This window comes from Amphiprion ocellaris, chromosome 16 (genome assembly GCF_022539595.1).
Source record: "Amphiprion ocellaris isolate individual 3 ecotype Okinawa chromosome 16, ASM2253959v1, whole genome shotgun sequence".
In the NCBI taxonomy this organism is placed as follows: domain Eukaryota; kingdom Metazoa; phylum Chordata; class Actinopteri; family Pomacentridae; genus Amphiprion; species Amphiprion ocellaris.
In genome coordinates this window covers 14,677,187-14,792,682 of record NC_072781.1, presented here as the reverse complement: position 1 = coordinate 14,792,682, position 115,496 = coordinate 14,677,187, and the positions used below count along the sequence as shown (strand labels likewise).

Below are 115,496 nucleotides of genomic sequence, written 5' to 3'. Positions count from 1 at the left end.
TGACACAGTGATTGTTGTTTCAAATGTGCTGTATAAAAAGACTGACCTAACTATTTTATCTTGTTTATATTGCATGATTGTGATCTTATTTTTTAGTTTTGTTTTTCTTATTTCACATTTGTAAAGCACTATTTAAATGTAAAGTTCTCAAAGTTAAATGTAGAAGTAACAGAAGACAGTAACAGAAGACAGACAGACATAAGGTGAACGAACCTAAAATGGTTTACAGTGTACATACTGATAAAGGGATTTGATCCTTTTAACTGCATTTAATCTAACAGACTCAGACTGTCTTTGATTCATTATTACTGTCTCTGATACCAGTAAATCAAAGAACCCACATTATGTTGTCATGCCATGATTGGCCGCCTGCTACAACCAAGATAAAATTGAGTATTATTATCAAAAGGTAAATACATAATCTATTGTCCATTGTCTACTGACAATAAACTGTGATTGGATTAAGGATTGTCCCTGACCAGTTTTGTTTTCCATGGGATTTGGTAGGAAACCACAGGCCACTGAAAATTGCTTGAGCCTCAAGAAGAGTTGACAGGCAGATAGGGATTAATAGTGTTCTTCACAATTATAATTGTTTGTCTGGCTAAAAATCTTGAGTTTAAGATTGTGTATTGTTCATATTATGTTTTTATGTCAAAATCTCTGTTTTGAATTTTAGCCCTCAGACAGTTCAAGGAACAATTATTTCTGTTGTTGATAGTCTGTCGTTTTTTTAAAAAAAAATTAATCTATTAGTTGTTTTGTTTAAAAAATATCAGAAATGTTTACAAATGTTGATCAGTGTTCCTCCAGCCAAAGATAGCATTCTCAAATGCCTTCTGTCCACAGCCCAGATTTACTAAAATATCTATATATGAATAAAATATTTAAACTGATTAATTAACTATTAAAACAGTTGATTTGAAAGTTCATATCTCATCTCTTAATTGTGGTAGGTCTACACTTTATGTTGAACAAATGGCTCTTCATATTTCAACAAGCCTGTTTTTGGCACCTGGTAAAAATGCCTGCTGCATCTCTCTGTGCTCCTGGCACAGCCAACTGATATCTCATCAGCTCTGCTTGCCCTGGTACAACTGTCACGTTGGCCTGTATAAGCAGCTAGAAAATAGATGGAAAGGGGTGATTGATCTTTTTTTATGTCCAACAGATCAGCCAAAAGATCTTCTAATCTTCCTCGGTTCTGCTACAGAGACCATTTTTTACCCAGAGTGCTTTCATTTTTTATGTCCTCTGCAGCTTGTAGTGCTGCTGTATATATTTTTGACAGTGTAGCTTCCATTAACAGGAATGCAAGTGTTTACATTTAACCCATATGTATCATGCACTTACTAACTACAGCCTATGGGTCATTTTGAAGGCTTTTCAATCAAGGAAAATGAGCAATCTACACTCCAGAAACAAGTGGACTGAAATGATGCTCACTTTTCAGTGGAGTTGACTGCTGGATGTGTAGAGGCTTGTGTTATTATGGCTGAGAAAATTCAAATTGTTGTAACTTACTTGCTCAGTTTGGTTCATCAAACACAAAACATCTACACAGAGTCTCTGTTTAATTTATCAGGTTGAATAAACCCTTGAAGTCAGTCAGCCACTCCAAAATCCAATAGAGGCATTTTTTCCCTCGATGTTATCTATAGTTTTGTGATTGCAGCAACCTTGGTTTAAACATTGTCAGTGAATAAAGTTAACATTAACCTTACATTAATTTGACTGCACAAATGCTGCCGTGTAAATAAGACTGTAATAATATAGCAGTGTTATTATATAATATAATAATATAGACAATATAGGTCTAGACAGCAAATAATTCTACATTTAGAATCTAATTTGGAGGATTAGTGCCTTCTGAAAACTTCTACTTTGTCAAGAATTTGCAAGTGATTTGCAACTGCAGGTGAAATGTTGCCTGACATGTTGCAGCTTGAAAATTTGGCATGATGCCTAATGGTGGTGCTATTCAGCAACACCAAAAAAACACACTGTATAGGATCTCACATGTGAAAATCAAGTGCATTCCATGGACATTTTAGACACTTCAGACATATTTGAACAAGAAAACATTTGACCCCCATCAAAATAGAGAAAACTGGTATACTCAAATAAATAGCTCATTAAACTGAAGTTCTACATTTATCATCTGTCTTAAACCTGTCATCTACAATCTGGGCATTCGCTAATGGTGTGGTGTCGTATAAAAAATTCTTTAAGGCCTTAGTGTTATGGTAAAAAGGTTTTGGAGGCCTTGCCGAGTTACTTCTAAAAAGATCTTCAAGTTATTTAAAATCAATATTTCCACTATGAGGAAAAGTGTTTTAACTTTTAAATACATTTCAGTTTGTCCAGGACTAGCAAATTCAGCCCAAGAAGAGTGAGTCTCTAGGAGCGCCAAGATTTCATCGATCAAATCAGCTATTGGTGTCCAGGTCCTTGTGTCTACAGTTAGGAAATTTGCACTAATTTGAACCTGAAACTTTGCAAATAAATACGATTTATTTAGCCTCAGTAACAACAGACATGATTGGCAAAGATCAAAGCCACCCGTTCAGGAGACCAAGCATGGTGGTAGTTAGGGGTTGCTTTGCTGAGTAAGGGCAGCTTGCAGTCACTGCTTCAACATGAATTCTGCATCATATCAAAAGATGCTTGAAGATAATCTGAGGCCATCTATCCAATGATGAACATTTCAACAGGATAATGGTCATAAGGACACTTGAAAATGCACCAAGGAGTTGATCAAGAAGAAGAAATGGAGGGTTTTAGAATGGCCTTGTCAAAGCCAAGATTTGATTCCAGTTTTCTTGACTGTACATTTGTCCAAATACCATTTTCAAAGAATGTACATGTGAAATTTTGCAGAATTAAGGCATTATTATTTAGGTATTTGTACCTGTATTGTTATTATGACGTGTTGAAATGCCATCTGTGGCAAAGAAGTATTTTAGGCAGAACCAATTATGTATCACGAGTTTAGTTTTTGATTGTTGTTAATAAGTTTCAGTTTATTTTCAGTCCCTTCATTTTACAAAGTACTGGGACAATTGATGTTTTATCAGTTGCTTTCTTGCACAGTCGTCTGATTGTCCACTAGATGTCTCCACTTCTCTACTTCTGACTGTTCACTCCACGCTGCATAAGAACAGCGTCATATGATACCTGTGCTCTGAGTCTTTTTGTCTCTATTGTCTGAAAGATGCTTCACCTTGTTTGGATTTTTTTTTTTTGTCAGTGATGCTCAAATATTGTCTTTTTTCCTATTCAAACATCTTGAATGTTCACTCTTGACAGTCAGTTTAATGTAAGCTGTCATTTCTTTCCAGACCCTTTGCCCCAGGACGCTGCCATGACAACAGTGTTGTTTGTGTCAGGCTGCCAAATACACTGAAGAATATAGACTGAAACCTAAGTCTTTTTTGCAGCACTCGGTGTTGTATGATGTAAATATTTGCTTGTAGGATATCAATACGTGCCTCTAGTGACAACATGATAATTAATTAGCATAGTTTTTGGCTGCTCTACATGAATACTGTTCCTCTGACTAATTAACTACCTACAGCAAATGAGTCACACTGAGCTGCAAAGCTTCCCTGCAACTGGGGGTGGCAGCATCCTCACAACTGGTGCAATATTCCTCATTTTCATACTTATTGATAGTATTTATATTTTCTGTCCATGCATGTGTTTGTTTTCGTATTGTTTTGTTTCATGCTTTCAATCAACCTCAGGCCTGTAGCAGCAGGACCATCTGTGATTTGTTGCTCTGTGGTCATTGACCCATCTGTCTGTCTGTCTGTCTGTCTGTCTGATGAGGTTAATGGTGATTGACTTCATGAAAGGAGTCAGCTGAGGGTCTTGTGTTGGACATTGTATTATACAAATAACCCTTTGCCAATAGCAGTGACTGTCGTGTCACAAAATGTAAAAGATCTTGGTTTTTTTTTGTCTTGTGTCTTTTTTATTGATAAATCGGCATCTATGCTGCAAGTTATCCAAGATTTATTCAAGTTGATTACTTTGTCTGAAGCGAGTACCTTTGTGTTCACGATGCACAAGCTGTTGTCCTCTGTTGATAAGTCAGTGTTGCTATGGCCAGAAGGAACAATTTTCACCCCGTCTTACATAATCTCAGTTTAGATGCGCTGTTTTACTTCCATTTTTCATACTGAATCGCAAGTCCTTATTGGAAGAAAAAACATACTGAAACATATTACTGTACCTAAGCCTGAAACGTGGACAGCCTAACTGTCAAGATCTCTGTTATTTTTGACACTAATCTGTTGGAGATATGACAGTGAGGCACATGTGTTGGCTTGGTAACCAATCTAGTATCCAGTGGCAACAGAGGTCTATTGAATGCTGGGTGGCTCTGTATTGGCTGGTGTGCCCACCACTCTCCCGTGTCACCAAGTCACAGAGGCACATCCATATAGCGGCTCTGAATAATGGTAGGGTTGTGTAATATTCAGCTCTGGAGTCAATATTGTGTCTGTGTGTAATTGGGGAGGGGGTCATCCTTGCACGGGCATCACAAACGCTCTTTGTGTTGAACAACTTAATGCACTGACCTGCAGGTGGAAGCACTCTCTGTCTCACTGTGACACTTTCCCTCTATCAGGTGAACACACAGAGTCAGTGTTTAACCCCTTTCTTCAAACAACCTCCCCTCTTCACATTATGTTCTGTCTTGCTGAAGGATTTCCTCCATACTCGCTCATCATCGAGTCCATATCTGAAGGCATCCACTGGCGCAGAGGCAGACACAACAGGATAAGCGTCTTTGTCTCAGACTCCTGTCTGTCAGAGACACCCCCACCCACCCCCCACCCTCGCAGCCTCTCCTCTATTTGGGCGGCTGTTACAGAGAGGGCAGATGGCTCATTACCATAAATAGGACAGAGAGAGAGTGAGTAAGGGGGCCGTGCACACCAACCAACAGGACCATGCCGCCCAAAACCAAGGAAATGGGAGTCCGTTGCTAGGAGAGAGGAAAGACAGCTTTATGGCAACACAATTCCCCCATCCGACCTCATCCACGCTCCCGCCCCCTCGTTCCCCGCTCTGGGGACTGAGCCTTGAATCTGCTGGTCTGGGACAGATGGTTGACGGTCCCCACTGTCTCTACAGCTGGACACGGGCTACGCTGACACACTGGGACCTGGCAGGACTGTATCACACCTCATCCCATCCAACCTATGAGAAGCGGGAGCAGAAAGTGCTGAAGCCCTGGCCATCGGCTAAGAATAGATCCACACTTGTTGCCCACAGGAAATGTGTGGCTGCACAACAGATGATAATATGTTAAGAGATTGTCTTCATAGTAGTGTAATGCTCTTTCTAGGAGGAAAATCCTTCACTGAAGGATAATCATAGGTTGTCTGTTGCTCCTCTATTGCTCTTTAGTTAGTTTTTTTGCCATTAAGCTTTTATTTATTTACTCACAGGACACACAGTCCAACAAGGACACATTAAGGAAGGAGGCTGATGCACTCACAGAACTGTTTATTAGGTTGTGTTTCAAGGCAGTTCCTGACTATGTCCCAGTGGCCACCCAGGCCATTATCGAAATCTTTGAGAAACAAAGCTCTCCCCATGCTGAACAGATCAAAAGTCATCCAGCCAGTGTTTTATCGCAGAGCAGGAGATGGTTTGCTCTTTTTCCAGTTCATCGAGATTATTCTTTCTGACAGGCATCTCAGCATGAAAGGACAGTTTGTATGAAATGAGTGTACTGTTTCACACTTCTGGTACAGCAGATATACTACACGGCAAAGTGTAAAATTGACATGTAGGATTTCATTCATAACCAAAGTGTACTCAGACCGAAACATTTGCACTTCTCTGCACTCCCACGACAGAATTCTTGCTCCTACTGCCATTCCAACATTGGACAGGAAAAATAGGAAATCTAATGGCGGGGGGCACATAAAGTTTACACTGGGTTAATCAATCGTGTTCTCATGCAAGCTGGGTGGAGCAGCAGGTGTTTGGCTAATGATGCTGTGGTACCCGTGGAGGGGCATGTTTTTATAAGGCAGTGGTCATACTCTGAGCAAAGGGCAGAGGCATCACTATCCCTGTGTTTTTCCTAATCCATCCATCCATCCATCCATCCATCCATACTATACCCCTTTATCCTCTAAGGATCACAGCGGGAGCTGGAGCTTATCCCAGTTGATTGTCGGCCCTGGACAAGTCACCAGTCACCATTCACACTCACAAGTGTGGGCAGTTTAGAGTCATAATTTAACCTAACTTACATGTTTTTGGACTTTGGGAAGAAAGCAGACCTTGTAATACTTTCTAATGATTGTTGATACCTGTATTTAAGAAAAAAAAATCTGGCAAATAATGGCAAATATTTGGTCCCTTTCTGTTATGTTTTTTTTATTTTTACCTCACACCTTTTTGTTATTATGAATTCCCCTTGTTATTAATAACTGCTATGTTATATGCAAATTGAAAAGTGCACCAAAATAAAAGAGGGCGGGGTGAGAGGAGGTGCTTCTCACTATGGAAAGTATCTCAGTCAAGACACCACCTCTGAAACAATAGCACATCTGCTCTCACTAGACCTCTGATTGAAAGGGCAAATGCAGCCAACTGTCTCACAGACACCGCGGAGTAGTAATCAATTGAGAAAACAAGAGTCTAATTTAAATATATAAAAGAATTTCACATATAAATACTTCAATGCAATATGTTCCTCGTAGAGTGATTTAAGATCAGGCAGAATGTTTGCTTAATTTATTAATCTGCTATAAATTATTTAATCTGATTAGGTTTGAGACATGGTGTGTTTTGTCCTCACATAATTGGGGCAGGATTTTTGACAGCGTCACATTTATATGTAGGGAGGGATGAGGGATGGGAAAAGAGGCAGCAAAGGACAACTATCCAGAACGAGGGGAAGAAAGCGTGGCAGCAGCATGACAAGTAAGCAGAACAGAGGCGGTCCTGCATCACCTAGCCATCCGCCCTGGTTGCATAGGAACACGAGGGCCATGCCTACCCTGCAGACACACTCCTTTCCTCTCTCCTCTGCCACGCTTCATTACCCAGTGCTCAGCCAGGCACATAGAGTCACTGCACCACTTTCTCTACACCACAGCCGTGTGCCCGCTCACAGCCTCGCAACCAGGCTCCCACGTAGACCCAGCCGGGGTATATGCTGCCCCTTTAGGCATCAGGTCACACTCACTTTATATGCATAGTGCAGAGGCAACTGCAAGAGGTCTGTACTTGTGTCTGCACATACTAAGCTGTGCTTCCCAACCTTTTTTTGTCAAACTTACCCACATGATCACAGGTGTATACTTCAAGTTCCTTCATTGGTGTGTGTAATGTGAATTGATTTTAAAAGGTATGTTATTTAACTAACAGTTATAATAGTGTCTGGTAAAATAGCTTGCTCATACAATCAAGCTGTCAGCATTAAGGTAAGCTTAGCCATATTTGTATTTATAGGCTACTACTACTTTTAAACCCTTTATCCCACAGCTACTTCAATCATTTTTTTAACGAACTCTGCCAACAATTTATCTCTTGTCTCTTACTATATCAATTCTTAAGTTATTTTCTAATTGTAAACTTCTTTTCTTTTTGCTTCAACGGTTTCAAGCATCATTTCATCCATTTATTCACTACTTTAAGGTAATTCAACTATTTATCTTTTACTTTGTACTAATTGTATCAATAGTTTATGCTACTTTTAGCTATTTCCATTTTTAAAAACATATTTCAACCATTTTTCCATTACTTTTACCCAATATTTGAATTCATTTTTTCATAACTTTTGTGTGCTTCAGTCATTTTCAATCTGCATAACTTTTATGTATATACTTTTACTGATTAGCATTTTGTCCATTTATCTTTGGTATCTCTTTCTGTCATGTTTCCATTACTTTCAGCTTACTGTCAGTTTTTGCTATCTAAACTTATATCCTTGTTTGTGAATTGGAATTCAAATTCTGTTTAGGTGCTACTGCTACGCCACATTTTGGTGTTATTTTGTTAATTGAACTCTTGTGGTGAAAACAGTAGGCAACACATGGTGGTTCAACAAGTGTGTGCCCCTCTAGATGACAGAAAATGTAAGAAACCATTGTTTTGCTGTGTGCGCACTATTAATACACAGTAAGGAACCATTTTCGGGGCTGCGTTTGTTGCTGTCGTATTGATATCTTAAAATGGTGTGCAGCGTTTGAATTTTAAGGCTTTGTGCTTTCATATGGTGTCAGTTACATTCACATATATGCCAGTGACATTTTAAATGCAGAAGCAGAATTTTAGGTATGCGGACTCTTAGTGTTAAGGGGTTAAAATGTACTTAATTATAATACTGTGGATGTTCATCTCTGTATAATTCACATTGCCAAGTAGCTTATTGTATATACATGAGAAAACACAGCGCACACTTATTCACACTATTGGAAGAGCATGAGCGATCCCTCATACGTGTCATAGCCCACTATGGAGCTGGTAGTGCCAGACAACACTGCTGGGCACAAGACCACTATTGTCCCACAAGATAAAGTGCGCTTGTGACCAAGGCAAGGCGGGGAGGACCAGATGCTGTGAAAAGATAAGGGAGCGTCAAAGAACAAAGCTTTTGGTGTTGTGTTGTGCTGTTCTTGACAGTGAAGTCATCAGTCGAATTTCTCCACAAGACGTCACGACTCCGTTTCAAACTGTTGACACAACATGTCAGACTGGGTTGTCGTTCCTTTATCCTCCTCCTGCTTCACAGTTAATTGACTACAAGTGTTCATTTGCCTTCAAGGAGCAGTCATTAAGGCTGAATAACAAAATTTAGCTTGGCAATAGAGCAGCCAGGGATCAATGGGTTAATTCAATTGCCCCCGCATGTGGTGTATTGTAGCAGGGCAATTTGAAGGTCTTTATACGGGAGTCATGCGGTTTTACTGTGTTTAAAAGTGCAAAAAAAGATAGCATGGAAGCAATGCAATAAAAAAAGAATAAAGTTCAATGCTGTGTGTTTGGTGGCAACTTAACTGTCAAGTATACAGACGACTGAGAAGACAGTCTCCTTCATGTGCCACAGTCAAGCTTGAGAAAGTGCGGTCACTGTATACAGTACAATGACTTACACATGACTGACTGCCTGCTTAAAGCTATATTTATCAGCTGGATACCAGAAGAATTCAATCTGGTTATTTTAAATAGAATTTTTGAACTATACTGACTTTACTGACACTGTTTTATTCTGTGTTCTTTTGAAAATACTGCCAGTTCTTTCAAAATCCGTGTAAATTTTACTTCCTTCATATCACATATTTGGTGAAATTTCCCAAATCCCGAAACAAAGTCATGCATAGCCAAAAATGAGGATGCTTTATATTATGCAGTAGGCTCATGGCTTTAACTGACCATTGTTTTAAAGCCTATAACAAAGCGCAGTCACTCTTTTATGGCTGCTTACTGCAGCTACATTGTAGGTAATCCATTACCCCCAGCCCATATATCATTTTTATCTAATTTTATGGATGTGGAGGACAAGCACTAATTATGCACATACATTAAGGGACCAATGGGGACGCTTTGGCCCTTTGAAATGACTAAAACCAACCCTTTTGGTTATGTTTCTGTTGCTTAGTGAATAAGAGCTTTCTCCCTCTAACAAGTACAGCTGTTTACCTCATTGTTTACTGTGTGCTTATTATTAAAATCAACTTGTAAAATAAATGACAAAAATCATTCTACCAAGCAAACAGTTACACGGTCCAATGTCATTTAACAGTTGAGCCCTTTTTCATCACGGTATCGTAAAATTTAATTTGCTGTCCTTAGTTCATGCTGGGATGCTTAATCCTCCGCTGGAACGGACTGACATTTGGGCCTGTTCATACAAGCGTTTGCCCAATCTAACCTGAACAAATAGACTGAATCAATACGGAATTACAGCATATTTGTCTGACTGTTGAAAAGATCATTCCTCTGCCCTACATGTTGAGCATTTTATTGCCTGTGCATTAAAAGAGGCACTTATCAGCTGAAAGATAACACACAATCAGCACACTGCTGACACAATTCATAAGACCATTTTAGCAGAAAGGATTGTCAAACAAAGGCTTCTGTAGGCAAACATGCTCTTCAGTTGAGGATAACTGCAGGCAATAGCTGGGAGAACCTCTAGGGAAAACAAACCTGAAGAACAAAGAAAGTGTTGCATTTGAAACAAGTTGACCACGCCTGATTGCTCTGCTGACAGTTAGAGGATGTGTACAAGTAAGATTTACACTATTTTCACTGCAGAGACATAAATTTAGCCCTTGAGTACATACTATAGAATACTTCAAGATAAAAATAGGCTGTCTGTGGTGCTTGCATTGTGCCGTCTCCTTACAAGAGCACTCCGACCAAAGCAATTAAGTGTGGACTGCTAGGACTTCTAGTGTATGTCTTTGCACAGCAGGTGGCCTCTGCAGCTTCACAGACAGTTGCAATTGGCTTCTTATCCTGAGGAGACTGTAAATACTACCTGTTTAACCAGTTACCACTCTGACCATACTTATCTAGGAAATGAAATGCAGCAAAGCCTGCATGCATGTCTTCACACATACACCTGCATGTCTTTCATACATATCTTTGCACGTGTGTTAACACTCCTTAATCTGCGTCATAATTCTCTTGGTGAATCTTCCACTTCGCATTTCAAAGGAGGTTCAAACTAATTAGCTCAGGGAGCTGGTTGTCTGTTGGTCTGCTGCAAATCCTCTGAAAGGACCAAGATAGTGACTTTAAATAGTACTCTGTAATGTCCTCACCTGTCCAAGATACATCAAGTCAAACTAACCTGGGAAAATAATGAGTAAACTCTGCCAAACTGCGCACAATGGTACATATTTTTGGCAACACCAGTCCATTATGTCACACGGAAACCCAGAATACATTTTTCTTGACATTAAACAACAGCCTCTATTGTTCTAAATGAGTGTGAGAGTGAGAGCAGGTAGGAGAAAGAAAAAGGTACAAATACAGTACCCAGCAGGTTCCTAATGAATATGCAAACTTTATGATTCGTTGTGTGTGTTTGACAGAGACAGAAAAAGAGGGTTATTTTGGATCTAGAGTATATCTACATCAGGGAAACAGTTTCTTCTGGAATGTGATTTGTCTTGACAGTTTACACCTCTTTACTGGCTGTGTACCAAAGTGTCAGCATCTGTGTTCCCACTCCAGGAACCACAGCTAGGTGTAATGAGGAAAAAAAGAAAACGCAGGGAGAGGGACCAACAAAGGCAAGAGGACAGATTGAATGAAGGGTGGCATACAAACAAAGGTTGTCTCTAATAGAGAGTTTTATGAGCTCCAGACCTGCTGAAATGGAGTGCTGTGCGTGTGCAGCAGCTCTTATCGGCTCGCTGGCAGTAGGGCAGGGGAGGGTGAGAGCTTCCACACTTGCGATCCGTAAAAATGGTCTGATTCATTTTCCGCATGAGAGGGTCTCACAGGGGGCGGCATCAAACCAGCCAGTCCACACAGATTTATGGACCATTAAAGCAGCAGGCCTCCTGACCGCTATGCCACTGTGGGCTGGCTGCGAAGACATACTGCACCCTCATTCATGCTTGGTCACTAGTCTCCATCACAGGCTGGTCTCCTCATTGTTAATCCCTTCATCAGTATCACTTTTACTGCCTCACATGAACTCCTCTCATAGTCTGTAATCCCACTATTCTTCACCTCCCTCTCTTTGATACAAAGTGAGCTGTTTACTGTCATTATTCTCTCCCATTTGTTAACACAGTTCTCATTCCATCTCATTCTTTTTAATATTTTTCAAATGTCATCAGAAAGATCATTCCTGAAGTCCATCATCAGTTGGGCACACAGAATGTTACATAGTCCAGGAAGTGCTCCGGTACAGTTATGAAAATCTCTGACGTTGGTCAGTGGGGCATGTTGTTTTAGCCTAACAGTTTTACAATCAGATTAGCACCATTGCAGGCACACAGACTAATGGGTCTGTCTTTTCAAGGCATCCTCAATCAGCTGTTTCCGTGGTGATTAATGCATCTTGTTCTCTTCTCTCTCTCATTTGCTAGCTTTGCAACTTCATCATCCCTAGGAGTGATACTGGAAGGAAAAATGGGGCAGAGTCTATGCTGCTTGCCGGCCCTAAGAATAGCTCAGTGCGCAAGAAAAACGATGCCACAGCAACCTGAGCAAAGGCTCAAAAACATGAATGAATGAATGAATTGAACTGCAGGGGGATAAATAATTTCACCTGCTTCTTTGCCGCAGAAATTAAACTGTCATTTTTTTTTTTTTTTACATTCTGTATCAGCATAATATATATATTCTATTAACACATCCTGATCAAATGGACACAAGAAAAACAGGTAAGTTGGTGAAGTAGCCTCGTAATAATGATAAGCATCGAGACATAGATAAACAAAATACTTTTCTCGCTGTCAGTCTGGTTTTCATTCTGACACAAAAACACCTTTACGCCACTACGAAGCCTGTTTGTCTAGTTTGTCTAGAAAGGGAACAGTAAGGGTGTGCATCAACACTGGTGCAGAAGTATTTACAGCTCTGCTGCATGGCTGGCACTTGGGTTTATGGACAGTAAAAGAAAATAGAGAGGCTATTAGATCAGTCCGCAGAGAGCTACTCATGTACGCTTATGAAATAGAGTGGCTGAGATGAGTAAGATATCACCATTATGTGAAAGTTACAGTTTGGTGTGAAGTCAGTTGGCCAGTAAAGCTGCACTCAACAGATAGCCGGGCAAAGACACACAACTGACCTGCTGGGGCTTCCTGAAGTACACTTCTGGCTGTAAAAGCTTTTTTTTTTTTTTTTTTTTTTTAACATGCACAGGGAAGAAAAGTACATAGTTGTTCTTTTCCTTCTGCTCCAATTTCTTTTCTTTGCTTTGTCTATATGCTCACGCATTACCCAGCATGCGTCTGTTGTGTATCCACGGGTCATGTTGGCTCCTTGTGTCACCGTTTACTCTAGGAGGGGCCCTGTTGAGGGTCCACTATCGTCATGAGGCTGGGTGTGGTGACACATCCTTTCTCTCCGCCCCGAGGTGTTTGTGCAGCCTAAATAACGCGGGAGTGTGTGTGTGTGTGTGTGTGTGTGTGTGTGTGTGTGTGTGTGTGTGTGTGTGTGTGTGTGTGTGTGTGTGTGTGTGTGTGTGTGTGTGTGTGTGTGTAGGACCCGTACGGTTTGATCGCTCACACACTTTCTTAATTAATAATTCACGCAGTTTGCTTCCTCGATGTCAACACTACCTGCCTGCGCGGTTCAAAACACCACAAAAACCTATTTCCCTCCCGTAGACTACGTTGCAAGCAGCTGGCAGTAAAAGTGAAAGCACACCGCACGATGCAAAATTGGACGGCGTGCGCGTTCGCGGAGCTCCTGCGCTGCGGCAGTTGCCAGGGGAGATAGGAGGGGAGGGGTTTTGATTGGCTGAAGTGGACCTGTTGCCATGACAACGGCGAGGGGTTTGGTAGCGTTGCTGTGCGCTGTGTGATCTGCGCGCTGCGTGTATGGAGGAAGCAGCTGCTGATCTGATCTCTGACATTGTGTGAGACAGACATCTGAATAAACTGCGCGCAGACGTGTCTTTAAATACACCGCACCGAGGCACGCCGTGAATGATTGTGAGTATCTCGTGGTTTTATTTTAAAGGAATTTGCTGTAGTGAAACGAGTGTTCGGTGGGTTGTGTTTCGAACAAGCTAAAAGTAAATGTGGTCAAGTGACTTTGCTTAGAGCAGCCAGCATGGCAGATCGAGCGACAGCATGTGGCCAGCTAGCTAATGTTACTTCTCTGTTCTCTCCGGGCTCGGAGCTGTAAGAGTAAAGAGGGGGTATTTATATCAACAAAGGCCGGTTATCGTTTGGTGTGTGGAAATAGAATTCCTCCACTATTCCACACAGTTAAAATGTTATGCTAACGCTAGCGGTAGGTTTACCTTCACTGACCCATCGAGCGACTGCTAACGCTACTTTGCCTGACGGTTGAGCTGGCTGAGCTAACGCTGGTAACGTTACATTTAGTGAACTTACTCCTGTAAATGTCAAACAAAAATACTAAGTTGCTTGATAATGTGTCCCGTGTGTCGGGGAAATGTTGTGCAACAGTCCACGTCATTGCGTGTAACTTTGTGTGCCTCGTTGTGTTACCGGTTGTGGCTGCTTGTGAGTGTAGTCTGCAGTGTGTGTGACTGGCAGTAGCTACAAAGCATATTAGTTTTCTTTGCCAACAGCACTTTCCGCTCGTGTTTTTTCCACTGCTTTTCGCCTCTGTGTTTCATTAAATGTCCTCGGTTGTCGCGTATTTCCTCAAGTTGTGCTACATAGCGGTGTTAATTTCGTTTTTGTTGGTGGTAATGTAAAATGCGTATCTCCCGTCATATCTATAAATAGTTGAATATTTCATGGTAAATATCGACGGTACCAGAGGTTGGGAGGCTACACTGACTAGCTAAGCACATGATGTAATGGATTATCACAAGATTGTCCCAGATACAGAGTGCTCTACAAACAATGTCAGAGTGTAGGAAACATGTCTGTCTACTCCATTTGCATGTATGTTACCTTTACATAGTTTATGCTATCCCACGTGTCTGCTGTTGCCAGCCCTGGTAGTGTCTGTACCTGCTGTATGCCAGCGTTGCATTTACTGAACTGGATAAACCTCATTTAAAATTAATCATGTGCTCCTAGGTTTCTGTGTGTATTTTTTTTTTTTTTTTAAAGATGGAAATTTATTTTACCCTTTCTGAGGTTATGACTTCACTGATGTTCCTTTTTTTAAGCCTGGCAGTTGTTAAAGCCCAAGTGATAAACACAAGACAAAGGCAACAGGAGCTTAAGGGTCAGAGAAACACAAAAAGAAACAGATGTTGTCAGTCTGCCATTATTTTATTGCCAGAATCTCCATGGTGGTATTGTAGGTCAAACCATCTGTTGTCTCTACTGTTGTTTGTAGTACGAGCATGTACATGTTTGTATGTACAGAAGCCTCTGAAGGGTAAGTACTGTTGCCTCCCAGAATAGACAAGGGTATGCTAACTTTACTGACATTCATTGCTATAAATAAGTCTTGCCGTAACCCTGTAACGTAGTTATTGCAATGTGAAATAGCTTTAATGACTACAGGGATTTAAAATATTGTTAGTAGAGTTGAATTATGTTTACATGTGTGCCATCACAAGATAATTTGACCTGCTGGACAGGCCTCTATAAGATATTGTAGTTACCATACATAAAGTTTACTCTATTATTTGAGGTTTTCTACCTTGATAAAATGTGAAAATCAGGTGAAATAGGAGTCCTTGTAAATATTCATTTTTTTTCTTGTTGTTTCTTCACAGTCTGGTCACAGTTGGGTTTAAAGGGTAAGTGGCAGACTTGAGACTGAAACTCACAACTAGGTAACATGACAATTACAACACAGTAACATGAGTCATTGGATCATTTGGAATTTTTGTCATATAATCCTGTCGGTAAACCCCAGGCTGCTGGCCAGCTTGAACAATGAAAAACTTCAAACAGTGTTTTGATTGGAAAACACTAAATTATATACTTTCATTTTTCATTTTCCCAAAAGAGTAAAGCCCCGCTAGTCAGATATTTAAGTGTAATGCTCCCTGTCCATGTTGTGATTAGGCTTCATTCACATTATTAGGGTCTTTTACACCAGCTGAGCACAATAGTGGACACAGTGGTACCAAATATATTTCAAGCTCCTCTTGAGTGCTCAAGAATTCCACACTTCATTTTCACAACTTGGTAAACACATTGGTGTCACTTTTCTGAGAAGTTACTCCATTGTACTGTACTGATGACAGAACAGGAAGATGTTCCGCGGAGGATGTATAAGAATGAAACAAGAGAGAGAGAAAGAGACCACCACAGCGTAGCATTTTTACTGAGTGAATTCACAGGGTACAAACTACATTTTACATACATTGGAGGACCGTGTTCCCTTTAAATATATTCTGTAAAACATTTTAATAAGGAAATACATGGCTTTGAATTCCAGCTATTATCCTCTATCCGAGTGAGAGTGTTACAGAATAAGCAGTTTAAAATGGTGGCGTTACCTTGTAATCAGTCTTATCACAGAGTTGTGTACTCTGACCTGGAGCAAATGAAAGGTTGCGTCCTCTGAAATCCACCATGTTCTATGTAGACATATGAGTGACTGTGGTTTTGAATTCATTACGAAAGCTGAGCCATGTGGCTGAAACTTTTGGGATTGCTTAACACAGAACAAGCCTGTTTTCTCATGGATTGGCAACATAGAAACGCTCAAAGCTTTATAACCTACTGCTCACCGAAAAGCCTGTCATTACCAAGTCCCTCCTAACTTTGATTTTATTGACTGTTTTAAATAGTTGGATTTCTGTTGCCCTTATTATTGTAATGGAAGGAACTGAACAATGTGATGATTTGCAAGAATAAGGAAGTTGGTCATTGCTTTCTACTGTATTTTTAGATAATCAAAATCAGAGAAGCGTTTAACAGCATGGTTTTTAAAGAAAGTGTAAAATCTTCGTTGCATGTGTTTAATATATAAAGAATGTGTTGGATTCCTTCTTCCCCCTAATATTCAGGGGTAAGATGGTAAAGTGAACAATCACATAGTTACTTGAGATCAGTCACTAATCAGTGAGCTGTCAATCAATTTTGTGGTGGTAGCCTAAATGATCATCCAATCACAGCCCCTGTGTGGTTTTGAAGCAGGGACAACCCCTGCAGTATTTATACTGCTGTTGCTCCTTGACATTCTGCTAATCATACATAGATGGTAGCTGTGAATTTGAGTTGCAAATGTAAACGCATGAAACGACATGTCCCTCATTTTGTTTTGCTGGTCATGATTTTATTTTTCCGATGCTGTTCAGATGATCGGCTTGTCTGTTCTTTGTGATATTGCATTTATTTGAGAGATCACGGTACAGCTAACTGGCATAAGCTTTCCACTCCTTTCCAAAGCCGTCACTGTTTCATAAACTCTGGTCAACCTGTTGTGTCGTGGGTTCGACAAAAAGACAGAACAGGCAGAGATCTGGTTTTGCAAATCAGTTTTGCCTCTTTAAACCTCTACATGTTTTTATTTGTAGATGGCCCATACATACAGTGTATATATTCTTGTTGTGGCGTCCCTCCGTCTGCACCACTTATTGTTTTACATCTCTTGATTGGTCACAGTGGTCATGCACTGACTCTATGGCGAGCCGCCCCTCCTTCTTTCGCTTCCCAACCCCTCTCTAACCCCCTGACTGCTCCTGCGCCTGTCTCATTTCTGATGGGGTGGACTCAAGACACAGCCCATTAGGGCCCGCCTCACTGAAGGCAACACTGATGTGACCGTTTCCTTGATTGAGAGAAAGGAAGAGGGAAGGACGGCTGTGTCCTGTGTCACAATGGCCCTTTGTCTCATCACCCTTGGCTGAATTAATGGGATTTATTTAATTGATGGCAGTATTACTACAACAACGCAGGCTGACCAGCTTCTGTGCAATTGATCGAGATTGTCTCAGACACATAGGGTTAAATAGGTAATGTATTATCAGTTTTCCAGGTTTTGGAAACCGTACCAATCAAAGATTCACAAAACTTTAGCAATTAAAGAAGCTGGTTGAGTGTTGGGCCAAAGTGAAATGTAAACACGGATTCACGGTTATTTCAATAAGAATTTTATACTAGGCTCTGTAGATTAAAGCAATTCAATTAATGAGTAGACACAAAGCTCAGATTACTAGAGCAACTCCACAGTTTTAAGTCTGGTGCTGGCACCAGATCACCAAGATATTATGGGTAATAAAGTAAACTTCATTTGAGCATTAGATGTAACAGAGAACATGCACCAAAAAGCATGAGTAAAATACAATATGAACTTGTAACTTGCCTGTAATAGTTTTGCTAGTGTTAAATAGTAGCATTTTGGCACCGAAATTCAGGTATTGCATTACCACAAAAAATTTGAATGATGCTCAAAAGGGGTTGACCAATATGATTTTTGTTAGCCATTACCAATTAAGCAGACTGAGAACCAATATTTGGAACCACATAAGCAGTTAAGATGGAAATCTTGGTGTCAGAATTCACAAGAACCCATACTTTAACACAAATGGCTTTGTTTATTTATATTTCACATAAGTTTAACTCTTGAACATTTATCCTTCAGTGTTGATAGGCTATTACTCGTGACACGTAGCCAATCGGATAATGCTGTGGGTGGGACATTGCTCAAGACCAAAGTGTGACTGCAGATATAGAGAGGCGGCTGCATCAGAGTCAAAGGAGCACGTTTATGAATGTATTTGTTTTATCAGCAAGATAGCGATAATTGGTAAAATGCTGAATATTATCTGATAATTGGCAAGGCTGATAATCAGTCAACCCCTAATATATAGCTGTAATAATAATGCATAATACAAAACTTTTTGGTAATCATATTTTTATCTTTTGATACATTTAAAAAAATATTTCTTAAAGCTGCTGATGTTCAACAGAAGTGAGCAGAACAGTAATACGAGAAACTGTAATGTAACATGAAGACAGCCTGAAGAAGAGCACTGAGCTCAAAACTTCATGTTATATTACTGATACTAACTGAATGCTAATTTTTTCGCTTTGCATGTACTTTTGTTGATTTACTTACTTCAGAAGCTTCAGTAAATATTTTCATTCTTTGAAGGCAATGCACTTCATGCTGTGGTCTTTATGTGAGCCCAGTGTATCCTCTGTATTGGATATGGATATCTATGAAGAATTATATCAGAGTTTGATTATGACTTCCAGACTGAAGGCTTGATTTCACCGCAGGGCATTACAGGTTGTTCCTGTGTTTCTTGTAAACAAAGTTCCATTTGCAAACATTTGTAGTATTTACGTGGAAAGTAATTTCATACAGAGAACATTCCTGGGGGTGGGGGGCTTATGTTAAAACTTCAGCTGAGCTGTTAAAAGCATTTTCACTGGGCTTTCACAGATATTGAAGCTCAAATAAATCTTCTTTTAACCATTTCTTACAAGAAGTTGCCCCTAGTTTACACCATAAAGCAAATGCGATGGGAATTAGTATGCTGATTGGTGGTGAGTGTTGGTACGCTGAACTAAAGACACATGACCCAGGAGATAAGGTTTCAGTGTTGGCTGGGAGCAGGCATGTACTTTGGAAGGCCTCGCCTCTGTTGACAGTCAAAGTGCAGTCTTGTGTATCTGAAGTCACTGTGTGAAGTTAATGTCGATGATGAACCAGAACAGAATCATTATCTATTGTTGTGATTGCTTGTTTTTCCCCGAATGATTGCATTAGTCAATACATTACCCTGGGTGTTTGTCATCTGTCTCTAAGCTACATGCTGATGGAATTCATAGATTGCCAAAGTAAATACTGCTGCTTCAATAAGCGCTACCTGTCGGTCTCTCGCTGCTCGAGTCCACTGTTTTGGTGTAGAGCAGGCCTAACTGTCTCTGTGTGAAATGTGAATGTGTTTTCTGAACTTCCTCAACAGGCAGGAGGTGTTTCCTTCCCTCCCGTTCCTCTGTTTGAAACTGCGAGGTGAATACTGAGCACTTCGGAAACATGACTAGAGCAAAAACAACTGCTCCTTTGTATGAGCCGAGTGTGGGGCCAGTTGTAATGCTTTGTGTAAGCTTTTTCATTTGCTTTCTCCTCGGGCACTGAGTAAATCGTTTAAATCCACTGAGTAGTTTTATTTAAAAATGTATCTTTTAGAAGTGATTTAACGGTAGCCTGATGAACCTTCCCATTAATGGACCATTTATTTGTTATGATATAATTTGAACCCCCCATAAAAATAAAGAACCGGACCACTTGGAACAGCCTCTCTCTTGCTCTCCCACTCTAACTCAGTTTCCTTTTGTCTCATTCACATTTTCAGAGCTCCAGCCAGACTGGGTAGTCACCTAAATATCAGTTAGGGTTTCAAATAACAGCCGTCACCGTGGGGCTTTGTGACACACCTTTGTGTATCTGTTACAGAGGTGTAACTGGTTTGTGTCAACTGGTTTATTTCTTGGGAGAAGGGTGTGGCGTCAGTACAACAACTCAAGGCAGTTACGTACATAAAATCTTGAGTTTTTGCTGTGAAATCTTGTTCTGTTCAAATAAAAATTATCAATTGTACATAATTGTTTGCTTGACAAAATAGCTTTTTGTCGTATCAATCAGGCGTTATAAAGTATGCCTTCATGGCACTTAGTCAGAAGTGCCATGACATCCAGGTTGGCAGTGGCCTTTCCCGCTGCTCTTTGTCAGACAGGTTTGTGGAGAACAGCAGTAGACTGCTGGCCTCAGCATTTTCCGCCTGTATTGATCTCCCCACATTAGCTCTCTCTTCATGCACAGACATGAGCACAATTGCTTCCCTTACAACATTGGCTGCCGTGGCAACTGAGTCCTGATCGTGAGATTCGCTCCCAGAAAACATCTCAAACCAGTACCTCTTCATTTTAATGCTTCTATCATCTCCTTTACATTCCCCCATACATATCTGACACATCAACGGCTTGATTTGCCACTTAAAGCTATCTCCATATGTCTTTGTGTATTTTTGAATGGGCTAAGTGCTTAACAGGATAAAAGAGCAATTTGAAAGGGGGGAGAAATGTGCCTTGGCACCTGCTGTTAGCTTGCCTGTTTGCACATGAATATGATGAGGCTGGCGGTGCGCAGGGCTATTTTAACTTGCAGATGAGCCATCAGGTCAGCACCATCGCAGCTTTGGTGTATTTTCAAGGATGAGCAGCAGTCAACAGGCCAGTCCGGCTTATTAGCTCCCTCTCCACTCTTTGCACGCTAGTGTCCCATTATTCATTGCATTCCCAGCCACCTCTCTTTGATGCCTTTTCATAAGAGCAATGATAACTGCGACCATTGCAACAGCAGTGGTAATTGACCAGCTGCAGTCATTTTAAAGCACTTCCTGTGTTTGGCTGGATGCAAGACAGCTTTCTCATCCATCCATCCCGTCTCTGTTGATATTCAAATGATGGTCATCTGGAGGAGCTGCTCAAAAGAGGATAAGCTCTCTTTGGCACCCAAGGGCCCAGCTGAGAGGTCAAGTTTGTGAAGAAGGACTGAGGTGAAGCTCTCTTGTGCTTTAAGGTTAATCACTGAGCTTGCATCTCCCAGCCATAAAGCTGAATCATGTTTACAGGCAGTCATTCATAGTGCACTTAAGAAGAAAGGACATCCGACTCTAGAAAACACTTTGGCCACACCTTTAAATCAAATGACTCGCTGCAGTCCAAACCATTTTTGAGCACACCTATGTTGGCTTGTGGTTTACCGTGACCTAAATCTTTGTCATCAGACTGTATTGGGAAACACAGTCATGGATTTGGATTTTAACTTACAAAGAACAGCCTAAAGTAGAGCTCTGTTTTTTTTTAAGTAGTCTGAATTATGTCAATTTAACTACATTTTGAAAACATTGTCAAATGGTACCCTTAATGATCCTTAAATAACTCTATACACACATAAATATTTTGTAAAAATCTGCCCCAAACTGTACCCTTATTTTTTCAAACATACTGGATATTAGATCTATATCCAGTATATGTGTTTCATACGACGCCTAACAATGAGATGACGCATCTCTACGAGTATAAATTTAGTCTGAATGGATTTTGGGGTAATGAATGTTTTCCTCTGAAACTGTAGACTTGTCGCTCTGCTCAGTCCCCTTTCTGTTTGTAAATTCATTCAGAGCAGGAACCTGTCATGTCAAGGGATATCTGTGTTCTGGTGTCTTAAGCAGAGATTTTCTTTTAACACAAATGGGCAGTTCTCTTGCTGCCTGACATATCTGATTGCTCTACATTGCTGAGAGCTGTGATTCATCCTCGACTCAGGGTAACTTGCATAGCCTACCTCACTAACACTGAGTCTCAGCTGGCTCTTTGTCTTGTGCTGTCTTTCTCTCTGTCTCTCTTTCTGTGTTGGTCTGTCCTTCCATAGAAGGATTTTACCTATTGCTCTCTCTTCCTATGTTCACACTGCCTGTCCCTTTGCCTTTGGCCTGGAAAGCTCATTGACTCATTTCCTTTTTATAGGGGGTAAAAAAAACTCAGAAGTATATGTGGTACACAAGGACAGTTCGGGGGTGCTGACGTATGCAATACACAAGCAATGTAGGATTGACAGTCAGACTGCAGGATAAATGTATCTATGTCACATATAAGGAGCACACGATTATTACACAAATGTTAAATACACACACAAGCATGCTTTTACGGCTTAAGAAATCAAGACCTTAGTTTCAGACCTCACTTTAAACAAAAATAGGATCTGCCTGCTATGTGTTTGTCCCCCGATGGAGAGTTGAAGGGTCATTTTGCAAATGCACTAATGCCTAACTCCCCCTCTTGTCCTCTGTGACTGGCTTTGACAAACTGATTTGTGTGTATCTACACTCCCTCTCCTGTCTCAGCCACTGTGCAAACACTCTCCAGTTTGACCCAATTCTTATCTTATCACAGAAATGAAAAGGCATGCCTATCCACCACACACTGTGAGCCTTTACCTCTCCAGCCTTCCAGTCCTGCTCCCATCTCAGATCCAGAACTCCCCAGACCTCCCCAGAACCGGGACATCTGCTGTCCACACACGGGTACAGCAGGAGCATTTCGTTACAACAGAGTGGGGGGGACTTCTCAGTGGTCGTCTGTGGCAGAGTCAGCCGGCATGGATTACTTATTTTCTTATTGACTCTTGTTTGTGGGATTTCTGCTCTTAATTGAAGGGACGGCATGGTTGTCATGGTGACGCCCAGGACATAAAGCTTGTTGTGAGCTGAGACAAAGAGTGATCTCTTTGTGCTCTTGGCCTCCTGAAGCATTGTGCAAAAACACATCTTATAATTTATGGTTTTACAGAATTAGTCGGATTTTTTTAGACAAAACTTACTTTTCAATCATAGTTAGTTTAAATAATAATATAGGTGTATTTGTAGACAGGATCATCTCTACTTTTGGACAACTCAATCTTTGCTGTTGTTTAAGATGCTTCTTCCTCCCCATGTAATAAAAGAAGTATCATTGTCTTATTAATAAGTTCACTTGGGTGGAATTTGTTAATGATACTATGCTACTGGCTTATTGAATTTGCTTGTGCTGTTAAATGACTGACAACTCTCGGGTTTGTAGCCTCTTTACGCTACTTATTCTGGCATGTGACAAATTGAGACTTGATCCTGGCTGAATGCAGATCAGTCTGTAAGAGCCATCCACTCTGTAAGATGGAGGTCTTCCACTCATTCCTGCAGTCATTGGATGGTTTCATGCTCATTTACACGTAACGAGCAACTGGGTCTTGTCTGAAATGGGGTGGGCGTTGAAGAGTGGAGCCTTAAGTCAGTTCAGTTGCTTGAGAGGATGTCCTCGAAGGTCCTCAGCTAGAATCAAGAGGGAGGGGAGCTGAGAGCCTCTCCGTCCTCACCAGACGTAGAGGAGAGGGGCAGTGAGAGGGCCAGGAAGCGCAATAGGGACAGACAGACACAGCTCCAGGGGGTGCGCCCCCAGGGAAAGAAAACAAGGTCAACGCTTGGAAGAGCACATCATTCCAAAATGTCACATCCAGTTATTTCATACTGCCAACTTTGTTTTGAAATTACATTGCTATCAAAAACTATGATTTTGTCTTTGTCTAAAAGCTGTTTAACATTAACAACCTCCCCTCTCTTTTCTCTCCAGACCTCTTAGATTTAATGGGTCCAATCATTGGGATGTCACCAGATAAGAAAACGGAAATTCCGGGTATGCAAGAGGAGCGGACAGGACTCAGAGGTGTTTGTGGTGTGGGAACACTGCCTGAGGCGGAGTGTGCATCCAGTCCGCTGGCAACTAGCGTGGATCGTACTGGAGGTACCGAAGATGAGGAGCTCACTAACCTCAATTGGCTCCATGAGAACCTGCTTCAGAACTTCACCCTGGGGGGTCCTGAAGCTCAGCCGAGCGGCAGCCCCCTCTTTGATATAGAGGGAGACTACGGGTCCAGCCAGGGCCCTTCATCCTCCTCCTCATCTTCATCACACAGCAGAGGCAGGGAGCGGGACTCGTTGAAGTCTAAGCCCCCTTTCTCATTTTCCTTGCTTATCTACATGGCCATTGAGCAGTCTCCCAGCAAGTCCTTGCCTGTGAAAGAAATCTATGGCTGGATTCTCGAGCACTTCCCTTATTTCTCCAATGCTCCCACTGGCTGGAAGAACTCGGTTCGTCACAACTTGTCCCTGAACAAATGCTTCCGCAAGGTTGAAAGGAGTTTGGGAAAGGTAGGTTAGTTAGCTTTCATACACTTCACACAGATTTACACTTAAAAATGTAGCTGTTTAAAGGATGTGTCTTGAAAATGTTATAATCAGCACACCTTTGTTTGATGATGCAATGTTAATGATTCCATACAGCCAAAATGTGCCTGCTTTATTTAGCAAAACACTGGTGGTAAACAGTGTGTTGTGAAGTAGTGTGAAGCTGCAGTGCGGCTCATGTGACAGTGTCCGGGACTTTAACACAACTGCAGGAACCTCTGACTCTGCTGTGATAAGGATGGAATCCACTGAAGGTCACAGATACTCCTTCAGAGGAAATGCAAACACAGCACACAAAGATAGGATATTATCTCCTGAAGCACTATAAGGTAGTGCAACTATTTTAACCAAAGAGAGGCATCTCACAATTGGAGTCCCAAAAATCACACAGAAAGAAGCAAACAAGTGCAGAGATGAATTGTGGGAAGAATGTTTGTCTGCCAGGTGCTGGTACAGCTATGGGACACACATTGCCATTTGTGTTGCATTCTGGTATAGAATTAAGAACTAACTGAGGAGCTGGCTTTCTCATATGCTTGTGGCAAAATGACAAAAAACATAGCTGTGAACAGAAATGGGAATTGTGTGTTATGAAATTGTTAATTTACTTGTCTAGGATTTTAATTACAAATTAGCTCTCTGATTTTTATGTTGAAAAAGCTGAATTTTATTTCTGCATGACAGCAAATATTCAGGAATTACAAGGCAGCATTCACAGTGAAAGCTTGCAGTAATACATCTTGAGCAATCGGAGGTTAACACTTACAAAGTCCGTTGATCTACTTCATGAATACTGTGTTTGCCAAGGGTGTGTCTGGCTAAGGCCTGATATTTTCCCACCTTTGGAGAGGATGGCAGTTAGCACTGAGTGAGGAGCAACATGGTACGGTGCAGTCCGCTTAACATGCAGGTGCACAGCGTGAACCCTTCATCTGCTGAGACACAAGCGCCAGTTTCACATGACACTGGCTGGTGGTTTCCGTTGCCATGGAGACATTTCCTTCTTCCTGCATCAGGGCTGGTTGGTAATCTGAGTCAAGGTTATTCTCCTCCCTCCCTCACTCTATTCTCCCAGACTGGGCAAGAATATGCCACCATCAGATAAAGTGACACACACTCCCACGCACATCACCAGCAGACAAGTCATTCTTCTTGCTCTCAAGCAAATTTTTGTGTTTGTAGTGGCTGCTAAGGAATTCTTAGTTTTGTATTTGCTGCTCACCAGTGTTTTCTTTATGATGTAAAAGAACCCTTAGTTTAAGGTTTGAACATTCATAGAAATGAGGCAGTGTATTGGAATTTGAACCACTATGCTGCTTTAACTGTATGTAATACACACAGCTATTGTTAGCTAAATTCTTTTGAGGAATTCTCTACGTTTTTCATTATTGCAGTTCGGGTATGTCTTATTCAAAAGGTACTATGATGCTCATAGCTAAAAAATGATTAGGAAATTAAGTGCCTTTCCATGGCAACTAATCTGTAAAAGGTTAGGGTCACACTTGACTTTTTTCTTGATAAACAATGATCTTGTCAGTTGCAGTGCAGTGCAATTACTCAGCAGTACAGATCACCCAGATCGATTACTGTGTTTCTCATTGAATCCTGAAAGGTATCCTGCAGAATTTTGTCACCACTAGTGGTGTGGTGGAGAAATGTTTTTATTAGTTGGCCCCTGTTTTGTTTACAGCATGCATGTGGATACACTTACCAAGCACATATGCTTTTTCTAAGTGTAATACATCACCTGGTGGTGGTAACACAAAGAAGTGTAGCAATGCACACATAAAGGCAGTTAAAAAGATTGCTGGCTAGCAAATGTAAATATCAACAAGGGATGCATTTGCAAAATGTAAATTATGCTTTACAAATGTATTATGAAGAAGAAAATGTATAAATGTGTTCTGTAGTGCAATAAGTTCTGACAAAAATTTATGAAAACTATTTATTTGCTCATTTACGAGAAAACTCCACAGGGCACCTTTAACTTCAACTGAATGTTATCAAAAGACTAATCTGAATAAATTCAAAACAAATGTAATGTTCAGAAATCAGCACTCTCTCCCCTTTATAAGACCATTCATTCATTTATATAAAATAAGAATTCATCTCACTGCTTGCTGCCACAAGTTTCTGGCAAGTTTCATAACCTGGATGTAAAAGTTTGACTGTCCCTGCTCTGTCCTACAGGCCAATGGAAAAGGTTCTCTCTGGTGTGTTGACCCCGATTACCGCCCCAACTTAATCCAAGCTCTTAAGAAGCAGCACTTCCCAGCCGCACATGCCTTCTGCACACCACCCGCCTCCCCACCCAGGTAAACAACTTTAATCAGTCACTCTCTCGATGCTGTGAATTACGAGTTTGTGTTGGCTTTGATGCTGCGGGCAACTGTTGTCAGCCTATCAAACCAGAATTTTTTCGATCAGCTCTGCCTCAAATATATATTTCAAAGGGTTTTGATTTGGATTGGATGGAAGCATATGAAGGGTCAAATTTTCTCTACATCTCCTTTGCAAGCCCAAAATCTGACCCTCTGTGTATTGACTTTCTACAGTGCCTCCTCACCCCCTCGTCACCTCTTTCTACCAGGCTGTTCATTCAAAGGTAAGACCAAAACAAACTTGTCTGTTTTCTATTTTGTATTTGTGCAACAAAAGCTGGCTGCTCAGTAAGAGTCTGTGGATGTATAGAGTGCAGTTCTTTAGCTTGTGTTTGTGTGGTATTTTGATTCTGTTGCCTTTGCACATTTCAGTCCCAGAACATTCAGCATCACTGTGCTTTTATCTTCAACTCTTGGTTTGATTTGTTGCTTTCAAGTCATTGATGCCTCATGTAGACCATAATGTTGAGAGCTCCCCGTCGATGTCTCAGCCTCTTCTTCCCCCACTGCCTCGTGGATTTGTAACCTTGACGACAGGCAGAGGTTCTGCTGGTGCTCAGTGTCGAGCACTCAGTCTCACTGTAATCATTAATAATTTAGAGCCCCAGAAGTGAGCTATGAGGCTTTTAGACACTTTGTCAGGTCTGGAAAGATCGGATGCACTCTCAGTATCAGTGGCTTGAATTTATCCTCTGGTTTGTTTTTTTGAATCTTCTGCATGTCCAATCCATTCAGTAAGCACTGACTGGGTCACTATTTGTCTAGTTTAAGGCTACTGAAGGAACCCAGTCCTCCCAGTCCTAGTACAGATGTCATGCAATCATGCTTTCACACCTTAGGACTGACCATCATGCATGTTCTCTCCTCTTCCAGAGTCTGACATTGATGCTGCCACTGCCATGATGCTCTTAAACTCTGCCCCTGGGCACCACGTTGACCCATGTAAGAGAATCCACAAGCAGCCATACTTTCACCTATTCTTGTAGCTCTCTGTCTCCTACCCCTGACATACCACCCTGTCATTGCTTAAATTTTATTTTCTTCTGTGTGCTTTAATTTGTGATGTACAGGTCTATGTATGTTGTCAACAAAATGCTGGTTCTTGCACAGGAAAGGATTCAAGAACATTGCTCTCACTTGATTGTGTACAATTTCTCCTGTCAGCATGCTTTTAAAGACATATTAAAGCAGTAGTTCATCTAGGAAATATTAGAGCCAGCAGGTGGCTAACTTAACTTTTCTTAACACTTAGACTAGAAATGGAGGGGAGTCAACCAGGCTGCCTCTGTCCAAAGGTGGTAAAATCCAGCTATCAGCACCTGTAACACTCACTACTTAACAAGCTATATCTTCTTTGTTAAATCCATACAAAACGCAAAGTGTAAGAATCAAATTTTGCTGTTTTTGCTGGGTAATGTGCTGGACTGTTTCTTGGCTGGGAACATTTGCCAGATGACTAGTGGAGATTCCAGGAAGTTACTGATCCAAATCTTCTCATTTCACTTTCTGCCAAGCAGCTAATTTTCATATTTCTTAAAATGTGGAACCATTCCTTTAACATATGTACATCAGTTTTAAAATGCTTTTAGAGAAGTCAGTGTCACAAAGTGCTGTTAGTGTAGCTCTTCCAGGATAGTAAATCGTTAATTTAGTGTGTCTTTGAATTAAATTCTGGATTTTTTGAAATCAGGCTTAATGAGTGTTATTCCTTATACTTTGGATTCATAATTTATTAAGTTCATTTGATTGACTGCCTGCAAAAGCCCTCCGAGAAGCTTTTAATGTGACTGGGATTGTGATAATATTTGTACTTTGCCCACCAACGTTAATTCTGTTTTCTCTTGCATGCAGCAAGCTATTTTTAAATCAGGTTTTCCCTGTTGGGTCAAAACAAATCTTAGTTCTGCTTTATACTTGTAGCGTAAATCAGGCAAGCTAAAGCTACAGCGTTTGTGGTTTAAAGTGTCTGAATTCTGCTTTTTCTTCAGAAAAAAATTTGTTTGATATTAAGTAAGGATTACTTAATATCAGTGAGTCTATTAAAAAAATTTAAAACCAATCAATTTTTTACATGCAATATTTGCAGCAGTTATCATGCAGTGACAACACTGTATATTGTATTTGAATGCATACTTATCACCCTTTTCATCTTTTGCTCTCTTCAGGCAATTCTGACAGCCCACTGGACCTCTCCCGGCCTGACTCTGTCCTGGTGAGCAGTGATCCAAAGCAGGATCACAACTACAGCAGCGTAGCCCTGCAGCGCTGCTCCTCCCGTTCCTCCTCCTCATCTCTTTCCTCCCTGGACGAAGGAGGCTGCGACCGCAGGCAGTCCCACCGTGCCGGCAGCGAGGGTTTCCACAGCGACGAGGACTCCGACCTCTGGGACGAGAGGGGCGTCCACCAGACTTCTCGACGTCCGCTCGCCATCAAGTGGCCGACTGGCAAGAGGGCACGACGTGAGGTCAAGCCGGAGCTGGATGAGGAGCTGAAGGAAGCTGCTGGCTCTTTGCTGCATCTCGCTGGTATACGCAGCTGCACGGAGGGCTCCAAACGCACTGTCAAGAGCACAAAACTTAACAGGAAATGAAGTTTCTTTTGCCCCCATAAAACTCCGGACCCTGTGAACCCCTAACCTCTGACCCCTGATCGTGTGTCCCAGTGTGCCTCCTTCTCCTTATCTGATCGTTCTTTGGCCATTTTGAGCCTTTTTTTTTGTTTGGGAGTATCTCTGTCCAACAAAACAAATGGCAATAGTATCGTTCACACAGGAGAACAAAGCCATATAGAGTAACTCGGGGGTAACTGCTGTGGGTGGGTGTTTGGGCTATGGAGAACCATCAATATACCTATCCAAAATGACCTGCCTGCTTGTGTTGGATTAGAAGATTGTGATTCAAGATTTTTTCTCTGAAAGACAAAATGGAAAAAAGCTGAAGGTTTTTTAACTCAAAGCGTTGCATGCTTCCTCCTCAAACCTGTATCCTCTTCCAAGTGAATCTATTTATGAAGCGAATGAGTGCATGTTTGTAACAGACAAAATCTAACCTCCTGGTGTTATCACTTTCTCCTTTTTGTGCTAAAGAAAAAAAAATGCCACTGTTTTGAAAGGAGTTCTTGCTCTTTGAATCTTCTTATAAGAGAGATGCAATAATTAATCCACAACCTTAACTTTCTGACATTATTCCATGCTGGCATTTTTCAGAGTTGAGTATGCTAGTTAAACTTTACAATTAAGTGAATGAATGGAGTAGTATTATGATCTTGTCATGCGATAAACTTATAACAGATGAGCTCTGGCTCTATTTCAGGATTAGCAAGATATGGAAATAGTATTACTCTGCCACTGCCAAATTTAGTTGCAAAGTTAGCTATATTACTTCTCTTAGTTTTGTGCGGCCATTACAGTACAAGCTGTTTTCAGGTTTTTTTTTGCTCATCCTGTCTCATTCATCAGTGTGCTTTTGACATTTATTGTGCAGACACAGAACATGTATTTGCATTTGGTGACAGCCTACACAAAGTGAACATCTGCCATGTACTGCCACGTGTTCACTGTGTGCTTCAAGGTTATCCTCCATAGATTTAATTTTATTTTTGTGTGTATCATAGTGCATGTCGACTTCAGCCCCAACCTGAGAAGACTGTTGTGACAAAAACAGTTTGAAATAGTCAAACACTTCGTCTACTGACAAAAAAAACACGCTTCGATTAATATAATGTACTGATGTAAAGACAGATGTCCTTGCTACAGATGTATTGTAGGGCTGCTTGGTACTCTGCTTGCGTCTGGTCCTTTTGAATGCAGAGTTGGCTAATAGTGAGGAACAGGAGCGGATAGTAAGTTGCCACAGCGTCTTAATCTATTATTTGGGTTTGCAGTTTGATTATATCTCTGTGTGTCCTCCTTGGTTTTTGTGCCATGTACTTTAGAAAATTACAGAATTATACAGGCAATTTTCTGTTGGCTGATCCTGTGGCCAAGTTAATTCACAACACGAAGGAAGGTGTGTCTGTTTTGGTTCAAAATATTTAGACACCCACAGCAAAGAGCATATTCAAGTGTAAAGAACGAGAAGGGGACAGTACAGTCACGGGCCAGAGAGAACTGAACTCTGTATGTGCAGTCGCTCGCAGGCGAGATGCTGAAGGTCCGTGTTGCTCTCATGTTGTGCCCTCAGTTCTGGCTGGCTACCAGTGTTTCGTCCTTGCTCTTCCTCCTAGAACAAAATAAGGAAGTGCACATTCTCTTCTGAAGCTGTGAAATGGAGTGTTTATTGTCAGGTTGATTGCATACAGTTCACTGAAGGGAAGTTGTGAGCCACTTGTATAAAAGGCCACAAGTTTCATTTGAAATTAAAAAAAAAAACTGCACACTTGCAGTGTATAATACAAGGTAGCACGGACAAGCACAAGGGTAAAAAACTGGAAATTATTATTATTATTTCCCACAGTACTAGATCACAATGTGTCACTGTGACTGTTAGTATAGCATGCATGGTCAGTGCCAAACATTTTCTTGTGCCACTGATGTAAAACTGCAAAGGGCCATGGTCACTATATTCCCCTGCTGCCACAATGTAGTTGTGATTTGGAGTTTTCTGAATCAGGAAATGGGAGATGACTTTGGTCAGTACAGTGACTTAACCAATCTTTTGGTTCATCTTTGAGCGGGAACTGTTCTTTGCAGAGTAAGCTACAGTTCTCAGAAATAATACTTGCATACACTGGTCTTGTTTAGCTGTGAAAAAAGAACAAATTATTGTTCATTAATCATCACCTTATTTATGACTTTAATTTATGGGATTTTTGAATGCATACTCTATCAAACACTGGTCATTTGAAACAGATGACTAGGCACATTTATTTTTCTCACTCTGTGAACTCCTCTCAATAAGTATTTTGTTTTTCTCCTTGTTTATTTTACAGCAATACACTTTTTTCTTTACTTGTTACAGTGATTAAGTATTTTGCCAATGTCTATTGTCTTTAGAGCGGGTGTATTTTTGTTTGTTTGTTTTCAATTTAACCACAACTGCCAGGTTTTCTTGATGTTTTGTTTTGCTTTTTGTTAGTCTGGATAGAAGACAGTTAATTAACATTGATCCTGAAACCTTTTTGTTGCCAAAACTGATGTACAACTGGGGTATGGAATTTAAAATTGGTGCATTCCCCGTGTACTGTAGAAGTTCTTTGAGGCTGATTTAATCATTTTATGGTTTATGTTTAGGTATTATGACTTAATTAGTCAGAAATTTAAGATTAGCTTTCAATCTCATCACAGATTAGAATCTTTGAAAAATTACTGCCACTCATAACTCATGCTTCCAGGTATTGTTATGGGATGTTGAAATGTTTTGAATATCACTGTAAACTGGATCAGACTAACTCAGTCCCCAGGCAGCTGCTGTGTAGTTTCAGACCTACATTTGAGTATGGGGATGACTGCTGAGAAATTATGGAGAGACTTGTAGAGGAAAAAATCTCACTCATTCTTTGTGTAGCACTGGGGAAAGAAAAGCTGTGTTGGTCTCAAAGTGACACTGAGTCAGTGAGTTGATCTGTGGATGAGCTACCTAAACTCAAAACCTATTTGCTTCATTGCTCAACAGCTGTTATTGAATATTGATTATGTGATTCTGTTGCAGTTACTATGGGTATGATAAGCATTTTCTTGCATTTGACAAAGCTGCCAACCCAGTATCAGTTTGTGTCAGTTGTCTGCCATGTCTATCGGACCGACACACCTTTTGGTTTTTGTATGCTAACCTCTGTTGATAAAATGTTTATAAGATTTATTTTCGCCAAAGATATGCAATTGCATTATATATGGTATTACAAAATATTAATAAAAACCTGTTCTTGTTATCTCTGTGTGCATCTTTTTATTCCAGTTTGAGATGCAGCTCGACTTCAACATTGTACCACTTAAAATGTTTTTTTTTTTTGTCCTCCACAATGTAAGAGTGCCATCATTTTACATTAGTAACCTACATTTGCAAAATTTTTGACCAACATTGCCACCTACTGAGAAGGCCACAAGATCAGCATTCTAGCTGATAATGATCTAGGGTGCTCAGTTTTCACATAACCATGTTACAGCTGGCAAATATTTCCCACCAAGTCCAGCAGTTCAGCTCTGTTTTGACTGCACAAGCTGTGCTCAGCACTATGTGTGGCAGCTCCAATACACTTTCCCTTTTCTTCTGCATGTTTTTTGAATGCACCAACATGGCAGGCTGCCAGAAATGCACCTCACATTAATGTAAATTCCAGGGCTGTGCCAGTGATGGATGCATCCTCAAATGTGCTAACGACACTCTTCGCTGTAAGTTAATTAGTCATGGAGGACTGTGGGATGAACACAGTGTGACCCTGAACAAGGGCTTGTCTGACTAGCCTCAGGCCCATTGGCACAGCTCTATTGTTCAATAGAGTCCTGTGTGTTGACTGGAAGAGGGGGGCTTCTCCCTACTGACTGCCTCAATTCAGCTGGAAATCAGAGCAGCATCACCTCCCCCCCTCCCACACGGCCCTAGCAACCACGCCACGCCGACAGTTGCCAGGCAACCAGACAATGCTGGAGCCACTGGCTGTGGTGTGAGAGAGTTTGTGTTTTGCTTGTATACATTTAAGATCAGGAATAGCAAGACAGCAGCAGAGGAAACGAAAGAAACAGTAACTGTACGTGGTGAAAATCTAAAGAGATTATTATGGATTAGGTGAAATTAATCGTGTAGGATTTGTGCACTGACGGATGCATTAGCAACATGTCATTTCACTTCGAGTCCAAATGAGGTCATGTGCGTTTTAAAGGGAAATCACAGAGACTATCCTTGACGGTGCTACAACCCGCTTGTGATATCTGACCTTGTTTTTGTTAATGCAGCCAAAACAACAGCAATAAATAATTTAGCAGTGACATCACATCAGCATTTTAATGTACATTTAAGATGCTAAAATTAGAGGAAAATCTATCTATCTATCTATCTATCTATCTATCTATCTATCTATCTATCTATCTATCTATCTATCTATCTATCTATCTATCTATCTATCTATCTATCTATCTATCTATCTATCTTTCTTGCTGGCAGAAGATCCTTTATTTGTGTGTGAAAATACTCCATAACAAATGAAAAAAGCATTATGCAGCATTTTGAGAGTATCACATTATGTTGTATGATCTATCTATCTATCTATCTATCTATCTATCTATCTATCTATCTATTAAGGCCTACAAACACTAGACGGCGCCCTCTTTACAGCAGCTCACCACTTTGCTGCTTTCTCAACTCTGACCCCTGCTTCTGTCTGTGCTTAGCTCTCATTTGAGGATTTTGCGGGTTAGCCAGAAAATGAAACTGTTCCTCCACAATGGCTGTTTAAGGCTATTTCGCTAGTTTAGCAGCAGCTACACCCATTCTTTAATACGATTAGCGGGCACCGCGGGGTCACTCGGCTCCTGTCAGATAATACTCACCTACATGTGTTGCTCGGTGTCGGGATTTGTTTTGCTACATAGCTCGTTAGCTGTCGGCTAGTCAGCTAGCTAGCTAGCAGGCTCTGTCGCCGCTACGAGTGCTAACTAAAAAAACATAACTGCCAAGTCGGAATAACGTCCGGCTGCTAGCGTAAATCAGATGACTACCAAGCAGTTCATTTTCCGGGACTCATGACCGTTCCTCTGTCACAATGTACCTGCGGTCAGTTTCCCCAAGTAACGGAACAAGCCCCCTTGGAGTAGTTAATATTAACTGTGGGCTAGCTAACCTGAGTTAGCCGGGAACCAGCTCACCGTGTCCAGCGTCAACATTAGAAGCAGCTGACAGTGTGAGGTACGGCGTTGAGGCAGCTAACTGGACAAGCTAGGATACCGTTTTCTAGCATCAACTGTTAGCGACTGGAGAACTTTTCTAGCGACCATGGCTAACGTTACAGACCTGCAAACTAAGTACAGCAAGCTGGCACAGGAGTATTCAAAGGTAAAACTGGGTGTTTGCTTCTTTAATGTTGCTAAAGTGATACTTGTCATTGTTGGTAGGCTGTTGTTTACAGAATCTCTTATTGGACTGTTAGCGTTAGCCACTTTGTTATACAGTCTGACAGTCATCTGAAATACATGACAAATTGTACTTCGGTGTGTTTCATTACACATGTTGTACACTGAAATTTAGTGGAGTCGATGAGCCATTCTATCTTGGTGTCTATGTATATTTACCTGAAACTGAATGCACCTAACACCATAGAACTACAATAATCTCTATCCTGAAAGGGCAGATTGAGGCAGATGCACTAGTAAACATATAAGCAATTAAATGTACACTGGTATGATACAGATATTGGAATAGAGTACATGAGGAGTTGTTGTCATGCTATGTTGAAGCTTGGATGTTTTCAGTTTCCTGCAATATATTTTGACCATGTAATAGTCTATCATAGCTGTGAAAAGTGTCCCTTGAGTGTTTAATGGCTGTAAACAGTTTTGATGGTTAATTTGTTATCTAGTGACAGTAAAGTCTGTGCTTTCTCTTATATGTGCCCTTTGTGTCTGTGTCAGCTGACACCACGGGGAGTAAGAGCCGCTTCCTCTTCAACTCCGATCTCCCCGTTAGCTAAGAACGATATCCTGCTCGGGAAGTGCTGACTGTGCAACGGTCACACATCATGCACCCATTTTGCTTAATTTAGTGTGTTTAAAGGCTCCCAGCTGTACAGAGAAGCACAATCAGTTTAACAATCTTCATGACTCTTGATATTATGTAGAGTAGGATGAAAAACAGTGATACACAGGTGTAGGACACAGAGTTTCTGTGTAAAGGCAAATAGTAAGTCAGCTTTATGCAGGGTACTGTGTACATATCAAATTCTTCTTTATTTGGAAACTGCCTGTAAATCTAAATCCTGACCACAGACAACAGTTTTTGTTACATTTGTGTTTTATGTCATAGTATCTTGTTTTTTATGTATTCACAGCTCCGTGCTCAGAACCAGGTGTTGAAGAAGGCAGTTGTGGATGAACAGGCCAACTCTGCTTCACTAAAGGTAAAGTGACACGTTCCATCTGCAATATACAATGTTACTCCTGATAAAAGGTAGAAAATTGGACAAAAATCTTAGGTATAGCTAATATTATTAAGTACAATATTAGGTATTAGTCCAATTTTTAGCCACAATGCTTCAGCCAGCAACTGCCAAACAGCTGAAATGTAGTCACACGGGGCATTTGTCTGCATCAAACTAAAGTGCACGTTTTTGGGACTGGCACGCTCAAATTTTATAAGTGCCTAACGATTATGTATAGGAGATACAGAGATAGATGTGTGTCTAGCATGTAACAGCAATCTTGCATGACAGTGTCAATGGTTCATCTTTGCGTGTTTTGGATTTGTGGCAACAAAGTCATACATCGTTCTTTGCAAATTTTCTGACATGCAGAAGTTGTAACCAGCTGTGCTGTAAATGGATGAAAACACTTCTGTCTGCACACTTGCACCTTGCAGATCTTTTTCACCAGGGTGACAACTGCCAGGCAATAGAAGAAGAAATCCTACACCAAAGAATTTTTTTTCTAAAGAAAAAATGCTGTTTAAAGGATGGAGAAACCTGTTGCAGACTGTGGTGGTAATGTTATCAACTGAAGTTATTTAGTTGACCTGAGAGCTGTGTTACTAAGCAAGAATGATAGGTCATTGAGTTATTTTGAGCCTTAAGCCAGAGTTTTCAGTGTCACGACGGTTGCTCTGCTTTGACCTGACTAGATCATCCTGCACGGCTAACCTGTTCCACAGGAGGTTCTGTTTAGAGTTTGTGATCGAAATTGGCTGTAATTCACCAGTTCCGGTAATGATCCTTTTTACCGTAATTCTTTCTGAAACAGATTCTCAGCTGAGGGAATATGTTATATCTGCAAAGCTGTTGAGCTGTACATTTCTAATGCCACAAAAAATTGTGGAGTTACACACAGAACAAACTGTATGTGCTGTTTTGCCATGGCAACCTATTTGCATTCAGTTAATGATGCAGAAAATGTAGAAATATGTTTTTGTTTTTCATAATGATTTGCTGCTAAGTCCACTTTACACTATTGACATTGCAGCGAATAAAACAGACTAGAATTCTGATTAGTCTATTGTTTTTTTTCTCACAGAGAATAATTCATTAACGTTGATTATATTTTTTTGCTTACTTACTAAAGCGAGTTCTGCATATCCTTTGTTGTGGCGCGGTGTCAGTCCTAAATGCTCTTCTTGAGTGTCATTTTTACATTTCTGACGTGTAAAGTTTAACAGTTCTAATATGTGGCTATCGTGTTAGAAACAAGCAGCTGCATTGAGAGTGCACTACGTGGTAAAATAAATATAACTTTCACTGCACCATTTTCAGTAATGGTGCTTTTTACCTTAATACATTTTTGCGTTATTATAACAAGCTGTTCCTCTTGACTGAAGTAGGTGACATGCCAGCAGTCTATTTTGTGCAGATGTAGAGTCAGGCCTTTTATGGGAGCATGCAGGGAGCCTGATGAAAAAACCTGGGGTAACAAAGAACCTTGAGAACCACCGTGTTCATACTCATTTCACTGCTTGTGGTTTAGGTTTTGTCCAGTCTGCTTATACAATAAACAGCCTGGCTATGTCAAACTTGCTTCATTGTATACCCCCTGGCATCAGTACACACAGAAGCCTGGCAGGATAACAGCCAAACAGTCACTCAATAAGCCAATACTATGTACAAATGCACTGTGGTATTAAATTGTAGCTTTTTCGTGGTTGTTGGTTGTAGCATTCTCTCTCAATATTAGACCAATTACAAAGATTTTGTTCTGATTAATGATTTACACATAGAAATATGGTAAAATAGGGCTCAGGTTTAGCTAGGGTTAGCCTTTAAGACTTAATGGAGATGGACTGTAAACAACTATATTTTCATTGCTGCTAAACAAATCCAGATGCCCAGAGATCGTCTGATTAGTACTTGTTGCAATGGTGCTATTCATTCTGCTGGAGTTGCACGATGACAACAGAATGGCTTGATGGTGATTAAGAGGCAGTGATCATGCATTAGATTTTAAAAAGATTTGTTATTAATTATACTCATATTTCTTCCTGATCAGGAGCAGCTGAAGCAGAGGGACCAGAGCCTGAGGAAGCAGGAGCAGGAGATGGACAGTCTCAGCTTCAGGAACCAACAGCTGGCCAAGAGGGTGGAGCTGCTACAAGAGGAGCTTGCTGTTAGTGAAGCCAAGGGCAAAAAGGGGAAGGTGATCATGAGGGGGGGAAAGAAGGGATTGGCTTCGTAGTTCGTTGAAGAAACAGGATGTATGATGTATTTTTTTGTAATGATCCTAAAACTCATCTCATCATAGCAAAAACAGCATTTTTGAGAGGGATTATGGAATTTACGTGCTCTGTAATTATTACGATTATACAGTAATGTTTGTGAAGTTAATAGATCATTGACAGCTACTTTACTTCCTCCAGAGCAAAGGAGACTCTCCCTCGCAGCATGGTTTACAGACTCAGAGTGTTTTTGATGAGGACCTGCAGAAAAAGATAGAAGAAAATGAGCGACTTCATATCCAAGTATGCAGCCACGTTGTGTTCATCAGCTGTCTTTGTTTTTGTATATATTTTGTTGAAAGTTAAATAATTTCCGCTGTATATCAGTTCTATGAAGCAGATGAGCAGCACAGGAGGCAGGAGGCTGAGCTGAAGGCACGACTAGAGGAGCTGGAGAAAGATGCCGAGCAGCATCAGACAGCTGTGGACTTACTCACCACAAAGTATGTGGAAACAATTGAGCGGCTGCAGAGTGACAAAGCACGTTTAGAGGTAAGGATCACCAGGAGGAGGAGGAGAAAGAAGTGTTCTGTGTTTGACAGCTTTAGTAATGTTTATCAAAATGTTTGCTTGTTCCCTTTCTCCTGACAGGTGAAATCACAAACTCTGGAGAGGGAAGCGAAAGAGTGTAGGATGCGAACAGAAGAATGGTACACCTACTGTTTCTTTACAGATTCAGAATAATTTAGTCCAGCGGTGTGGTGATAGAATCCAGAGAGGTGCAGCTAACATGATTTGCAGGCAATGCATGTACGTAGAGTTACAGCATTGTTCAGGTATTCTGCTCTGGTGGAAACTGTGCAGAAGAATACCTGCTGTATATATCGGTGCTAAAATTATCTTGGAAATTATTAGATGTTAGTATTTTAACCTGATTATGACAAATGTTTTCTGTACAGTTTTATGAAAATGTTTTATGGTACACATTTTTGCTTACTGCAGTTTTTCTCTCCAACCGAATACAAATGAATATAATAAGTTTTATTTATTGAAATGCATATTTTAATCCACCCAACACTTTTGGTCTCCTCCTGCAGTCAGCAGCAGTTGAGGCGGTGCCAGTCAGAGCTGAACAGACAGGTGAAACAAAGCAGCAGTGTTATCCAGGAGAAAGTGCCCTTCAATGACACCAGTGAGTACCTGGCACTAAGCCACTTGGACAAAAACAATTTGCTCCAGAACAGACATCTATTTGAGAACACTTGTGTCTTTGTCACTGATACCATAACAACATGATGCCCTGGAGTAAGCAGTGTAATGCTACACCAAACTGTAATATTGCACCAAAGGAGGCAGGAGACTAAACCATTTAAACTATGTTTGTCGAGTCAATAAAGTTCAGTAGAAGGGCTGAGATTCTGCTCTGGCTTAACGGTTTTTCTCTCCTACTCTGCAGAATTTAGTGACTACAACAGCCTAAATGTGCCATCACACAATCGAAGGCACCAGGTGAGTGAGAAAAACACAATAGTTACTGTAACTGTTACTTTGCCACGGAATGCGGCGGAGTTATGTGATGCTGGGCCTACATTATCCGTCTGTCTGTCCGTTTGCAACATTACTCAAAAATGGACTAACAGATTTCAATGAAATTTTCAGGGAAGGTCAGAAATGACACAAGGACTAGCTGATTAGATTTTAGCAGTGATGCAGCTTATAGTCTGGATCCAGTGATTTGTTAAAGCTTTCTGCATCAATGTGAGATAGCGACACGGCATCACTGTAACTATGACAACAAGCGAACACTACATAAGCTGCATGCTGACGATCACATGATTGCGATCCTACTACAAATTGACTGCTGCGCACTTATCAGGACTTATCCGTCAGAAATCATACGAGGAACAATTGATTAAATTGTGGGGGTGTTTCCAAGTTCCATCAATTCCCGCCGTCCGCTACATATTTAGGTCATGTGATTTAGTGTATAAAAAGACAATCAAGATGAAAGGATTGTTGTTCCTCATTTAGTTTTACAGTGATGCTCATTTTGCCATGTGTTATAAATCCAGTGCAACCCTTCCTTTGCAGTGTTACGCTTTCACCACTCTCCAAAAGTCAAAATGTTTGCCAAATGTTATGTCGTTCACCCGATAATAGGGAAGATGAGACCAGTTAGTTTCACCCTACTGAGGAAGCGTTGTTGAAACAGTACTATATGTGCTTAGTTGAGGAGCCAGTGGTCAAAGCTACCATCTGTGGAGTTATGACGGAATTCCTCTGTATGTGAATCCCACCTACATGCCATTGCAGTGCCTATAGAAAGTATTTACCCCCCTTGGAAGCTTTCCTTTTTTATTTTTTCACCATTGAATCATTGTCAATTCAATTAGGCTTTTTTTTCCTGCAAAGGTAATTCAAAATATAAAATGTAAAATAGTTGATTATATAACTATTCACTCCTCTCAAGTCATTAGTTAGTAGATGCACCTTTAGCTGCTATTACTGCATTGAGCTTATGTAGCTAGGTCTCATTCAGCCCTGCATATCTGGACATTGCAACTTTGCCCCATTCTTCTCAATCTCCGTTAGGTATCAATGGGATTGTGAGTCAACAAGTGTTTTTTGAGACAAGCCAAGCCTGAGGTCTGGGCTCCAACTTGGCCACTCCAGAATATTGACTGTTGTCTTAAAACCGTAGGCATGCAGTTTTGGCTGTATGCTTTGGGTCATTGTCTTGCTGCTAACCAAATCTTCTCCCAAATCACAGTTTTCTTGCAGAGTCATGTTGTCCTTCAGGATTTCAATATATTTTGCTGAATTCATTTTACCCTCAACCTATACAAGCCTTCCAGGGCCTGCTGGCGAGAAGCATCCTCACATCATGACGCTACCGCTACCATGCTCCACAGTGGGGATGGTGTGTTTGTGATGATGTGCCATGTTAAGTGTCCAACAAAGATTTTGGTCTAATCAGAACTTTTTTCCACTTGACTTCAGAGTTTCTCCCATGCCTTCTGGTGAAGTCTAGTTGAGATTTAATGGGAGCTTTTTTCAACAGTGGCTTTTCTTGGCCGATATCCCCTAAAGATATGACTGTTGAAGAATAGGCAAAAGTTTTTGCATGCACAGTCTCTCCCATGTCAGCCGTTGAAGCTTGTAAATCCATCAGAGGACTCACAGGTGTCTTGCTGCCCCCCCTCACTCTAGTCTCTTTCTTGCATGGCTGCTTAGTTATTGAGGACAGCCTGCTCTAGGCAGATTTCTGCAAGTGACATACTGCTTCCATGTCTTGATGATGGAATTACCTGTACTCCTAGGTATATTCACTGACCTGGAATTTTCCTTGTATCCATCCCCTGACTTGTGCTTTTTAGCAACCTGCCATGGAGTTGCTTGAAGTGTTCTTTTGTCCTCATGGTGTAATTATATCCAGGAGTACTAATTCACCAATGACTGGACCTTCCAGATGCAGGTGTTGCAATACTACAGTCACTTGAGACACACTTGCTGCACTCAGATGATCTCCTTTTTACTAATCAGGTGATTTGTAGGACCAGTTGGCTGCCCCTCTTTTATATTTGGTATATCACTTTAAAGGTGGTGAATGCAATCCCTTATTTTACATTTCTAAATATTTCTTGTCAACAAAGCCAAATTAAATTGACCACAATTCAGTGTTAAAAAAGTGGGGTAAATACATAATATAGGCACTGTGCATTGGAGTGGTGCACATCTTTGGTTGGTCTTGGATACCCGGCACGGCTAGGACAGTGACCCCTTCATGATAGGTCTGAGGTGTGACCTAATGATGACATCCTCTCCTATTACGCATCACGTTGGTAGAGAATCTATTGCTCAATCATTTGCAAACAATGTAATATATCTCATTCTTTTACATATATTTTTTAAATGTACTGTCAATTGAATTAGATATAAAGATCACCAAACTCCACTAGTTAAATTATGTTTTGGGAGAAAGTTCAATAAAAATATGATGTTTACAATACAATGCAATAGTACTCTCACAGTCACAAATGTAATATCAACTTGGACACAAACTATGTCACAGATGGATTCATACCGTTTTATTTTTTTAGAACTGTACTGTAACAGTTGTCTGTGGATTGTGCTGTCTTTCTGTGGATTCAGCTTAAGGCGCGTGATGTGGCAGGACAGGCTCTGAGCTTTATTCAGGACCTGGTGGCTGCTCTGTTGAACTTCCATTCCTATACAGAGCAGAGAGTACACATCTATCCCTTGGACTCCTCCATTGAGCCCATCTCTCCTCTCAACCAGAAGGTGAGGCAGCCATAAACAAGAAATACGTGCAGTGCCCAATGGGATGTATACTGCATGAGGCAGTAACACAGATTCTACATATGGAGTGGTGGTGCTTAAGATTTATAATTCCTCTCTTATCATAGTTTTCACAGTATCTTCATGAGAATGCAGCCTATGTGCGCCCCCTGGAGGACAGCTTTCTGCAGTTATACCAAAGCATCACAGAGGACACTGTCACAGTACTGGTGAGTTTTGAACAGGAGCATTTGGATACTTGTTTATATTTGAACCACTAAATGTGATTTTTGTTGTTGAATTGAAGGAGACTGTGGTCAAGCTGAAGAGTTTTGCTGATAATTTCTCCACGTACACACACTTTCTGCAAAAGATTCTTCCCTACCAGCTGAAAAGGTCAGTGCTGTGTGTCTGTGAGAGAGATAAAGTAATGGAATGGAGGGTGCTGTAGTGATGTTTATCTTCTCTCTTGCTTTCAGCCTGGAAGAAGAGTGTGAGGCACCTCTTTGTACTACTGCCCTCACTGCGAAAAACAAGGAGTTGCAGAGTGACACGAAGAAAGTAACATCTGTGTTTGAGAAACTGCAGAACTACATTAACCTTTTGGCCTTACCCAGTAGGTTGACGCAGTACATTTTCACTCCATTTGCCTGAAATCTCTTCGACTTATCATAGTCAATACTGTGTTGGACTTATTAATTAACTTAGTCATATAAATTATTGTCTTTTTTTTTTTTTTAAATGGTGGATTTGCTAATTTTTATGTAAAGCAGGAGCTTATAAAATAATAATAAGTCATGCATGTTTTACAAATGTGTGCAATGTGTGACAGGTGTTCGGCAGGATGCCATGCCACAGAGCAGCACCTCGGCTGTCTTCACCCAGCTGGCTGCCTGCCTACACAGTCTTCATGATGCCATTAAAGGTGAGCAGCTCTGCTAGCCGTTTTTGACCCGGAGCTATTCACACACAGTATGACAATTCCCTCACGCAACCGCTGAGCTGCAGTTGCCATTCATAAAAGTCAGACTTACTTTCTTTTTTTTTACAATCCACCACTGTCCCACTTTTGAAGAGAAAACATCCAGAGGCTTCTATCACAGCGTGACACCAAATGGAAGCATAATCTTCTGCTCTTTGGAGAAGACTCACTTTTGTACAGCTGACTCATTTAGTTAAGTGAAAATGGGTTTATGTAGCAAATACCTTGGTCTGTTTGTCTTGGTTCTTGTGCAGTGAGTGGTTGTGGTCAAATATCCACTAAAACCTGCAGTTTTACAATCTGAAAATGTGAAAATCTAAAGCGTATAATTTACACATCGGTCGGCAAGGAAGTGGCATAAAGCAGCATCCTTTTGATCTGACAAGATGGTAAAACCAGTGCATGATATGAATGCTGTTGTTCTCTCTGCTTTCTGTGTGTCTAGAGATGTCAAAGCATTACAACCAGAAGGCTGGCATTGAGCAGGAGCTCCCTACCGTCACCCAAAAGCTCTGTACCACCACAGAGTGCCTCCTGGGATCTTTGGGTTCGCTGACCAGCAGCACCGGCAAGGTATGGCCAACAGGGGGCAGGCAGCAGCCAGGTTTATATTTCCTCCATTGTGTTTTGAAGCAGTGTGGCTTCGTTATTAGCTGGAATGCATTAAAGCTTAATTGTAAGTAGCAGCAAATTTTCACTGCAACTGGATCAGATTGGTAAATTGCCACTAATGCGATAACACGGAACAGGCGGACTCAGGTGGGCAGTGCTTAAATGTTGAAAGATGCTGTCCAAATTACAGTTTGTACAGCTGCTACCCAGTCAGAGTAAAGGGCTAAATGATTTCTCTCTGTGAATCAAGTCAATTGTTGGCTGTGATGTGTCTGCTGATAGGAGGCACAGTCTGCTGGGTTGCAGCATTGAATAAAATATCAAGAATTCGCATGATGAGTGCAGCAAGCTGCACTTTTAGAGCAGGCAATAGCTTAATTGCTCAGACATTTATCATCCTGGACACTTGGTGGTGGAATCATCTCCCTGCTGTAAACACTCGTTAATTTGAGGCTACACAGAATGCTGAGTATCTGCATTGAGGAATGTAGACATTAATTGGTGTTTCTTTAGCTGGGGAAACTGCAAAGATCTGTTTTGCTTGAGTGACATGATACGAAATATCACATTAATTTGTTACAGATTGCCACTTTCTTCAGCAACAACTTGGACTTCTTCACATCATCAGGCTACAATCCAAGAGGGTGTACAGTAGCACTCAATCCCTTGCAAGCAGAGAGTATGCTAGCCAACAAAAAGAAAGCAGCCATCTATATCAATGCTATCAAAAAGGTTAGTACATTGTTAAATCTGCTGGTTGTTACCAGGTCTCTTATGGTGCCCCCAGACCTTAAAACACTCCGACCATTAGGATTACACAGACTATAAGAAAACCTTTGTGAATATTTAATGTTTCAGGCTGTTTTTATATCTCAATGCTGCTTTTATCCCTGTTTTTTATGCTTCAATTTCTTGTTTTTGTTTTGTTTGTATTCATTTTTCTTTTCTATACTTCGAGTAGTGCTGTGGGCCGATGCAGCGGCCTGGGTTCGGTTCCCTCTCACGGCCCTTTGCTGCATGTCTTCCCCCCACTCTTCTCCTTCCTTTCCTGTCTGTCTCCACTGCACCTATCAATAAAGGCAAAAAGATAACTTAAAAAAAAGAGTAGTGCTGCGGAAATAAAGTTCTTTGGGCATATTAAGTGCATATTTTGTGTTAATACATGACTGTTCTATTATATTACCATTTCATTTGTTCATTCAGGCCAGGCCACAGTCTGTTCCATACAGAGAAGCCCTGTCAAACCGTCGTATTCTTACCAGCTCCACTGAGAGCAGAGAGGGTCTTACGCAGCAGGTAAGAGACTCAGCTCAAGCACTCTTTCTTTAAACCTTTTCACGATTTGTCTAGTCACTATTTAAGGAAGTTACATCTGCTCACAAGCTACAATCAGGCACTCAGGCCTTTGTGGTCTTTGTGACCGTGTATGAGTCAGAGTGCCATCCAGGTTTGACTGCCCTAAGTGCAGTGTTATAAGAGAGATAAAGTTAAAAACGGTTTCACGTGCAAACGTGTTTACTGTGGTTTTGTCTTCTTTGGCTCATATTGACATTAAAGAAAAAATCGAGGATGTAGGAAAACAGGAAACAGCAGAACAACAGTGTCCGTGGTTGCTGATAAAACACAGAGAACCGGTGGGAAACTCAACAACACAGTCATGTGATATTTCAGATCACTTCCAGACAGTTGGTCTTTAGGGACAGGGTGTGAAGAATGGAGAAGTTGGGCGAGTGAGTTTGTGCATACTTTGTTCTCAGCAAAAGTTTAGTTTGTTATTTAAAATTGGCCTTTTGTTTTTATGTCAATATGTCACTTCATGAGCAAATTTATAAAGCACTAAATTAGAAAATTAATGAACGAATACAATGTCTTTTGTCTTTTGGACTACTGCAATTTAAGCTTTTGGAAGGAAATATCCAGTGAGCTTTGAATCATTTTACTTTGAATATTTTCTTTATGATTCTGTTAATCAGAGTTGAATTATTACAGATTTGATGTTGAATTATTACAAACTGTTTTGTTACATAGTTTCCTGACTTCCTCCTGAATACTGTTGCCCTTTCACTTCTCCCAGCCGTTGCTCAGCCCTCTTTTCACAAGCTCACTGTCCACTCCTCTCCTCTCCTCTCCTCTCCTCTCCCTGCTGGCCTCCTGCAGGTGCAGCAGAGCCAGGAGAAGATCGCTCGGCTGGAGCAGGAGAAAGAGCACTGGCTCCTGGAGGCCCAGCTGGGGAAGGTGCGGTTGGAAAAGGAAAACCAGCGCATTGCGGACCTGGAAGCGCAACTCGCAGCAGCTTTAGGAGGAAGTCCAAACTCTCAAACAGCTGCAGCCAGCACACTCGCACAGAGCCAAGAGGAAGCAGAGACAGAGCTGAGAGCCACAGGGAAAGAGACGACACTGTGCACCAGCCTGGTATACTTACTGTTCAGGCTCCTGTTTGTTTGAGAATGCATTTTAGTGCCCATGGCATTGGAGTCTGATTTGCTTCAACAAAGGGAGTGTTATTGTTCTTTTCTTGTAGCTCCCACACTAAGCCAGTTTTTTCTTAATAAAACTCAGATTTCCAATGTGCTGACATAGCGGAATAGAAGAATACTGTTGTTCATGCGAGTCAGTGCAGAGTTCACAGTACAGACATAATCCAGAGCTGTTTGCTTTAGTCTCTGTACTACTTGTGTTTTAGCTTCTGTCGTTGTCGTCTCATGTGTTTCTCGTTTGTCCTAGCAGAGGCCTGTCTGTGCTTGAAGTGGATTTTTTTAACATCTGACGTGGGATTTGATCTCTGACATGTTATTCTGTTTTGTCACCAGGTTGGCATGTTGTGCACAACACCTACAGTTGAACATGTGAGTTGCCATACACTTAACTAAATGACCTATTTAATTGAGCAATAAAAAATATGTGTTTGAATAACAGTGTTTGGCATGGTGAAGCTTCCCTAACAGAAAAAAAAATTGTTTAGTTGGATGTTGTGTCTGTATTTGCAGGTGGGAGACGAGGAGTCCAGGGAGCAGCTGATAAAGACTCACTACATGGCCAGAGTGGGAGAGCTCACCACTCAGCTCCAGATTTCTGATAGCAAAGCTGTGCACTTTCACTCTGAGGTGAAGCCCTTACTATAGTGTTCCAACTAGTATCTTACAGGAAAGAATTGACCTTTTCATACCATGCTGCTTTTCAAGCGTTGCATGTCATCTCAGACGAGATACGGAAACTTTTTCATGCTTTTTGGACTTTAAAAGTCCTTCTTTAGTCCCATTATTACTAAGTGTTGCCTTATTTACTGAGAAACCGACACCCAATATTTTAGTATTATGTTGAAGCTTGATCTGAATGTAGATACGTGTCTAAACGACGTGCTGTCGTATTGTGACTAACCGGCATGTCAGTCGCCTTCATTTTGTATTGTAGCAACAGGAATGCGCCTGATCTTGAGTCAGCTTCTCACCTATTAAGTTTTTTGAATTGTCCATTTGTCTTTGACATTTCCCGCAAATACACCCATTACTCAAAGAAATGTCTACTTTCATTGCAGCTTCAGCAGCAGATCTCTGAAGCGTGCCAGACGTGCTTTAAACCTATCTGGGGACGGCCGTTGTTTACTTTCCTCTTTCTCTTTGTAGTGTCGAGCTTTGGCGAAGAGATTAACCATTGCAGAAAAATCACGGGAGACTCTGAGTGATGATGTCAAAATGGCTAATCAAAACATCACACGCTTGCAGGTAAAATGCACTCTCATTGCCAAATAATGTCCCGTCTGTAATATGCTATAGTATATTTCTAATTCAGAAAACATTCAGATTGTAACTGCAGTGTGTCTCGCATAGGATGAGCTGGCTACGACAAAGAGGAGCTATGAAGACCAGCTTAGCATGATGAGCGACCATCTGTGTAGTATGAATGAGACTTTGAGCAAGCAGAGAGAGGAAATCGACACACTCAAACTGGGCAGCAAGGTACCGCACTGAGAAAGAGTTCTTTTCCCTTTTAATTCAAGCTACTTTCAACATGTTTGCCTTTCAAAACTTTGGTTCACTCTCAGGTTTGTTTTCAGCTGTGCCAATCTCCAGATAGATGCAGTGAAAAACACTGTCACTGAGAAGAAGAGATACAAATCCAGAGAATGTGAAGCATCAGTTGGCAGTGAAATGTGACATTGTAAAGTTTCTGTCAGTTATGAGGTGAACTTTGAGGTCACTGGTGGTGTTGTGGTTGCTGTCGGGTTTGATGGGAAAAGCACCTGCTAGAGACATCTGAAAAAGTCGTTAAGCTGAAGCAGCAGTAAAGGAGAGGCCTGTTTTTGTGCGTGCATGTTCCTGCATGTGTGCACACAGATGACTGCAGGTCGGGAAGGTGCAGGACGGGACTTGCTTGTGATCTAAAGCTGGCGATTTTCTCTTGAAGGCCAGCAACCAGCCTCAGCATGTTTTTAGATATTGACGCAGAATGCAAACCTGAGCCACCTTTGCTCACTGCACCTAAATGCAACACAGAAATTTCAATTCTGGATGGTGACTTGTTTTACATTTTTTAGAGCTGAGCTTGTTTGTTTTTTGTTCCCTTTAGGGAAATGCCAAAAAGAACAAAGGTCGCTAGAGCTGTCTTTAAAACTCTGGCTCCATTTGGCATCACAAAGGGCACCTTGGGGGAAGATCTGTACTGTGGAGCCTCCCAGCAGCGTCGTGGTACCAACACTGTCACCAAACCTCGGGATGATTACATGAGCCTCACATTCTTCCACTGCAATGCAGTATCAATACAAATGAACTGTTTGGAGGCTTAAACATGTTTGACTGAAAAAGCTTTGTTTTTCCCTTTTCTTTGTCACAGCACCAGTTAAAACATAACGTGATTTGCTTAAAAAATACTTTCTGAAACTGTATCGGAGCTCGGCCTTTGGGTCAAAACACAGCTGGAGAGAAACAGCTTTTCCCGAAAAAAAAGGGGGGAGGGAGGAGGAAAATACCCAGCTGAAAGAGTTGAAGTTGGTAACGCTCACTGAAGTCAAGACTTGAAGACCAAACCCTGTTAATCAATGTGTGTAGTTTTCCTGCTTATTGTATGTGTGGGAGAAAATGAAGCTGTGCATTCTTACTGCTTATCTGTGGGAGTAGGCAAGCAGAGTAAATGTTGGTGTGGCTGTATGTGTGCAGAGTGTTGTCTCATTGTGTGACTATGTTGGTGTGGCTGTATGTGTGCAGAGTGTTGTCTCATTGTGTGACTATGGCACCAGGTTTTACAAAATGAGTATTGTTTTACAATTAAATTGTTTTAGATCCAATTTGGGATTATTAAAGCAATTTGTTCCAAGGACAAGTATGTCTAATTACAGCAAAATGCCCCTTCTAACCCATGCATATACCACAAGCTTCTGAAAAGGAGGGCTTTTAAAATCTGACTGAACAACTGACAAAGATGCACTTGAATCCATTCCTCAGTTTGGAAAAAGTTTCAGTCCCCTGGGAGTAGAGAAAAGAAAGGAAAAGATGTCTGCCTTCAAGCACTGATTAACTGTGTTTACCTTGATGGAAATGGATGGACAAGTTGGAGCTCGTGAAATGGTGTCAGTCTGTCTCTGTAAAGTTACTCCGTAACACTAGTCATTTTTATCACCAAAGTAAGTGTGGATGTGCACTCAGAAGCCTAGGGTGGCTCAACAGTCTAAATTAATGTTATATGTATGGATGAAAAGGGTTAATGTGAATATACATTCATTTCAAATCATGATGTAATTGTACTGTATAATTTCTAAAAAAAAAAATACATATATATACAAAAAACATTTATTCAGAAGTTACAAATCTTTATTTTACACAGATTTTGAAAACTAACTGCATTAGTTTTTTGTGTGTCTCCTATAAGGCTGGATAACTGCGAAGTGTCAAAAAGGGATTGGCCCACACTAACTGGTGCTTAGACAATTTGTGAGTCATTGCAGAGGGCAGTTAAAGTTTACAGTAAAATAGAACCTCGCTGGCTTGTAGTGACATGAGGTAAACGACATTTAAAAAAGAAAAACCCAGCAGTGCTCATGAGCAGTTCATTGAAACCTCTTGTTTGCCAGTCTACAGCTGCCAGCAGACCTTTGATCACAAGGATTTGCCCACGCCCTCGAAAATGATACAAAAAAAGGAGAACAAAACTTGTATTCTCACAATGTAACCTGTTGAAAAGCACATATAGATATGTGAAACAAAATAAAGAGCTTGCTCAAAATTGAAATGCTTCATGTATTTAGATTCACTTGGCTGTTAATGATCTTTAAATGTGTGACCTGACTTCTTGTGCTGCATTGTTTGAGAGTTGGAAGAAACTGGGATTTTAAATTGTAATTTAAAAGCAAAAAAACCACATCCTGTAGCACACCCTAACCTCTGGGAAATGATGCAGCACCATTAACCGGACACATGAGAACTGGGCGATTAGTTTTTGATGGTGTCACTTGTTTTGGAAGGAAAGACATAGCATTTTGTTAGAATTTGTGATGCGTTCAAGTGCTCTTGGTACATGACTTAAGAGGTCAAAGTAAAAGTAATAACCACCACTTTTTTGTTGCATATTGAATAGCTACTGTGTGGTAATACTGGAAAAAAACAGATGTAGAAAGAGACTATTGTACTTTCAGTGGTTACAGAATTAATAGAAGAACAAAAAAAATTTAATTTGACTGATAGCACTTGTCCTCATATTTTTATAGGTGTTGTGAAAATACCTTTGATAACTGTAGTGATAAAGAGACATGCATGGTGTTGTGAAAGTGGCTTACCAAAATATCCTGCTTGAAATGGTATATACTTGTCAAGGAAGACATGATGACAGGATAAGACTGAAATACTTTCTTCCATACTTGAATCAACATAATGAAAGGGCAAATAGGTGTCTCTTTTCATTCTTTATGAGCATATAATTATTGTATTTTTAACCATCCTGTAAGGACTGTGATTCAACCTTTTGTTCAAGTCCCGCCTTTGCTAAACCCTTCATAAAGAACTGCAACTCCCCCATTAGACTAAAGATGTAATAAGATACTATATATGGGCCTACTGCACAGGCTGTACAGTGACCTACATGCTTGGGCATAGGTTTCAGCTGAACATTGAGGAGAAGCACATTCAGTATGGGGTCTGGGTGTCCTCCTACACACAATTTTGAGAGACGAACATTTCATTTCTTGATTCTGGTGGATTTTATACACCAATTTGTGTTTTTTCCTGTTACATTATTGTGTAAATGAAATGTGTTTATTACTGTAAAGGAAAATACAACATCCAGACACCATGTATCAATTCATAATTTGATGAAATATAACACAGTAAAGCTCTTAGGTATTCTATATTTCTTTCAACTCTTTATTCTCCTTTAGATTTTTTTCCCTCATTAAATATGATCCCTGCTGAGTCAATGCACACAGGTAAGATTTACACTTCTGTCTTCTTTTGTGGCTTTTGTTTGGGGAATGAACATTTTTAAATGAGCTTATGGTCCAATTGTACACACAACACCACCAAGACATCTCACCTCCATTGACTGTATATATGCACTATATGTTCTCTCTGTACAGACTACACACCACACCATTCATAGTGTTGACATTGTATGTATCTTTTATCCCATACCCACTCTTCCTACTGTGCTTTATTTCTGCCTTTCTATTTACATTTATCTGTTTTTATATTGTTAATTACCTAGCACACTTATATTTATATCTTAACATGGCCACACCACTCTGTTCATACTGCTCCTTCTGTTTGTACTGTCATACTGCATATACATATACTGCATATATTATACATATATATTCTCTATAGCTTGCATATGCAAGTATTTTGAATACTTTTGTGCATTTATAAACAGTGCAATCAAGGGTGCAACTTCAAGTGCACCATTTGTCAAATAACACTGTTTTCTTTGCAGCTGTACAACTGTGATTATTTCATGTAACATTGTTTATTCCTTGTATGACTTCTCAATTGCAGCAACACATTGCAGCATTCTTAGCATTTATAACTTTCAAGTACAATTCTACCCATGGTCCATCAGACTCCTGAACTCCAAACACCTATCTACCTGAAAGCACAATGTCACTTTTTGCTGCTTTCGTGCAATTCCCTAATATATTTATCCTATGCTACTGGTTCTTATTCCATTTCATTTACCTCCCATATTGTATATATCTGTCCTCCTTTACAGATGTTGTCATTTTTAATATTGTTTTGTTATAAATGTACATTTGATTTTATTATTTAATGTTGATATTTTATTACTTATTGCTTCTTGTTGTGCACCGTCTAGTGGAAGCGATTTATATTTCCGTCATGCCATACAATAAAGCCATAAAGCCATTATAATTCTAGACACGCAATGTATGGATATCTTCATGTCATGTCATTTCATAATCCACATCTGTACACGTAAAAGTTCACCTTATCCTATATAATACTGTTTTATACAGTTAATACTGCTCATACTGCACACATTCATGTTATTCTACCTAGGCTTTTTACATTGCACGACACTTTCACTGCTTTTTTTGCAACTCTAATTAAATTCTCAACTTAATTTTCTTTTCTTAGTGGGCTACTTAAAGTGTTTGCAATAACAACTAAGCTGAATCTAATTTAAATGTGCATGCGGCACCTATCAAAGTCAAATATAGATTCATTTTAATTAAACCAATGCCTGCGGTTGCTCGTGTGATGTTTACAGTTACAGTTTTGATACAAAACCAACAACACCTCAACTTAGAAATTCATTGAAGACAGCACATTAACGTTAATTAGTGACAACATGGACTTCTTGGGGTAAAGTGTGTATCGTAATTATTTAGCCTCCAGGTGCGAGTTTGTTGCGTTTCCACGCTCTGCTAGTTGAGAGATGTGAGCGCTGACATTTCCCACGGCCGTGAAGGCAGCAGCGCCGTGTAGAGTCCCGCCGTGTCCCGTTGGAGGACAGTCTGTGTGAACTCGGGAGGGGAAGCGCCGCGCTGTTAAAACTCTGGGATTTACACTCTGCCATTTTGAGCAAAACCCGGCCGATGTAGGAGTTCAGACGTGTCCGTCACCCAGAAGTCATGACCTGAACCAAGAGCACCGCCGCTGTGAATCTGTGAGTATTTCCACCTTTTCGGTTGCACTGTTTTTAGAGAGAGCAGCCTTATGTCGGGTCACGTTAGAAACGACCCTAAAAGTGTTTTCGGTCAGTAACTCTCAGCCGGACCTTGGTCACGGCTGAATGGCGCTCGTTGAGCTTCGCTGTTGTGCAAAAAAGTAGCGCAGAGTGACAACTTTACTCGGAGTGGATGCGTCAAAACAATGGCGCAGAGCTGAACCCAGCAGCGGGCCCCTCTGTCCGGGACACGGGCCTGGCTCTGTTGTGGATGACAGCACGCTGGTACTGTTTTCTTTCTCCAGTCCAGAGTTGCCATAGGCGAAAAAAACAGAATGTTGTTTACCGGCGTGTGTGTATGTGTGGCGTTTATTGACCCCACGCTGCGTGGAACAATAGTAAAGACGAGTTTCCACAAGAAGGATACATTTTATTTGCTCATATAGTTGACATTTATCTTAAATATATTACTTTGTTTAAAGCATGGGAACTTTTTTTTAAAAAAACAAAGTATCTTTTGTTGAACAGCAGCCACTTTGCCAGTAATGGAAAATGCTAAAACACAAGCAGAAGTTGAGTCATTAAGTCAGTAAGCTGGCTCAGCTGTGGCTCCTACTCACATATATTTAGCTAAAGTTAGCCAACATCAGCTAACATTTAGCAACCAAAAGCTAATAAGTGAGGCTGTAGCAAAACCCAAAGTAGCAAGTTGTGATTTATTGCTTGTGGATGCTCCATTAATTTAGCAAAGGGAGGGATGTGTTACTACTTCTCTCAGAAGTGACACAATCCCACTGCAAGCAGAGGGTTTCCCATAACTTTTATTGGTTTACCCCTAAATGCGTCAGATAAGAATGAATCATTAGTATTTGAATAAGCAGATGCATTCCTGCTTAGTTTTCTACTTTTCTGCACCACAACGAATCCTGGAATTGAAGTGCAGCTTTGGAAATAATTATTAAACCGCCTGTAGTTTTCTTTTGCAAATTCTACCCGGCAGGCCTTCAGCATTGATCATTTTGTTAGAATTATATCAAAGTGGTTAAATAATTACAGCATATTCTAAAAGACATGAAAGAGTAAGTCAATACATGCAGTAAAGTATGTATAAAAATTAGAAGTTGCCAAAATTTGCCATTATTTTGTGCATAAGCTGTAAAGTGAACAATCAAGCCTGTATTAAAACTCAGCAATGCCTAATAGAAGAGAATGGTGAGATGATGAGAAGACAGCCTTCTTAGTGCGTAACTAAGAGTGATGCAGCAAGAGAGCCGTTGTTTACAATAAGCAGTACAGCTATCCTTTATAATCTTAAGGTTACGCAGGACGCAGGATGACTCCACCAAGAGCCGCAAAGCAAGCTGCAGAAAACAGTGGTCACAGTGGCCTAATAAATAATTCCACCGCTGTATATAAGTAACCTAACATTAATTAATTCTGTATGTGAGGAAGGGCTGAACGATATACATAAAAAGGAAAAGAAATTGTAAATACTTTGGCAGATAATGCAGTAGCGATACAAATCATGCTGATAGTCCGTCACTTTTTTCAGATCTTTTTCACTGATAAGCATGGAAAAATTATGATTTTTGCTACAATGTGTACTAAGCAGTAATAAGATCTGTCGGACCACAATGCTTTGCTTACAAGTGTAATTTTTTTTTAACACTTTGATTTAATGTTCAGCTCTAGTGAGAGACGACAAAAAGCTGCAACCTAAACTTTCTGCCCTGCTTTCTTTGATGGGAGGGCAGAGCTTTGCAGACAGTGCCAGTGTTGCCACTGGAAATGGGTCATCACATTTTCAGCTCTGCACTAGATTACACTGTAATTGTGGTCACAATAGTAGGACTCTCTCGTCAAATTAAATGAGATAGTGTTTTGTTTTGTTTCTCTATGTATTTTTCTAAGGAAAACACTTATCGCCGTTGCGTGAGTATACAGGAAATATCCAGAGAATCCAGCAGGAACTTGTCTCATTTAATCAGGAAGCATCTGTCTGCCAAGTTAAAGTTCAAGTATGTTTTATTCTTAAACCACGAGACTTTCCCTTCAGTCATCATTTGTCAGTAAATGACCCAAAGTAGACCGCTTAATGTCCCAGCGAGATGGTTTCATTGCAGTTCCGCTTTATGGATTTCAAGTTCCCATGATATTCAGTACTGTTTCACATGACACGTCGGTTAATAACGAGCTGAGTCTGACTGGCCTCTTTAAATGCAGACAGTTGCAGCTATTTGGCAACGTATTGTGACTCAGTTTGACCCACTGGTTATAATTACTTGACATCACACCCATATGAAGGTGTTGTCCATGAGCTGCATACATTTTTTTGCCTACTCCAGGTTTAGCAAGCGTAGTAATTTATATAATTACAGTGGATCAGAAACGATAAACCTGAGTTGCTGAATGGGATTAGCTGACTCTTTGTCCTCACTGCAGGGCTGTGATTTATCTGTACAGAGAGACTTTAGCCTTGCTGCTCTTTAGAATTACAGTTCCTTTATTTGTTTTACTTTGTAGCTGTTAGAAATCTCATCATCATCCCAAGTCTGGAGACGATAACAAAATATGAATTTAAAATTGTGAAAGACTTGTTTTATATGTTTTGAACGCTCCACATTAGTGCAATAAGCCTATCTTAGTTACCATGCTCCTTTCTTTTCCAGTGTTTTGCTAAGTTTGACAGTGATTAATAACCAGACAAACTAGAATTGATGTTCCTTAAATCTGGTGTGTTTTTGAAAAGTGATGAAAGGATATTAAGATAATATTTGTTGTCAGTTCACACGGATAGAGCAGGCTGGTATTTCCTGTGTGCAAAGCTGCTTGTCCCCGAGGAATGTGTGGAATGTATTCTTTTGTCCTCTGTAGATTTAGCAGCGTCTCATTTCTGTACTGCCTGCTAGAGAGCCCAGGAAGAGACGGCAGGCTGGAAATGAGTCTGAAAGGCTGTCAGTAACCCCCGTGGAGAGCGCCCCCTTCTCTTTGAATCAAACTTGATGGATTCTATAAGTCGGGGAGGATGGATGAACTTGTGGAAATGACTACGTGTCATTACAAACATTCTCTCATTAGAAGGATGTTCTCCAGTGTTTGACTGAAGAGTTGTCAATCCACCACCACCCATGCCCCCACCCCAACTCCCATGTTTATTTATAGCAAGAGGAACTTTCCAGTGGATGTCTCCTTCATGCAAGTCATGGCTGTGATCTTGAAGGGAGGAGGGAGGCTGTAATTGAGGCTTTCTGCCCCTTTTTATGGGGAGATGAAGCTACAACATTTTCTAAGTGACTTCTCTGTGGCATCAAAGCCGGATGTTACTGAGGACAGAGCTGCCAGCACATCAAGAGACAGATTGTGATTGAGTAGCGATAAAATTAACTGCAAGGCTGTATAAAGATTACACCATGTTTACTCTGTAACCGCTGGCAAATAAGCCTGAATACCATTGCTATTTTGCAATATCCACACTTCTTTGTCTACATTTAATTCCTATATTAAAATATGTTCCACAGTTCTAGTATCACAGAGGATAAAACATTCATCTTCTAGAGAAGCTGTACACTTTTGACCAACTTTGCCACTTTCTGAAGCTTCATTGCAGTATTAGCTGCTTTGCCACATTATACCTGGCTCTCACAGTTGACTTCATGCTGTTTAATGAGGCAGGATTTGCCGCCATGGCTAACTTTTCTCACACGCATTTTAGAGCAGGCTTGCCATGAAATATTCAGACTATGCTCATTTCAAAGCCCTGTATGTGTAAAATACACCATTTACATTGCAAAAACCTTTGAACTTTCACAACTCTGAACTTTTTGTTTTATGCTCTCTGTGTTTAAAATCCTCCTCTGCTCAAGTAGGAGATTCTGAAAACTTTTCCAATCCTTTGAAAAAAGTGAAAGTGTAGATTTGTTTTACATTAACAGTTTTCCAGAGTGTTGCCCTTTAGAGTAATGTTGGCTTTTCAAAGTTTGAAAGCAAGTATAAACTCTGTTGTGCATATCTCAATATTTAATTACAACAAGGATCACAGTACTGTTGTATTGGCTTCATACATACATTAAGATCTTGCAAGGAGAATAAGGGCTACAGCACTGTATCCTTTCCTGTGTTACTTGATCTAAATAAAGAAAAGGAAAAAGAGCTTTATCTAACTTCTCACATATGACAGGCACATGCATGAAGTTGCACATGACAGTTTGTAGTAAATCACTGAAACTAGTTGAAAGACAAGAGCATGATTGTTGAAGAATTTCTGAGTCTTTTCTGTCACCTTTGTAGCTAAAAGATAATCCTCTGTAAGATTTTCCATACTACTCTAATGAAGTGAATTGCAAGACTTTTCACTTAAGCAATGTCTGTATTGGCGATTCTCCAAAAGCTTCAAAAAATTCCCCAAATCTCTAATGTGTGGTATGTCACCAAGAGAAAATTTGCTGCTTTACTGAACTGCAGAATGCTTACTTCAGCTTTTACATCAACTGAACCTTAGTTAATTGTAGTGTTAACAGAAATGAAGTTGCTCAAGGTTTACGAGGTCAGTCTCTCATTATTTTTTAATGGTATACCTTAAGAAATTATGTTTTATTTAAGTCCTGAAGAGCTCTTTTTTTTCTACCGACAGGATAAGCGGAGTTGTTCATGCTTTTAAGTGAGAGAAGATCTGTTCAAGATTACCTCTGAGATTTAATCTTTAATGAATGACTCTTAATATTTAAGAGATTTTGTTGTTGTTAATTCCTCTTATGTGTTTTCTTACAGAGGAGAAGGCCTCTGAATTAGGGGACAGCTAATTCAACAAAGGAAGAACTGTTGTTTTGAACCACTCAGCAGATCCCTTCAGCCATGTGCTCCACAAATCATTCGAACTGGGTCACATTTGAAGATGACAACACGCTGCTCTCATCACCTCAGAAGCCCCTACAGTCACCCGGGCTTATCAAAGCATCAATACCACGTCCTAATGGTCTGAAATTAGTGCTGCCTCCAATCAGAGACACTTCCTGGAGCTTCAGTAGTTCCCTGGAATCTCCTCAAAGCCACTCAAGTCTTAGTGGAAGTTCCTGTGTACCATGTAACACACCCTTTTGCACTCCTGTGAGTGGGGTTCCTAGCAGCTCGTCCCCATTACACTCTAACACGAAGGAAAAAAACAACTTTTTCCAGAGTTTGTCAAGCACATCTCCCACCACTGTGTCTTCTCCTGCACCGGAGGCCCTTAATCAAACCTCAGATGGACCAAGCCCTTTCCCCTCTTTCCAGGGGAACTCAGGACACTTTAACCCCTTCTGGGACGGACCAAGATACAGTGAAGATGTGGGCAGCTCCTCCTCAGACTCAGATACTGACAACAGCCTACCACGTTTCTTTATTCGGACCAAAGATGGCAGTGAGCCACCGCGTGACCAACTCCAGAACTCCTTTTCCTATGTTTGCCACAAGCTGGAAGGCCTACGAGCAGAAACGGACCACGAAACAGAGAGAGAAAAAGATGGGGAGAGACGACTAAGTTGCATGAATGAAGTGTTAAGCGAGGGTTCATCCCAGTTTGTTCCTCGGGGCCTTTTTCGTAGTCAGAAGAGAGACGGCTGGTCTGTCATGCTCAGGATTCCAGAAAAAAAGAACCGCATGTCCTCTCGGCAGTGGGGGCCGATCTACCTCCGCTTGTTGCCAGGAGGTGTGCTGCAGATGTATTATGAGAAAGGTCTGGAGAAGCCATTCAAAGAGTTCCAGCTTCTCCCTCAATGCAGGCTCTCAGACCTTAAACTGGAAACCTATGGCGAGCCCCGTAAAGTCCTTACAGTCAAGGTGGAACATTTCTCCTACACAGAAAAGAAACGCTATCATCCAAAGTTGGAGGTTAGTCATGACGCAGAGGTAGAGCAGCTGCTCAAGTTTGGCTCCACAGTGCATGATGAGATGGAAGACCTGGTAGTCTCTATGGAAGAGGAGATCTTCAAACTGTGTTTGCCCCACCAACAGAGGCGCCACTACGAGGAGCAGGAACTATCGTTGCAGATAACTGATCACATCTGGATACAACTGGATAAGTTTGGGGGAGTCATAGAGCGGACGGCCTTCACCCAGATTCACTGCCTTGCTTTTCTGAACGGACTAGGGGACTGTTTTCTGGCTCTTAATGACCTTGGTTTGCTGCACTTTAATTCCAGCTACGGGTCAGAGGAGGACAATGAACTCTGGATGGAGATTGCAGACTGTCAATTTCACAAATGTGTGAATGAGACAGAGTTTCAGAGGTCCCGGCTGATTAAATTCTCACCTCCTGATGCATGCAGAGTGGAGCTGATGCGGTACAAAACAACAGTCTTGGGTTGCACAGAAATTCCTTTCTCAATCAAAGCTGTGGTCACAGTTCAAGGTGCCTATGTGGAGCTCCAAGCCTTTCTCAACATGTCTTCCACCTTCCTTTCCTCCATGAGGCGGTCTGACCCTCATTACCCGCTGTGTGAGAATGTAGTCATTCGTGTGCCAGTGCCAGGCGACTGGGTCAAAGTGACACAGACGGTGGCTTTACTGCGACAGAGGTCCCTGAAGGCACGAATGAACAGAAACGCCTGCTTGGGCGCCGTCACCGCTACAGATTCACAGCCTGTCATGCAGGTGTCAATCGGCACTGTCAAGTACGAGAATGTATACTCCGCCATTGTGTGGAAGATCGACAGACTGCCAGCAAAGAATACAGGTAAGATTTCTCTGACAAATTAACATTTAGCCCTCCACAACAGCCTTGCACATCTTTTTATCTTCTTGGCCTTGGCTTCTTCTACACTTGCACACTGTGTTTGCCACACAACGGTGTCACACTCTAACAACAAATGACCATTGTTTCCTGCTTTGCAGCGGTGGATCATCCCCATTCATTTTCCTGCAAACTGGAGCTGGGATCTGATCAGGAGATCCCAAATGACTGGTACCCTTTTGTCACAATGGAATGTGAAATTATGGGCGCTGTTGTGTCACAGACCAGGATTAAGTCCCTAGGCACTGTGAATGACATCCAGCCACAGAAACATGTGACCAGCTGGACACGCTATCATTGTCAGGTAAGATGCTTCATCAGTGCTGTAATATCTTGCTCAGTGCACTACGAAATTTGATGTCTAAATAATAAAGACATATTTTCATTGCATCTAATCTAATTTTGTATTTTTTTAGGTTGAAGTGGAGAAGAAATGGATTGAAACAGAGTCACCGAGGCAATCTGGCTGTATGACACAGTGATGATTAAAGAAGCTTTGAAGTGGATGTTATCCCTTTGGTCCTGGAGATTTCAAAAACCTTCTTATAGTTGAAAAGGGATAACAAAAAAAAAAAAAAAAAGAATATAAACAAGGGTGATGAGGGACTTTTTGCTTATATCCGGTGTCAAATTCATCTAATTCTACATAGCCTGGTTGTATTTCTCATGGAGGTGAACTGATTTTGTATCTTTTAACTGAGACTGAATTAGTCTAGACCTTATAAACAGTTTAACACAGTCCTTTTGCCTAGCACTTTACATTTCATAGATTTATTAATTGTAAGATTACAGTTTATACGTGTAATGTATATAAGCTTGCATTTGCCTCGTCTGCACTGTCTTCCAGGATGATTGGCAGCCTTATTAAATGCACGGCACATGGGCTGTAGAAGATAAACAACTTAAGTAATGATTTGTATTTATTTGGTTTGAGATAAGCTCATTATCAGGAGATGCTAATGGCCAGGCCCTTTGGTTGCCCAGCAGTATTCAAAGTAAACGTACTTGCAAATTGATTCATATATGTCTGAATCCTTACAATTGTGCTAAATTCTATTTGCCAATGGTATGATAATTTCTGGTTATTGTATTCTTGGAATTTTTATATTTTAGATTCATATGCATTTAACTTCATGTATCAGTTAATATCAGTAAAAACAGTAAACATTATACATTAATAACAGTGCATTTGCAAAGTGAAACAGCAGTTGCAATTCAAAAGGAACCCAGCAGGAACTGCAACCTTCTGGAGGAGTGTTTTTTAGTCGTTTGTAGTATAAAAGCAGTCTAACACGAACTCTAAAAGGTCTGAAATTTTGTCTACTGTGCAGCATTGGGTGCTGATATTATATAAAGTGAGATATTTTTTGTTTTACATGAAATACATTACTTTTGCTGCTTATCTTTAAATGACCTTTGACTTTATACCGAGGTTGTATTTTGGAGGACTGTAATTTTTATTTAAGCAAATCAAATCTTTATTATGTGATCTTTTTGCTTCTGGGTTATGAATAGGGTGGATTGAAAAAAAATGCAATGGTGAAGGTTCATAGTGAACAAAGTCTTCAGTGACAACTTTAATGTATGCGGTACTTGGCTTAAGCTGGATCTTATGTACATCAAAAGTAAAAAAAAAAACAACCATGAATGAATTAAACCTGACTGTATTGTGGTATTTTTTTCAGAGCTGTTCGTAGGACTAGAATAAAGAATTGTGTTATTTTTTAAAACTTACTTTTAGTAAAATTAAAGCAAATATGCACTTCATATTTATTATTCTCAGAATGAAAACAGCACAGTAGTTCTGAAGCATCCATTGGTGATGTACTGCTGCTCCAAAAAATTACATGATTTGTAGGAAATTATCTACTGTGCTGCATGTTGTTTCTAAAGTTGAAGAGCACACGGCTACAAGGCACGTGGTGAGAAAACTGGACAAGCACGGTTAACGCATTAAAATTAGCACAAAATAGTTTTGCAAGAGTGCTGCGGTTTCCTAATGCACAAGGCCCATGTGGTGATGAGTCATTCCCAGCTGAAGCCTCATTCGGAGACCTGTTGAGATCTACAAGAAAAAAATGTCCAAAACAATTTGTGACCTTTTTTTTAAAAACTTAGTCTTCACTAGCTTGTTTCATATTTTTAACCGTTAAGCTATTAAGCATTTTAAAAATGGATTTTCAGCATTTATGTTAAGACTTTTAAAAGTTTTATTGTACAATTTGGAACCGATTGATGGAAAAGAATTGGTTCAAAACTTTAATCACATGGAGTTGATTCAAAGTTTTACTTAAATTACTAACAGTTACAGTCCATTCATCAAAATGGCTTAACAAATGACACAAAAGTAGTTCTGTCAACTTATCAAATTGATCCAGTCTAATAAATGATTAAATTAATTTGATAAGTATTTTTTGTTCTTTATAACTTATGGTTATTTTCCCACAATAACCCATAAATTCAGTCAATATTTTCTATCTACGAAAGTATATGCCATTAGAATAGACACAGGATAGATAATGTAGCACCGGTTTAATGTGAAAATAAAGAGTCTTCCTCTTCTTATAATTTAAGAAAAGCCATCTGAGTGCAGGGTAACTGTGAAGTGAAGTGACAGTTAAATGCCTGTTACTTTGAACAAGTGCAGTGTCCACAGGGGCGTCTCATGTTGCTGCTTTTCAGCTGCAGAGCACTCATCCTCATCAGAGGAGTCAACCTACAGTGTTGAAAGAGTGCCAGCATCGCTGAGCAGACGCTTGGAGGAAGCAGGGGTCACAGCTCCTGCTGCTGCTACGAATCCATTGAACGGCAAGTTCAAAATGGAGTGTTTTGTAAAAGGTGAAATATTCTTAACTCCTGGCACTGTGCACTCATGGGATCAGAAAGTGTACTGAACTCCCAGCATCATGCCAAATGTGCAATGGCGTAACCAGAAAGTAGCCAGAACACAAGCGTATAAGTTGACTTAGGAAACATAAATGTCTGTTATGTTTATATTTTGGTTAACATTTGCAATTGGTGCCCTGCAGGTGATATCCAGTGTCTCATCCAGCGTTTTGTCAAATGTTGAAAATTAATTGAGTGATTTGGTGGAAAAATGAATGATACGCAAAGATGGATCCAACAGCTCTTATCTTGATTTTATAGGATACTAAAATTGAAATCAACTAGGTCTTTGTTATTGTATGCAGGAAACTAAAGTCAGGACGTATCATAGACTGTATGTATTTGCGTATTTCCTCTCCAACGTCATACTCAATGACTTCCGCAATCTGCTCCAATCACATCTCTCTGTGGAGCTTGATAGTGATTACTGTCACCTGTGTGCGCACTTTAGGCAAAAACAATCCCTCCTTTTCACCATTACTATGTGTTATGTTTCCAAGTCGATGGAAGTCCACTACAGTCGGACAGCAGCTACTTTTCCCCCTGAAACATGCTGACAAACACAGGCCCAGTGGTGAGCTAAGCTACTTTTGAGCTACTTTAGCTAATTATGCTAATTAATAACAGAAGTGTTGTGTGCGGGCCTGTAATGGCTGACCGTGAAGTAGCCTAATAAATATGCCACTGAAAACACCATTTCTATTCTTTAGGAGGCTGTTTATTCTGAGGTTTAAGCTGGGCTGTGTGTGTGCAATAACTCACAGCGCTTTCATTCAGGTTACACTCAGGTTTGCAAAGCCAAACTCCACACAGAAACTGATCAATTACGGCGTCATGCTAGTAATACTGAGACGACGACGTTTTGTATTTTTATGAAGTCTGTCCGAAAATGTTTTTACTCAATTCTACTTGAATTAGGTCTTTTCTATGCTTTAAACTGACTAAACTACACAGTGTGGGGTCTAGCATGAAATGTATAATGAAAATAGTCATATAACTTTTAGGAATTGCCCTCCACTACAGGCTATTGACATGCTATATGTAGTAGGCTAATCTAAAATGAGGAGTAACATTGACATGTTAAGTTACACGGAAGTAGTCTGGATTTTCCAGCGCTCAGTAACACAGCAATGGCAGGTGTTTGAATTGAATATATTCTTGTGCCTATAATAATATACACCTAACTAGCTGGGGTGAATTGCTTTTCCTCCAAAGCAGCTTCTGACTTGCAGTTTTTTTTGTTGCAAACAACTGCAGGCCAAACTCTACTTGTCCATTATTGATGATGTGATTGACAGTATGAGGGAGCTCTTCCTGGATGAAGGGCTTGAAGATAGGGTCCTGGACGACTTGAGACACGTGAGTTGTATTTCACTTAAGACTGCCTCCATTTTTTTGAACCCACAAACACTGAACAAAAATGTAAACGCAGCATGCACGTGGTATTTTTCTTGATTAAAAGATGTTGTTTACTCAATTGTGCAAGAAAAGTGTTTAAGCTGTTTTAATGGTGACAAATTCTTGGCCATTGGGTTAATCAATATCCTTGTCAGGTGTGGCTCTAAAGGTATACAGGGACTCCTTTGTTCAGTGACTATAAAAAGCCACCCTAAAAGGCAACTTTATTCAAATGTCGCAAGAAAAAAACTGCTGTCATTAAAGGGCACAGCCAGACACTAGGATGTCCACAACTTCACCGTTTGCATCTAAGAAATAGTTTCAGACAGCATGGCATGACAGACCATCTGCCGCATGATTCTTTGGGTGTATCGGTCAGACAACACGATCCCGTCCACCAAAATGTTTGCCCTCTTCGCTGAGCCCTTCACAGACAACATTCCCCAAGCAGCTTCAACAGCATCATGAACTCTTGAGACTCGTTCCAGAATTGTGATTTTTGGTCTATGACCCCATTTTCAATCTGCCTATTATCATTTCCAGTACAGTGCATACTCTGTTGTAAAGATGCTGTGCGCTAAAGCAAGAAAAACACTTATTCCTCCATTTTAAAAACAATGGATAGAGGTTAATAAAATAATACATTTTGCTTTTGTATTTTTGTTCAGTGCATATGATGCACATCTTGGCTCAAGTTATCAGTTACAGCAAAGTTAGATCATGTAGGGAGGAAGAATGCACTATAGCAGGTAGACATACTGCTGTGTCTTCTGTTGTGCAGCTCTGGGAGTCAAAGATGATGCAGTCAAAAGCAATGGAAGACTTCAGGAACAACAATATCAACTCATCCAACTTTGTGCTCCAGCTCCCTGCCAGCTACAGTCAGAATGATCAGGAGCTCACAGGTGATCCAGTATTGCTAGAAACTTATCGGCTTGCCAGCAAAACATCATTCTTTGCTTTATTAATGCTGCTTGTCAAAAGTACAGTATTTTTATAGTAGTTCTGTTACTGTCAGTGTATCCTGAAAGGGGTAAGCAACAATGTGTGTGAAATAACAGCAATTCCAGCACATTACTTTTTAATTTAGATATCTTTGGTATGCATATGGACAATAATACTTAAAACATTTTTTTCTGAAGTGATTCGGACAGAAGATAGTACATGCTTTGCTCTGATTTCTGCTCTCAGCTTCAGTTGTCATCCCTGCCAGTCAGAATGTCCACAGCTTCCCAGTAAAGGCAAGTGTCAGCAAAATTTACATCACCTCACTGCTTTCATATGGCTCTTCATGAGAGGGGCAGATATTAAAGCAAATAAAAAGTGTAATTATTTGTAGCTTACAAGCAGCATAATTTCTTATTGTGAAACTTTAGCTTGTATGTTTGGGTGTGGAAATTCGTATTTTGTACAATTCTGAGTTAATAGCAATGGCAAGTAAAAAAAAAAATCCAGCTGCTTAAGTTGAATGTGCTTTCAGGTTTGATTTTGTTTTTATTGTAATATCATTTCTTTTGGTGTCACTCATCTAAAAAATTTCAACATACTTCAGCAGCATTTAAATTTAAATAATTTTTTCACCAGCTGTTAATTGCCACAGTCAGGTGTGAAGTTTCTTGTAGGAGAGAAATTATTAGTTTATTAGTTTAATTAAACCCCCCCCCAGTCACATTCCTTTCATCTGTTTGACTACCAGACAAGAAACACTGTGTTTAGTTGCTAAGCCTACATTTTGTAGAAGATTACTGTGCATAATGACTATTTGATATACTGAATCATATTTTTCTTTACTCATAATATTTCATTGCAGAACAGTTCAGAGACACTTGCTACTTTTTCTCTCCCTGCTGCGTTAGCTTACCCCGTGCAGATACCAGCAGGAGTCACATTACAAACAGCCTCCGGTAAGCATTGACTTAAACTCTTACCAGCATTTTTTTTTTTTTTTTTTTTTTTTTTTTTTTTTACTAGTCTGGACTAGCAGTAGAACGAACGTTTCATTCTTCTGTTTTGTCTCACTAAGGTCAACTTTACAAAGTCAATGTTCCTGTTGTGGTTACTCAGGCCCCGGCGGGTCAGCAGCCTGTTTCCCAACCCACACAGAAAGTCACTGAAAGGAGAGAAGCTCCTGCATCCCAGCCAGCTGCAGTCCAACCACATCCCATTCTTCCTCATGAAGTAGAGCCGTCCTCTGTTCCAGCCTCTTCTGTCACACAGCCAAAGACCAGTTTAGCCCCAAGTCAGGAGAGCTGCCTTCCCCAGCTCTCTCCAGAGCCCGAGGGCATGCTGGCAGAAACTGAGCCGAGTCCACAACCCGAACCTGTGAACCTCAGTATGACCGCCTCACCCGGCACTCAGTTATTAGACTTCCAGATCAGCGCCAAGGAGGTTTTGACACAGACGGCACAGACCAGAGACGTCGATGACATCCTGAAACAGGCCATCGAGGAGGAGAGAGGGAAAGCGGAACGGGTGAGAATCGACTGCCTGCGAAGCCTGAAAACCAGTCTGAAGCGGTTCTATTCTATGTGGTATTTAATGAATAGTTCCACATTTTGAGAAAATGTGCTCATCAGTCTGTATGCTGGAGCAGGCAGCCAATTTGAGAAACTTAACATAAAAAGTTGAAGCAGGGTATCAGCTAGCTTGGCTCTCGGTACTTGTACTGTGTGCAAAAGCTGTAAAGTTGACTCTAATCCGCACAGAAGGCAACAAAATCTGCCTTTGGGCATCCAGAGCTTATTAATTAACATGTATTGTCTATTCAAAAATGGATAAGTAAAAACAATGTTGTTTTAGTTTTAATTAGCTCTTATGTGTTTGGCTATTTCTTGTTAGTTAGTTTCCAGCCATTTTTTTTTCAAAGCTAATAAGCTGTTGGCTGCAGCTTTGTTTTTACTGGAGTAACAGATTAATATGAAGGGCATTAATTGTACTCCCCAAAATGTCTCTTTAAAGGGGTAGCCAGTCAGTGTTAACAAGGAGTTTAAATCAAATCTGGGTGATCAGCAGCTAAAAGGATGTAATGAGAGACTTTGAGTTATATTGTATGAAGTGTAGGATCAAGTTTTTTTTTTTTTTTGACCTGACCAAATCTAAAACAAGAAATCTCTGTGTCTCGTGCATCAGCATTGACAGTAATGTTTGTATTGGCATGAGCCTCCCAACTTTCTAGACTTTCAATCGCAAGATGTTAAAATACTAACAGACTTAATAGGAAATAACCGTTTGAAGTTATTGAGAAATCAGGTGTTATGCATCATCAAGCTCATCACTTTCTCAAATTAAACCTTGTAAATCCTCAACTTGAATTGGATTCAAATCTCAACTGCCTGAGCAGTAAAACAGTGTTGAACCAATTCAGGTATTTAATAATGAATCCTGAAATACACTTTTACCAGAGCAGTTATTCCCACTCCATCTTCAGCTCTCTGAACGTTATCACGGCATAACTGTGAACTTTCTTCTTGCACTTCCTGCTAAGCTGGACCTGGGCTACAGCTACAGCGACCTGTCAGACATCGTTCAGCTGGATGGCCCTGCAGACAGCTCGGACCTCGAGGAGGGAGACGGGGTTCCCCTGGAAGAGAATGACTTTCTGGGTATAATCAATGCAGAGGCCATAAAGGCCCTGCAGGAAGGAAATGGAAGCAGTGATGGTAACAGCATCTCCTCCAGCAGTGACAGCGAGGGAGCAGATGATCTCGCTGATGTAGAGGAGGAGGTAAGAGAGAGTGAGTTTATATTCACAAGTTGTGGTTTGTGTCTTGCCATTAAATTAAATAAACACTGGCTTTGATTGCATGTTCTACCAATTTCCTACAACTGTACTTTCTGCTGATTAGGACCCTCTGAATTCAGGTGATGACGTGATTGAGCAAGACATCCCAGATCTCTTTGACACTGACAATGTAATTGTTTGCCAGTATGACAAAGTAAGAACATTTCATCTCTCTACTGGTCAATATTTTCCTCTCAACAAAGCCTGAATATTAACTGCTAATATTGTGAATGTTTTTTTGTCTCAGATTCACCGCAGTAAGAACCGCTGGAAGTTTCATCTGAAAGATGGAGTGATGTGTTACAGAGGCAGGGACTACGTATTCTCTAAAGCTGTCGGAGAAGCAGAGTGGTAATGAGCTTTGGTCCTCCTGAACATATCAGATTATCATGCTGAAAAAGGAAACGCTAGTTTGAAAGGGGAAGACAATCAGTAAATTTAGGCCTCTTGGTGGTGGTTTAATTTGGCTCACAGAGCAGGCAGTTAAGACACCACTGTGCAAAATTACTGATACTTGTTTTTTTCGTTATGTAATTATCAGAGCAATACCGCAAGTCATTTATGATGTTACAGCCAATTACTTACAGTATTGCTTGTGAATCCAATTTACTGAAACAAACAGCATGAATTTGTGTTGTATTATATTGTGATGAAAACAGTTTTCTTTATTAGTGGAGCAAAACATTGTTTGACTTCGAATACGTTTTCTTCTGTCATGAACATGATTCTTTGAAGATATCTAACATGCTGTTTGATTTTCAAACATTCTGATGTCTTTAATTACGCTTCAAACACGCAGCACTGTTGTGCTTCATTCAGTGAATCCTTTTGTTCAATGCAAATTTGTACAAAGCTTGTGTTACCTTCTTGTCATTATCAGTTTTTATAAGTAATCAAGACCTTTTTTTTCATGTCACTGCAGAAGCTAAACTATCCCCTCTAGCCTGCTATATAAAAATTAATTTGAGGATGATCAAATGAAATTATAAATACCAGCACGCAACCTAATTTTGATTATTTTTTGACTGCGGTGTGCGTACACCCTAAATGAGCTTGTAACAGCTCTGTGAAAAAAATCTAAATAATATGGACAGTGGTATGATATCTCCTAGAACAATCCACTAAGGAAAAACATCAGTAACACAGTTTACAGTGCAATTTAGTTGAATCGGGTGAAGATAAAAGACTTACTGGCTCAAAGAAGAAAAGGGAAGAAAATATGACTAAGGTAAACAAGGCAGTAATGATTAGGTGTTTTCAAGGAAAGAAGAGGTAAATTGTACTTGTATGCTATTTTGGATTTGCAAAGGAACAAAACTAGGGTGCTGAAGTTAGGAGGAATATAATATTATTGTTATTATTACAAATGTTATATTACAGCCAACATTCCTTAATCTTTTGATTGAGGAATGTTTGCCTTTGGTAGACTGCTACACCCCACTAGGGATTTATTTCTGTCTTATTTCATACTTAAATCTGTCTCCCACTAAGAGACTGTCTCCCACTTTTATTAGGTTCCTAGCATGTATGTTAATGAGGCACTGTAGCTCACTACAGGTATGATTGAGTAGAAAATAAACACGCAGCTATGGAAGTCTTCTGTTGTCATCTGGGGAGGAAAAACATACATTAAACAAGGGTGATGGAATAAACAGAAGTAGATCAAACACTGCTCATCTTTAATATTTGATGAGAACCCTGGTGATTATTGAATTATTTTCATTACACTTCAGAAAAACATATGTGGTGTAATTCCAAGTGCAGCCTACCCTCCCTAACTACAAAGTAACTTTTTATAAACTTTTGTTTCCAAATTCTGTACTGAGTAATATTTGAATAATGCTGCTATAGTTTATTTCTTCTCTCTGTAAAATTACCAGTTGCCACTTATTTGTTTCCCGTAATTGATTTCTTCTATTATGTTTACACTTACGCAACAGGAGGAACCAAGTATTTCATATGTGCCTAATTTACACAACAAAATTACACTGCAAGCTGTGGACTGTATTATAAAGTGTTCTTGGTTTTGTGTCATTTTGTTAGTATGAAATTTTAAACTCAGTTACTTCATATATACCAGCTTCAAATATTGCTTTCAAATCGCGCAAAAGTATGTGTATTTTCTTCAAATTGCTGCATAGTTTAAAAAGGGTTTAAATGAAAACAAGAAAAAAACTGTCACAATAGCAATGAACAATTTATGTAGGGGTCACAGGTAGCCATTGCTCTGTGCTGACGAGTTGTTTTGAGGTTGGAAACCACAGTTTTATTGGATTTATGAACAGAAAATCAGTAAAATGTGATCTCTTACTGCTCAAGGTATATAAATCGGATGACATTTTCTGCAGGTCTGTGTTGAGCGAAGCCACTCTGGTCCTGAGTACCTTAAAATGATGTACTCTGTCTGTCCAGCATATTTATCATATGTACAGTATATGAAAGAGATTTGATCAACAAAGTCAACTGTAGTCGATACCAATTTATGTCAGGAAAATGCGTTTATTTAGAAAAAAATAAAAAAAAATTTTTTAGTTTTTGGACACTCAGAAGCACACTGTATGGAGGTTTTGCGTGGGAATATACATTTGTGCATGCTGTTGGAAAATGGGGAACGTTAAGAAAAAGATATGAGTAGCATGAACAAATAACCACACTTTAATGTAAAAGAAAAAATACAGGACATTTTGAACAAAACAACAGTAATATTTCTTTGAACTCTGCTCCAGGTTTAACTGCATTGCTGTTGCTGCTCTGGCATGTCTGCAACTCTTCAAGCCTCCCAGTCCAAATGTCTCAAGCACAGAAAAAACCAGAAGGTGGCACTAAAACTCATCTCTGATAATCTAAAACAAAGACTTCAATTTAATCACATTGTATTTACAATTTACTTCATTGTACTCAAAAATACAAACCTTAATCTTATGAGGACAAAATAATTATAATAAATAATTTCTGCTCGTTTTAATAGTACAAAATGTCTCATATTGTACCACCATCTTGCAAAAGTGCAGCTTTACATAACTGGTACTGGATCATTAGTGATATGATTTCGGCTTTGCAAACGAACTGGCCTTTTTTTTTTTTTTTTTGTTCTCCATCCCTGCTCCATTCATCTGCTTCTTTGTCCTCAGTACCTGTGCAGGAATGGAGGCTGTGGCACACACTGTCTTCAATTTGAGGTCTCTTTGTTTTGACTGGTGAAATTCTCAGTCTGCAAACTAACCTAGATCATACCTGATCGGATGCCTGCCATGCACAAGACTGACGATCTCTTCACCTTGACCTAAATTTTGAAGAAATGCTACATTTTTTAGCATAACAGCAAATGCTGCTTTCCAGTTCAGAGTAAAATTTAGGTCATGCGGTTCCTTTATTTAGAAAGCAACCCTTCATCTTAATATGATAGGCATAAAAGCTAAGCGAGTGAGGTTTTCTGCTGGGCATTTTTTGGGTACTGGTCAGGTGTGATGCCAGAGTCTGTGATCTATAGAAGTCAGCGCGAGCGTGGCAGCAGCCGCAGCGACTGAGCAGCAGGCAAACGTCCTTCCTGAAAGCCCGTGTGAAGATGGTGTACAAGAAAGGGTTGCAGAGGGAGTTGATGGGATAGAAAAGGATGAGCAGGATTTTGGAGTGAGACACAGTTATGAGGGGCATACGCAGGGCTGCAGAGATGGCAAAGAAGGAGATTGGTGCCATGCATAAAAAGTCTGTGAAAATGAGCACAGCCATGCGTTTGGCGATCTTGGTGTCTCCGTGACGGGTGGAGTGCTCTGGGTTGTGAACACTGAGATATATGCAAATGTAACAGTAACAAACAACCAGGAAAGCAGCAACGTTGAGAACGAGCAAAGACACCACATAAACCTGAGACCCCAGCGTGTCAATGTCCATGGGCAGACAGATGCTCACTTTGCTGTAACTGCTGACCCCCACAAGAGGGAGCAGGGAAACCAGCAGAGAGAAGCCCCAGCCTGCCCCCATCATGGCTGTCACATGGTGCATCCGCAGCCTTTTGTTGACATGCATGGCATTGGTGATGGTGTGCCAGCGTTCAAGGCTAATCACAGTCAGTGTATAAACTGATAGCTCGCTGGCAAACACTGTCAAAAACCCCGCTATGCCACATCCAGGCCCAGTCTGCCAGTCTGTGGCGTGGTTGTAATATTCTTGTTGGGAGTGGAAATCCATGAAAGCAATTAGCATCAGATAGAGCCCCATGCACAGATCAGCAAAAGCCAGGTTACATATTAGAAATTTGGAGATTGTTAGCTTGTGGTGGCTAATTAGCAGGATGCCCAGAACAGCCAGGTTACCGATCACAGCGAAGACTGTAATCATCCAGGTGAGACAGCGCAGGAAGGGAAAACCCAGCAGGTCCTCACAAGGGTTAAAAGCATCTGGCTTCGGTGTGCACTTGACGAAGGGGTTGTTAAGACAATCAAATTCCAAGTCTGGATACTGAAAGTTGATGTCTGGATACTGAAGGTTTGTGCCATCTGTAGTGGGCTCTCTGAAGAAAACACAGATGTTAAGATTACCACATAAAACTGCCAGAAAAATAGATCAAGGAAAACTATCTGCAGTTAGGGACAGTGTGAAAATTAAAGGGGATGGATCATATTTTTGAGAGGGAGGAGAAGGCTGTTCAGTCAAACTATATTTTTTGTATGTGCCAAAGGTTATGTGAGGACAACCATTATGGTTCTGTTATTTGGGTTTATTCTTTCCATCAAAAATCATCTCGAATCAAGTTTTAAGAATAAAAATAGGATTGGACGTTATTAATGGCTGGCTAATCTGACTGTGACTCATCAAACTAAAAGCAGATTCATCATATGAAGTGACAGCATTTAGTTTAACAACAGAAGAATGGTTGTGTTATTTTATAAACTGGCTAATTCTGCTCCTTTTGGTTGGTATGGATGCTACATGAAAATGATCAGATTAAGTGTACATTAGAGTCCAACATCTCAAATTCTTTTTGCCAAATGAATCGCAACTGTTAAGTAATTTTGAAATATTTGGCCAGGTGGTAAGATCATAAGTTTAAAAGGGATTAACTTACATTTCTGTTTCCCTGAGATCACAAAACTTTGTAAAGTTCTTTAAGGCACTTTCCCTTTAGACAAAAACAAAGATGGGAAAAGGTTAGACAGCGCAAAAAGTCAATAAACTCAGCTGTTAATTACCATCTTGCTCATGATCTGTATTCAATGGGCAAAGCTTTGCTTGCTTATGCAGATGTGAATGGATTTGTTACATCTCTGGGAGTGGCTGTCGGTTACCTTTGTTTCCGACGCCATGTGTGGAAGGCGCAGCAGTGGCTGGGGTATGTGAGCTCAGCCACCAGCAGTTCAGCCAGGCTTTCCAGTGGAGGGAGGCTTTTCAGAGCAAAGGTAGAGCTGGCATTCAGAGACGTCACCTGCCGCAAGCCTTTAGGAGGGAGGGAGCTTAGAGCTGTGGAGGAAACATCCCTGAATCACACAGAACGCAGACATACATTTCAGTGAAGAGAGGTAAAATAACCACGGTTTTAATAAGGCACTGGACTACCACTAGAAGAGCTTTGGTCTCTCTTGAATTAAATTTCATGTGTCATTTAAACACTGCTGGAGGGTTGCAAAGCCAGTCTATCTAGTAAGCTGCTTGGTGTCTTGTTGATGGTGATAAGAAATGCTTTTTTCTGGCAAATTTTATAAATCTCCCACAGGTGTTCATTGAGCTCTGGTATCTGTGACAGCAAAGCCCTAATTTACATTGTTTTCATATTCATCAAACCAATGAACAAATTATGCTGTCTCTCTAAAGAGTTGCTCGTTCATAACAAACTGCTTTGTGTTAGAACAGAGGTTGTAATTACTGACTGAATACATTCTTAACTGGAGCAAAATAACATCCAGAATCTACTTTGCTCATTCGTTTGACGGGATTACTTTTAACCTGACATTTATCACATCTAATAACACCCAGCTGTACTACACTGGACCCCACACATGCATAAGGAAGATTTTTAGCATTTCCTGTGTGTCAGTGATTTTGATAAACGCTAATTCATAAGCAAGATAAGGAGAAATAGCCACATAGAGCTGCTTGAAAACAGGGACCTCATGAGCTGTATATGCAGCAGACTTAGCCATTTGCTCACTAATCAGTATTCTGCAGTCCTGCCTGCCTTGTTGGTTGTTTACACAGACGGGCTGTCACCACCCTAATGTTTATACAATGAAATAAACATTGTTATGAATATTAATCTTACTTCATGACCCAGTTCAAATATAATCACCTTAATGCTGTTGATTGAATAGATTAATTTTATACCAGTGTTGGAAAAGTAAGTGCATTTACTCAAGTACAGTTTTTACATGTTTATGCTACTTTCTACCTAACTACATTCCACTGTAAAATTGTACTTTTTATTCCATTACATTTACGTACAAGTAGAGAAACACAACACATGCAGATGCTTCCACATAGACTGCATCATAGTCAGTCAAGCAACTGGTATCCAATCATGCTCTGTAGCAGGTGTAAAAATTTCGAAATTTGGATTGAGATGACAAGTGAATTGAAAGAGGGTTCATTGTTGGGGCACAGATGGCAGGAGCTTCAGTCACAAAGACTGTTGAGCTGGTTTGTTTTTCATTAGGGGCTCTGACTTAAGTGACATCTGCATTTAAATCCATCGTAAAAATATCAGTAAATTGGGTCGGAAACTGTAGTCAACAGCGCACGTGATCGGCTTGTAGGCTTGCAGTACATAAACCCCATATTTCACAGATGAACGGATATTTGAAGATTCAGTGATGCTAGAACCATAGACAATGGTCTACACAGATGTGGAAAAAAGTGATACGGTCAGATGAGTAATCCTCCACCATATTCTTGACAAGTTGGCGAGCATGCTGTTTACAGATAGAACCATATAGGATGACAGCACTCCCATCCATAGGGCATGAGGAGTCACTGAATGGTTTGATGAGTATCAAAATTATGTTGAATCCATGCTCTGACCTTCACAGTTATCAGATATCAGTGCAATTGAACATGTGTGGGAGATCTGATACTGACGATTGATTATCATTCCAACAGCAAATGAGAGAATATCTTGTGGAAGAATGGTGTTCATCCCTCCAGTAGGGTTCCAGAAACTTGAAGCAAAATCAAACATCAATGCATTACTCATGAACCCAAAGAACATATTATCTCAAATGGGAAAAATTACCTAAAGAATTTATTTCGATTACACAAATGATGGTAACCTTCAGACCTACTCGACATGATGAACACTTAAACTTTCCATACATTAATGCTGTGGCTGATTCCACTGAAAATGATGGGACTGAGCTGAAACAGTCGAGCTGTGGGGTGTAACACCAAAACAATGAGCTGAGAAATGCTTTATAGCTCTGCAAATGAACTGCAAATTAATTATCCAAAATACCATTTCATATACAATTCGTCATGTGATCCATTGTCCGTATGAACAAATTGATTATCTGAAGTCTTGCACCTCTGATTAGTCATGACATTTTGCTTGGCATTTGTGATTTTATTAATATTAACTACTGTGACTTACAGAGAACTCGGACCTGTGGCTCCTTCAAAAGCATCGTCTTCAATGTGACTGAGATACCTGTTGTGTCTCAAAATTCTACAAAAGACACAAAGCACAACAGCAACACGTGATCTCAAAGCCCAAACTGCAGTTTTTCAATAAAGAAAATCGAAGATGACACATTAATGGCCAACAACGCCCCAGACCATTTTCATCTACTTTTTGTTTTCTCAGCTTGACACTGAGGAAGATAAGCATTATTTTTAGACTTCAGGGTGTCTGTTGGTATCTCGTCCCCATCGACATTCAGCATTACGGGGCAAACCGAGAAAACAACAGGGCATCCAATCTTTGTTTAGTCTTACATAATGTTTGTTTACTGGTACGCTCAGTTTTTTATGATTAGGAAAGGAAAAGACTTTAACCTGAACTATATATTTAAATGCAACATACTACAATGTTACATTGTTGTATGAAAGGAAACATCTTGATTTTCGGAATGCTTACAGCGTCTTGAGCTTGGTTCCATTGAATGCATGAGATTTTATTTCCTTGAAGCCGTTTCTAGCCAGGTTCCTGTCAAGGACGCAATGTTATAAATTTTAGTTTGCTGTCAAAAGCTCCTATCATCAAGGTCAGAACTGAACATTCAATTACATAAGCATATTAAACCGCATCAAGAAACATTCCTGACAAATGGTGACAAATTGTGGCTTTTAGCTCTGATAATGTGATAACAAAAATAATTTGGTTCCTGTACTCACATGTCAACATACTCCTCAGTGATACCCTGGAAGGAATTGGCAGGGATGATGTCAATCATCATGTTGTCCTCTATTTCTCTGCACATAGATAACATTTCTTATTTGGCTAAATTATCAGTTAGACAAAATTATGTGTACTCATTTAAAAAAAAAAAAAAACAGTTTGATGAACTGTAACACAGTTTGTGGAAGGGGTTGTTGACATTGTGACACTGATGGAATAAAACTAAATCTCGGCTCAGAATAAACAACTTGGGCTCCACTTAGAGCATGTAGAATCTGAAGAACATGTAGTTTTGCAACATGCAGAAAGGCACTAATCCAGTTTCGGAGCACACCATTTTTAAATAGGATTACTTACAGGATAATAGTTGGTGCCATGGAGGAGATAGTTGTGAAGTCTGGAAAGTGCACCATGCCTGTGTTCGAGATGCTTCTGTGAAGAAAGGTGGCAGAGACAGACGATCAAGAGCAGATAGGATCAAATTCTCAAAGTACGAAGAAAATGTCACAGAGTTTTAGATCGTGGAGACATTTCAGGAGCCAGTTCTATAAAGCATCACTTCACTCTCTGCTCATGATCTTTGACATGTTTCTTCACATTTACCCTGGAGCAGCGAATGCTAAAAACATAAAGACTGACATTTTTTCGATGCATAGAACATAAAGGTCATAAGACAAGATGAGAAGTATAACTGCAGCTTCAACAATTTGCCACAATAAAACTGCTGTTAAGTGCAGAAAATTACAGAGAAATGACTCAAAAGAAATGCACAATAATAAAATAAAAATTTATTCAACTTGACTTTTAATCCCTAATGAGTCCAGGATCCTGCAATTCCCAAATCATTCCCAGTGCCACGTGGGCTTAGCTGGGAATGAATAACAGTGACTATCAATGAACAACGATTTTGTTTCCTAGATGGTATGACATCTGAAAATCAGACATTTTGTGTGTTTGGGTGCACAAAAATAATTTTGTGAAACTGTCAGAACCTCATGATATCATCCTTCGCTGATTTACAACCTCAAAAAATTATCTTTAAATAATGGCAAAACAGCATATTGTTTAAATTTCATTACTATACTGTGAGGAAAAAAAATTATTTTAGTTGACATTCTTATAGCTGCTCTGTGACTGACGCCATTTTCTCTTGTCAAACAGTAAGTTGTCAGATATGGATTTTAATTCAGTCCTAAATCAACTTGCCAGCAGTTAGTTTGGTTCACTGGTAGACTTTCATTCTGGACATAAAGTTACAGTATATTTGAAAAGATAAATGTTGCCCTACAAGCTTGGTCACCAAACATGAGTCAGTTGGTTAAAACCTGAATTATCAAATTTCAACACAGACTGAATTTCTTCATACTTTCCCTAAAACAAAATGATCAAAATGGACCATAGTCAAATAATTTGCATTGCTAACAGTGCAGTCATCACAAGATATTCTTTGGTCCCCACTATGCTGCTTGTTTTAGTTTGTTGAGCGTACAAGTGCAAATTTGCTGTTTTAGTGACCCAGTATGAGTGAATGTGATTCTGCAGGTGTGTCCAGCACAACTGTTGATTTTTCCTAATGTGCTTTGTCCCCTGGATTTGTATGTGACTAAATTCGACTCTGCTGTGGGTGTTTGCCACCTGCGTGTAGTTGTGCACCTGTGCGAGGTTAGACCGAGGCACAGCAGTGCTTTAGTCAGCATGCTAACAACACGCTCACACTGACTGCTAATATGCTGATGTTAAACAAGTAGAATTTTTACTATTTCCATCATCTTCAGGTGGTTTAGCTTGTTATCATTCTAACATTTGCTAATTAGGATGCAACACAAGGGGAAGCTGAGGCTTGTAGGATTTTTATAAAGTATTTTCTCATGAAACAAAGGAACAGACGCTATGAAATTTAAACACGATGTCAGTGTAAGAGGAAATGGGACCACTAAAGTTACTACATTTCATCCTGAGAGGAAGATGAGTATGTATCACAAATTTAAAGTCCCTTCTGGTCATTGATGTAACCCCTAAAAACTCATCTCTCTGTGCCAGTTACTTATTTACAATAGGTAACTGCCTTAAAATAGCTTAGAATTAACTGTAGACTGTTACTCCTTCTAGAATATACAGATCTATGAAGTCTCTGCCTTTCTCTATATGTACCTCTCTCTGCTCACTACAACCCAGCACACCAGCTCACCTATGAATCTGCTTATACACTGTCATATGATACGCAATTGCAAGTTGTAATATTGGAGCAGTTCAGCCATACATTTCTAGAAGAAGAATAACAACACAGAAATCCCCACACTGGTGGTTGACAATTGATTCCATAGATTTGTTATGTACACCATGTCTCAAAAGTTCATTCTTCCCACTGGACAACATGTTTGATTGTTTGTCACCAAAATGGGTTACACCTGGTCAGTCAGGTACTGGACCATCTAACGGTCAATGTCCCAGTATATATATTTCTGGCTTGACCAAAATGCATTACACTCACAACCAAAATTTGGAAGCGTTGTTACTGTCGCCAAGAGTAAGGGTGGAAAAGCTACACTTTTGGCGTCTGAGATTTGTGCACAGGCCATTACTCTTTGAGATGCAGGAAAAACTTGTCAGCAGGTAGCTCAAGCCTTTGGCAGAAGTATCCGCTGAATACAGAAGTGGTGGCAAAGGTACAACAAAGGAAGATCCTTAAAGACTTGCCTCGCTCAGGACATCCATCTAGCCTAACTGCAAGAGCAAAGGATGTGATGAGAAAGGCAAAAGGTGAAAGACAGCAGTCATGTCGGCAACTCAGTCAGAGACTGAAAAATCTTGGAGAAGACGTTTATAAGAGCACTGTGCATCGTTATATGACAGAAACATTGGGGCTGAAAGCTTACAAGAGGCAACATACCCCACGACTCACCAAACTGCGAAAGGTGAAGAGACTGACTTTTGCAAAGAAGTAAATAACTCTGGTTCCAAAAGACTGGGAGAATTGGATTTTCTCTGATCAATGTCCTCTCTACTTACACTATATTGCCAAAAGTATTCGCTCACCTGCCTTGACTCGCATATGAACGTAAGTGACATCCCATTCCTAATCCATAGGGTTTAATATGACGTCGGTCCACCCTTTGCAGCTATAACAGCTTCAACTCTTCTGGGAAGGCTGTCCACAAGGTTTAGGAGTGTGTTTATGGGAATTTTTGACCATTCTTCCAGAAGCGCATTTGTGAGGTCACACACTGATGTTGGACCAGAAGGCCTGGCTCTCAGTCTCCACTCTAATTCATCCCAAAGGTGTTCTATCAGGTTGAGGTCAGGACTCTGTGCAGGCCAGTCAAGTTCATCCATACCAGACTCTGTCATCCATGTCTTTATGGACCTTGCTTTGTGCACTGGTGCACAGTCATGTTGGAAGAGGAAGGGGCCAGCTCCAAACTGTTCCCACAAAGCTGGGAGCATGGAATTGTCCAAAATGTCTTGGTATGCTGAAGCATTCAGAGTTCCTTTCACTGGAACTAAGGGGCCAAGCCCAGCTCCTGAAAAAAAAAACCCCACACCATAATCCCCTCTCCACCAAACTTTACACTTGGCACAATGCAGGCCGACAAGTATCGTTCTCCTGGCAACCGCCAAACCCAGACTCGTCCATCAGATTGCCAGATGGAGAAGCGTGATTTGTCACTCCAGAGAACGCGTCTCCACTGCTCTAGAGTCCAGTGGCGGCGTGCTTTACACCACTGCATCCCACGCTTTGCATTGCACTTGGTGATGTATGGCTTGGATGCAGCTGCTCAGCCATGGAAACCAATTCCATGAAGCTCTCTGCTGAAGCACTGTTCTTTAGCTAATCTGAAGGCTACATGAAGTTTGAAGGTCTGTAGCGATTGACTCTGCAGAAGGTTGGCGACCTCTTGGCACTATTCACCTCAGCATCCGCTGACCCCACTCCATCAGTTTACGTGGCCTACCACTTCGTGGCTGAGTTTCTGTCGTTCCCACACACTTTCACTTTCTTATAATACAGCTGACAGTTGACTGTGGAATATTTAGGAGCGAGGAAATGTCACGACTGGATTTGTTGCACAGGTGGCATCCTATCACAGTTCCACGCTGGAATTCACTGAGCTCCTGAGAGCGACCCATTCTTTCACAAATGTTTGTAAAAGCAGTCTGCATGCCTAGGTGCTTGATTTTATACACCTGTGGCCATGGAAGTGATTGGAACACCCGATTCTGATTATTTGGATGGGTGTGCGAATACTTTTGGCAATATAGTGTATTTCTGACACCCAACAGCCAAAACTACCATAGCTATACAGATGATTATGAAAAAGTACCATCTTCTGAGCAAGTAGTAGTACCATAGTATGGTTTGGGGGCTATGTCCACTTCAGGTCTGTCAGAGCTGCACATTGTGCCTCAAGGTACCACTGTTAATGCACAATATATACCAACAACATTCTAGAAAAGGTACTACCAGTTTTGGCGAGGAGGACTGAACGGAAAATGTTTAACAAACGTTTGGAATTGGTCTTTATGCAAGCCCCTGCGCACACTGCCCGAATGACTCAGCAGTGGTGTTCTGAGCATCTACCTGGCATTCTGTGTAAGGAGGAATAGCCACCAAATTCCCCTGACCTCAACCCAGTTGAGAACTGCTGGGGAATCCAGAACAGTCGCATCTTTACAAGTCCACCACCGACCACTATGAAACAGCTCAGCTCCAGGGCTGTGCGGGAGTGGAGGAAGATAGAACCATACACACTCAAGAACCTCGTACATTTTATGCCTGAAAGACTGAACGCCATGATCAGTGCGAAAGAGGGAAATACTGGTTATTGAATAAACTGATTATATTGCATATTCTCTCTTTGAGCTTTGTTTTTCTGGGGAGAATGAACTTTTAGGACACGGTGCATGAAATCCTAGCTGTCTGAACCCTTGTTTTCGAGATGGTGATAGCATTAACTACTTATTTTGTAAATGACATGTCTTCAAGCACCTAGAAAAAACATCATATGATTTTTACTAGAGAGGGTCTTTAATGCCATTCTATCCAACTCATGTTGAGACATTTTGCTTAAAATGAAAAATGCCAACTTAACGTTAGAGTAAATGCCAGGGAGATTAGAGTCATTGGGATTCATCCTTTGGGTACCAAAAATGTTTACCAACTTTGGAATAAATCCAAAAATTGGCATTTTTGGAAATTGTGAGGCGTGTGAGTCTGAACAATGCCTGACTGTAAAGATTAGTGAGGTTTTAAATCGATCAAACATGCATGTAAAGCAGACAGACTTACAAATGTCGCAACTCGGGCAGATCAGTGAAGGCACCTTTTTCAATCACCCTCAGACTGTTGAAATTCCGCACAGAACTGCAGGAATAGAAATGAGGAAACATATCGGTAATTACAATATAGTTGTCAGAGGGTGTCAACAAACAAACAGAAAAACCCATTCATACATCAGCCGCTCTGAAAGTCAAGGATTAAACACGCTGCTTTGTAATAGACAAATCCTGCGAGGCTTAAATGGAATGCAAAACACACACCAAAAGAATAATTGCTTTCGTCATGTTGAAAAGTGACACACGGTGGCAGGTGAAGTGTCACTTACATTTCCGCCAGGCTGCGCAGGGAGAGGAATGCATGTCTCTGTATACGTGTGATGTACTCGCTCTGGGAGATCTCGCTGTGGCACAAAGAAACGGCTCCACATCAGTCAGCAGATTAACAAAAGATTGTAAACCCTTGAAATGTTACGGATGGAGCCAGTAAATATAGAATTTCAGTGAAGCTGATATTAAGAGTCACACGAGTGCTTGTTATGGATTTGTGTCCTGGCTTATTTCTCAATGTACTTCTTTTAGAAATGGGACAGAGTTGATTGATAGAGGGACACAAACCTGGAGGGGAATATTAAAACACCATCACCAGCAATTCATACTTCTAGGGCACCACATACACATGCTGGACCTCATGTTTGGAAAAGCTCCAAACATACATCACGGATGCATCTAGGCCAAGAAGACTAAAGCGAAGATGTTTAAAAAGCAGGGCTAAACAAAGATGCTGGGAGACAAATAAAGTCAACAAAACTTCTTGATTTGTCCTTGAACACTTTGTTTTCTGATGGCTGACTTCTCTCTACGAGACGCTCTCCGTTTTCTTTCTGCAATCATCATTTCAGACTCCCACTCTACTGTAATCAGGCAAGGCTTTTGTAAGGAAAACGTCACCGTGCTTCCATTTCAAAACCAAGAAACAATTAAAGGACTCCATCTGCACTGCATATCCTCCCCCCTTCTTCTGTTATCCCCCTCTCCTGATTGCATTGTGTAGTGTTATAATTACTGCTCATAGAAAGAAAAGCTTTCACACATGATCATCTAAATAAAGTGAAGCTGCGATTTTAAGTGTGCGTCATCGGTGACAACCTGCACCAAGCTGCTCGTGTCATTCTGCCTTGACACAGGTGTCATGGGATGACAGAAAAGGAAGGACTTTTATTTCAACTTGAATGCCTTTTATCACACAAAACTACAGTATTTTGCGATAGAGATGAAATTTCACAACTGAACTTGTCCCTGAGGAGAAGCAACACAATCTAGTTGAAAACATTATATATCTGCACTTTATACCGTGAATCAAATGGTGAAGCTCATTCATTTGGACTTTATATTGGAAGATAAAACATAACTTACATTCTTGTAATGTTGATCAGTTCCTTGAAGGCGTGGGTCGGAACTACTTTCAAGGGCAGATGAATGAGTCTTCTGCAAGATTCATAAATACAGCAGTTAGATTCATATTTATGAAATAACGGGGAAAAAAGTGGCATTGGGGTTATTACAATCATCACAATACACACACCAGGAGTCCTTGGAGGATTATTGAAGTGGCAGAAAGGAAAATACAATTAAGTAGAAAGTAAGAAATACATAGAAATGAAGTGAGAGGTCAGACTCTGTGAGCCTATAGAGAGAATAAAGAAGTACCACAAGGGCACTAATGGGTTCAGTGTGTGAAGCACCAGAGATACCCAACAGGAGGATTACAGGGAGTTCATGGGTAAAAGCAAAAAAAAAAAAAAAAAAAAAAAAAAAAGTTGGGTTACTTACAGTCTTTGCACGACGGTTGTTTGTGCTGTCCGGGAGGCCAGCTGAGTGTCCCTGCTGCACTGAAACGTGTCGGCGGTGCAGTGGCAGATGGTCGGACAGTCATAAGCCCAGCAGGGGCGCACATCCAGGACACCGGACAGCAGGACCAGGAGCCAGACCGCCCGGGGAGCCATGTGTGACACCGGGCCACTCATTACCGCATCCAAACAATACAAATATAAGAAAAACTCAGCTAGAGCTTCCTAAAGTTGACAATAAAACACCACTCTATCAAAAATCTGCCGGTATCATGCCAGGCCGAAAGGAAAAAAAAATAGCTTCTATATTGTGCGCTTTCAGGCTCCGCTGCTGCCTTCAGGTGCCGTCGTAATTGCGAGGTTGAGAGCTCTCCGCCTGGAAGAGCCAAGAAAGTGAAACACGGGCGGAATTTTCTTCCGACAGCTGAGCAGCAGAGATGTGACGTTTAGTGGGTGGAGATCATAAAAAGCTCTGCCAAGTGCTGCTGTTAGAAGTGAAGTGGTGAAGCCATGCTGTCACTCATGTCTAATTAATCCGTCTTGAAGGGCGGACAGTAACTTTCTGGATTTACACTTTCAGTTTTCAAATTTTACATATTCATGTTCTTCCACACTCTAAAAAGTAATTCAAACGACCTGTTCCAACCTTTTAGTTGAATGCATGATTTCAAGATTAAAAACCAAATTTTCTGATTTAGATCAGCCTTTTAAGCTAACATTATTTTGATGGGTTGGATCGACATAATAATGCCAGTAATTGAATGAACTTAATAATGTGTGTAATTTAAACTCAGTTATTTGCTAGATGATTTGATGAAACTAACTTAACTAAGTTAATGAAATTGACCTGACTTAATTTTTCTTTGTCTTGATTTCAGGATATGTCATAAATCAAAAAGCTGGTAAGTTTTTGTTGTTGATCCCACACATTATTTTTTTTAGAGTGTATGCTGCCCAAAAACTACATTATATACAAGTACATATGGATCATCTAACATAAAATAATAAATAAATCTTGATGCCAAATTCAACTGTCATTGCATACAGCACTACTTTTTTTAGTTTAAGGATGTCTTCTTGTACCAATTAATACATTTACTGGTTTTAAAAATTGATGTAGTTCATGGACTTGATGTTCACTGTGATACACAAAAACGGGAGTTACAAATATGTTTTTATTACATTATTAGAAAATTAGACTTGAAAATGATTAGAAACCAGTGGATTCCAATGGAAACCAACGGTGTAAAAATATGAATTCAACTGTGTTCATCGGAGCAAAGTGCTTTACACTTTTCCCTACATTTTACACAAATTATAGTAAGTGCAAGCTTCTATATTCTTTGAGTGTAGGCAATTGCTTTTAATTGGCTGCAGTTTTGAATGTGGGATGTGTTCATTCATATGAGAACATTTTTGAATTGTTATGATCATAGTTCAACAATTTGCTCATGGTCCAACAAACATCAATTAACTGAACACAACGAATGAGATAAATTTATAGAAAATATAATTAGTTTTGCACCCAGTACCCAGATTATGAGGTGCATCTATAAAATGTAGTATGATCCTAAACAACAGCTCCATACTGGATTGCATTTGACTGTACAGATGCACTTAATGAAGTGACCAGACAGTACAGCTTGCTTGCAGTTTTTTGACAACATGCTTGGACAGAGACTCACTGTGTACATGTGTACTTAAAGGTTACATACAGAGGTGCTGTACAGTTAGTGATCCCGACTATATTTCTGTATTAATTTGACCTTAACCATCACCAACAAGTTGACAAAAACACCCTAATTAAACAAACAAGACAAACACTATACTTAGTCATTTATTTATTAAAGAAAGTGACCAGCAATGCTATATCCGTAAGTGGTAGTTATGTGAATCTTTGCTTTCAGTATCTGGTGTAACTCCATGGTGCAGCGATAATTGCAATTGTTTTTTAGTCCTGCATATAATTTTTTAGTTTGTTTAGCTGTTTCTTCATATGGACCAGCTTCATGTCTGGTATATTGATATGTTTGCTCATATTAACTGCTTATTTCAACTTCCTTCACAACATTTAAATTGGGTTAAAGCAGGGACTTTTACTTTTGCCATTGCAAAATATGAACTTTATTCTTCTTTAACTGTTCTCTGGTCAAGTGACTTGTCCGATTTGAATCCTTGTCTTGCTGCATGACCCATTTTCACTTGACATTTTGTTGATGACATTTTCCTTTTAAAACTAAAAATCGATTTTATTCAGATTTAATTGTTCCATCAATGACGGAAAGCTGTTTTAACTCAGATACAGCAAAATAGGCTCAAATGATGATACCACCACCATGTTTCATAGAGGGGATAAGGTTCTTTTGCTGGGGTGTACTGTTTTCTGCTCTTAAAGTATAACATTCAGACAAGAAGTTCAATATTGCTGTCATTTGTCCAGCGAAATATCGTTCCAAAAGCCTTCTCACGTATTCACATGATCTTTAGTAAACTGTAGACGGACAGCAATGTTTTTTGGAGAACAATGGTTCCTTCCATGCTGCTCCACCATGCACAACACTGTTGTTCAGTGTTCTCCTGATGGTGAATTCTTAAACATTAAATATTGTGAATGTGAGAGATACCTTTAGTTGCTTAGAGGTTGCACTGGATTCCTATGTGACCTCACAGCCTTGTTTCAGAGTGATGTTGGTAAGTTGATTGCTCCAAGAGAGGCTAACGATGGTCTTGAATTTCCTCCATTTGTTCCTAATCTCCCTTCTAACTGTGGATTAGTGGAGTCTTTTAGGTGGGAGCATCAACAGAAACGAGAATCTCCTTTGTACGGGCCATTACACATTTCGAAAAACATGTGGCCATCAGGCTTATGTAGATCCCTGTTTGTTAAACAAAACAGACACCTATTCATAACTGATTCATCCCACTGATTCTAATTTCACCTTTCAGTTAACAGTTAATCGTACAAGTTCGTCGACTTTTGCCACTCACTCAATATGTAATATTGGATCACTTTACTCAGTAGATAAAACACCTCATAATGCTTTTGTCTCATTTGTTTAACTGGGTTCTCTTTATCTACTTTTAAAACTTCTGTGAACATCTGATGATGTTTTAGGTCATGTTTATGCAGGAACATAAAAAAAATCTAATGGGTTCACAATCTTTGCAGCCCCACTGAACCTCACTTCAGATGAAACAGTTCTAAAAGAAACCAACATCGCTGCTTTTCATTTACTTAAAATTACATAACAGAAATAAGACTTGTGAGAAAAAAAATGAACACTGTTAATGAAGGCTTAGGTTACTGCTGGAGCTGTCAAAGATGTTTTGCTTGTGGTCAATAGTGCACACAGTAGCATCCTGTAATTTCATGTTAAATCTTTGAAACTTGAATATGATTTCTCTTCAGAGGAACCCTAGATAACAGGGAGTTTGTTTAAAATACGTTGTGCTGTTTTGAGTTATAAATTGTGCAATGTAGCAGTGAAAAAAGTCAATTTTAGACAGCTGTCTACAGCCCCAACCAATGTTCCCTCTAATTTTTCCTGAGTCTGAGCAAACACACAAACTCCCTGAGCGTCCCTTGGACCACTGTGAGCAACATCAGACGTGTGCACTGTGGTCACACCAGCATCACATCCATTCAAGTTACATGGTTCATTAAAAGAATCAAATTACAGCATTTACATTTCTGTTAAAACACTTTGTCAACAGGAGCCAGTTGAAGGCTGCAGTGATTTTAGTGACACTACAATGTATAAGAGTGAAGTTATTGAATGTTTGTCTCTCTTTACTGTTGCAGCGGTTTTGCAAATTGCAGACGGACCCTGTTCACTCCATAGACACCAATGTTATTCCTGTAGCTTGAAAGACAGCTACTTTTGATAAAACTGGGCTTGTAGCACATTGTCTGCCTTGCAACAATGGGAAAGAGGCACCGTTTATGTTTTGACAACCTATATCTAACGAGTTATTGATGCTGGAAGTCCGAATCTGTGAATATCTTTCCAACTTTACTGAACTTGGGGCCACTACCACCTAAGGAGTGATATATTTAATTTTGAAAAAAGCATTTAGCCATACTTAAAGCTTATGTGCTTTATTAACACGGAACTAAAAATTTTGTATTGTTTTATTATCACAGGTTCTGTCTGAAAAGAGGTGGCATCATTTTAAACAGTGAAATCAAACTAATAAAATGTAATGACCAACCAGTGAGTAATACTGGATTCTGCAAAAACATAAACAACTTTTTTAAAATCTAAATCTTATCTTAACACAGTTAATGTATTAACTTATTTTTGTGTGTATGCATGTATTTATTGATTTATTTAGTACTGTTTACATATCAGAGTTCTGAGTGAGTTTTTCTTAAGATAGGCAAAGGCCACTTATTGATTACATATAGGCTGTTAAATGTTTATTAAAAACTAAAAAGCATTTTAAAAAAAACAACTTCGGCATTTATTGAGTCACTAAAATACTGTAGAGTACAGACCACATCAGCATGATTATAAGCATCCTCTGGTAAATGAACAACCAGATACTGATGTCTCTCACCATATGGACTTCAGGAGATGACTGGGGGATGATAAACTGTGACCTACTGGTTGGGTTCTCTCTGTTCTCATGTTTCTTACATGTTTGTCCCCTGACAGCCGGGTCCTAATGTTTTTTGAGCAACACACCATACTATGACGTTTTTACAATGAGGGTTCTACTATGGAACCAGTTTGACATGTTCAGGTGTTCTTTGTGTGAAAACTCAGAGATTTCAGGTATCAGAAGGTGGTTTTCAACTTTCTTTGTTAACTTTCTGCTTCAACTTTAAACTAAATTTCCTTGACTAACCCCGCCCTCTGGACTTCCAGTAAGCTGTGTTCCTATTGGCTGTCCAGGTGGCTGATTGGTGTTATCAGGAACACCTGAGCAGCTGCTTGGTGTTATCAGGAACACCTGAGCAGCTCAGTGTCTTCCTGCTTTATTTAGCTGCAGACAAACATTTCCTCTGCTTCTCTCCACCACTGAACCGGGTTTGACTCCATTGCTTTAGCTTGTTCTTTAGGCGTTGGCTTGCAGCTTCCAGCTTTAAAATCGTCTTTAATGTGTTTCTTGGTGTGTTTTAGGGCTTTGTACTGGATAGTTGTCTTGGTACATGTGGTTCTTTAGCCACAGTTAGCACATGGTGCTAATGTGTGCAGTGATTAGTGGATTTGGTGCAGCTGAGTTGTGTCTTTATCTTGGCTGTAGTGAGTCTTTAGAGGTTTTTGGTCAGACACATTCTGTATTCTTGTTTGTGAACCAGTGTTGGTTGTCCAGAAGGTAAGAGTTCCTGTCCTGATTCTCTGTTCTCAGAGGTTCTCTGGTAGGCTGCAGGAGACTTTAGCGTTTGGGTTGTACTAGTTTGGTTTTTGTATGGTTTCATTTGGACGACTATCTTGAGGCCCCTCCATGTGGTTTAGTGAGGTTTTCTGCAACAGTTCTACATAGCAACCTGCAGCAGAAGAGACTTTGAGAGTTTTTAGGAAGTTCTGGAGACCAGACTTTAGAGCAGCAGAAACATTTGTCAGCAGTTTGAGCAGGAGAAGGTGAGCTTCAGAGTAGAAATGAGACGGAAACCTTCTTGACCCGTGTGGTGAGGTCCTGTACCAAGAGTTTGAGCAGGTTGTGAAGAGTCTGTAGTTCTTTGGTCTGAAAGCACAAGAAGAGTCGACTCATTAAAGGAGAAAACAGGAGATATTGTTGGTTCTTCTGTCGCTCTGCAGTTTCCTTAGACTGAATATCAAGTTTATATTTTAAATGATTTCCCATGTGAGCCCAAGAAGACTTCAATAAACTCCCTCCATCCCCTGGACACAACATATTTTATTACCATGCTAAATCTTTATTTATTTATTTATTTTTATTTTAAATGTTTTTGAGTTTTAATCATAGTTTTAGCATAGTTTTTTCTCTTTGCTTGTTTAGTTTTGTCATGTGTAAAAGATGCTAAACAAATAAAGTTGAATTGATAAACTGAATAATTGACTATCTCATGATTGTGGCAACAGAAGTATTTTCATTGTGATGTAAGGGTTTATTTCATTTTTAAGGTTGGGGTTAAAATCTTGACAGAAAAAGAGATTAAAGAAATAAACTACATAACAAAAAGCAATTAAATCAAAGGAAAAAAAATTAATACAGTAGAACTTTTAAAAAGTTTTATTATTAAAAAGATTTAAGAAATTTAAGATGTAATTTCTAATTAAACATTTAATTTTTTAAATAAATGTTTTCTTTTTAAAGGTTTAATGATCCAATTAAATGTTTTGCATTTTTAAAAATGTTTAGTATTCTTCTTGTTTGATTATATTATATTTGTATTTTAAAAATTGTGTTTAATTTCATAATGACATGTATTGTATCTTGATGAATTATCTAATTCAATATTTTGTCTGTTTAATAGAGTTAAACATTAAATACAATTAAATTATATGTACATATACCACCTTTTAATGTTTAGTTTTCTTTTTAAATGCTTCATTGTATTTTCTGTTTAATTCCTATTTGAAGTTTTATTGTCTTTAAGATGTAATTTTCTAATTAAACATTTAATTTTGTAATTAAATGTTTTGTCTTTTTAAAGGTTTAATAATCTAATTAAATGTTTTGTCTTTTTAAAGGTTTAATGATCCAATTAAATGTTTTGCATTTTTTAAAATGTTTAACATTCTTCTTGTTTAATTGTATTTTTTAAATGTTTAATTGTGGAAAATATTTTCGCTGTAATTTTGAATATTTGTATTTTAAAAATTCTGTTTAATTTCATAACGACATGTATTGTATCGTGTTGAATTATCGCATTCAATATTTTGTCTGTTTAATAGACTTAACAATAAATACAATTAAATTATATGTACATATACCACCTTTTAATGTTTAGTTTTCTTTTTAAATGCTTCATTGTATTTTCTGTTTAATTCCTATTTGAAGTTTTATTGTCTTTAAGATGTAATTTTCTAATTAAACATTTAATTTTGTAATTAAATGTTTTGTCTTTTTAAAGGTTTAATAATCTAATTAAATGTTTTGTCTTTTTAAAAGTTTAATGATCCAATTAAATGTTTTGCATTTTTTAAAATGTTTAACATTCTTCTTGTTTAATTGTATTTTTTAAATGTTTAATTGTGGAAAATATTTTCGCTGTAATTTTGAATATTTGTATTTTAAAAATTCTGTTTAATTTCATAACGACATGTATTGTATCGTGTTGAATTATCTCATTCAATATTTTGTCTGTTTAATATAATTTAATTTTAATTAATTTTTAACTCTATTAAACAGACAAAATATTGAATGAGATAATTCAACACGATACAATACATGTCGTTATGAAATTAAACAGAATTTTTAAAATACAAATATTCAAAATTACAGCGAAAATATTTTCCACAATTAAACATTTAAAAAATACAATTAAACAAGAAGAATGTTAAACATTTTAAAAAATGCAAAACATTTAATTGGATCATTAAACCTTTAAAAAGACAAAACATTGGTGCCTGTATAGCTCAATGGGTTAAGCGGGCGATGCATGTACAGGGGTTGGTCTCTGAGGCAGCGGCCCGGGTTCGATTCCCGCTTGTAGCCCTTTGCTGCATGTTCCCCCCATTTAATTAAAAAATTAAATGTTTAATTAGAAAATTACATCTTAAAGACAATAAAATTTCAAATAGGAATTACACAGAAAATACAATGAAGCATTTAAAAAGAAAATTAAACATTAAAAGGAGGTAAAACATTTGAAAAGAAAAACCTTAAAGATTTAATCGAAACATTAAATATTGGGAAAGAAAAAGAAACTCAAACAAGCCGATAAAACATTTAAAAAAACAATTAAACATTAAAAAGACAAAACATTTGGAAATCAAATCAGACATTAGTAAAGAATAAAAGGTGAGAAAAGAGCAAAGCTAAACGTTTAAGAAGAATCAAACTAAAGAAAAAACATTTGAAAAGACACCAGTTAGACTTTAGAAGATCAAATTAAACAGAAGAGACAATAAAACGATCAAAAAGAGCAAAAACAGATAAAGGTCTTCAAGCGTTTTCTAGTCTGAAATGAAAACATCAAGTTGTTTCTTCAAACATTTCCTCTTTCTATCTTCTTGGTTTGATTGTGGACAGATTTACTAAGAACTCATTTCAGAAAACTACTTTCCAGATAAAGTCTACTAGTAGTTGAAGGCATTTATCAAACTAATGTTACCTTCTGATCTCCACAAACTTTACTGTTCAGGGAAGAGAATCAAAGTTTGTTGAGGATTTCTAAAAAACCCACAGATGAAGGTCTGAGAAGAACTCAGATGGATGGTCTAAATGTGAAATCAAGACTCATGGTCACAAGTTTTAAGGCTTCTGTTAACCAGAAAGTTCAAACTAACAGAGAACTACGGAGAAACTTTTAAGATTTCAGTCCTCAGACTGTCTGTCTCAATCGTACGACGTAGTGTGTAATTGTATGCAGCACAATGAGCCGGCATACTTGTTGTTTCCGTTTTCACGCCGTCTACATCAACGGAATGCACTGAAACTTTTCCCCCACTAGCTTAGCCTCGCTGTAGTACGCAGCTCAAAGGGGCGTGTCCTATCTACTCATTCATATCTATGAGAACAACGGTGGCTGCACATAAGGACGCCTGACGTTGATTAGCTGCGTAAATACCATTATATACAGTCTATGGTAAATATGTATGTGAATTGCATCATTGGCTGCAGCAGCCAGTCACCGGTCACTCACTGACTCACACTGAAAAATAGCACAGAATGAATTGTTACGTGTTTATTTTATTTACAATTTAGGTTGGATTTTTTTTTTGTGCGCAGCGCAGATTTTCTGTGCGCGGAGACCGTGTCAGCAGTGCGCAATTGCGCACGTGCGCAGCTTAGAGGGAACAGTGGTCCCAACCCATTTTACTCTATCCATAGAGATATTTGAACCCAAGGCAGGATGCTTCTTTTCCCTTTATACAGGGTGACTTGTCAACCCAGAACAAGAAGAGCTGAACACAATGGTCAAATCCAGCAACGATACAAATTTGGCATGTCTTGTTGCCGTACACATGCACTTTTACAGCACCTTACATCACGAGTGACGACACACTGAAGTCCCATTTACCCCAGTACGTCAAACAAAAAGCTTTGTGTCACCAACATCCTTAGCTGAATCTCCTCTGCTGTCAGTGACCCTGACCCCATTTACAGCTCTCTCATCCTGCTCCTCCACCATTCCACTGTGACCCATGTCAACAGCGGAGCAACACCTTCTTCTCACTGCCACTGTCAGCTCCAAGCACACACACACACACACACACACACACACACACACACACACACACACACACACACACACACACACACACACACACACACACACACACACACACACACACACACACACACACACACACACACACACGCACACTCAGCTCTCCGGAGAGGTTAGTGCCCAGTACTGTTTTCTGAGAGTCTTGCATTCCCTGCAAGGCCTTCAGCTGAGCAACGTGTCAAGCGCTAGTGTGTTTAACTCTGTAGAAGAAAGGAAAAAAAAAAGAACACTGACAGGGAGAGAAGGAGACTAATTTATGCAAGTGGACTCGAATCTGCCCACGCCTTCATGCTAACCACCATGCTGTGCATCACTTCACACCAAGAAGGTCATGCACAGCAGGGGGAGACTTTCAAGAAAAAAAGCTTGCAGACACAATTTAAAAGTTAGAGTTACATCACATTAAAATGTCATGACTGCTTGGCAGAATGTTTCAAATAAGCAGTTACCCCTATTCTAATAGCTGCACTGACTCAATTGTTAGATTAATGCTGCTTTTCAAGCATTAGCTGTGCTTTAGCAGGCAGCCCTTTGCCTGCTTTATTGGATTTATCAGCATGGCTGGAACAGCTAATGCTGAAACTTCTCTTCTTTGGATAATACACCGTTAAATTGCAATTGAAGTAGTTTATTCCAGTGATTCCCAACCAGGGGTACAAGTACTGCGGTAGCCGAGGGGTATGTCGAAAGATTAGCTCAACTCATCTGAAAAAACAGAAATTACAATTTAATTAAAGAATTGACTGGCCCTGAACAGGGTTGAGCAGAAAAGTGAACAGTTAACTGAAAGTAATGGATAAGCAATAACAGACAGCCAAAAGTAATGCATAACAAATGATGAAATTAGATAGGCTATGGTGATAAGTGAATAAATGGTTGAAATATCCACCTTATAGTGTGTCTGACAGTTCAAATTATGAGCTAATAAAATTGAGTGTATGTAAAAGATTGATGTAGCCTGTGGGTAGAATTGAAGCCAATGTAGAAATGACTTACACCTGTATTCTGTCTGACAGCCAGCAGGGGGCAACTTCTCTGTTTCCAAAAAGAAGTCTGATTTAATAGAAATCCATGAGAGAATGATCTCACTCCTCACTTGATTTATTACCTCAGTAAATAGCTTAGTAATCACTTTATGGTCTCAGTTGTTAGTTTCAAATCCCCTTTCATTTAGCATAATGTTCATTTTGTAAATTAATGCCCCATTTAGAATAAAATAGAGAATAAAGCAGGATATATTTTAAGGTGGGGCCACCTTATGATTGACAGTTGCTGCTGTATGGCTGTTTTCAGTCAGATCCACCACTCACTCTTCACATAAAGACCAAGGTGATGATGATAACCAAATTCCAAACTCAAATATCCAAAAAGGTGGTACACAAACTAATAGGTGACATCACAATGGCTACGTTCAGCTTATATTGTAAGTGTTTGCTAAAAGCATGCCAATCAGTTCAAATAAACAGCTCAAACTGAACTAAATGGTGACAATTGAAACTTACTAAAAAAAATCACAAATATCCACTTAAACAACAATTAAATGAGATATAATTGAAACTGAGTTAAAATAAATGTATTATGAGAATTAAAGGTGGTGTTGATGAGGGGAGTCTTGAGTCCATCTGACAGACTTGTGGGAGTACGTCAAATGAAAAAGAAAGAACCACTGGTTTATTCTAATAATGTGCCCAGGAACTCTGGGAATTTTACTCACATACTGCCTGCATTGAGCACCATTACTATTACCTCTTTCAGGACATTTTTATCTTTGTATTTACATGCTTTAGCTCAAGTACCCTTTTACTGTGAGACTCTTACATGTGATGGAGTACTTTTGCATTGCATTAGTTAAAGGTAGAGTCAGCAATACGAATCCAAAGCACATTTTGCCAAATTTAGTGAATGACCTGAATAACTTTCCTTTTTTATGTTTTTTTGAATAATGTTGTGATAGATTGTAGTAACTTTTTGTGACCATTTTGCTTCTGTTTATGGTTGTTTTGCATCATCTCTGACTGATTTTTGTAGGTTTTTTGGCATCTATGTGGTCATTTTATATTTTTGTGTCTGCCTTGCATCTTTTTGTGGTCATTTTTTGGCTCCAGTCCTTACTTTGTGGTCATTTTGTGTCTCTTACTAGCTGAGATGTGGGATATATACCATTCCTGGCCACCTGTCTGGCCTCATCCCTGTTATGTCATACTCTCCCAGGTGTACACCATAATTGTTGTGAACAGCGCCCACTCAAATGCACCTAGCTTGCTGGGGCTGTGAGCAGGCTCAGATTACATTCTCAACAATAACATGCCACGCCACGGTTCACCTGAAGAGGAATGAGGTCATGTTGACACTGATCAGAACCAGGCTTTTACTCCAAGGAAATGTCCACACGTCTGCAGATAAACGTCAAAACATGCTTTCTTTTTCTCAGTCTTAACCTTAATATTGTTTTGTACTTTTACGCGGACAGAACACCGAGAAAACATCTGAAAACGCCACTGAGGAGGCAGGCCTCTGACACGTGCACAGTAATAATTGTGTCAAGTGTGAGGCGGCAGAACAGACAGTAGGTGTGATCATCCCCCATGCTGTCCCATCCTCCTGCTGCTGTTAGACCCTTCTTTTTTTAGGGACAAAGCTCTTCTTCACTCTGGATGGGAGGCTGTTGACCTGCTCGTTAACGGAGCACGAAATGCGAGAGCGCGACGCGCCACGAAATGGTGTGACACAAAATGACACTGCAGCTTAGCACCAGCTAGCGTGAAACAATAGAACGCGAAGTAGAACCGAACACCAAAAAGCAGCAAAAATATAATAACACGTAACAACACGGCACAACACAACATGGAAGCGCACAGAAATAGCACAAACATCAAACGCATCAGGGCAGAGTCAGAACAAGCCTGGAGTCATTACTGAAAGTGGTTGAAGCAGAAATCGGTGTCAAATGCTGTTTACTTGCTATTTCCACATAAAGTGACATTTTCAGGGAGAAAGTTCAAGAGCGAATACACATCAGTGTGGCATTTGAGGTAATTGGCAACAGAGGCAGTGAGTGTGCTCTCTGAGTCCCTTTTGTCTTCTTCCTCACTGTAGTTGCAGCTCAGCAGTGAAGAACGACTTCTTTCTATCACTGTCACACTGAACAGACTCACCTCTTTAAAACTGTATTGGGCCTTTCCCACACACAGCTAATAACATCCAGGTGCACATCGCTGCCATTATCCTTGTCTCACTCCACTCACTAGAACTCTGCTAACACACTCATGCCAACGCTGCGTGCTGCTTCACTGCCTCCACCACATTAACCTCCTCCTTATGTGCTGAGCTTTTTCTTAATTTGCATTCACTAATTTTATCTAAAAACTATGTCACATTTTTAACAGTGGAGGATTAATGTAGCCTTTTCTGAATGATCTGACAGTAACACATTATATCATTGGTCAATCGCTGATGGTCTGTGACAGAATAAGTACTTTGTCAAAAATTAGTCAGAGGTGATTTAGTTTTAGGAAACAATTGCTCAAAATCAAACAAATTAGTTCATACCCAAATTTCTTTGAGTTACTTTTAACTAGAAAGCAGCTCACTGTACTGTATGAGCTTACTTCCCAACATTGCAAAAGGCTTTATAATCAGAAATTTATTTAAGTCATTTCTGGATTCTTTCCTGTTAATCTTTTGGCTTCAGGATTCAGTCGACATCAGCAGCCACAGGGACTTCAGATTACATACTTTCGTTAATGTGTGTGTGCTCTTGTTTAATTAATCTACTCCTCGGACTGTGACAATTTTAACGAGGCAATGGACTACATTAATCTCACCAGCCACTTGATACAGCTGCTGGTGATGACTTGACTGGAACTCACTGGGGATTTACGATGTTGACTGTGTAGTCACATCGGAACAGCATCAAATCTGACTGGGGATCTTTGTTGCACTTTTTTCTCTCTCCTTTCTCTTTCCTCATTTCCCATTATGCCTGTCATCGCTACACCGACTGATGTCAAAATACAAACAAAACTGCTCAAAAACACCATGCTGAATACTGCACACTGAAAAAGATATACATATGTGAAACGATAAGTACATCCAATGGAAATTGTTGGGTTTTCTGATATATTTTAGATGAGCAAACATTCAATCCCCTTTGAAATAATGCCCATTAAAAGAGATGATACACCCAAACAAACGATACAACCCTCAAATTTCACCACAGGATCTGCAGGTAATTCTAGAAAATGCCGCTGTCAACAATCAGCTAGAGACTGCACAAATTTGACCTGCATGGGAGTCCTGCCAGGAAAAAAAAGCCTTTTCTGTCCAAAAAGGACATTAGAGCAAAACAGTTTGCCAGTGAACATACTGGCAAAGAGCAGGGCTTTTGGAATAATGTGCTCTGGACTGACGAATCAAAGATAGAATTGTTTGGCTGCGCTAACAACAGACATGTTTGGCGCAGATCAAAGGCCGCTCTTCAGGAGAGGAATGTCACACCAACTGTGAGGCATGGTGCTGGAAATGCGAGAGTTTGGGGTTTGCTTTGCCGCCTCAGGGACCGGACAGCTTGCAGTCATTGATTTGACTGTGAATCCTGTATCGTGTCCAAAAGTGACTGAAGATAATGTGAGGTCATCTGTCTGAAGCTCATGCTGAACCAGAATTGGATAATTCAACAGAATAATGGTCCTAAACACACTAACAAATCCACCAGAGAATGTTTCCAAGAGAAGAAATGGCTTTGTCAAAACCCAGATTTGGAATCAATTGTTGTTGGGGTATTTGAAATGAGCAGTACATGCAAGAAAACCCTCAAACATGTTGCAACTGAAGGAATTTGATCAAAATTTCTCAACTTAATGTCAGAGACTGATGATAGAACGACTACAAGAAAGGATTTCTGCTAAAGAAAAGCAACACTAGCCTCTGATGCCAGGGTTACACTTACTTTTTTCCACAGAAGAATATTAAATCAAGTGAAAAAATAACTTCTTGTGGTGTCGAGCACACCACCTTTATCTGTAAGGCGCTATTTAAATTTAGAAGTGAAAATAATTTTTGTGCTTGCTGGACTTTGATGTCAGTTATGCAACCCAGTCCTCATGCTGTGTTTGGTTGAGTGTGATTTTAAACAGGTTTGCACCACTCTCCCTGAGCTCACTTGATAATACTGTTGCCATTTGTCATAGCACTACATCACAGTGTGCATTCAAAAATATAACTTATCTATTAGCCCAAAACATTGTCAATTTTTAGCGGTATGGAAAAATAAAACGACATCCGGGAAGAAGTAGGTGAACTAGAATGAGAGTTTTTGGCTCCAAAACATGAAAAATCAAGGCTCTTCACTCAAGGGCGCCGCAGGAGCCTCAGATCATGAACAAGGAAGTGACGGCCAAGGAGACCGAGATCGAGCCAAGAGAGTTCAATATAACGAAGCAGAGATAGTGAGACAGATGCACACTCAACCTCAGTGTGTGCACACACTGTACACTTGCACCACCGACTTCTACTTACCAGACTATTGACTTAATCCCCACCGTTCATAAGGGGTTTGTATGTCAGTGTGGTGGATCTGGGATGCTTCCACTTCAGCAGGTTATAATCATTTCCATATGCCCTCTAATCATTCTCCCTCACTCCCACTCCTCCCTGCACCATGAGGCCGACATGTTAATGAATGTGGGATAAACAAGCAACCAACAAACGGGGGGGGGTTATTATTATGAATTATTAGGCGGAATTTATTCAGTCTTATTTTTAATAGCATATAACCTTGAGGCTGTTCGTTCGCTCTCTCAGTTCCCCCTTTCACACACAGACACACACACACACACACACACACACACACATACGAGCACACAGTTTGTAGAAGGGGCAATGCTGCTGACAGCTTATCAGGACAGGAATTCATGGGTCCTTGGACATCCTAAATGCATCACAGAGATATCGCATTAAAAGAGTTAACCCTCTCGCCACCAAATCTTGTTCACTGTAAAGTCACAACAATGAATATTTGAGCAACAACAAGGTTCTTTATCGCCGCATGACCCAAAACATTCCACGAAAGCATTCGCACTTGTATGCTATCATCCTTCCTCTGTATTTTATCAGACTCTCCACTGTTTGATGCACTTACTGAATCAATAGCTCTTGTTAGAAGTGGCTGTAGTTCTTTATTTCGATCAACAGGTGTCAGAGAGCACTTCTCTTTCATATCTGGGATTGAGCTCAGGATTCCTACTGTGAAAAGCCAGCTGGTCTTTGATCACGGATTCATTCTGATCCCGAGCTAAAGAATAATCAGTGTTGTGAAAATGGGACACCGGCCTGATTACAGCCACAGTGGGGGCTGCAGTGAGCTCAAATGATAATGTCCTGAGACCTACAGATGTACTGAACTCTTTCAGGTTGTTTCATCTATGTATATGAAAATTGTGGAGCTGCAACAAGCAAGCACAAAGTATTTGATGTAATGTTATAGTCTGGCGAAATGGATAATCTTTTTCCATTGTCTTGTCCCATTTTAGTGTAATGGTTTGGTTTGTGTGGTCTGTGTGAGCATTTATTAACAACTCTGTTTGTACAAAAGGGAAAAAAAGGCTAAAGATCTTTTATGCTAATTACACATATTTCTGAAATGAAAAAAAAAATGTTTTTGCTGAGATAATTGGGACCAATTTGCAATCAGTGATCATTGCAGTACTTGTTTACTATTGATGAATGTGTACTGGATGTTGTAAGACTCATTTAAAGAGGTAACAAATGACTGGAATTATTTTGGTTGTCTAAATGTTCACACACAGACTTGAATACAAATGTCTTTGGTATTTCATTTCTATCAGTCTTTTAGAGTGATAATTAGTCAGAAATACACAAAGCGTCCACTTCTCTTTCATGACTGGCAACTCAAACAGGCACTGTGAGGAAAAAAAAAGACCTTAGGAAATTTTGCAGTCATTTAAAAATTTTTGTTCCAACTGCCTCATCATTACCTGCAGCACAGGAGCGAATATATTTGTACTACTGGCAGAAACACTCACAACTTCTTTCCTTCATGCAATTCCAGCAGATTTTTTGGCCTCTGCCAACATCAAAGAATCCATTTCAGTGCCAGCTGGACTGCTACTGCAGAGCTGGGATTGGCTGAGTGTGTTGTGTTCATGTGTGTGCTAGAGAGAGAGACTTGGAGTATTGCCAATATATATATATATATATATATATGTATATATATGTATATATATGTATATATATATATATATATATATATATATATATATATATATATATATATATATATATATATATACATATATATATATATATATATATATATATATATATATATGTATATATATATATATACATATATATATATATACATATATATACATATATATATATATATATATACATATATATATATATATATATATATATATATATATATATATATATATATATATATATATATATATATATATATATATATATATATATCCCAGTGGGACACAGACACAGGACCTCTGGGGATGTTCTGTGTCACCTGGATGTAGCAGTGAATTCTGTGGGTCCTGTGGGTTGCAGGGTGGGACCTACCTGGATCAGCATTATCCTGGCACATCCCACAGATGCTCTATAAGGTTTGGATTTGGGGAGTGTGGAACCCAGGGGAACAGCTTACCTCTGTCGTGTTCCCCAGGCCACTCCTGAACAGTTTTTGCAGTGTGTTGGGGTGCATTGTGCTGCTGAGGGTGGCAACTGGCATCAAGGACTGCTGTTGCCATGGGGGGCAATGTGTAGGTGGGTGGTACATGTCAAACATTCACATGAATGTGAGGACTCAAGGTTTCTCAGCAGAACGTTGCATTATAACAAGATGATCAGTGTTGTTCACTTCACCTGTCAGTGGTCATAATGTTGTGGCTGATCAGTGTAGCTATGTATGTATGTATATTTGTGTGTATACAGTATTAGGATATAACTATCCTTCAGTGCAAGTGTCACCATGCTGCAAAACTCAAAGGTGGATGACGCCAAAGGATTCAATAATGTTAAGAAGACGGGCTCAGTCCTGGGGATGGATCTGGAAAATGTTTATGCAGTTATGCCAAGGAGGATGTTGTGAAATTCTTCTTCATCATTAATGTTATCTGGAACCCTCAACACCATGTTCTGGATAGCCAGAGGAGCATGTTTGACTAATAATAACCAAACGCTTCACTTACTGTCACAGGAACTGCTTTCCTCCTTCCTTCCTGTGGCCACCCAGTTATATAATTTCTCCTCTTTCTCCTGAATTTCATCCCATTTTCAAATTTAATTTTGCAACTACCACAATCTTGATCTTAACTGTTACAAAATAACATCCCTGGTGGGATTGATTAAGTTTTTTATATTTGTGCAAACACATTTGATGCACATTTTTTCTCTGTCTACTGTGCGGTTTGTCCAGTAGGTATAGTCATAGTCAACTAAGGGCAGTTCCTGTCCAGTACTTGCTTTCTATGGAATGTCTGAGGACGGCACTCTCTGTGCCTGCTGGGTATTATCTGTGCTCTGGACGTTCAGCACCTTGGATGTATTAGCCATGAGGAATGCTCTGCTTTTATTTAAAGAGTCTACTCTATACTTTTGCTGGTTAAACATACAATAAACAAGCATTTGTGACAGAAAACTTTGCATCAGCCAAAAGGTGATGAGAGAAACTTATTTTTGAATAGGGGTGTTACATCTGTTCTATTAATTGGCTTTCACAGTTTTAGATATTTCTGTCTCTGTGTAAGACAACATCATGGTGCTGTGCTTGGAGGACAGCTGGCGTCGCCGATCAAGATACAGAAGCAGCTGGAGCCCCTGGTGGCAACCAAATATGCTAATTAAAGTTTGAGCATTTGAAAGGCTACAATTTTAATGAGATGTGGATCATTATAAAACATTTAATAATCCCAGGGAACACATTAAGGTACCAAATTACAATTTGGACAAATCACACAGTAAATTGATCAGTTTGTTGGTTTCATCTAAAGGTTAATTACTGTCTACTTGGCTAAAGCACCGTTGTTGTGTTTGAAGGGAGTTATTTTTGGGACACTGCATTCAAACACTTCTGCTTGTCTGATATGATGTCATTTGTCACAAATAATGCCTTGGATGAAAAGTTCAGTATTATCAAAGGAGCTTTAAAGTTTGTATGTCACATTTTTAGTACCTCACAACTCGCTGCTGTTTCCTTTATTATAAATCTGCTTGACATATTAGTTTAGGCAAATTTGCCAGATTTGATCAATCATCTTTTGTGAAAGACCGTGAAATCTCTGACATTTGCAACAGTAATACAAAAATAAGAAAGAGTAGCCTCATTATTGAAGATTTATTTATTTAATCAGTCAAACTGTGGTGCTCTGATTAAAGGGTTTGGAAAGAGGGATTTGAAATATGAACTGCACAGTAACCAAGTGGCAACTACTTCAGGCTAAAATCAGTGTGACAGAATTGTATCCAGGTGGAACTGATGAGGGCTTTGGTGTCATGAATCTGGCCCTCACTATCTTGGCAATACCTGACTCTGCCTAAGTGCCAGCTAATCCAAAAATGCAAAGCCAAGACAAGGCGGGCCATGCAAATATCTCTGGGCCATTCACTGTCAAGGATCAGCACCCATCAGTTGTAATGAATGGGGGAATTAGCCATAGGGACTGAAACTGTTTTCATGCCAGGCTGTAAACATGTTTTTTTTTGTGCTGTAAATTTGGGGTTTTTACCATGGGGATCTATGGAGATTGACTCACTTTTGGAGAAAGCCTCAAGTGACCATTTGAGGAACTGCAACAGAAGTTGACACTCGGTAATAAGAGGCACCTGCTGGCAGTCTACTGAGTGGGCTTCGCACCATGAAACAAACTGAAAATGTTGTTGCATCACCAAAGAAAGCAAACAGTAATCTATCCGATTGGTCCTATCATAGGAAACAGAGCAACCAGCTGACTCTAATCCAGTGCTGTGTCTGTGTTACCCTACTGGTGCAGAGAGGTATCTTTTATAAGATACCAGTTTGTTTTTTTCAGAAGTTGCCTTGTTATTTCTATTTCTGTGCTGTGCTCTAATTGTGGTTTATCTGTAGACATACTGGAGACAGTGGTGTGAAGTCAGGACAGAAGTTGGCAGTGCTGGGTTTAATTAACCTTGTCTATTGGATTGGGTATAATTAGGTTGCATTGTGGAGATTAATAATTGTTGGTTTTGTTTGTTTGTGCACAGCAAAAGAGCTGCCTCCTTCTTTAAGTTGTAAGTTTTGGTTTGTTTAGCTAATTCCTCCTATGGCCTATCGAGGGCAGTCGACACTTGTGATGGCATAGACTGAAAGACTGAGCATTGCTCGTATTAGACAAACACACTAGGCCTACTAAGCTTGAGTTAGACTTTAAATAATATGTTTTTTTCAGGGCTGATATCAAATGCTAGTAATCGAATAGGCGGAGAACTGATTTTTGGATCCGATATTCATTTGCAATAAAAATAAACGCTTTGGTGTCAAAATTTAGATCAAAAGATCAAACACAAAACTTTGTTGTAATGCCTTTATTATTTACGTTTTACAGACATTTAATTCAAAGAAGCATCTTAACAGTGCTTCATTGCATCCTGAGCACACCAGGTCACCTATGACTTTACTCAAATGCTGCATTACACAACAGGAAGTTGCAATTCAGCGCTGATTCTCAACAGGAATGATGATAACAGAAAGTCTCACCCCACAAATTGACAGGATCGTTTTTATGTTCCATTTGATGCCGAGCAATAAATTCCTTTACCTGAACCAAATAACATCTGGTTATTTGTTATATCCAGCTGACCCTAGAGGTTGATTGTAACACTGATTCTTTAGATTTGCTATGTATGAAATCCTGTAAGTCTGAATTAATGTTTTCAAGGCTGTCACTGGCACACTGCAGTTTTAAGGTGGAAATGCTGAGCCATAGTGTTGACCTCTATAATGTGCCTTATAGCATATAAAAAACACCATATAGACATGCTGACAACATAATCTGAAAAAAAAAATCATAGATGTAACACAAATGTAAACAAGAGGGGCAATTGGAGATCTCCTGCTCTAGTGTTCAGATTTAAAGAAAATGATCCAGATCTGCACCCGAATTTAAAGGGTTCTTGGCCTTTTGTTCTCTATCAAACAAACAGACAAACAAACAAAAGGCCTTCGACTTTGTGGCAAAACAATAAAATTATTGATGGATAAATTCCAATTTACTGCCTCCTGAGTCCTGGCATTGTACAAGCTGAGCAGCAGTGACTGTGTGATAGTTGGCTGGGATACTTGAAAGGAATGATGCAACGCTTAAAGTCTAACTCCATCTCCAGCTCTGAGCATAACTCCATCCACAGGATCATTTTAAAAAATGCTAGACAGGGGGCTGACAGATGTGTGAGGTTGGAGTTGCTCAATGACATCCCAAGGCTAGAGGGACCTCTTTGGAGGTGGCGGACTTTTCCTCACCAGGATGTCTTAAAGTTGACACCACTGTGGTGGAGGAGCATGGTGGCATCGAGCCGTATCAATTCCAGCTGTTGGGACCAACAGAGCAGACGCAATGCAAGTGCAAGAGGGGATAGAAGTATGTTAGAGGGAGGGTAGAATGACTGTCTGAAAGGAAAGAATGCAGTCTGGTGGTGCTTCTACAAACCACTGCACCAAAACTGAAAAAACAAACTAAGTATAGGGTGAGCAAAAAATAGCAAACTCCTGTGAATGATGAGTCTTGATGAGCATGTATTTATAAATGTTTCAAACTCCCACTGAAAGGCAAGGGCTGCTATACATTTCATGATGTAGACAAGTTACAAATAGTCAACTCTATGTCAGTATTGGCAAGGTTTCAGACTGATTTAAAGCAGTAAATGGCACGTGGAGCCATTTGGCAGAAATGTCAATATTAACACCAACTTGATGTGTTTCATCACAGTGGAGTCATGTCATTTAATGTGCAGTACCTCTTTAATCTTATTAGCAACATTTTCTCACTGCAAGTCAAAATGACTGCAGTGAAAAAAGCTTGTGATCTCAGTTTCCTAATGCCTAAAGAGCTGCTGCTAAACTCATCGAATCACATCTTCATCAACCCCACAGTGAAGGCAAATTAAAAACAAAAAAAGATAAATACAAACCTTCTCATCTAAATCCTTGTGCAAAAAGCAAACATATTTCCCAAAAAGCTCATTTATTTGGTTAAGTTTTGGAGGGTGATCAGTATAGAGATTCTTAATATCTAAGAAACCACAAAATCACTAAAATGTCAAGCAGTAATTTAATATACAACGTACTATAGATATGACATTTCTGACTCTATTAAACAACTCATTAAAAATGTATTGACTTGTTCCTTACTTGTTTCTTGGTGACTTTGGAGCTTATGTAAAGCAATGATGAAGATACCAAGTTGCAAACGCAACAACTTCAGGCAGAACTTTGCATGAAAGTATGTTGATGCAAAAATGATATTGATGTAAAGTCATAGACAGCATGCGCTTCAACTACCAAGCCACACAACATTCTTTGTTATGCAGAAGCACAAAAAAGAAGTCCATGCAACCAGCTGTTACTGAAAAAAACTGTAATTGACTCAGTACAGAGGATGAACTGAAAGCACCTTCACTTTATGCACCTAAATCTTGTTCTCTTCATGCTGAGAAGCAATTTTTTTTAGCATTAAATTCACATGAAGTACACTGTTTCTATTAGCATTTAGTCATGCTTTTGATGTTGTCTTGACAGTGTCACCTACTGAATATTCAGTTTATGATCCATGTTAACAATCTTGATAGCCACATTTGCCACCGAATACGACCATCTGTGAACAAGGTTTTTTCTTTGTCATGCTGTTGCTAATGAAGGGCGACGTGTCATCTGAAACCTGAATAAGTCAGATGGAAAATTACCATCCTGCAGTGACTCCTCATTTGCTGTAAAAAAACAACATCGAGAAATTTTTCTGATAGTAATTCATCAGTGAAACACACACAAGCATGCAGTATACACTATTCAGGAGTCACAGTTTGCCAATCTGCAGAATAGGTTACATGATCGTTTTGCCTGCTTCCCTCAGATGTGCTGCAGCAGGATGCTGAAATGGCTGCAGCCACACAGCTGGGCCTTCTGGTGGTCAGCTATACTTAAGTGGCTTGGGCAGCCATCAAGCAGCTGCACACAACAATACACACAATGAATGAAGGGCTGGCAGTCCCCTGTTTCAGATTCACAGTCTGTTGCTGTCGAGTCATCCATCCAGCAAATCTGTTCCCCCCTAATTAAGTTGAAAAGGGGGAGTGAGAGGGTCATTAAGCACTTATTTATTTGGTAAACCACTGGTACAGAACGATAATCGTATTCTTCTCATCGGGTCATATAATTGGGCTGGACAATGATAAGCTTAGTGCCACGCAGAGTGATGTGCAAGGGCACCTGGGGGTGCTGTAAATTGTGCTAAGTCTGTGGCGCACAAACTTTGATCATTACGTCCTCAGCGGGGGAACGGCTCTGATGAATACCCGTGTTGACCTTAAAACTGCCGAACCCATTTTGGGAGCTGCTGCTTAAGTCGGCTCACACATAATACTTTATTGCTGGAAATGAAAAGAGGATAGGTGTTCTGTGAGAAGTGGTGGGACCATGTGTGATTGCATCACAAAGAAGAAAAAAGAGAAGAGGATTCAATTTGGGAAGAAGTGTATCACACAGGCAGAGTGGCCCTTGTGCTTGTCAGAGATTGGGAGAGAGGAGCGTTAATCATGGCTCACAAGCCGCCTCTGCCGGGTGCCGGCTTTGGCTGTTTGAGCATCCTGTGAACTGAAATACAGTCGATGTCAGAGAAAAGGTCAATGACATTGTTAGGAGGCCCTGTGAGGACGCTGAGCAGGTGCTTTGTAGTCGACAAATATAAACTATAAGACACCTCCAAGTTAGAGGATTAGAGGCAGAGATCGCAAAACATGTTCTTCAATTTGTAGAAAGACTTTAGCAAAAAAATGGGAAATTTTAAATATCCTTCACATTTTTTGGTTGCATGCAGTTCTCTTATTGTTTAAAGTGTGATTTTTTCAACAGCAGCCATTCAATGCATTTATATTGAATAATCATTTCTCTATATGGTAGCAGCAGACTCCTGCGCTGAATTCAAGCTGCTCACCCACTGTAAGTAATAGGATTCTCAGTAAATGGGATGTGCATGTAATCCAGTGCATCTCCATCTCATTGATAAAAACACTTCTCACTGCTGACTCTCTTTACACCCTATCAGAGCTGTATTAATGCAAACAGAGCATCCTGCTGTCGCTGCTTCCAATTAAAATCGCTCAACTGGTGAAACACGAGGCGGCTTTTTATCACCAAGCAGCACAGGATGCAGTGTGTTTGTCACTAATCAAAAATGCATCCACGGTGTTCATTTTCTGCACTTTTTTTCTGACAATAGATAAGTTATAAATTTTGCAGTGGAACAACACGGAGCAGCTTAATTGTTGGATGAAAAGTTTTATGTAAATTACCAAACTCCACTGTGTCATGCTGCTGTCTGGGAAAACTACTCACATTGCCATTGCAATCAAATGTCACCAAATCCTTCTAACTAAACTTTTAATACACAACATGTTAGATTTGCCAGTAATGAAGACTATGGTGCATGATGTTTTCATGAAAAGAATGAAAGTGTAGGTGTACAGGTTTTCTGATTCTTGACTTGCAATAATGTTGCTGCAGAATGGTTCGGGTTTAGACTGATCAGGTGACTATAATCATCTTACTCTCATTTACTGTTATGGTACAAAAAAAAGTTGCACATTCATTTTGTTGGACTGCCTTTAGCATTGAGTATAGCACTCATTTGCTGTGGCATCGTTTCGATAAGCTTCTGCAAAGTCACAGCATTTATTTCTGTCCAGAGATGCATTAATTTTCTACCAAGATCTTATACTAATGATGGGAGAGTTGGACCGCTGCACAAAGTCTTCTCCAGAACATCCCAAAGATTCTCAATGGGGCTGAGGTCTGGACTCTGTGGAGGCCGATCCATGCGTGAAAATGATGTCTCATGCTCTCTGATCCACTCATTCACAATGTGAGCCCCATGAATCCTGGCATCATCATCTTGGAACATGTCCATGCTATCAGGGAAGAATAACTCCATTGATGTAAAGACCTGGTCATTCAGTATATTCAGGTAGTAGCTGACTTCATTCTTTGGGAACATAACGTTGCTGAACCTGACCAACCTCAGATCATAACTCTAACCCCCACAGGCTGGTAGGCACTAGCCATGTTGAGTGCATCACTTCATCTGCTTCTCTTCTTACCCTAATGCCCCCATCACTTTGGAACAGGGTAAATCTGGACTCATCAGACCACATGACTGACCACATTTGTTCCTGGAAGATGATGGTTCACCACTATCCTTCAGGTTTTAATAATGCGTTGGATGGTTCTTAACCTGATTTTAGTAGTTTCAGAAATCTCCTTAGTTGTTTTCTTTTCTTGATGCAGGCCAATAATTTGACCCTTCTGAGACAGATTATCATCCTTTCTATGACCACAGGATATGTCTTCCAACATGGCTGCTTAAGAAATGAGAAGCTCCTCACTGCATCAGCTAGGGTTAAATAAGTTGTTGCAGCTGAAACATATCATCGCTGCAGTATATTATCCACTGGAAGGCTCTTATCTCTTTGTTTAGTTAAATCCAGGTGACAACTTTTCTTGCCAGCCAGTGTATAATTGCCAGCAGAAATGAAGAATATCTGATTTTCCAAAAACATCTTGAAAGCTTCTGATGATGATTAGCAGTTCTGTTGTGTCAGAGCTGACTAATGTTATTTCAAACAAGTCAGACTTTTGAGACCAACAAGGACTTTGCAAAGAGGCAGGAGTTTGCTACATCACCCACTACAAAATAGCAACAACTCATCCCAGCAGAATGCAGGTATCTCTCTGCCAAAAAAACACATCATCCAACATTATCCAACACATATTCTGGACTATCAGTGAGAACTATTACAGCAAAAACCAGACTGGTCCTGCAAACTTGATTCACATGATTTGTGCATTGTGCAACTTAGATGTGTTCAGGCCAGCTGAGGACCTTGAGTGCTGTAAATTTCAAATGTTCAACAATTCTTGCGCAAATCATTGAGAACATCCTTCCCATAGTCCGAGTGGTTCAAATGAGTGAGGGTTCTGTTTATTTTTACAATCCACTTGTGTTTTCGAGTCAGAAACAAAAGAATGCAATGGATGAAAGAAAGATAGTTCCTCAGTGTCCACTTGGCAACACATCAAAACAGATTGAATCATAATCCTTAGTGTTTTTGTGTGTGTGTGTGTGTGAGATCGAAGTATAAATGTTAAGGAGAAATGTTTTTTATTTATGTTTGTTTTCAGCATTCACCTAAAAAAAAAAACCTGATTTCATATTTTGAAAAGCCTTTGGAGCTTTATGAAAGACTTTCAAAGAACTTGACAATGATTATAGATGGATTTTTACAAAGCCAGAAAACTCTCCCGATCTTAGCCTTGACCGGCGCTGCAAAGGCATTTTATGTGTTTACACATCGCATATCACACGAAGTGACCTGACTTTGTAAGAATAGAAGTCTGGGTTCATCTCTGTGTTTTTACTTCTTCTACTTCTGTGATATTCACTCTCCTGCAAATGGGCAATGCATTTATTCCAGTGGGGTAAATATACTTTGTGTAATTTCAGATCTGTGGTTCAGAAATGTGAAAAACATGCAACATGGACAGATCTTTATTTTTTTCCATATAATAATCAGAAATAACTGCAAACAGAAAGCATAGGTTTATCAGCTGCATCACTGTTGATGTCTGAAAATAAGCCAATACATTATTATATTCCATGAGTCTCTCAGGCAGAGAAGCGGTGTTAACTGAGAGATCAGTGAGATCATACAAAATGATTTTCAAGCATCTCCTCGGTACAACAGACAGCTGTTAGGGGATCAATGTGCAGTGTCATCAATATTAAACATGAGGAACTAAGTCACTTGTCCGCGGAGGAGTGTGGAATTGCTGCAATCAATCCTGATTGGGCGAGGCACCGAGACCAGAGGGGTGTCGGCGCTTCTGATATTTAAGGGGGGTCATGTGCCATCGATCGCAGGATCCACGGAGACGCTGACCTGTCATCGATGAGACAGATTAAGCTTTCAGTGCCAGTGCATGTTTCTCCACTGCCCATCATATTCTCACATCCTGTCTACTCTATGACTCACTTCCCCAGGAGTTTTCCTTGTAGGTCCACTGCCCCGTGGCTGTTGCTGTTTGAAGGAAGTATATAAGTGGAAACTGAGACAGATTCAGTGGGAGGATGGAATGTATTTAAACTTATAGGTAGAAAAAAAATGCTAGTTCATGGGATCGAAACTTTACTCGAATACAGATTTTATTTTCATAAATAAGCACAATTCATCAGTGAAATAGTCTAAAGATGTCCTCTTGTCATATACAGTGTGTTGTATTAATAATCATAAAATAATTAGTTAAGCTGCATCAATCAATACCTCTAAATGAGCCATGAACTGATAAATTATCACCTTTCTCTGTGGAGTGCTTTTTAGCCCTATTTCAGCCTCTTTTAGTCTTTTGTTTTGGCTTGTTAGCCCACAAACACAAAGTGGCAAAACTAGCAGCTAGCTGACTGATTCTAGCATTTAGCACCCAAAGATCCAAATATAGCTTTCAGGAGCTGGTGGAGACCAAAACAAAGCAAGTAGGAGAGTAAATGCTAGACCTGAATTCATTCCAAATCTGCTGGATCTGCAGATGGGCAGCTGTTTTCTAAGAAATTAGTGGCAGAAAGTGTAAGAGGATGCCAGTGTTGCACTATAGCTTGATGTGCAATTTTCTAAAAAATCTATTTTTGCTGCTTTAAACATGAATGCTTCAAATAAATGAGATTTATGTGAGAATATATAGCAGTTTATGTAATTAGTGAAGTCACAGAATTTTATCTCAACAGTACAACAGCAATAAAAAGCCCAAAGCACTGTTGCTACTGCAGAGTTCTTATTTTCCTGCATAAATGTGTCACTTTTTCTTTCCCACTTACAGCAAAAGGCTTATTATTTCTTTGTTGGAGCCTGTTTTTCAGACTGTACCGGTCTAATGTTTAAACAGTTTGGTCCTCTTTAAAATAAAACATTTGCAGGTTAAATTGTCTTTTTCACTAGCGATGACTTTATAGCGCACCAGTGTGAAATAAAGCACGCAGTGGAGAGGGGGGAAATTGGTGTAGACAAAACACTGAGCAATTGGATATGGATATGTGAATTCAGCAAACAGCTGCTCTCCCTCTCATGAAATTCTGGCGCATATCCAGACTCACAATAAAACACCGTAGACTCCAGGGCCTTTTTATATGCAGCCCTCTGTGACTTCTCACTTTCATCCTGCTCGAATAAATACAGTATATGGACAGATTAAAACGTGAGCCTCTCAGGCCCTAATCTCTCATATTTGTAATATTACACATTAAGCCCTGAGAGGGATGTTTGCTCCAGGTCGAGTTTTTCTGGCAGGTGTTTGCACATCCAATAATTGCACTTGGAGGATGAAACCAACCTGTTTCCTTTACATGTAGAGGTGACGGTGCAAGAGGAAGAAAAAAAACCCAAACTTTCATTTTGATAGCATATAAATCCACCCAATTAGTGTGGCAGTGAGCCTGTAGAGGCACAGGTTTTGCTTTTTTTATGGTGAAAGACACATCTGCAGAAACACTTTTAACTTTCAAATTTCCAGCATAATTGCCTTGTACTTTGCAGTCCTTTTTTGTGCCAGCAAACTGCAGACTGTACACACATGGTTGTGGGTTCTTTTTTGAAAAAACATTTCCATATTATGCATGTGCTCTTGAGATTTTCCAAGTGAAAAGTCCAATTTGATGCAGATGCAAGCTGACTAAATGCATAATTACCCCGCTGGGTCTCCCACTGCTATTGTAAACAACAAAATATATGAGAATATTACCTGTACTTCAATATTTGCATGTTTTATGATGATAAATTATGGTTGATCTCTCCTCCTGCATAGCATTAATTAGTGAGTTAGCCAACCACATTTGCTGTTTCAGTTTCCTCCTGCCACCATCCAGCCTCGGTCCATTTATTTTAGTTTTTTTTGATGTTCACCTCATGGCCAGCAGATGTCAGAAGTGTTCCTCACCTCATGAGTGTTCCTCAAAGCAGTGAGATCTCATTATTGTCATCAAGCCAGTGTCCTTGCACATTTTACATGAAATATGAATGTTCAGGCGCATAACAGGAGCATGACTGTAGGACTGGAATTCTGTGAATTCTGCCAGGTCTGTGAACAACTAATTTAAATGAGGAGTTTTCATTTAGTCTGTTTGCATGGGGTGGCAATCTAGTGATTAATGCAGCATGGGTGCCGAACACAACGGATGAAGATAGCCTACATGCTGTACTCCAGCTGTGCACCAGATAAAGAGGCAGATGTGATAAATAAATCAGGGATGGAGGAACAGTGCACAGATTGACTGGACAGAGAAGGAGACAGCAGTGGAGAAGGACGGCAGACTCTGACAGCGGCTGATGGACAAGCAAGCGGACAGACAAATAGACTGACAATCAGCAGGCTGGAGCAGCCAAATAAACATGAGTACCTGTACTGTATGGATAATGACACGGTTCTGGAGATGAAAGCAGAAACAATGCAAATAGCCCTCACTCTCGGCAGTTACCATGACGACCAACCACCTGAACTTGGAGGTAAGTCCCAGGAGAGGTCTGCAGGAGGGAGGAGAGGCAGGGCAAGAGAGGTGTATGTGTCCTGGTTTTACAGTTTGCCAAGTCCTCCATGTGTCTCCTCTCTACACACAAGTCGTTCTAGTGTTGTGCAATGGCGGCTCCTCCGGGAAGCTCAATTTAAGACACACAGAAACAACACTGTGAAACCGCAAAATGAAAAATTCAATATCAAACCCGCTCAGGGTTTTAATTGCTTGTCATTCCCTCCATAAAAAATGTTATTTATTAAAAGCTCCCTCACCTCAGTCAACTAGTCGTCCCACATCTCCATAATGGATTCTCTTTGATATGACTGAACTCGGGGTTGCCCTAACCCAGAATGTGATCAGGTATCCACTCTGAACCTCAGGCTGCCTGCATTTTGAAGGCTGTCTAATGTCGTGGGTGGTGGCAAATCCTGCAGAATTTCTCACTTCCAGGGAATTGGTTTACTACCACAGATTTACAGTCAGGCTTGTGCCAGGAGAGCAGCCTCTATCAGAAGGTATGCAGCACCAGAAAAAAAGACGTCGCATTTGGTTTTGTTTGCTGTTTGTGTTGATGGCCGCAGAGGAAATCTATTCTCAAAATGCTTTTTGTTTTGGAGGAGCAGACAAAGCCAACTTTATCATTCCTGTGCACAGGCGAGACTGTCGACTCTGCTGTGGCTGTCATGGAAATGTGCCTTTGAAACCTTCTAGACAACGAACAAACATTAGACAATAATACATTATGATAATGGAGTAATCTGTAACAGGAACAAAAGGAATTTGACCAGTTGCATTTTAGATTTATATATTTTATATATTATTAGACATGTATTAAGCAGTGGGTGATTTGCTATTTTTTTAACACAGGTGATAGCAGGTTTATACAGTGGATTCATTTTGGTCATTTTACTAAAAAAGGATGGCATCTGTCCTCATTCCCTCACAAATCACCCACTGGTATTAAGTTTATAGTTTATAAAGTTAATGATCATGCTAACAGGATTCTCTCTTGCAGCTACACTATCACTACATTTAACTACCATGCACCTTTTCTTGCAGGTGATCTCCTGTACAATGAAAACTTGATATTTTAGCCATGGCAATTAATTTCCAGACTGCACCTATCATTATGAAGCAAAATTTTAATTACTCATTTCAGGCCAGTTATGGTTGGAGCCCCAGCCTACTAAAGATAATTTGCCTTTTCGTTAATCTTGAGGGGAGGGGGATTTACAGGCAGCTATAGTGGTGAGTGCAGGCGATTTTTGTGACAATCAGACCATAATTATGTGCGGAGACGCAGCCAAGCGCAACATGGCCCAATGTCATTAACTTACAGCCCACCTCAGACTGAAAGGGGCTGGGGGGGTTGTCATTATTTTCTATTATTCTGAGAGGAACACAAATCCAAATGAGCATGGATGGGGAAAAAATAAATAAAGAAACGTAACTAAGCTTGATGCCACAGGCTTAGCCAGCTGTTTGACATTCAGCAGTTAAACCTTGCTGTAGTGAAAAGAGTGGGGTCACAGGGATAATATTGCTTGAAGAACAACGTGAAATTTCATTAGGTCTGCTAATGCCTCCCTGACATTAGTGATAAATCCTCGGCTGCTTGCTAATGGGTGCTAAGGAAGCGGATATCTATGCGGCCTGTGGTAACTGTACCATGTCCGATGGCAGGTAGTCGAGGGATTTGGCTGGAATTCAGAGCTGTGTGCAACAGAAACATGTTGCTGCACACGATATGCGACTGTGACAGCTCTGCCTTATCAGGAAACAAGGTACAGAAGCAATGAGACTTTCTTCGGGCTCTATTCTTACACACTCCAATGACCATTCCTGCATCCTAAACAGCGTAAAACACATCTACCAACCCAGTTTGAGAAAGAAAATATTTCTTCTATCTCACAATGACACGGCTCCATTTTACTGAGCTGCTGTTACTGTCTTCCAGGATTCAGGAGGGGCCATGTTGTACAGTATTCATGACACACATTTTGGAATTATGGATGAATATTTCATGGCCTGATGGACTGGGATCGAGCCTGAGAAGCTGTTGGCAGTGGATACCATTCATACTATCGCACTCATACCAATGCCTTGATACGTCTCCTCCCCTTGAAATGTCAATTGCGATCTGAGAATCTGTCGATGTTTCCTGAAAAGGAAAACGAAGAAATCGAAACAAGGAGAGGCAGAGTGATTGTCTTACCAGTAAGTGCTGATACATATTTTAATCTAATACGTGGTTCAGACATCAAGGACAGCAGCAGTCATGCTGTAAGGTGGATGGGAGTGTCTGCTCTTACTGTCTGAGCTCCTGGTGGGTTTATCCTCACGCTGCGCTGGTCATCTCTGGATGAGGAGGAGTAACCACCAGACAGGCAGGATTCACCTTCTCCAGCAGCCAGCCGAGGTGCTGCTGTCTAAACACCAGTCTGCAGGGGTGGGACTGGGTGTCTGCTATCACTGACATGTATCATAACCAGTGTCTGAGGCCGTCTATTACCTGGCCCTCAGGGTTTTTTACTTTGCTTTGTCATCTCTCTCAAGCATTTCCTTCCAATTTTTACTCCACTTCACAAAACGGAGCTGCTGAGGGGTTAGAAAATGTCCAGACTGCAGGCTCCGGCTGAATGAAGGAGAGCACGTGGGGAGGGTTTGGAATTATTGGCCTAATTAGCCCTACAGGGAGTCGAGATGGGACGGTTTGCCAGAGTGATGATACCAACGCACAGGTGTGAGGAGGCCAATGAAGCATATATGCACCTGAAAACGTTTTTGGACGTCTTCTGTTCGGGTTCACAGGGCTCCTTCCCTCCATGCAAAGAGGGCACAACAGAGTATTGTTATTCTTTTTGTAAAATTAATGGCGCATTAGTCTCTCAATGTGGAAATTAATGGGGCATTTGAAAGCTGATCCATGTTGGACATGGGCTGAAAGTTAACAGCATTATGAAATAGTGTAAGGAGTCTTCTTTTCTTTTCGTCTCTCTTCCCACTTTTATGCAGTGC

The 115,496-nt window shown here is 40.0% G+C and overlaps 4 protein-coding genes across 8 annotated transcripts; 3 read left to right on the top strand and 1 right to left on the bottom strand.

Moving 5' to 3' along the window:
• The first annotated feature begins 13,457 nt into the window (after nt 1-13,457).
• Nucleotides 13,458-32,601, top strand: foxn2a (forkhead box N2a). Of its 4 annotated transcripts, XM_023268152.3 has the most exons (7): nt 13,472-13,661; nt 15,380-15,403; nt 23,739-24,316; nt 26,543-26,667; nt 26,908-26,957; nt 27,607-27,675; nt 28,899-32,601. In XM_023268152.3, exons 3-7 carry the CDS (start codon nt 23,753-23,755, stop codon nt 29,321-29,323), a joined length of 1,233 nt encoding a protein of 410 aa, XP_023123920.2. In that variant the 5' UTR covers nt 13,472-13,661; nt 15,380-15,403; nt 23,739-23,752; the 3' UTR covers nt 29,324-32,601. The 4 variants fall into 4 exon arrangements, with proteins under 4 accessions (XP_054874694.1, XP_023123920.2, XP_023123919.2 ...); XM_023268151.3 differs by lacking the exon at nt 15,380-15,403 and having other exon boundaries at nt 13,475-13,661; XM_023268153.3 differs by lacking the exons at nt 13,472-13,661; nt 15,380-15,403 and adding an exon at nt 13,788-14,044.
• A 1,445-nt stretch (nt 32,602-34,046) lies between these two features.
• ppp1r21 (protein phosphatase 1, regulatory subunit 21) lies at nt 34,047-50,130 on the top strand. 2 transcript variants are annotated; one of them, XM_023268162.3, is made up of 22 exons: nt 34,047-34,718; nt 35,710-35,778; nt 37,850-37,966; nt 38,217-38,318; nt 38,403-38,567; nt 38,667-38,725; nt 39,113-39,207; nt 39,472-39,524; nt 42,168-42,317; nt 42,443-42,544; nt 42,622-42,710; nt 42,794-42,930; nt 43,147-43,239; nt 43,742-43,869; nt 44,491-44,640; nt 45,112-45,204; nt 46,066-46,320; nt 46,719-46,754; nt 46,896-47,012; nt 47,532-47,630; nt 47,736-47,864; nt 48,475-50,130. In XM_023268162.3, exons 1-22 carry the CDS (start codon nt 34,659-34,661, stop codon nt 48,502-48,504), a joined length of 2,328 nt encoding a protein of 775 aa, XP_023123930.1. In that variant the 5' UTR covers nt 34,047-34,658; the 3' UTR covers nt 48,505-50,130. The 2 variants fall into 2 exon arrangements, with proteins under 2 accessions (XP_023123930.1, XP_023123929.1); XM_023268161.3 differs by having other exon boundaries at nt 34,048-34,718; nt 37,850-37,996.
• A 2,716-nt stretch (nt 50,131-52,846) lies between these two features.
• LOC111567191 (stonin-1) lies at nt 52,847-69,438 on the top strand. Its single transcript, XM_023268150.3, has 11 exons — nt 52,847-53,013; nt 57,781-59,722; nt 59,881-60,083; nt 63,923-64,024; nt 64,845-64,968; nt 65,255-65,304; nt 65,874-65,967; nt 66,087-66,535; nt 67,548-67,787; nt 67,909-67,998; nt 68,092-69,438. The coding sequence occupies exons 2-11, from the start codon at nt 57,865-57,867 to the stop codon at nt 68,197-68,199; spliced, it is 3,318 nt and encodes a 1,105-aa protein (XP_023123918.1). The 5' UTR covers nt 52,847-53,013; nt 57,781-57,864; the 3' UTR covers nt 68,200-69,438.
• Nucleotides 69,439-70,187: 749 nt separating this feature from the next.
• Nucleotides 70,188-83,652, bottom strand: LOC111567189 (lutropin-choriogonadotropic hormone receptor-like). The gene is made up of 11 exons (XM_023268149.3): nt 83,275-83,652; nt 82,858-82,929; nt 81,771-81,845; nt 81,455-81,529; nt 76,525-76,599; nt 76,164-76,241; nt 75,907-75,975; nt 75,421-75,495; nt 73,130-73,318; nt 72,910-72,963; nt 70,188-72,354 (listed from the first exon to the last, which is right to left on the bottom strand). Exons 1-11 carry the CDS (start codon nt 83,466-83,468, stop codon nt 71,202-71,204), a joined length of 2,109 nt encoding a protein of 702 aa, XP_023123917.2. The 5' UTR covers nt 83,469-83,652; the 3' UTR covers nt 70,188-71,201.
• Nucleotides 83,653-115,496: the final 31,844 nt, after the last annotated feature.

Bases quoted from the DNA above. Each gene is read 5' to 3' on its own strand.
- foxn2a (XM_023268152.3), top strand. From the start codon at position 23,753: ATGGGTCCAATCATTGGGATGTCACCAGATAAGAAAACGGAAATTCCG. The intron at 24,317-26,542 runs GTAGGTTAGTTA...TCTGTCCTACAG, and splicing joins TTGAAAGGAGTTTGGGAAAG to GCCAATGGAAAAGGTTCTCT. The intron at 26,668-26,907 runs GTAAACAACTTT...GACTTTCTACAG, and splicing joins CCACCCGCCTCCCCACCCAG to TGCCTCCTCACCCCCTCGTC.
- ppp1r21 (XM_023268161.3), top strand. From the start codon at position 34,659: ATGGCTAACGTTACAGACCTGCAAACTAAGTACAGCAAGCTGGCACAG. The intron at 42,318-42,442 runs GTGAGGCAGCCA...CTCTTATCATAG, and splicing joins TCTCTCCTCTCAACCAGAAG to TTTTCACAGTATCTTCATGA. The intron at 42,545-42,621 runs GTGAGTTTTGAA...GTTGAATTGAAG, and splicing joins AGGACACTGTCACAGTACTG to GAGACTGTGGTCAAGCTGAA.
- LOC111567191 (XM_023268150.3), top strand. From the start codon at position 57,865: ATGTGCTCCACAAATCATTCGAACTGGGTCACATTTGAAGATGACAAC. The intron at 60,084-63,922 runs GTAAGATGCTTC...AAACAACTGCAG, and splicing joins GGACACGCTATCATTGTCAG to GCCAAACTCTACTTGTCCAT. The intron at 64,025-64,844 runs GTGAGTTGTATT...TCTGTTGTGCAG, and splicing joins TCCTGGACGACTTGAGACAC to CTCTGGGAGTCAAAGATGAT.
- LOC111567189 (XM_023268149.3), bottom strand. From the start codon at position 83,468: ATGAGTGGCCCGGTGTCACACATGGCTCCCCGGGCGGTCTGGCTCCTG. The intron at 81,846-82,857 runs GTAAGTTATGTT...TTTGTGCCACAG, and splicing joins CTGATCAACATTACAAGAAT to CGAGATCTCCCAGAGCGAGT. The intron at 76,242-76,524 runs GTAAGTAATCCT...ATCTATGTGCAG, and splicing joins ATGGCACCAACTATTATCCT to AGAAATAGAGGACAACATGA.